The sequence below is a fragment of the Nelusetta ayraudi genome, unplaced genomic scaffold (assembly GCF_046127955.1).
Source record: "Nelusetta ayraudi isolate G7.1 ecotype Tasmania unplaced genomic scaffold, CSIRO-AGI_Nayr_v1 ptg000136l, whole genome shotgun sequence".
Classification (NCBI taxonomy): domain Eukaryota; kingdom Metazoa; phylum Chordata; class Actinopteri; order Tetraodontiformes; family Monacanthidae; genus Nelusetta; species Nelusetta ayraudi.
This window is the reverse complement of record NW_027466186.1, coordinates 2,672,792-2,802,413: the sequence shown is the minus strand read 5'-3', so window position 1 is coordinate 2,802,413 and position 129,622 is coordinate 2,672,792. Positions and strand designations below refer to the sequence as shown.

General features: G+C 44.0%; 12 protein-coding genes, 1 long non-coding RNA gene and 3 other non-coding genes across 23 annotated transcripts; 7 read left to right on the top strand and 9 right to left on the bottom strand.

Moving 5' to 3' along the window:
* Positions 1 to 12,292: 12,292 nt before the first annotated feature.
* On the bottom strand, positions 12,293 to 19,630 carry sdha (succinate dehydrogenase complex, subunit A, flavoprotein (Fp)). The gene is made up of 15 exons (XM_076012899.1): positions 19,501 to 19,630; positions 18,778 to 18,861; positions 18,112 to 18,273; positions 17,860 to 18,003; positions 17,462 to 17,626; positions 17,210 to 17,358; positions 16,952 to 17,076; positions 15,846 to 16,014; positions 15,158 to 15,353; positions 14,881 to 15,052; positions 14,640 to 14,758; positions 14,021 to 14,132; positions 13,795 to 13,925; positions 13,555 to 13,668; positions 12,293 to 13,096 (listed from the first exon to the last, which is right to left on the bottom strand). The coding sequence occupies exons 1-15, from the start codon at positions 19,561 to 19,563 to the stop codon at positions 13,010 to 13,012; spliced, it is 1,992 nt and encodes a 663-aa protein (XP_075869014.1). The 5' UTR covers positions 19,564 to 19,630; the 3' UTR covers positions 12,293 to 13,009.
* A 133-nt stretch (positions 19,631 to 19,763) lies between these two features.
* ccdc127a (coiled-coil domain containing 127a) lies at positions 19,764 to 22,819 on the top strand. 2 transcript variants are annotated; one of them, XM_076012902.1, is made up of 4 exons: positions 19,764 to 19,927; positions 20,697 to 20,831; positions 21,043 to 21,287; positions 21,385 to 22,819. In XM_076012902.1, exons 2-4 carry the CDS (start codon positions 20,702 to 20,704, stop codon positions 21,829 to 21,831), a joined length of 822 nt encoding a protein of 273 aa, XP_075869017.1. In that variant the 5' UTR covers positions 19,764 to 19,927; positions 20,697 to 20,701; the 3' UTR covers positions 21,832 to 22,819. The 2 variants fall into 2 exon arrangements, with proteins under 2 accessions (XP_075869017.1, XP_075869016.1); XM_076012901.1 differs by having other exon boundaries at positions 20,694 to 20,831.
* LOC142879544 (uncharacterized) lies at positions 22,775 to 24,409 on the bottom strand. Its single transcript, XM_076012906.1, is given in 2 exon segments — positions 22,775 to 23,443; positions 23,894 to 24,409. Coding segments are annotated over 2 exon segments (483 nt in total). The 5' UTR covers positions 24,028 to 24,409; the 3' UTR covers positions 22,775 to 23,094.
* A 511-nt stretch (positions 24,410 to 24,920) lies between these two features.
* On the bottom strand, positions 24,921 to 30,148 carry LOC142879536 (protein NLRC3-like). 2 transcript variants are annotated; one of them, XM_076012896.1, is made up of 8 exons: positions 29,857 to 30,148; positions 29,497 to 29,616; positions 27,398 to 29,197; positions 26,825 to 26,986; positions 26,262 to 26,435; positions 25,619 to 25,792; positions 25,285 to 25,320; positions 24,921 to 25,239 (listed from the first exon to the last, which is right to left on the bottom strand). In XM_076012896.1, the coding sequence occupies exons 1-7, from the start codon at positions 29,931 to 29,933 to the stop codon at positions 25,314 to 25,316; spliced, it is 2,514 nt and encodes an 837-aa protein (XP_075869011.1). In that variant the 5' UTR covers positions 29,934 to 30,148; the 3' UTR covers positions 24,921 to 25,239; positions 25,285 to 25,313. The 2 variants fall into 2 exon arrangements, with proteins under 2 accessions (XP_075869011.1, XP_075869012.1); XM_076012897.1 differs by having other exon boundaries at positions 24,921 to 25,236.
* A 1,022-nt stretch (positions 30,149 to 31,170) lies between these two features.
* mrpl32 (mitochondrial ribosomal protein L32) lies at positions 31,171 to 32,954 on the bottom strand. The gene is made up of 3 exons (XM_076012905.1): positions 32,780 to 32,954; positions 32,385 to 32,581; positions 31,171 to 31,723 (listed from the first exon to the last, which is right to left on the bottom strand). The coding sequence occupies exons 1-3, from the start codon at positions 32,871 to 32,873 to the stop codon at positions 31,472 to 31,474; spliced, it is 543 nt and encodes a 180-aa protein (XP_075869020.1). The 5' UTR covers positions 32,874 to 32,954; the 3' UTR covers positions 31,171 to 31,471.
* Positions 32,955 to 33,347: 393 nt separating this feature from the next.
* Positions 33,348 to 37,161, top strand: psma2a (proteasome 20S subunit alpha 2a). Its single transcript, XM_076012904.1, has 8 exons — positions 33,348 to 33,504; positions 34,031 to 34,107; positions 34,619 to 34,751; positions 35,147 to 35,269; positions 35,389 to 35,470; positions 35,799 to 35,872; positions 36,303 to 36,360; positions 36,472 to 37,161. The coding sequence occupies exons 1-8, from the start codon at positions 33,464 to 33,466 to the stop codon at positions 36,586 to 36,588; spliced, it is 705 nt and encodes a 234-aa protein (XP_075869019.1). The 5' UTR covers positions 33,348 to 33,463; the 3' UTR covers positions 36,589 to 37,161.
* A 1,195-nt stretch (positions 37,162 to 38,356) lies between these two features.
* On the top strand, positions 38,357 to 51,384 carry atad2 (ATPase family AAA domain containing 2). The gene is made up of 29 exons (XM_076012889.1): positions 38,357 to 38,844; positions 39,504 to 39,655; positions 39,834 to 39,889; positions 39,982 to 40,159; positions 40,237 to 40,318; positions 40,416 to 40,494; positions 40,866 to 41,081; positions 41,987 to 42,107; positions 42,811 to 42,912; positions 43,494 to 43,602; positions 43,691 to 43,806; positions 43,906 to 44,080; positions 44,252 to 44,340; positions 44,641 to 44,800; positions 44,893 to 44,983; positions 45,147 to 45,324; positions 45,446 to 45,582; positions 45,929 to 46,064; positions 46,417 to 46,603; positions 46,965 to 47,150; positions 47,281 to 47,416; positions 47,751 to 47,947; positions 48,038 to 48,197; positions 48,280 to 48,402; positions 48,857 to 49,036; positions 49,112 to 49,603; positions 49,787 to 49,920; positions 50,131 to 50,259; positions 51,117 to 51,384. Exons 1-29 carry the CDS (start codon positions 38,647 to 38,649, stop codon positions 51,144 to 51,146), a joined length of 4,329 nt encoding a protein of 1,442 aa, XP_075869004.1. The 5' UTR covers positions 38,357 to 38,646; the 3' UTR covers positions 51,147 to 51,384.
* Positions 46,699 to 46,832, top strand: LOC142879605 (small nucleolar RNA SNORA5). The gene has a single exon (XR_012925326.1). It is a non-coding gene; the product is annotated as a small nucleolar RNA SNORA5 (small nucleolar RNA).
* A 765-nt stretch (positions 51,385 to 52,149) lies between the features above and the next one.
* zhx1 (zinc fingers and homeoboxes 1) lies at positions 52,150 to 71,560 on the top strand. The gene is made up of 16 exons (XM_076012907.1): positions 52,150 to 52,659; positions 55,326 to 55,651; positions 55,750 to 56,204; positions 56,925 to 57,131; positions 57,267 to 57,482; positions 58,460 to 58,624; positions 59,131 to 60,148; positions 60,245 to 60,480; positions 61,447 to 61,659; positions 68,948 to 69,049; positions 69,244 to 69,384; positions 69,665 to 69,715; positions 69,808 to 69,952; positions 70,164 to 70,275; positions 70,535 to 70,667; positions 70,760 to 71,560. The coding sequence occupies exons 2-16, from the start codon at positions 55,441 to 55,443 to the stop codon at positions 70,913 to 70,915; spliced, it is 3,561 nt and encodes a 1,186-aa protein (XP_075869022.1). The 5' UTR covers positions 52,150 to 52,659; positions 55,326 to 55,440; the 3' UTR covers positions 70,916 to 71,560.
* A 300-nt stretch (positions 71,561 to 71,860) lies between these two features.
* trnan-guu (transfer RNA asparagine (anticodon GUU)) lies at positions 71,861 to 71,934 on the bottom strand. The gene has a single exon. It is a non-coding gene; the product is annotated as a tRNA-Asn (tRNA).
* Positions 71,935 to 72,112: 178 nt separating this feature from the next.
* trnan-guu (transfer RNA asparagine (anticodon GUU)) lies at positions 72,113 to 72,186 on the bottom strand. Its single transcript has one exon. It is a non-coding gene; the product is annotated as a tRNA-Asn (tRNA).
* Positions 72,187 to 73,102: 916 nt separating this feature from the next.
* Positions 73,103 to 77,771, bottom strand: LOC142879538 (uncharacterized). The gene is made up of 6 exons (XM_076012898.1): positions 76,864 to 77,771; positions 76,030 to 76,149; positions 75,831 to 75,949; positions 75,510 to 75,677; positions 74,919 to 75,043; positions 73,103 to 74,762 (listed from the first exon to the last, which is right to left on the bottom strand). Exons 1-6 carry the CDS (start codon positions 77,150 to 77,152, stop codon positions 73,541 to 73,543), a joined length of 2,043 nt encoding a protein of 680 aa, XP_075869013.1. The 5' UTR covers positions 77,153 to 77,771; the 3' UTR covers positions 73,103 to 73,540.
* Positions 77,772 to 77,915: 144 nt separating this feature from the next.
* On the bottom strand, positions 77,916 to 88,475 carry tbc1d31 (TBC1 domain family, member 31). Its single transcript, XM_076012890.1, has 23 exons — positions 87,931 to 88,475; positions 87,127 to 87,267; positions 86,802 to 86,917; positions 86,530 to 86,708; positions 86,300 to 86,451; positions 86,052 to 86,211; positions 85,760 to 85,960; positions 85,485 to 85,655; positions 85,305 to 85,384; positions 85,080 to 85,226; positions 84,863 to 84,996; positions 83,907 to 84,040; positions 83,246 to 83,425; positions 82,908 to 83,140; positions 82,732 to 82,804; positions 82,573 to 82,652; positions 82,351 to 82,483; positions 82,061 to 82,153; positions 81,522 to 81,614; positions 81,215 to 81,355; positions 80,885 to 80,948; positions 80,544 to 80,735; positions 77,916 to 78,845 (listed from the first exon to the last, which is right to left on the bottom strand). The coding sequence occupies exons 1-23, from the start codon at positions 87,999 to 88,001 to the stop codon at positions 78,691 to 78,693; spliced, it is 3,123 nt and encodes a 1,040-aa protein (XP_075869005.1). The 5' UTR covers positions 88,002 to 88,475; the 3' UTR covers positions 77,916 to 78,690.
* Positions 78,985 to 80,287, top strand: LOC142879547 (uncharacterized). The gene is made up of 2 exons (XR_012925321.1): positions 78,985 to 79,254; positions 79,441 to 80,287. It is a non-coding gene; the product is annotated as an uncharacterized LOC142879547 (long non-coding RNA).
* An 843-nt stretch (positions 88,476 to 89,318) lies between the features above and the next one.
* derl1 (derlin 1) lies at positions 89,319 to 93,171 on the top strand. The gene is made up of 8 exons (XM_076012903.1): positions 89,319 to 89,636; positions 90,025 to 90,124; positions 90,202 to 90,266; positions 90,778 to 90,804; positions 91,347 to 91,442; positions 91,596 to 91,648; positions 91,957 to 92,067; positions 92,178 to 93,171. Exons 1-8 carry the CDS (start codon positions 89,484 to 89,486, stop codon positions 92,323 to 92,325), a joined length of 753 nt encoding a protein of 250 aa, XP_075869018.1. The 5' UTR covers positions 89,319 to 89,483; the 3' UTR covers positions 92,326 to 93,171.
* Positions 93,172 to 93,340: 169 nt separating this feature from the next.
* Positions 93,341 to 120,197, bottom strand: zhx2a (zinc fingers and homeoboxes 2a). 6 transcript variants are annotated; one of them, XR_012925320.1, is made up of 14 exons: positions 119,759 to 120,196; positions 104,366 to 104,843; positions 103,063 to 103,740; positions 102,147 to 102,359; positions 101,336 to 101,614; positions 100,908 to 101,132; positions 100,726 to 100,810; positions 100,371 to 100,556; positions 99,374 to 99,822; positions 97,406 to 97,658; positions 97,165 to 97,321; positions 96,757 to 96,876; positions 95,428 to 95,515; positions 93,341 to 94,788 (listed from the first exon to the last, which is right to left on the bottom strand). XR_012925320.1 is itself a non-coding variant. In XM_076012892.1 (14 exons), the coding sequence occupies exons 3-13, from the start codon at positions 104,462 to 104,464 to the stop codon at positions 96,759 to 96,761; spliced, it is 2,742 nt and encodes a 913-aa protein (XP_075869007.1). In that variant the 5' UTR covers positions 104,465 to 104,843; positions 119,759 to 119,853; positions 119,981 to 120,196; the 3' UTR covers positions 93,341 to 94,788; positions 96,757 to 96,758. The 6 variants fall into 6 exon arrangements, 5 of the variants coding, with proteins under 5 accessions (XP_075869007.1, XP_075869006.1, XP_075869008.1 ...); XM_076012892.1 differs by lacking the exon at positions 95,428 to 95,515 and having other exon boundaries at positions 119,759 to 119,853; positions 119,981 to 120,196; XM_076012891.1 differs by lacking the exon at positions 95,428 to 95,515.
* Between the last annotated feature and the right edge of the window lie 9,425 nt (positions 120,198 to 129,622).

Genomic DNA, 129,622 nt, shown 5'->3' with positions numbered 1-129,622 from the left:
AGGAGGGGGAGGAGTAGAGTGGTTGGAGTTTTTCAGCCCTGGAACAGAGCAGGAGTAGTAACGGCACAGAGACTGTGGTGAGGCACTTTCACAGTCGAAGTGCCAGCTCGAAGGGTCCTCAGCCAGGCTAAAAAAAAAAGAGTGAAGGATCAGCGGAGGAATGTAAACACCAATCTGCAGTCAAGCAGATATGAAACAGGAACTTGCTACGTACGAGCATTGTGAGTCATTGTTAGTCAAGCGTGGAAAATCACATCTGGTGTGCAAAAGCAATTTTTTTTTTTTTTTTTTTTTCGTAGAGAGAGGTTTAATGACGGGATGGGGGAAGATTTGCCCCCGTGTAATTTGTTTGAAAAAGGACTACAGATTGAGGTCTGTTACGCAACGTTTATTTATCAGTTAATTATTGACCCTCGGGCCGTGTGTGTGTGTGTGCGCGCACTTCAGCTCAGCCCTGAAAACACTATCTCTGTGAAATTCCTGGATGTGGAAATAGCATCATCGTAACCTTAACGCAGGGTCATGCGGACCTAATCAGTCTTGCGGTGTGGAGACCCCTCCCCCGCCGTCCCTGTACCAGTTTCCTCTTAAAATGCGAAGGAAACAGAGGTGAGTGCCTGGTGGCGCACAGTTGTGTTTATTTAGTTTGCGGTGCCAGTGGGGCTGTTTATTCTGCGTGGAAGGGCAAAAGTTGGGTGAAAGGAAATCACGGCTAATAAAGTGGCTCGCTGCTGAGCGACGGTGTTTATAGCGAGGGGCCGCTGAAAAGGAGGACAGAGACGGAAAGAAGATAAAGTAAAAATAACAGAGGGAGCAAGGCGGTGGTGGGGGTCCATGAAGTCAACACACAGGCAGCTGGAATCTGTCTTACTTGACACGCTTTCAGCCGCCTCTTTGGAAATTTTTTGAACATTTGATTTCTCCATAAAGACTGTATGGCTGAGAAAAACAATGCCTCCTTCATTAACTTAGAAATTGGGATGTTTTTTTTTTCCCTCCCCATCCCTATTTTGAAGGGGTTAGATGTGGTGTCGCGATACTCATCTGGTCTGGAGCGTCCACACAAGGGATGTTTTTGTTCGGATTGGCCGTGTGGTCTTCAAGTCCCTCCCCTCCCAACCCCCGACCCCCTCGCGCCCCATGACAGCATCATAAAACAGGCTTTTGTTTTCTAAAACGCCACTGAATGAGCATCAGGAAAGTGACTTTTACAGCAGGGAGTAAAGGGCAGCCCTCGCAGCATGAGGCAATAGGATGAACTTCCTGTCGTCTGGTCATTGGACATGCGCATACCATGCTATTGCAGCAGAGGTGTCAAAAGTATTCACATTTTGTACTTAAGTAAAAGTTTGTTGGTGTGCAAATGCAGGAAGTAAAAGTAAAAAGTTGTCCGAAAACAGAAATTGTCAAGTAAAGCACAGATAGCTGAAAAATCTATTTCAGTACGGTTACTCCTGTATTTTAGCATACTTGTGTCAGTGTCTTTCTGACCCTTTGGAAACGCCCGTGCATGCACCACGCCCACCCATCTGACCCAGCATGAGCCGCCCTGCGTGCCCGTTTGAGGATTGTGAGCAATGTGTCCAAACCAATTCCCTGAGCCGCGGAGAAGAATGGGAAGGCTAGCACCTGTTCTCTGCTCATCAAAACGAGCGTTACGTCAGCCACTGCTCTGCCGCCTAATAGTTCTGACAGACGCATGCAAACTCATGTGAAATTAAGCCTATGCTTCTTATTTTTTTAGTAGCCATCTCTTTTTCGTGGCATCTCAAACAAGTCAGATGTAGTCACGTGGGAGCTCGGTTCAAGCGTGTGCCTGTGTCACAGGCATTGTAAATATTTGCTGAGCAATTTTTTTTCCTTCATTAGTGTGGTCAGAATGGGCCCCAACAGGATTCTGTTATTGACCTTGATTACATGATTCAGGAACATTTTTTTTATTTTTTTATTTAAAGAAAAAGTTGCAGCAAAGCTTTGGAATAACCATCTTAGCACGACTTTTCATTTAAAAAATACAGATTTGATATCTCTGCATTTGTGATTATTCTTTCTTTTCTGACACCCGGTCATCTAGAGTTGTTTTTTTTTTTTTATTACTGTTGTTAGTGTTTTTGGAGCTCTCCTGTGCAAATAATTATCCAAAAAATGTAAAGATCTTCAGAAAACTCCGGAATATTTGACTTTGTTTAAAAAAAAAATTATACTTTGTAGTGTATTGCACATCTGCAAGGTAACCACTCAGAGTGTGGTCAATATCCTTGGGGTTCAATATGTGACATCACAGAATGCTAATTTTCATAACTGTACTTCAGTAAGCAAAGTAGTAAGAGGTGAACATGGAATTAGGATGACTCTCAGTGACACATATTACTGTTAGAAAAACTAACCCTAATATGTATCATCCATAAGGAGAAAACTGGAATATTTTGTCGGGGAGCATCAGCAGCAGCAGCGTGTATTGTATCTGGACTTGTGGGCTCAATATTGGACTATACAGATTCATGTCCTGTTTTATTTAGGACGTCTGGGCCAACTCCCCACAGCAAAAGATATTTGCCTCTCTGTTAGTCTCACAACATGGACTTAAGTGCTGCCAGAGGGAAATCGATTGCAATCGCTCAAAGATGGAATAATTCATCACTGATCGCCGCAATGTCTGGCTGGCCGAGAGCGCCGCTCGAACATGACTGGTCTTTCTCTCAAGCTGTTAACAAGACATGGTGGATTCTTTTACGTGAATATCAGACACAGGCTTCTCCCCCATCATGGCCCCAACCCTCACAAAGCCAGACCATTCAGAGGAACAAGGCTGAAATCTCCTCAAGGAGTCAGAGACCTGTTACTTGGGGCCACATCAGGTTATTTAATAAAGCCAGCTTCATGTTGAACATACGTTGAGTTGGCTTCTAGATTTTTACGTAACAGGACTCCGAATTGAATCGAGGGTCAACATACAACCACAGCGTTTGTGTCCGTGAAATGCATTTTCTCCCTCTGAGATCACCATTGGCCAATGAGACGGAGGCAGCAGAGTAAGACATTAGTTGAAGGGTAGTGGGTGGGAGGCCGGGGGGGGTTAGGTGCTGGAGGGAGTCAATGGTCAATGAGACGAGCCGATTTTGCCCTCCAGCCGTTATGAATGTGTTTTTGTCACATAGATCGGACAAGAGAGGCTCTTGGCGTCTGCTCCGTTGTCCCTTTCATCAGTTGCAAAAGCGGCTCCGCTTCCTGCAATGCTCTCACAAATGTTGCGCAGAGACACGTACTGATTTCATGCAGGCCACGTAGAGAGACAAACATGGCAACAGCCGCACAGTCTCTTCAAGGGGCAAGCTCCACCCATCAGCAAAAAGGCTCCTAATGCAATTTAGGCGTCTGTGACTAAGGAGTGCGCTGTATACTGTAGTGTAAGAAAAGAGGAAGCTGGAAATGAAGGTTAACGTAAGCAACAGCTGAATAGAGCAAGCTTGAATTCAGCCAAGAGACTTATTTATTATTTGACATTATTGAACAATTTCATTTTACAAATGAAAAAAGAATCCCTTGATTCCAAAGAAGCATTTCTATTTTTCAAATGGCTTTGGTAGTCTTTAATTTTACCACAGTCAAAGAGCTCCAACCTTCTATGTGATAGTTTAGAAAGGTTCAGTACTGTCTGTAAATGCATTCAGTGTTACCGTATGGACTGGAGATCCGAAGCTGACGATGAGAATTCTGGACATAATCAGGTTCGCTGGGAGGAAAACTTTTGTGTTGTTCTCAGCACCTTGAGGAAGGAGGTTGGGTCAAGGTAACGTCTTGCACACCGCAGTAGCTGTTAACCGCGCAACGATATTACTGTCGGGGGATATTGTTGCAAGTTTGAATGGTCAAGAGAGGGGGAATCCTTCAGCAGCAGCGTCAACACCTAGAGTTTGATGCCGGTTATTGCTGGTTCTGGATTGTAGCATTGCAGATGGATGAGTGCGATTTCCTGTCCGTCGTCTCACCCATCCACCTGGAAAATCTCCAATCTTAGTGACTCTTCGAATTAGTGAGGAACTTGGCAGTCAGCTTCATTGCGCATGAAGCAACAGGCGAACGCTACAATCCGCTGCACCGTGGGAGAAAAGAGGACCAGGAAATGACCGCAAGACTGCAGCAGGAAACGGGTGGGTGAACAGAGGAGCGTGTATTTGCAGTATTATCAGATGGGAACATTTTTGAAATTTAACTTCCTTTGCTTTGTCACCTCAACAATTGTGTTCTGTTCTCCCTACTCTTGCTTCCCTTTAGTTAACCTGCAATCCAGTGTGTCACTCTGGGTGTCAAACGGAGCGTAAAACGGCAGCAGCTGATTTCTGTTCCATTATCATGTCATTGTAGTGTTGGCTGAGTCTTCAGTGGTCTTGATTAAAAACTGAGTCCGTCCAGACCGAGCCAAGACCAAGTAGAAAATGCCTTTCGAGTCGGAGACGAGACAGAGACACTTAAAGTGATCTTGAGCCCGGTCTTGAGACCAAGACCAATCTCGAGTGCTACAACACTACAGACTGTATTAACAATATATTGTATTAACGCTTTCACTTGTGCAGTAGAGGTGAATGTTGATTTACAGTGATTTTCGGAGCCCTGATATTTAGCTGCAGTCCTCGCCGATTATTGAAGACTTCTTGTAAGTTCAGAGTGGAACTGTGCCTGTGCAGGTTGGATGGAGCCACCCGAACAATTGGGGGAAATTTGTTACAGATGTTTCAGAAATAATTCCTGTGGTCTTGGTGCTTGCAACCTTGTTATTGTAATTGCCCCCACCTGGATTTCATGGAATTTCCTCCTCCCAGGCTGTAAGTGCACCAACGAGGGAATGTTGCAAAAGCAGTTCGGAGGGGAGGGGGGCGGGGGAGTGGAAAAATTGGGTTGTTTTTGTCCTTTTTCTGCAGATATTTTGCCAAAAACTACCAACACTGTCAAAATAAGTATATCTTTGGTGGCAGTGGTTTTTGAGTAAACAAGGAGTGGCTGGAGTTGGTCTCCAGCACTTTAGCTTCAATCATCAAGTGTGATTTCATCGTCCCTGAACCTCAATTTAGGATTTCTTCTTTACTTTGTGTAAACACACTATTCAGTTTTCCTTCCTTGTGAGGCGGTAGTGCGCTAAGTACATAAAATGAAGCTTTGCGCTGCCAGATTATGTTGTTGTCACCAAAAAAGGTGCATGCTTTAGCATCTGTGTGTGTGCTCCAGCATCACCCAAATCCTGTTTATGCAAACACAGAGTCATAAGCTTCTGGGAGAAGGAGGGTGAGAAAGCAAAACTGCTGAAAGAGACTGATCACCTCCTCATCTGTGACACTGTTCAAGCAGAAGTCACATTTTGCATTTTGCTCAATCAGGTTCAGTTGCGGTACACCCCATGCTTCACAGTTTGCAGCGCGGCTGAACCCAATCGCAAACAACTGCTGCTCTTCCTAACGTCCCATCCCAGAAACTGTGCGGTATTATGAAACTTGTTGTTACGAAATTTCATGTGAAACATTGTGAATGCAGGAATGTGAAAGTAATTACCAGTGGATAAGTGAGATGTTTCGGGGGATTTCACATTGCAAAGACTGAGACACTAGTTGCAACATTTATCCTTATCATTTGATCATCAGTTTTACCCATGTTATAACTAACTGACACACGGTTATGCTTATCATTGAATTAATGTTTTTTTTTTTTAAATATATAACATGTTTAGGGACGTGTTTATTTAGTTAGCAATTTTAATGGTCTGTCTGTAAGGGTGGGTTTAAAAAAAAAAAAAAAACTGCTTTCCTTTTTAAAAAATTGGAGCAAAAGCTATGATACAGGTGACAGACGTTTGCCTTTACGGCCAAAATCAAGACAGCCGAACTTAAATAAGTTTGCAGGTGTTAAATTCCATCAACACAACATGCCAGTGGTTTCGCAGCAGTACTTCACACTATTGGCTGCTTGTGTCCATTGCCAAATGGCTCAGTTTCATCTTAACTTTAACAAAGGGACTATTGGGGCTGGCATTAGATATGAGGAAGAACAGGCAAATGTGCAAATGTAAGTAAAAGTGAAGCAACAAATTTCAAGTTTATCCAGTTTTAAAGTGAGATGTTAGCCATTTCCTCCAGAGCAGTGGAGATAATTATCATTAACGTATCAATATTATTGATGGAAAGGAGTTTATTGTTGTTTTTACACTTTTGTGTTTTTTTATTATTATTATTATTAAATTGGAGCTCCAAACTAAACATGGACAAAAAAAAATCTGAAATAATGTTAGTCAGACAAGCAATGAACAACTTTTTGTTTTTAAAGCTTTAAACCTTCAGTTTTTAAACGGAAGGTATGTGCGTGGGTCATATTGTGGGATTTGGTGTGCTGAGGGGTAAAACGTTATTTGTTCACGTCGGCTGTTAACACAACAGACAAAGCAGCCACCTCATCCAAACTCAACGGAATTAAACGTGTAGAATCCCAGAATGACTGAGATTCTGGTCTCTTGATGTGCTTATCAATAGGGATTGGTGCATGTTTTAGTTTGATGTGGACACTGAGAACAAGTTTCATTTATATTTACACAAGGTGTGGGTCCGTGTGGAAGAAAGCAGCCATAATCTGCCACTGCGTATCTACTGTAGTTCAGTATTTGTATCTGTTCTCAGTCTCAGACATTTCAGCTGCCACAAGAAAGATATGAGGTCTAGTTGAATGTCAGAAGAGAAGGGTTAACATTTACATTGTTTGTTATAAGATTTTTGGATCAGAAGATGGTAAATCTGACATATTGGACCCATTACAATAAACTGGACTTTTTGCTCTACGCTTTTGTTCCATTTTGCACGAGACCAGTGAGCATGAAAGTGTCGGGATTCTTGGGGAAACTTGATACTTCCAAATCGTAGAATGTAAACACATGGGGATTAAAATAAATCGTCCACTTTTAGCGAGCAAATGGAAAAGAATACAGATGTGATCTTTGTATAGAATGCCCGGATCTTACTCAAAGAGCTGTGGCTGTGTGGGGGACAGATGATGTTAATCAGGAGCAGCTGCACAATAGCAGACCGGGTCTTGTCACGATACCATAACCACACCAACATACACACCAGGATGTGATGGGATGAGGGAGTGAGTGGGAGTGTAATTTCATTAGAAGCCTTGGCCGGTCTCTTCTTAAAGGCACAGGCACTTTAATCTATTTATGGCTTTTTGCTTCAGAAGTAAATGGAGGGAGGGGAGGGTTATTCTATTTTATTAGGTAAGATTTTCAGTTGGGTGTTAACATCAAATGCTAATGGTGGATGCAAAACCCTTGGCCCCTGCAAGTGTAAGCGTTGACTGTGTGTTAACATACCATTTTGATATGTTGATGCTAATCTGCTTCATACGTTCGTGTTTTTCTTCCTTCCTCAAACCAGAATTGGGGGACGATGGATTCACACCAGTGTCTTATAATGTCCCTGCCGATCGCGTCATATCCCTTTAAAATCCCTTTAAAATGTTTAAAAGTCAGCCCTTAAGTGTAGGTGGTGATAAACTCCATAATCAATTCATCCCAACAGCCCTGGTTCATCCAGTTTCTCAGCTCCTTGCCAACAGGATTTCCAAATATATTTGATTGTTAGTTGTGTGCTGCTGGCAAGTGTGAAACCCTACTGGCACGGAATAATCGTGAAACGAAAGTGAAATGTAGGTCTGCCTTATTTCACGACCAGTAGCTCTTGTTGTAACATGTCGGCAAATAGAATATTGATACAGCGGCGCTGCGTAGACTTGCCTCTAACTACCTCGGATGCTGGGAAGTGCATCGAATGGCAGTGCTGACTGGCCAAACTACATACTTGGTTCGAATATTTATGTCTTAAAAAGTTATTCAAATGTGTTCATTTTTCATTTACAATTTGTAATGTGTTTCTTTCAGGCCCGTGAAGCCAACAGCATCGGGGACCGTATGAAGGCTGAGCAGAGCAGCAGAACAGCCAAGACGCTGAACCACGTGGCTCTGGGCCTTGGCCTCGGAATGGTTGTCCTCTGCATCATCTACGTGGTGGTCGTGGCCTCTATAGTAGCAAACTAACCACAGCCAGTGCTACTTGTTACCCCCTGAGGAGCAAAAACGACAGACACCTCTGCAAATTGCAAATGACATCAAGATATTTGAGATTTGGTCTGATTTTCAAGGTATCACCAAAAAAAATAAATAATGATATTGTTTTTATTTTACATCTTACTGAAATTAGTTGCCTGTGAAGTTCACAAGTGTAAAGTGCACTACTGCTCTACCACGTAAGCGGCAATTAAGTATTAACCCATCATTTCCCAAGCATAGTTATCAGCGACAATAAGATATGGCTTTAAATTTACACAAATGAACTACTCATTTCCCTGATGTATGCTTAAAAAAAACCTTCTTTTTTTATTTCAGCACATTTAAAATCAGCCTGTGTCTATATCTGTTGGTGCAGGGCATACTATAGCATCTAGTCTTCAAGTTACAGTGATTTATAATCAAAGATCTCATCTTCCTTCCAGCCAAAAACTAAATGCACAGCTTCTTCTGAAAGGGGGCCAGTGGATGAAACGAGTTGCTGGTCGGTCAAACATTGTGTGATATTAGAAATTGATATGTTCCAGTCCGTCTTCCAAAGTTCGACGATACAGGCCAATCGTGTAGGGCGCAGGGCAGTGTCACGTCTGTCTGTCATGTTTCTCTCGAGAGTGTTGACGAAGGAGGAACAGGCTTTCGTGCTAAAGCTCCGAAAAAATGATGGATCAATCAACCACCGGCCAGTTAACAAAGACAAAATGAGAAGTGTGTCTGTAATCTACAATTGACTATCGTTAAAGCTGCAGCTGAAGTGTGTTAATTTTTTTTGGCTTTGCTTTTTTTCTTTTTTTTTTACTTTTGAAAGCCGCCACTTTGGCCGGTGCAAAGAGAAACGTAAACACAGATTATGGAAGAAAGGCCTCCAGACTAAGCCCAAAAATATCTGATATACTAGCATGTTGTCTGAACACTCAGTTTTGGCAAGAAGCCACTGCTCACCTCTAAAAGTGAGGCTAAAATCACAAAGTGTGAGTCCAGATCACCACGTGGCCAGATATTCTATTGTGTACGCTGTAATGTGTGTACCATGTCTCTTTTTGCTATGCAATGTATGTATATTCTTTCCTCAATCAAAGCCAAAACAGCTCATCACATATCCACCAGATTTCTTCACAAATAAAATAAATGTATGTTGCCAGAAATCATTGCTGTCGTGTGTGTGTGTGTGTGTGTGTGATTTGAATGTGCAAATGAAATGCACTAATGTCAAGTGTCTGCAACTGTCCAGACAGCAGTCATTCCGACTGCTTCAACATTAATTCATTTGTGAAAGAAGGGGCTAATTTTACTGCACACCTTTAAAAAAAAAAAAAAAAAAAAAAAAATTTAAATACCAGTTTAAAAACAAGTTAATTATTTCATTCCTTTGCTTTCCTAAAGAAGCCTAAATATGCCGCTGTGTATGTTTCAATATGATTAGCATGGGAGAGAACTCCACTGCATAAAAAAAAAAAATAAAACTACAATACAAAAATGGATATGGTCTGGGATCTTTGGGAAAACCAAACTGAAGTGTAGCCTGAAGTCTCATTAGCCCAGAGACGTGACGCGAGTCTAAAGCTGCATTTCCTCGTCTTTTACAGCGTGTCTAAAGTGCCTCCAAATGTTTGCAGTTACTGGAAGCCTCCCCCTCAAAGCCCCGCCCTCGCTTCCCGTCCGTGCTTGCGCACCAACATTTGCTGGCTTCCCTTCCCTTCACCCTTTGGATTGCTTTTCTCCAATTCATAAATTCAACACATCGTTTCCAGTGACACAATAAGATAAAGTTTGTTTTATCTTCACCTTCCCTCCCTGCGCAGTCCATACTTTGGTCTCATCTCTCCCCGCCACCCCTCCCGCTTTCCCTTTCATCTCACTATGGGATTACAGACATGCCACTCCGACAGAGCCCTCTTTGTGAGAGTCGATCCACAAAGAGTTCCTTCCACGGAGGCCAGTGTGTAATATGATCACTGTCGGGCCTGCGAACGCGGTCCTCTATTCTCCTCGCGTTCAAAACAGTGAGGGGGGAAAAAATGTTAAATTGTTGCATAAGTTGTTGTTTTTTTCCTTGTCATTCTTTTCATTCTCCTGTCCAGCGCTCTTTTAATCACAAACGTATTTATCCCAAGGGTAGATTTGTACACTCGTTATCTGAGTTTTTACTGTTTCAACCCCTTCTCCTCCTCAGTTTCAACCAGAGTACAGCACAAGCAGTGGTTGTATCTTCTGCTTCCTCTGCTGTGGCCTGTGACCGCAGGACCACGGTTGATGTATGCAGATTGTAACTGACTTGTTTTTTAAAAAAAGAATAAACGTTTTTCCTGTCTCTCCGTATTGCTCAGAAAGTATCGCTTTGTAGCATTTCTTGTCTACGAAACCTGACATACTTAAGACAATGTCAAGGCCAGATTGTATTTCGTGTTCGCCATTACAAAGTCCTGAAGACATGCCTCTGCGTTTCAGCAGCCAAACCGACTGGCACCTCCCACGCACATCTCATTTTTCAAGTTCAAGTCTTGCAGTCATGCAGGGACAAGAATTACCAAAACACCGGAGTAGAATCGGCATGAATTCCCTCATTTTTGGTTCAGTTCTTTTACGCAAAGTGCGTGAAACAGTTGACAATTTCCAGTAGACCCGGATCTCCTGCTCCGTAAACAAATGTTTAAACCCATTCCGGAGAGGCAAAAGAAAAAGTGAAATGAGCTTCTCTTAGAAGACTCAGTCCATCGGTTGCGCACAACACCAGAATGTTTCATCAAAAGGCCGTGACGTATAATCTCTCTGTGTAGTGCAGGAGTGCAGGCACTTCCTGGTTTGTGGTTCGAGTTAGTCCAGTACCAGATCAAAAAAAACAAAAAACCAAAAAGAAAGTAAAGTAACTCTTTTTGCCTGATGAATGTCAACACAGGACAAGAATGAGAGTGTTTTCAACCACGACTGCAATGTACTATAAAACGGCTTTTTAAGGTCTGTTTACTGCGGTAAACTGAGTAAGGCAAAACTATGAAGATAACTGCAATAAGTAGAAATCACTCTCTAAAACGCTCTCTCTCAGCCCAGGGAGTGGTATCATTTTGAAAAAAAATACTACTCTTTTTTTTTTAACAATTAAACATTTTCGCATGTGACGTTTAGAGAACAAGGAAAGGTTTGTGAGTTTCAATTGGTCTGGATCTGAAACAAGCTCAGGTTACTTCACTGTTTATTCAGTCATTATTGATGGCCTCTGTAGGAGGGTTTCCAGGAAGAGGTTTGCGTAGTAGCAGATGTTGAATACTTCACCATCACCTCCGTTGTCATTGACTTCCACCCTCTGTGACATTAGTAACGACAGTGTTACGTAAGTGTCCAACGTAAGTGGACGTCCATTTTGAAGAAACGCAGTGAGTAAACAACGGTTCAGTGCCGCTGTCGGCCCCTCGTGAGTTCACGCCGTGCTTCTGCCGCCCCCTTGCGGTGGGTTGCACGTTCAACGTAAATACCGTTAAAGCTACAAGTCATGACAGTACATTCAAAGGCCTGAGACTGCACGTGCATTTTGAAAATCAGTAATATACAGTATCAGTTAGTCAAATCCTTTGAAGAGCAGTGAAACTCCTCGGCAAAAACAATCACACGCTCTGTGAAAATGCTAATGCTAATGTGATTTCCTGTGAAGTATTAATATAAGTATCTAACAAATCTGATTACACTGATTGATTCTCCTTTCTTCCATGTTACCTACAACTTTTGTTGGGTTCTTATGTACACTGTGAGTTTAAATATAAAACCGCTAACTTTTCCACATGTGTGAACTTTATTTGATGTATGACGAGTACAAATGTCAAAAACAGAAGCAAAAAAATAACTCGTCATTTAGTACAGGCAAATGTCTCCCTTTCAACAAGATACATGGCAGAAGTTTCTCAATACACACAGTGCATCCTTCAAAGCCAAAATAAGTGGGTAATTGCAAGTTCAAGCAATTTACCGTCCTCATTGTGACACAACCTCTACTCTCTGGGATAATTTCAAGACTCTGGGAGATCACCTGTCAAAAACACTAAAATCCCCCATAGGTTTAATCAGACTGGCCCTTTAGAAACTGAAAATCCAGAGGAAACAATATCAGGGGGTAAGTGTATGAAAATGAAATGAGCATAAGTGAGGCTACACAACAAGTTGCTGCATTTGGCAAAGGTTTACAGTTAATAAACACCAATAGCCGAGTCTAGATATATTTATTAGCTCGATGTTAAGTTGAGTTTGAGGCAGACGCAAATCACCTGAACCACATGTAATACTACGTAAAACCTAAGGCAACTGAATACAAGAATTGAAACCCTTTGCTCAGCAACAACATACAGTAAAGCTCACCGTGTTTATTGTCCTTTTACAAGTATAGTAAGAAGTATTTACATGCCTAAGCCTCCCTATGTGGTTCCATGACCAAATGTGCGTTTATCAGTTCACTTCCAGAAGCCATGAGAGCGACGTTCTACTCAGGAAGCATCGAAAGTATTTTGAAATAGGAAAACACAGGTGTGGCGTTGTTACATAAGGCCATGCTTAAGTGGTGCAACACATGTCAGCTGTGCAATTTTTGTTCTTCACTTGTAGGCCAGAAACATCCACTTGTCTCAAGTCCTGATATCTATTTATATACATATATGCAAATTAACCACTCACACAAACTGAGAGGTCACACAAATCATGTTGAAAACGATCAGCTGCAAATTCAATCAAGGCATAGACAAGGTGGAGATGAACATGAAGTTGATACACACAGACAGATCATAAATATATAGATACACATGCAAGCATGATTTGTTTTTTTATCTTAACGTTTCACCACAATCACAGGAAAGCTATCTCCAGAACTGTGAATGACTGCATGTATAGTGTATCGGAGGTAAGAGATGAAAGGAGGCGCGCATCTTCTTAGTAGGAACGGATTGCCGGGGGAACGTGGCCGCAGTCCTGTTCATCCAACGAGTGGTCGATGACGGGACGGTACTCCAGAGTCACCTGGGAATAGACAGAAACAACCATCCGCTTTATGCAAAATCACTTCAGCAATAACCTGTCAGTCAACTCCCCAAAAAGGGGAAAGACCATCCTTCACCTAATTAACGTCAATTCTGCATTATCTAGTGAGGTCACAAAGGGCATTCATACCCAGTTACCAGTTTAATTAATATTAACAACTTGAGCCAGGTGTGTGTTCTACCTCTTAACTCAGGGAGACATTGTTTTTTGCCCTTTTCACACGAGGAGCATCAGTATCAGCTGGAAGAGAAACTAAAGCCTTTCCGTAACCAGATGACTTGCGATACATGCCTATTCATTTTTGGGAGGACTATCAATCATGCATGGATGCTACGCCTGAGTAATGGATGAATGCTAAAGGGTGAAGAGGGGTATCAACAGTGGTCCAATACCCTGGTTTGAGCAACACAATGTTCACTGGAAGGAAAAGTTTGTACCTTGCCAGTCTTTGCGTCGACGTAGGACATGGTGTGTTTCCGCCAGTGCTGTTCGAAAGGCTTCTTCTCCTGTCCCTGCAGGGGCTTTGAGTAGTCGAACTCATCCACACGGTCCTGCAATAAAGTCGACATTAGACTTTGCAATTTGGGACGTTTCCCTTTATACCTTAAACAAGGGAAATGAAAAAAGGAAACGAGGAGGAAAAAAAACAAACAAAAATAACAAACACATCGACAAACCTTGAAGTCCTCTCTGGCGTGGGCACCCCTGCTCTCCTTTCTCTGCTCAGCAGAGTGGATGGTCTGGACGGCATTGAGCATCAGGTTCTGCAGCTCCAGCGTTTCAACCAGGTCTGTGTTCCACACAATTCCTGAAAAGACACATCCAACGACATTTGTGGCAACTCTTTGGGCGTTGGGAAAATCTTAAGAAGAAGAAGAAGAAGGGAATGAACTGCTGCCGTACCTCTGTCAAAGGTCTTGATCTCCTCCATGGTCTGGTAAATGTCATCCATCTTGTCGCAGCCTTCCTTCAGGACGGCACCGGTACGGAACACAGCGGCGTGGGCCTGCATTGTCTGCATGACACAGCAACAACAAGCACGTAGTGTGAGACATTAAAAGCACTGGGGGGACACCTCAGTTGATTAAGCACAACGATTAAAACACTCTCAGAAGCTGCGTTTCCATTACCCCGAGAATTGCAAAACCTAAGTATTGCAATAAAAAAAAAACTGGTCATGGAAACCCCTAAACTTTGAAAAACCTCTCAAATATCACTAAAAGGTTTTTACGCTCTCATGAGGTGGTTTTTCAGACGTATCAATACAGAGGTATATCACTAAAGTGTCATGGAAACACTTTTTCAGAATTTACACGTCACCAGACGTGGCGTAGGGGGTCACGTGACCAGTTCACTGCTTATGCGCTTCACACCATTCAGTGGAAACAGCTGCAAATTTCAATCGTACTTTGCTTTTATTTCGCGAAAAACTGCAATGGAAACGCAGCTACTGAGGAGTTCTATTTAGCGCTATCTTAACTTAAACTGCTGCTGCTTTATCCTCGCGTGCACGTGTGTGTACCTTCTGCATGTTGAGCCTGATCTCTGAAGTTCTCAGACTCCCATTAGCGAACCTCAGCTTGTCCAGGTTGGCGACAGACTCCTCTCCTGCGTTGGCCTGCAGAGGGGACAGCTTCTCTCCTGAGAGAGAAAAAAATAAAAACGACAAATCAGACTCACTCTTGGTGCAAACAGCCATTTTCCTTCTTCTTGGGCGCAAGCGTTTGTTCACAAAGTACTGGTGCGAAAGGCCGATCTCTCACCGGGCTTGTGTTCATCAGCGATGGTGAGGGCGCAGGCCCGGCCGAACACCACCAGATCCAGCAGCGAGTTGGCGCCCAGCCGGTTGGCGCCGTGGACGCTGGCACATGCCGCCTCGCCGCAGGCATACAGCCCGCGAACGACCTTGTCCGCTCCATCCTCGTGTGTGATGACCTGGAAGAGGACGCATTTATCGCTGTGTGAGAACCCCGGTGGGTGGGGAGTGGGGGGTCGACGGAGTGAGTGAGGGCTTGCTCATGAACGCGCATTGCCACCGACCTGTCCCTTGTAGTTTGTGGGAACGCCGCCCATGTTGTAATGGACGGTCGGCAGGACGGGGATCGGCTCCTTTGTGACGTCGACTCCGGCAAAGATCATGGCCGTCTCCGAGATGCCCGGCAGCCTTGTGGCCAGCTGCTGGGGGGGTAGGTGGTGAAGCTGCAGGTACACGTGGTCCTTCTCTGGACCCACACCCCTAAAAATGTTACGATAGAAATTATATTAGAAATAATAAAAAAACACTTCAGCTCCAGCACACAGATTAATTTATTATCTACTTTATGTACACTACCAAAAGTTTGCACACACCTGTTTCTTCTTTATCTTTAGTACTTTCTACACTTCAGATACAGACTGAAGACATCAAATATATGACCAAGATACGTGGATTTATATGGCAAAAGAAAAAAATGTTAAATACCTAAATATGTTATGTTATATATATTTTAAATGAATGGTGGCTATTATAGATCAGCAAAAATATAAAAGTTGTTTGAGTTATTTCACACTTTTTTTGTTTAATACATAATAAGTCGTCATTCATAGTTTTGACGCCTTGAGTGACAATCTACAATGTAAATAGTCATGAAAATTAAAAAAAAAAAAACAACAACCATTAAATCAGAATGGATGTGAATGCATGTGTCCAAACTTTTGACAGCTAGTGTATGTGCTCTACGGTTCATACCTGCCCTCTCTGATCTCAATTGTCATGGAGCGGGACACCACATCTCTAGAGGCCAGATCTTTGGCGTTGGGTGCGTAGCGCTCCATGAAACGCTCTCCCTCGCTGTTGATCAGGATCCCTCCCTCGCCACGACAGCCCTCTGTGATCAGACACCCAGCTCCATAGATCCCTGGGAAGATTTACACGTTTACAGCGGATGAGCGCACGTACAAGACTCAGTGCGGCTGTAAGAACGGAATTTTATTCAAGCTGTTTATGGACATTTATTCAAAATGTTTATGTACTGGTTAAATACATTTCTTAAAAAAAAAATTTAAAAAAAAGAGAGAGGCAATATACACTTTACTGCTCATTGCTAGGGAAGTCATAAGTGCCATTGGTATGTGAATGTCTCATTCGACAAAGTGACATAGACTTGCCCCCAATTCAGTGTCTTGGTGTTTTGGCAGAAAACAAACACACACTTGAAGTCCAGTTTTCACTTCTGGAACAAGGCCATTAAGTGCCAACTTGTTTCGTCAACAGCAAAGCTCTCAACTATATTAAGTGCCGTTTCACCTTCCGTGGCCTCCCTTGGGGACACGTGGTTGAGGGAGGCCACGGGTGTCCAGTGTCCAGCAGAAATAACAGGAACAGGTTTTTACATTTCACCCACAGTGCAAAAGGACTATGACAATATTAATTAAAAGGGCAGACGGACTGAAGCACAGACTTCAATGTTTTAATAGTCTTGTTTCATGTCTTTACATATTAACTGTTGGAATTAAAACCCACAGCAAAACTGTTTTTATTGTGATATTGTTTGAACTACTTCAAGAACTCTCAAATGTCAAACGCAAGTAGAATGCAATCTGCAAAGAGCCTTAAACAGACTTGCGATGCTGCTGTGCACCAACCAGGTAGCTGTACAGATCAACAACAACACTATGGCACGGTCTTGTTATGATGGCCACGAGAGATACGTTAAGAGGAGATGGGTTCGTAGTGTCAAAGACGACCAATATTAAGAGCACCCAGGGCACCCAGGGTTGTGTAATAGCGATCACTTGATCCTGTCAGTGCTGGAATACTTGGTTCAGTAAGTTAGCATGAAACATCTTCCTCACCTGTGGGGTGGAACTGCACAAACTCCAAATCCTGGCAGGGCAGACCAGCCCTGGTCACCATTGCATTTCCATCTCCGGTACTAGTGTGAGCAGATGTGCAACTGAAGTAGGTTCTTCCATAACCTCTGTAAGAAAGGAATCGACTGATTTAAATATCAACCTCCACCCACCCCCCCAAAAAAAAAATGTTTACTGTTGTCTGTTGTACATTGTGAATGAACTGGTTATTCGTTCTGGTGATTTTAAAGAAGGGCCTACCCAGTGGCAATGACAGTGTTCTGGGATCTGAAGCGGTGGATGGATCCGTCCTCCATGCAGAGAGCAATAACACCCTTGCACTCGCCATTCTCCATCAGGAGGTCCAGGGCAAAGTACTCCACAAAGTAACTGGTGTCATAACGCAAAGACTGTAAAGAAGGCAGAGTAGGGAAACGGAGACATGAAGTGAGCCGCTTGATCCCCTCATGTAGAGACAGTGGTGTGGATATGACCAGTTGTGCTTGGAATTACCCTTCCATAAAGTGTGTGGAGTAGCGAGTGTCCTGTCCTGTCAGCTACACAGCAGCATCTATGAGCCTGGCCTCCCTTCCCGTACTTGAGACTCTGGCCGCCAAAAGCCCTCTGGTAGATTTTTCCATCTTCAGTGCGGCTGAACGGCATGCCAAAGTTCTCCAGCTGGGAAAGAGGAACAGCAAAAAACAACATTACAATTTGCTAATGTATCTAAAACAAAGTATTGGTTCACAGTAGATAACAATTACAATTACAATATCAAAAAACAGGGCTGTTTATTTAATGTTTTTGCTAGGAGGTGCTGGCGCGACTCGCTGCCATTTGCCACGTGCAAAATCTCGACACCTTGGCGCCAATGGCGACAGCTACTATGACTGATGGGCATGAATTCTCACCTCCACTACAGCGGCAGGCGCTTGCTCAGTCATGTAGTGAATGGCATCCTGGTCTCCGAGCCAATCGGATCCCTTCACTGTGTCATAGAAATGCCACCTCCAGTCATCCTCCTCCATGTTTCCCAGAGCTGCATTGATCCCACCCTGTTGGCCAGACCGACATTTGACAAATCAGCAACAATCCAATACCCAAGAGACACACTGCAACCGATTGCGGTAACGTGTGATGCAGGGACGATGGCGATGATGTACCTGGGCAGCCACAGTGTGAGACCTGGTCGGGAAGAGCTTGGTGATGCAGGCGGTGTTGAAACCAGCCTCTGACAGGCCAAAAGCGGCTCTGAGTCCTGCTCCTCCCGCTCCCACTACTACGGCGTCAAACTCATGATCCACAACTGGGTACTGTGTAGAGATCTGAAAACAATAAAAGGATTTGTCTGTGTGAGCAAGACCTGTGCACATTCTAGAACAGGAAGCACAAGTTCAAAAGAAAACATTTTGAGCAGACCAATGTTTAAAGCTAAATGTGAAAAGTCGATCACTGATTTAAATATGAGTGGGTAACTTAAAGGTAGTATTCCTATTTCTATCAATTAGTTACACTCGAGATCAATGCAATTATCCAACTGTTCAGTATCAATGTTATCCTGTGATCTTATGCGAATCACATAGGAGATAGAATAAGATGCGGCGAGATTGCAGCCCCCACAGAGTTTAGGTTAAAAAAAAAATGTGTTGCATGTTTTTTGTTTTTTAAGGCATGCTCATATGTTATGAATAATCGTGCTTGACCATGTATACTATTACCAAAGACAATACTTTTCATATATCTAACAAGCTGCTGTACACATTAAAGCTACAATAAACTATATACCCGAAATAAAAATAAAAATCAATGAAAAGCCAATATTGACTCACGTCGTCTGAGACTTTGGCATTATTCTTTTTGCCATAGATGGAAAAATGAAAGTTCCTGGAGCCATGAGCTGCAGCAGCAGGGACCTGACAAGGCAAAATGCACTTTTAAAATCATATAATTAAACATCAGCTCGCCTATAATTAAAATTATAAATACATAATAGTTTGCATGCTGGCACAATCTGTTTACGCAAAATAACAAGCTCTCGTTTATGTTTACAACTTAACGCAACACAACTCTTCCACAACAGGCAACAGAAAGAATGTCACGGTGTTTAAATTTAACGTTATCTGTATTTAATGGATGTTGTGGTCGTCTATTGCATATGAAAAACAGAATAACGTGACGATCCGACAACCGCTACTGTTGTCATTGCATAAAGCGTTAGCATGCAGCTAAGTAAGGACTGTGCAAGGACAAAGAGGCTTCGCTTGTTATTGCTTTGAAACACCGTCATTACGTTGACCGTTTACCAACAAACTAATATTTCCCACAGCAGAGACCACTTTCTATACCCAATGACAGCAGTATTTTGGAGGAAAATACATTTTCTTTGCGGTGTCACATTGAAGCACATAGGGCTACGTAACAGATTACGCAAGGCAGAAACTCCTGGTTATGAAAACAGTAAAAAACAGCTCGTAAAGCAATTCGAGGATAGAAAACAGCCAGAGCATTTACAAACAGACAAACGAAAGAATGAAAGTTTAGTTGTAACCTACCGATGTTGTTTTAGATATTAATCTCTTGGAGAGAAGGCAAGAGGCTGCACGGACACTCGCCATGTTGTCAGCTGAAGGACCGATTCAGGCTGACCGGGGAGGATGAGATATTCTGTTGCACTGGACGATTCCACCAACTAAGATAGGGGTGACCATATTTCACGTTGAATAATTATTTTTTGGAGAAAAAAAACTGTTATTTAAGTTTGTTTGTTGTTTTTTTTAGTTAGAAGATTTTTGTATGTAAAAATAAAATATGAAAACATTCAAAATTATAACTGTTATCGGGTTATTGTAATTTTATAGCAAAGTCTTTCGATGATGCCACCTCCCCCCCTAGCAAGTAGATAGCGACTTCTGACTGTAAAAATTGTATAACGTGTTGTGCAAAAGCGAATGTATAAGTGACCTAGACTTCAGATTGAAGGTGAGACATGGTACCATTTTTTTTTTCCATTTCAAGCACAATTTGACACGTTTTCATATTCTAAGTGTGACAACCATTCTAAAGCGTTTGATTGTACTTTAGAGAGCATTCGCTAAGCACGCTAAAATGTTAGCTGCAAACACATAGCTAGCCGTGTTGGTGGTTAGCTTGGCTGTCAAACTGGGGAAGTAAAGATGAATTCAAAGGTGTTTCACACTTTTCACACTACGTTGCTGTTTCGGTGTGTTTTGGCAACATGAGAAAGGTCTAGCTTTCAAAACAGATACAGTTTCTCTGTGTCAAATATCTTATTCAAACGTGTTTTAGCTTGTTCGTTGCTGGAAAAATCAAAACATTTGGCTGCTGAAATTATAGCCTTGATAAATGCATAACAAGGCCATGTTGGTGCTGTGACGCTGCTAAAAAAAAATAATAATAATGAGGTTTTGTAGTGCGTAAACAATTTCAATGAAACGTTATGCTATATTGATGAACGTGACCTAGGAGATTCTTTTAAGAAACTTTTTATATCTTTAATATTTTATGTACCGATAGTAGTGTGTTTTGCATACAGTTGACACATTGTTCGATGACATAGCATGAGCGTTAAAAGATCAGTCCAATTAATACTTTATCACAACATTAACGTAATGATTAGCTTCGTAAAAGTGTATAAAATGTTTGCAAATGCGTTATATTTTAATACTTGTAGGTTCTAATTCTGTTTAATTCTGCCTTTATGTCTCTGTGTGTGTTTGTGTGGCAGCAGCCTCCATGAACAACTTAAATGACCCACCCAGGTGGAACATTGAACCAGACGCCAGAGGGCGAGGGGCTGGAGCTGGTGATGGGAACCAATGGAATTACGCCCTGCTGGTCCCCATGCTGGGACTGGCAGCCTTTCGTAAGTCAGTTCACATATTCTAATGCATGTGTTAAACAATTTCAAACATTTTACTTGCTCATCGTACACTCCCATAAGCACTTGCATGAAATTGTAATGCGTATGCTGTGGTGTATGTTTTTTTTTTCCTTGCACAAATCACAATCAGTGACAATCAAGAATAATGGTGCAAATTTTCACTCCCATCCCTTAATGCTAAACACATCTGCAGGTTGGATCTGGAGCCGGGAGTCTCAGAGAGAGATCCAGGAATCCAAAGCCCAATTTGACAAAGATGTAATCGCAATAAAAAGTGATTTGGAAGCTCGTTACAAAGAGACACTGACAGAGAGGCGCAGGGCAGTAGCTACACTAGAACTGCAGTTGGAGAAGGAGAGGCAAAGGGTGAGTGGGTACAAGCAGGCTATAGCCTCGCAAAGCCAGCATCTGATGGAGGAACGGAAGAAGCTACAGAAGGTAAAAAATTTGTCTTATCCCTTTGGCTTCAAGCAAAATAGTGCTGCTATGTTTTATCTTTTGACCATGTCGTACCTCAACGTTTCTCACTTACAAGGAGCGTGATGTCCTGGAGGAAGAGAAAGAAAGACAGGTAAATTCTGGTGCTGCAGGGGCTGCGTTGCATGATGCACTACAACGAGAGGACAGCTGGTACAACCAAGCCGTTGACACTCTAAAGGAACTTGAAAGTCAACTGGTGGAGCGGCAGAATATCTATTGTTCCTACGTACAACGGCGAGAACAACGACGGGAGATGGAGAAGAGTTTGCTGCGAAAGGCAGCCAAAGGACCCATTGGGGCAGAACTGGACCTAGTATCTGATCTAAACGATATTTTTGACAGGGATACGCACTGTGCTGACGTCCTGAACGTAGACAAGAGAAAGAATGGAAGCCTCATGTGGGTCTACCTCAAGTACTGGCGGCTGCAGGTCAGTCTCCAGAAGCACAAAAGAGCTGAAGAAGCCATATTAACGAAGAGGATCCAAGCCCACACAAAGTGACCATCAAAGAAACACGCACTAATGCTTGTGATTGTGGAATATTTTGAAAGTAATCTGACTGGAAGTAAACAATACTTTATTTTTGTCATTAGGATTTTACTGATCAGGATGCAACGGGTACTGTTCCTGCTTTTAATCTCTTTAAAAAGTTGATGCTTGGAACAAGACAAAACAGAATATCATGACGACCACAGGCAGAACTAATAGCTTCCAGTCAGACTCATTAGCTTTAATTAACTTAAAAATGCCATGCACTGATGAATTGATATCCACATTGGATGTAAAACCTTAATACAAAAGATCTTCCCGCCAAATAAAAAACATATTCCACCTAGCATGATCATACATTATGTGCTGGGTAAAAAAAAAAAAACATGATCATGTATCAAAACTACTGCAGGAAAAGCAATATTTTTCATGCAACCAAAATGAATTTACCAGTATCCATTATGCCAATAACTCAGGTAAGGTGTTCTTACGGTCTGGAATCTGTTGTTCCTCTCAGATTACTCTTCTCATTGATGGTACATTATTTACTCATAGTCCAATTTTCTGTGTTTCTGATTACTGGCTGCACTTTGCATCTGCTCCTAACTGATAGTCCTTGACGAGTGTTTCACTGGCAGGACAGGATAAAACATGAAAGGATGCATCTAGAAGCTCACGGCTATGGTCAGCTTTTCACACCCCTCGTCTCAATCCCGTTACATATACAATACAATACAATACATTAGTCATACGGCAAGTGTTTACAATACTCAATGTTCCTGAAACAAAATCACTGTAAATTCTTTACTATATACTCTAAACCTTTTCACATTGTTGTGATCGCTGTCTGATAATTCACAGATGATGATGCATTGCAAACATGCTGGATGGGCAACGTTACACAATACTGTGAAATACTCCTAAGTACTGTTTTAAAGAGGGATTCATTGACTTGTTGGCTTTCTTTTTTCTTTTGTTTTAATAAATCTCATTGCACTCAGTCAAACTCTGGGGCCATCATTCAACTGCAGGTGAAATACACACATAAATATATCTTAAATCGACACACCGTTATTCAGTCATCATTGACCAAAGATAGAAATTTACACTTTCAATACAAGTATAGAATATAGTGTGTCTTGCACAGCTGTGAGCTTGTAGGCGTCAGCGTTATATTTTACCGAATGATTTTCTTCAAATTTTCTCCCACGAGTGGCTCTCGTACATAAATTTACTCGCTTTTAAGCAACAGTGCCAGTGTCATACTTCCTCACTTCACTCTCTTTTCGGCGCTCGCTGAGAGATTTCCCTTGGTGAAGACACCAGGCTCAAAGCGCAGAAGTTCCCTCTGATTGGCTTGCCGAGCGGGGCCACTTCCTTTTCATCCGCTCCGCGACGTCCTTCCTCACGTGCGACTGGCTCCTGCAGCGTGCGCCCAGAGGTGTTCACGTCACGACGAAGCCCCCTGCCGGTGGTGCAGGAGGGCAGCTGGTGTGTTGTCGTGTCACCGTTATAACGCCCCAGGCTCAGGGTCTGGCTGGGATTCCTCTGCACCATGAAGTGGGCCACCTGTTGCTGCTTGTAACTCTGCCTCTGAATGCTGTCCATCTCTGACAGCTACAGCCTGGAACACAGTCATGAAACACCGGGGATTTTTAATCCTGTCCACTTGACAGAATTATTAAATTACATTTGCGCCGGACCCTTAGTGCAGGAGAGGCATTGATAGCAAATGAGATGTGATATATGCTGGGATATCATCAGTTTAAATATGAGTTCAATGGTGCAATTTAGCTGAAGTTGAACTCACTTTTTGATTATTACTCCTTGGATTGTGAGGACTCAGGCACCTGGCATCATATTAGTGAAGTCATAATGAGCTAAAACCAGAAAATGACTTATCTTAACAGAGACAGCACAGCAGTTGTCCAATTAGCTGCATTACTGTAATCACTTAACTTGTATTTCCACGCTTTGTCTACAGCTGGCTGCCCTAGTGGTCATGACTTTGTATGCCTGCACCCTGATACAATGACATTGTAAGTAATGCATGCAAAAACAAAAGAACACCTACTTGTATTGTGGTCTGGTTTCCAGGACCAGGCTCAGCCAGTACGCATGATAGGTCTCCTTCTTCCACTGGTTCTCCTCCTGGAGCTGGCAATAGGAGTTGACCAGGTAGCTGCCGTCTCTACTTACACAATGCATACTCGGAAAAAAAGAGGAGAGGTCCACTAACTTTTGTTTAGCCTGATTTGAGCCACGGATCTGGCCGTGAAGCTGTTTTTGTGATAAAAGTGTGTGTGTCAAATAGTCTGAGATGTGTGTGTTGCAGGCAATGTCTTAAGTATCAAGCCTTGTTTCTATTTTTACTCGTTTATATCAGCATCAATTTGTGTGTGACGTTGCTTTAGGTATGCAGGACATTTGAAAATGAGCTCTTTCCATGAGTCATGGAGGCCAAACGTGACTCCCTGTGCGCCCCTTCCATCTTCCACCCACACACAAACATACACACCTGAGTAGTGAGCGTTCCCTGAGTGAAATTATTAATCTCATATAGTTTTTTTCCCATTGGCATAGCTTTATTTGCTCCAAATACCAAGATGCCCTTTTGGATTGCATTTGAGAAATAGGACATTTTTTGGTCATGTGATGTGCAGACCATGGTTTTGTTTCTTAAGTGCAAGGGGAACATCCAAAGATCCTCATCACCTTGTCATTGCCAAGGAATGGTTCCATTAAAGGCCTTGATGAAATAATCTTCCTTTTATGAAGCCTGGCACTTCTGTCAGCCTGTCAACACATGAAGGAGGGATCTGATTGCATCTGATCTGCTGCACATCTGTGTTATCCACACCAGAGCCGTGGGAAGCAGATCTGATCACATGCAAACAGGCCACTGGCTAACTTCTTGTTTAGCATGGACCTAACCTACGCATGAATGACAGAGTTTGAGTGTGACAAAGGGAAAATCATTTTGATTTCTGGCAACTGGACTTGTTTTGTTCCCACATGAACCGGATCTTTGATCTGGATTTATTTGTGATCAGATCACAGCTGATGTGAATTACTTTATCTGTTTCATACAAAACAACATGTTTTATATAAGCTTTTTATTTGGTGTAATAAAACATTTTTAAAAAAGTCACACAAACCCTTTTCATCCCAAAAACAAAGCTGTGGTATTAACTATACAACTTAGTAATTCATAATTGCACGAGTTCTCTCCTATTAACCACAGCAGCTTGTTTGGTCAAACTAGATCAGACTGGAAGTAAAGACAAGCTTCGACAAACATTATCCGACTGCCAGAGTGTCCAACACCAAGTTATAGTGTTGTAGTTCTATCAGCCACAGCTAGATGGAGCGCTCCTCTTCACTGTCCCTGAGCTCCAGTCAGAGCTGCTGCTGCTGCTGCTGCTGCTGCTGCTGCTGCTGCTGCTGCTGCTGCTGCTGCTGCTGGTGCATCATCTGGAACAAGCCATCCTCCCTCAACATCTGGAGAGGGAACAAGAGACAGCAGGAGTCACAACTTGCAGCTGAGTAATTGAATGCATCATCACAGAGATGTTCAATGTTCGTTGAGATGATGGATTCACTGCTTATAAGAATCAAACTCTCAGCCAGCAGATGTTGGATGAATAAAGACCACCATCTGGCTGTCAGCTGGACAGTATGTGATTGGCTGACTGTCACCATCCAGTCAAACTGTACAAGGAGGATGGTGATCCTTGCTGTGTTATTAACTGTGTTTGTTGCTGAAACCATCATCCACAGGTTCCAAACCAGTACTGACTTTAGAGTCTCCAGTTTATAGTCTGTGCTGTCAGCAAGTTCCCTCAGCAGCTTCACTCCTGAATCCTGCAGACTATTTTTGCTCAGGTCCAGTTCTTTGAGGTGGGAGGGGTTGGACTTCAGAGCTTTGGCCAGCCAATCACAGCTGACCTCTGACAACTTGCAGCCCCTCAAACTGAATAAAAAGCAAATGATGGTGAGTGAAATGCATAGCTGGTTGTGTGCTGCATTTGAGCATGTGGAGAGAGTGTTACAGTATTTAAAATGAAAAAGTAATTAGTCTCTTTAACACTATAATGTTCATTGAACAAAAAGCACAACAATAACAGTAGAATAATGTATCACTCAGCAGCATGATTGTTTCTGCCCCATTTAATTATGTGTATTCACGCTTGTTGTCAACTACTAAATATTTTTTGATGCACAAATACCACTAAAGTTCAGTGGTAAGCTTGGGAGAGTGAAAGTGGAGCAAATGAGCGCTACAATCTAAAATCTCAGCCCTACAGACAGAATTTTACACACTGTACGTTTAAACCCAGTTTCAGAACGTCTACAAATGAAATTTCCCAACAAAACTGAACTGAAAAAGATAAAGACAATAGCAACTAATAGAAGTTACAGATGGAGGAGGGTGAACTAACCTCAGAGTCTCCAGTTTACAGTCTGGACTCTGCAGAAACTCACTCAGCAGCTTCACCCCTGAATCCTGCAGCTTGTTCCAGCTCAAGTTCAACTCTCTGAGGTGGGAAGAGTTGGACTTCAGAGCTGTGGCCAGCCAATCACAGCTGACCTCTGACAGCCAGCAGTCCTTCAATCTGAATAAAGAGTAAATATAAATGTATAAATGTCACATTAAGAGTCACTTCTCCCTGTGTTGATTTTCCAAATGTGCAGCTCCACATTCCTCTGTTCGGATCACTGAGTGGTGAAAAGAGACTTTGTGCCACAGTAGATCATTATCATGTTGGCAGCATGATAAATCCTCATTAAATCCTCAGCGCAATAACAACAGCACTGTCAACGTCAGTCTGCAATCAGCAGTGAACATAGAACATAATGTCTGAGTCCTTTGTGTGGTTGCAGCTGTTTTCAGTCATCTTTTGAGAGACAAATTGACCATCACAACGAGACAAAATGTTGGGAGTCTATTTTGGATTTTTATCTGCAGACACACACTGTCCACCAGGACAAATGAAGAACTGACCTTAGAACTTCCAGTCTGCAGTTTGGACTCTCCAGTCCAGCACAGACCAGCTTCACTCCTGAATCCTTCAGGTTGTTGCCACTCAGATCCAGGAGTGTGAGATTGGAGGGACTGGACTTCAGAGCCGAGGCCACAATTTCACAGTGACTCTCTGAGAGAAATCTGAGTGAAGGAGACAACAGCATCTATGAGTGTTCCAAAGCGACTGATATAGCTTTGCTAATCATTCACCCCTGTGCAAAATGGATTCATGCCTCCTGCATCTCCACCAGAGCTTCATCCAAAGAAATGATCAAGAGGGATCAGTTGGGTTTCTCTTTGATTTTGCAAAGAGCTTTGGGACACCTTTGAGTGTGATTTAGTGCTTTGACAAAAAGTTGATTGACCGATTGAAAAGGCAGAGTGCTGCATCAATTCTGTGTAAAAGTGGAGCATTTGAATTGCTGGATGCATTAGCTGATACGGAGGTTTTTTAACACCTGGATCATTATTTAAACACACACACACACACACACACACTACTGGTAAACACTTCCTGTTTTCTCAGTTGTTTCGACGATTCTGTCGACATACCTCACTAAACGTAACACAGCCTTTCTGCAGTTCCTCACAGCTAGAATCAGTCTGAATCGTCCCTCCTGTGTGGTCTTGTACTTCTGCAGGTCCAACTCATCCAGAACCTCCTCCGACATCTGCAGCATGTAGGCCAAAGCTGAGCACTGAATGGCTGAAAGTTCCTTCTCCGATCTCTTCTCTGACTGCAGGAACTCTCGAATCTCCTGATGTACTGAGTTATCCTTCATCTCCAGAAGACAGTGGAAGATGTTGATGCTTCTGTCTGGAGAGATGTCTTCAGTGTTCATCTCTTTTAAGTTGTTGATGACCTTCTGCACGGTTTCAGGATGGTTGTCGGTGTGACCCAGCAGGTCTCCTAAAAGCCTCTGGTTGGACTCCAGAGAGAGTCCATGGAGAAAGCGAACTAACAAGTCCAGGTGACCATTTTGACTCTCCAGGGATTTCTCCATCATCCTCTCCAGAAACACATCCAGGGATTCATCTTCTGTTCTCTTCTTGCTGGTGTAACAGTGGAAGATGTAGACTGCAGCCAGAAACTCCTGAACGCTTAGGTGAACAAAGCAATAGACTGTTTTCTGGAAGATCACGCCCTCTCTTCTGAAGATTTCTGTACAAACTCCTGAGCTCACAGAGGCGTCACTGACACTGAGACCACACTTCTCCAGGTCTTCCCTGTAGAACATGATGTTTCCACTCTCCAGATGTTCAAATGCCAGCTGGCTCAGCTTCAGAAGAACCTCCATGTCGGTCACTGTCAACTCCTGTGGACCTGTGGTCTGATGCTCTCCATCATACTTTTGGTTCTTCCTCTTTGTCTGGACCAACAGGAAGTATGAGTACATGTCAGTGAGGGTCTTGGGCAGCTCTCCTTTCTGATTTAAGCTCAACATGTGGTCCAGAACTGTGGCAGTGATCCAGCAGAAGATCAGGATCTGACACATGACGTGGAGGCTCCCAGAGGCCTTGATGTGTGAGATAATCCTGCTGGACACATGTTCTTCTCCGAGCCTCCTCCTGAAATACTCCTCCCTTTGTTTATCGGTGAAGCCTCGCACTTCTGTCAGCCTGTGAACACATGACGGAGGGATCTGGTTGGCTGCTGCAGGTCTGGAAGTTATCCACACCAGTGCCGAGGAAAGCAGATTTCCTCTGATCAGGTTTGTTATCAGAATTCTGACTGATTGCTTCTGTGTGATATCAATCACAACCTCATTGTCCTCAAAGTCCAGAGACAGTCTGCTCTCATCCAGGCCGTCCAATATAAAGAGAACTTTCCAGACAGCCATCTCCTCTGCTGTGAGCTTCTCTAACGTCGGATGGAAAACATGGATTAGGTCCAGAAGACTGTAGTGCTGCTCTTTGACCAAGTTGAGCTCCCTGAATGAGAGAGGAACCACCAGATGAAGGTCTTGGTTCTCCAGGCCCTGGGCCCAGTCCAGAGTGAACTTCTGCACAGAGAAGGTTTTTCCAACCCCTGCGACACCATTGGTTAGCACCACTCTAACAGCTACCTGCTGCTCAGGTAAGGCTTTAAAGATGTCGCTGCACTTGATTGGATGCTCGTGGAGGCTCTTCTTGGTCATGATCTCCAGCTGCCTGACCTCATGGTGGCTGATGACCTCTTCACTATGTCCCTCTGTGATGTAGAGCTCGGTGTAGATGCTATTGAGGAGGGTTTCACTTCCAGCTTCATCACCTTCAGTCACACGCTCACATTTCTTTTCCAGACTGATCTTGTGCTGCTCTCGAAGCTCCTGCAGCTGCTGCTCCCCACAACCACAACTCTTCTTCCTCCTCCTGTGGACACAGGATTCCCATAGTGTTAAATTAGGGCAAAATTTGGGAAACAAAACTTTTGATTCAGGAAAATTGTAATACATTTTTTTTAATCAACTTGAGTCAATTATTTGTTTCAGCCCTTTTTCATGCTGTGCCTGATCGTACTGCATTTGAGTTATAAACACCTGTCAGAGTTTGTACTTATTTTGTTTTTACAAGTAAAACGTTTAATAACTACAATTTTTGGGGGGGTAAAATTCCCAGCAGTATCAGGTAGAAGAGAGGAGAAAAGAAGAAATTGGTCCATGTATTCTTACTTTGTCTCAGGTGGTGTAGGTTCATTACTGAAGTCTGGTGGTATGTCTTTAGACCAGCCACTCTTGAGAGACAAACAGCTGGACCGTGGAGACTCTGCTTCCTGTTCCTGGAACTGCACTCTGCAACACAAACATTCTTTCATTATGTGCTAAGAGTCGATTAAAAAAAAAATCTCCCCAAAAAGCTGTTTATAGTCAGCAGTAATATTAACATTAATATCAATCATTTAAAAACAAAGAAACAAAAAACAAGTCGTTCCTCTCACACCAGATCCCTGCTTTTCTAGATGACCCACAGTTTGAACAGTGAGACGAACTGCAGTCACATTCATTGAACCAGTCCAAGTTTTCTTTTCATACCGCGTTTCAGACGCTTTAGATTCTTCACTGGAGACTGGAGGTAGATCTTCCTCATCTTCCTCCGTACGATCACTCATCCTCTGTCCTTGGTGGAGTTCCACTTCCGATCGAGAAAACGCGAAGAAACTGCGTCCCGAGGAGTAAAACAGACTCAAGTCCGATTGCTTTGGCTGATATCAGATGTCACGAGTTATCAGTCAGCCGCGACTCACCTGCTGGTGCTCTCACTTCACCGTCAGCACCTCTCCCTGCTGTTGTCGCGTCTCTTGCCCCAACCCCAACCGTTTCTCTCTGGCCATTTCCTTGAAACCACAGAGGAACTTCACAGAAGCGGGGGTCAAACTGCAGTTCCTCACAGCTTACACCAGAGAGCGCCATCGACTCCTTTCTCCTGATAAGCTCGAGCGTCATCTCTTTATCCTCCTCAGTCTGTCAGCGGGGAGCACTGGAGTGGCGTCTCCAGACACAACGATTTCAGGTTTCCCCATGATAATTTGCTATGCATGTGGCTGCTTCACTAAAAACGTTTACGTGCAAAAATTGGCATAAAAATAAAATTCAAAGTTTGAATATTTCAAAAGTGAGGGCGGAGGAGCATATAAACAAGATGCACGTGTAATAAAATGCAAGGAGGAAACTTTGCTTTATTAATATGAATGATTTTAACGTTCACCTTGATGAAACTGATGCCATAAACACACTTTAGACGGCGTGAACTGAAGCCTCACCAGCACAATTCCAATGCTGGCTGCTGCACCCTTCAGGTGACACCTCTCACTTTTTGCTGTTTTTTTTGTTTGTTTACATCCTTAAAGAGGCCTACTTTCTGTTTGACACGTCAGAGAGTTTATTTACACTTGTCTTTGCCAAAATGTTGAACCTCCACGACGGTAGCCTTTCTATCTCCGAGCCCTTTCACCTAGTCGTCTTCTGGTGCTGGCAGGGTCCCAGCTGAGTGTTCACAATCATCAGCTTGTTTGAGCCTATATGAGAGCAGCTGACAGTCAAATCCAAAAGGTTCAGTTCAATGCCGGAAGCCACCACTTTGAAAAGACTTTCTGGCATCAGAAGCTGCTGCCACTAAAAAGCCTTTGACTGCCTTCTCTCTGGTCGGAGTGAGAGCCTTAAAGACAACATGAAACTCTAAATGTGGTGATCAGAAGTTAAAAGTCTATCACTGTAAAAGGCTGAAATAAATTTTAACACTGATGACAAAAACATTCCAAAAATCCTGCTAGCTAAGTTCAACTGTTAAAACTAAGAGCTGCACCATTGCTATTGTGTTGCTGGACGTGATGTAATATACACAGAAAATACTTTTTACCCCCAAATTTATTGTGACATTCAAACAGAGCACAACAGTTTATTTTTCCTTGTTAAACATAATTTGAAACAAGAACAAATGAATGAATCACACGTTTGACAGACAAAATAAAGCATGTATTGTTCCAGACTCCTTTGTCCAATAAGCACAACGTCAGTGCTGATCGAACAACATTCCTTTCGTGGTTAACAGAATGGACAAAATGTATGTATTCCAACGATACATATTTAACCAGCTGAATGTCAGTCTGACGGTTTGCCATACAAACACCCTTCTAACAACACTGAAGCATCAGAAGCTGAACCATGCAGGCCTTTTCCTGGGTCTCTCCACAATCCTCTTGTCTTTGTCCTTCTGACTTGGTGTCTCCCCCTCATACAGGATGACGGTCTCCATTGTTGGTGCCCTCAGAGGGCCACCTTCCATTCCTTGAATCTGCCGACGTATCGCAGACGTCTCCTTGCATACCTTGGCATAACAGAAGCCACACAAAATGTGTTTCTGCTTCAAATGGCCACACTCCAGGCACGGCTCAATGTTGGTCTGACAGAGGGATGGAGGGGAAAAAAGAAATGAAATTTTAATTCTTTCAACACAACTTAAAACATTCATTGTGGGGCTGCATGGCATAAGGAAATGACTCACTGTTATGATGGCAAAAAAAAATAACACAGTGTTGATGCTTTTAGACTTTTAGTTTGCTGATAATGCAGACAACTGAGAAACAACTCTCATTGTGGACTATGATGACATTGAAAAAAAATTACATATTTTGGGAACCCCTCCTCGCTAGGATAGACAACCAGTGCATTTGCATGGCAATGCAGTTTATTGATCACATTGGCAATAGATAAATAAATAAAATGCTGAAATAGACCTTACAAACAAAAGACAAAAAACCCCTTCCCTCAAGCAGCCAGTCGACTTTTTAGTTAACACACTTAGCTGCATGCCTTCATCATGTCTTAAAGTCAGTCTTTGTTAACCGTAGCCAACTATTAATGCTTTGTCAATTTGCCAAACCAATTGTTATGCAAAGCTAAAAAAAAAAAAAAAAAAAAACAACAACAACAACAAAAACTGGCACACTAAATGGTCTGGAAAACTTAAATATGACACACATGTGGAATTTTAAGTTATGTCACACACACAGGGTGATAAATATGTCACAAAAAGACAGGGGGACATAAGTCAATTATTGCACCTTGACTTTCAGTAGTTTCTCCACAGCTCTCCTCCTGGTGCGGTTGACCTCGATGGTACGCCTCTTCTTCGGTGCTGCCATCCATAGGATGTTGTCCCAGAGTCCTGCAGACTGCTCCGGGCTCTGTTGCTCCTCCAGCTCGTCCTCCCTGTTGAGCTGAGGCAGGAGGCTGGGACCGTTCACTGCCAGTGCTGGGGCTACGCACAGTAGTACACAGAGATTATTCATTGCATGGTCTGCTGTTAAAGTATAAATGTTACGACGCAGCGACGGTGGGATGTGATGGTGACTTCCAGAAAGACGCTGCATGCTTGTGTGTGAGTCAGGGACAAAGCTTGGTGTCGTGATTAGCAAAGAAATTCGCTAAGGTCCGGACCAAAGTCAAGTGAACTCACCCAGCTGCCTATCGAGGCCGGTCACCTGCAGCAGTGAACGTTCAATGTGAAGCAAAGAGCATCTCAGATTGTGTACAACAGCAGCCAAATTCATTATCCCCGTTGTCGGCACGCTTTCCTTTCTCACAACATGTCAAACAGCTCACGGTCACGGCAATGAGTACGTCATCAAAAGGCGACAGGCGCAGTCTTCTTTGTGTTTTGACGTGGTACAAGCTCATAGCCATACACTGCCATCTAGCGTCTCGACATACAAGGAACATGATATAGTTTGCAAACTACTACTACTACTACTATTACTACTACTACTACTACTACTACTACTGCTGCTGCTGCTGCTGCTTTTTCTTTCACACTGTTATAACAACAACTGGAAGGTTATTTTAGGTGAGACATGACAAAATAAATAAGAGGTTGTCCACTTAGCGACAGTTCTCCAGTAAGCTCGGATAAAAGTAGCCGCGAAAAGTCGAGTTAAGTCGAATAATTCTGATTATTATTATTTCTGTATATTTACTCTGTTTTCATAATGACATATAGATTCGATGAAGATTTTTTTTTTCTGCCAAGCTACTGCTACACGCCGTTCCAGTAGGTGGCGGTAATGTATCATTATGTTCGTTGCCAACAGCCAATAAACTCGACAATGACTGGAAGAAGAACTCAGAGTAGAAGAAGAACAAGATGGCGGAAAGAGGCTACAGTTTCTCCCTGACCACATTTAGGTAAGATTTGCCAAAACTCTCAAAATTTGAGAATGTTTATATATTTTCAACAAGGAGAATATGTTCTAAATATTGTAACATCTCGAGATCATTTAGATCCGACTTTTCATAGTGAAGAAACATGTTGTTCTCGGGTCCAATGCAGTCGGTGCACAGTCATTGCCGGGTTATAATGTATTGGCTAACGTTACAAATATCAACGTGAGCATGCCTTGGAACAAGTATGGTTCCGACGAAAATCCTTAAATTGCTCAGTTGTTTCATTCATTCATTTATTTATTTATTTCTTTTTATTCCAAACAGAACAAAACTGTACAGTTCAAATTGTAATGTTTTGGATAACCCGTTAGCTTCATTAGCACGGATGATTCAGTTGTTTTTGCTTTCAGTTTCATCTTCGTTTGGAAGTGATTCGTTTTAAGCTTTTATTTGTTTTATTTTTTTATATTAAGGTACTGTTTAATTTGATGGGATGTTAAGTCGTCTCGCAGTCTAATAACGAAGCGTATTTTTCTGATCTCCGCAGCCCTTCGGGTAAACTCGTGCAGATTGAATACGCTTTGGCAGCTGTAGCAGCCGGAGCGCCTTCGGTTGGCATCAAAGGTGAGCAGTCAATTAAGGAGTTAGTAGTTCAGCATAAGTGTCAATGTGGAGTGAATTTAGTGAACAGTCCTCTCTCAAATATTTCTCTATGTCAATAAAGGAAGTCTCGAAAGTTAAAGTTCTAATTGAAATGGTTGTAATTTGATGTCACATTGGTTTCAGTGAAATATGAATGGCAGAGTGTGCAGCCTTAAATATTAATCAGATACTATTGTTAAATATCATCGTTCGAATTGGTTGGATACAATCTTGTGCTGCATCTTGTGAGCAGTCTTTTTTTTTTGTTAAGCTTCAACGTAAAGTTTTATTTGGGCTCGCAGTGGTCCTATAAAATCCTGAAGGGTGCATAAATCTTGAAAAAGAATGATTACATCTGAAATTAATTTCTTTAGAAACCCAGGCTGTTAGCATTATCCTCATTTGCATATTTGATTAAATGAATATGCCTAGAACTCATAAAATAAGGAAATTGGTTACACTATTATTCAATATGGATTTATTTTATTTTCAGCGTCCAATGGAGTTGTTCTTGCAACAGAGAAAAAACAAAAGTCGATCTTGTACGATGAGCAGAGTGTTCATAAAGTGGAGCCCATAACCAAACACATTGGCATGGTGTACAGCGGCATGGGTCCGGACTACAGGTTTGTGTTCTATTTATACACAGAGATAAACAGAACATTAGTACTTTTTCATATTGTTAAGCCAAAAAATTATATGTGATGTCTAGTTTGAATCCAATGAATGTTTTTAGGATCCTGCATGTTATAGTTCTGGACTCCCTAAGATTACCCGTCAAGGTTTTACTACTCCAAATCTAAGATACCTCTACCAAAATACTGAAAGGAACTTTAAAAGCCTGATGTTCTTGAAAATTAAGTAATTGATTATATGGAATCCGCTGTGCCCTAAACCTTGTATTGTTACATTAATTTATTGTTAATATGTATTTACATCGTGTTGGTGAGCAAGGTTTGATGTTTGTATAATTCCCAAAGCTCACGCTCCGATTGAAGAATATGTTGTGTCATTCTCGTAGGGTTTTGGTGCGACGAGCCAGGAAACTGGCACAACAGTACTATCTGGTTTACCAGGAGCCCATTCCCACAGGGCAGCTTGTCCAGAGAGTCGCCTCCGTAATGCAAGAGTACACACAGTCAGGGTGGGTAAACAGAAAACTCTCACAATGCAAACCTTCCCTGTTATGACATCATGCTAAAAAGAACAAAATGAAATCTTGCCATTCAGAAGTTACAGAAATATATTTTTTCCCTCCTCCAGTGGAGTGCGTCCGTTTGGTGTTTCCTTGCTCATAGCTGGCTGGGATGAAGACCACCCCTACCTGTTCCAGTCGGATCCCTCTGTACGTTGGATAACTCCACAAACTTGTCATAAATAATGTATTGTTCTAATAAGTGCACTCCTCAGAAAATCTTAACTGTCAGAACATCCACATCACATTGACTGATCATTTTAATAAGTGCCCTTTATGTGCTACACTAACTGGAAATTCTAAATTCACAGGCTAAAATGGGTGTACATAATTATACTTTTTCTTATTTACTTGTTGTATACATACTGTCTATTTGGCGGTATGAGGCATGTCTAGTCATTATCTCTATGTAGAATGAAAAAAAAATTGTAAGCAGGATGATGTTTATGAATGATTAATTTTGGTTTCTTACTGGCAGGGTGCATACTTTGCATGGAAAGCAACAGCAATGGGAAAGAACTACGTCAATGGAAAAACATTCCTTGAAAAAAGGTAAATATTTTCAATGAATTTTTTTGTTGTTGGAAAAATTAGTGCAATTCTAACAATCTTGCAAAACTAGAGAAATGTTTATTTACTTCTGTCACCATAACACTACAGTGTGTTGTGTATTATCCATAATATATTTATATTTTGCACTTGCTAAGATACGGTTACCAATTCTCATTGCCTCTGGATATGAATAACAAACAAAAACCTTCTTAAAACGATGGTCCTCTTTTTGTTAAAAGCAAATGTCACCATGATCAATTAAATCACAAACACTTAATTTATGGACTAACTGTGCCTCTCAAAATGAGAGATTATATAACTGTTTTAGTTGTGATTTTTTTTGTAGGTGTCTTGCCTAATGTTTACATTCCATCTACTTATTACACTGACACACTAATGAGAGGATTACAAATTTTGGTCTATTCCGCAGATATAACAACGATCTAGAATTAGAAGATGCCATTCACACAGCCATCCTGACACTTAAGGTATGTGGTTTGATGTAAAAAAAAAAAAAAAAAAATCAGTTTCTAATTATGTATTTTTAAGTGTTTTTTTGTTGTCTGTATTCAGCAAACATTGCCCTCTTAATTTTTCAGGAGAGTTTTGAGGGTCAGATGACAGAGGAGAACATTGAAGTGGGAATCTGCAACGAGGCTGGCTTCAAACGACTCACCCCAGCCGAGGTGAAAGACTACCTGGCAGCCATTGCCTAAACACACTGAACGAATGATGAAGGCAGGGCTTCAGGCCACATTTCTCAAAAACTTCATAACTGCGCGGTAGCTAATTGTCTTTTTACACATTTTTGTAAACAGTTATTCAACAGTTTTCTGTTTGGGAACGTTCAAGTGCGCTTGACCTAAACCGCTTCTGTCGAATGGTCAGTTAACTACTGTGCATCTGAAAAGAAATGTGGGCCACGAGGAGTGAAATCTTAGATTGTCTGATGAATCCTCTATTTTCAATTTCGGTCTTTGCTGTTGCAAAGGAAATATTGATTCATTCATTCAACTTGCTGGGGGTGGGACTTTAGTCAACTTCTGTGACCAAAACCTTTATTTTATAGGATCAGTCAACTTTAAACACAAAGAAACAAGTAAAAAATAGAAATAGAAAGGATTCAGGAAGATATCTTTTGATTATGTCACCCCAGTCCAAGTCTCATGTTCAACAGTTTGTTATGTAATGCTAATACAAAAACCTTTTTTCAGTTATAAAAACTTCTGCAGTTTGTATTTTTTTTTTCTTCTGTCTCTTATTCAAATAAAAAAAAAATGGAGAACTAATGCAGACTCTGTTATTTTTGCTATATTGTTTCTTGTACCGGCATACTGATGATTTAATATTCTGAATATATCATTTGTGTACATAATGAGCACGTATGTGTTATTGTTTGCAAAGGGCCAGAGCGGGGTTTAATGTTACGTGGTTATCTGTCATATATGATCCTTTAGCATAAAGACTGCTCATTTAAAGACAAAACACCCCTACAGCACAGTGAAGGAACTGCAATCAGTTTTCAGCAGGAGAAAAGGAGAGATTTTTTGTTGTTGTTGCAATTGTCTTTTAATTGAAAGATTTTCAATCTGTTATGAGCAACGTACTTAAAAATTCAATCACAGGAAAATATATATTATTATTTCAAATAATATTTCAGGAGAAATAAACTTTCGGTCACTATGTGGCCTTTAATCAAATTTTGGCAAATGACAATTGACTGGATTCTGTTGTGGCCCTTTCAGAATTTCAAGATGTCTGGTGAGCTCAAATCTTTACATTATGAAGCCAGCTTTGGTAAAAATAAATAAATAAAAATTTAACCTACGATTAACTTGGATTTGGCAGACAATCAATTTTGGCAGGTATGTAGAAAGCAAAGTAAATGCGATGTAGGGTGCAGACCAGATTTTTTAAAAAAAATAATTCGAATCACTAGGAAAAATGCATGAGTGTTCATTTATTTACTCAAACCTCCCCCTTAAAGCACATTCATGACATTCTAGTTTCCAAAGATGGTGCTAAACAAAGTTCTGTAATTGTCATGCCTGATTTCTCTACAAACTACACTTTGTTATTATGGGTTTAGTTGTGATTTATAACAAACATTAAACTTTATAAGAAGACAAAGACCTTTACTATAATTGTGAACGTACAGGTGTGTGTGTGTGTGTGTGTGTGTGTGTGTGTGTGTGTGTGTGTGTGTGTGTGTGTGTGTGTGTGTGTGAGAGAGAGAGACTATTCAATCCAAAAGAAGGGCAGCTGTCAACGTTTTGGCCCTCCCGCTCAACTGGCTGTACTACTGGCCGGGCGCGCTCCCGGCCCGCGGGCGGCAGAAATCAAATTCTGGCAGACGAGCACTTTTCAGCACGACAGCCCTCCCCCGTCATCCGGTACACCTTTTGAGACTGTCAACATATTCCTCCGCCACTGCTGTGCGTAAAAGTCTTGTTTTGTTGCCCGAGTGATGGCAGCAGTTTTTAATAACACGTGTATTTTTTTTATTTTTTTTACTTTTTGAAAAAATATTTACGTCGCGAGACGTCATGAGCTAGTTTGTTTCGAGATCTATTTTCTCGGGCGCTAGCTTATTTGGTACTAACGTGTGATGACGTTTATGGCGCCAGAAATCAAGGGTTTGCTAAGTTGCGTGCGTATGTCAGCTGGCGCCATCTCGGTTATCCAAGGTATGCTGGCTGCACAGTAAACAGCAGTGCAGAATATTGCCTGATTGACTGTCATTCGAACGATTAAAGGATAGTTTCGAAGCCAAGATGGTAATTCTACGCAGCAGCGGTAACGGTGGGGCCGAAACGGCGGCGACAACCCCGAAGAGAAGGACCATGGATTTGGATTCCAGCTCCGAGTTTGTTTCTTTGCTTCCCGCGCCGCAGAGAAAATCCTCTCGTTTGACCAGGTCTTCAGGAACACTAGATGACAGCGCCAACAGTCCCGAACATGACTTGTCAAACGTGAGCATGTGTCCAAATTAATATTTAACGCATTTTTTAAGGGTGCAAAATAAATGCTCTGCTTGTTTTGCTAGCGAGCTAAGCTAAATTAGCAACCCGGAATGATGAACAGTACATCAAAGCAAGAGTCGCGTGTGAAACAATAAGTCCTGTGCGTCAGCTGTCAAATGTGACGTGTATTTGATAAACTTCTTCTACTTTTAAGCTCTTGTAAAGAATGCAGAATTAAGCACTGACGTAGCACCAGCGTACTAAGTTGTCAGGTACCCCTATGTCCCAGATGAGATGGTGTTTGCCAAACTCGTTGAAGTGTGAATGAATTCTTTAATTAAGTAAGCTTTATCTTTGCGCTGCATGACACATTATTTCATTATTAAAACTGTTAAGTAGATTAATATAGTTTACTTTGGCTGTGGCTATGCAAATTGCTGGTTGGACGAAATTAATCTAGAGACTTTTAATATTAGAACCTTTGCAGAGTTTTCAGGTGTGCTTGTCCTCCCTCTCAAATTCAGTTGTGAAGCTTACTCAGCCACTCAGAATTTAAATCAATTTTGACTTGGTGTGAAGCTGTGATAACTTAAAAAAAAAAAAAGTTCATCTTTTTTGTTCTTGTGGCCTGTTGCCTGTTAATTGTAATGGTTTTGAATGTGCGTCAGGGCCATGGTGATATGAAGCTGGACAAGGGAAGTGGCCTTGATAACTCCCTGAGGACCCGCAGGCAGAGATTTAAGCCTGAAGTCTCTTTTTCTGAAGTGGAACTAAAAACCAGCTCCCCACTAACTGATGTCAGTGGAGGATGCTGCACCAGGTACATTGGGATCTTTCACAACAATATATGAGCAAAACTTTCTATTAGTTCCCCCCAATTTGATGCTTATAAGTGTGGTGTAGTCCCTCTTAAAAAAAATAAAATTGAGTCTCAAGTTTAGAATCAAAAGTGGCAAAATGAGCTTCAGCTTTGAATGTGTCTTTGTTTTCCTCTTAAGGAAATCTTCCAGGTTGCAGAGGGAAGAAAAGGCATCCAATGGCAAGCAGCAAGCAGGTAAAAATCTGCACTGCTACGTTTTACATGGTTACAACGTTTGTGGCACAATCAATGTCAACATGTCAATGTGTTTTCTACTGGCACCTCAGATGTCCCAGACGAAGTAGAGGGCTCGTCCACTCCCAAGAGGAGCCGGTTTGATTTGCAGAGAAGAGACGTGGAGGAGGAGGAGGAGGAGGATCGTTCTGTACGACGGAGTTCCAGAATCACGAGATACAAACTAGACTCCCGTAACCAGTCGGCGCTCTACGACCGTCTTATCACAAAGTGAGTGAGATTTGCCAAAAGAGATTGTCAGCAAAAAATAGATTTTTACTAAGGGGAAATCTTTGATTGTCCGTCAGCACTGCTGAAGCTGTTCTACAAAAGATGGATGACATGCAGAAGATGAGGCGCAGACTGAGGGACAGAGGTGCCAAAGAAGAGGTGATCTAATGTGAAATTAATTATTAGTGTAAAACTGTGGCCTTTTTAAAAGATAAGCCTCAAATGAATTTGCATTTGACCTGGTGTGTTTGAGCAGCTCGGCGTATACACCAGGGGGAGAATAAGCAGATCACTGAGGACAAATGTGGAAAACAAAGACACAGAGGAGAGCCAAGGTGAGACATGAGATTTAATAACCACATTTGATTGCCTGCAAGGAATTGTTTAATGTATTTTAGTGTGGGTTAATTAATATTGTTATATTTCGGGCATTTGTGTGCCCTGTTGTCATTACATGCATACACAGCACTTATAACAGAGTTCTGAAGTTTCCTTTTTCTTTATTCCATCTGCTTTTAATTTTAGAGTTTCACTTTTTAAATCCAGCCCCCGATCATATCACAATGGTTAGACAGCAGAAAGGAGGTGACCAAATTCAGAGTAAGAGAAGTGGGGGGGGAAAAAGAAGAGGGATTGAAACACAGTTGAAGGCTTGGCAGAGAGGAACTCATAAAACTCAAACACCTTGCATTTGTCTCTAAAACAGGAGAGAAGGAGGACAGTGGTGGTGATGATGGTGATGAGGAGGTCGAGGAAGAAGATGGAGAAGACGATGATGATGATGATGATGATGATGATGACGACGACGACGACGACGACGACGAAGAGGAGGAAGACGACGAAGACGGCGAGGAAGGAAACCAGAGACGTTATGACTTTAGGCAGCGCAAGACTGTTGTTCGCTACCAGGCCCCACTGGATGGTATGATGTTCATATTTCTCGCCAAAATGACTCCTGTCATTGCCTTTTTCAGAATTAGATATGTAATTGACACATTTGAACATGGTGACATGCAGAAATTTGATCTGTTGATTCTTCTTCGGTGGGCATTGTTGAATCTGTTTGAGGGAGGCGGGCCTGTCTGAAATGTTCTGAGGCCTTTCCTCCAAAACCTTTTCACACCATGCAGACAGGCACTTGGTGCCTCAATGAATTATGTAATTTGTCATTATTAACCTCAATTGGCCCCTACTTGCGACCACATTTGTGGTGTGGTGACACAAATACAAACAGCAAACAAATAAAATATTAAAGTTACAACATAGAGCGTCGAAGTATTTAAAGAGAAAATTAATAGTGGTGTAATAACAGTCATGTTAGCCTTTGTACTTAAGCATAGACATCTACAAAATGCTCCTGATTTTTTTTGTTGTTGAATTTTTATGATTTTGACTCTTATCTTATATATCCGACTTTAATCTTAACTTTTGGTGTGTGTGTTTCACAATTGTAACTTTTATCTCGTATATATTTTTTGTCTTTCTCTTTCAATGGCAGACATGGCCACAGTGCTGTATAGCTGCCATTATTTATGCCTATTTTCTTATAATTATGTCTTCAATCTCATTCTGTATCTCTTAGTTTAGCTTCTTTTGTTTTCTTTGATGTTTGTAAAAGCTAATATAGCACTACCTCATGTTAAACAGAGCAGGAATGGAAGAGGAGAATGCCTTATGCATGTAATTTGTTCCCATTATGACTGACTGCACATCCATTTTGTACCATATTGTGGCTGGGATGTGATTCAGAGGTGGCTAGGATGTGATTCAGCCCCCCTTTATTCAGCCCCAATGACACACCTGTGTTCTTTTTTTTTTTCTTCTCAGAGCCCAGAGAGCCCAGGAAACGTAGCATGTACTTCAAGGACCACTCCTCTCCAACCAGACGCAGATATCGATTCAGCTCGACGGGTCCCAGGAGTCCCTACAGCAGCAGGAGAACCAACAGGTTAGTGTGACAGCGTTTAGCAAGAGGCCTATAAACCCCATATCTACGTTTAGGGTATTCATTCTCCCGCAGACACCCCTAGCACCTTTTCATTTCAAGAATTTGCTTTACCAAATATGTCATCCACATCACTGGGTGTTTACACCCGTGATGATTCTCAAATTTCTACACCTTTTTATTTTCCTTCTGATTTTCTTCACTCCGCCACCTGGGATAGTTCTGAGAGGTAAGGTCCTACTTCTATTTACTGTGAATCTGTAGTTGGTATTCTTGGGGATTTCAGTTTGTTAACATTCCACCAAAGGGGATTTTATGGCCAGCCCATCTGGAGAGTGAAAAAATCTTTACTGCACTTTGTTTTTCTTTTATTTCACTTTTTCACACTGTAATGCAAAAAAAGAGGAATGGAAATTTGAGAATTAAGCCTTAGCTGTGTGTTTGGATAACATTTCAATGACGTGTCATACTGGTGATGGCGCACTGCTGCACAGTGCTCACTCATCCTGTTTTTTAATTTATATTTACAGTCACTTATAATTTTTAACCTCTCAACTGACTCTGAGTGATTCTGTCCTGCTAGTCGGAGGAGGGAAAAGAAAATAAAGCATAATGTTGTTGGGATTCTTGCCATTACACATACATGGCCTGGCGGTGATGAAGACGCACCTCGAGTTATTAATGCTGCATCTCTTGCCTTTTCCAGACGAAGACACGCCATTCACAACACCGACTCCACCTCGTCATCCTCTGACGATGAACAATTCCAGAGAAGAAGAAATAAAAACAGGAGCAGGTCCGTCAACAGGTGAGAATGACAGTTCCAACTGAAGTACAATCTTCAACCACAAGGAGGGTGGTGCCGTTTTCTCAGTTACTAATATACTGTAATTATAACTAAGAAAAAAAAAATAAAAAATTGTATTATTGCTAGCTTATTTGCCATCAGAAAATGTGTTAGTGATAATTTGCAATGGCAGTCTGCGTGTGTTTTTGGCAGTTGTTAGTAAATGGTATAATTTGAAATCATCATGACAGTTGATAATGAACTTTATCATTTTAAATTCATGTTTACATTTCTGAAGACAGAGTTGCGCATTTGGTCCTAATGTATTCATGGACAAGACTAAAATAGTTCCTCAGAATAAAAATAAACTTCAAACCGGTTAAACAGACAAGGTGACAGTGACTACCAGAGCACATAATTCACATTCAGCATTTCTTGATTTCAATAGTGAAACTGTGAAATCTGTCAATGTGTGAGTCAAATTATACTTGAAAATGATAATCCTGTGTCTCACTTGAATCCTTACTAAGGACACTTTGTCCCCTGACCTCACTTGGGCAAGTGATCAAGTAAGCTAACTTTTTCCTCTACGTGTTTTGCAGATGTCTGCCGATGAACCTAATAAAAGACGACCTACTTGGGATTCACAAAGACAGGATGAAGATTGGTGCCAGCCTTGCTGATGTAGATCCCATGCACATAGACAAAACAGTAAGACGGCAGCAATGAAGCCAATGTTTTCTCAAGTGCATTGCGACAGGAATATAATGAGTAAACGGTGCACATGTAACGCACTCAGGTGGGCTTTGAAAGCGTCGGAGGTTTGAGCAGACACATCTCAGCGCTGAAGGAGATGGTGGTCTTCCCTCTGCTCTACCCAGAAGTCTTTGAGAGGTTCAAGATTCAGCCTCCCAGGTAAACATGACGGTGGAATTCTCGCATGTGTGAACTTCCCGAGTTATTGTTCTCCCATCTAACTTGAAGTCTTTGCCGTTGACGTTCTCCCGTCCTCAGGGGCTGTTTGTTTTATGGTCCTCCTGGCACGGGGAAAACTCTAGTCGCCAGAGCGCTGGCCAACGAATGCAGTCAGGGGGAAAGAAAAGTGTCGTTCTTCATGAGGAAGGGGGCCGACTGCCTCAGCAAGTGGGTGGGAGAATCAGAGAGGCAGCTTCGACTCCTTTTTGATCAGGTAAAATGAGCTTCTTTTAGTCATTACGAGCATTTTTCTCATTTCCTGTAAGCCTGAAAAGATTGATTTTTGTTCTGAGATGCAAATGAACACTTCAGTTCTGACTGAATAACTTCAAATCATATTTGCACTTCATCAGAAACAGCTTGTTTTGTATTATTTTGGTTCAAGGCATACCAGATGCGTCCATCCATTATTTTCTTTGATGAAATCGATGGTTTGGCTCCAGTCAGGTCCAGTCGGCAGGATCAGATCCACAGGTGAGCAGCACTCTTCTTTTAGAACAGCTAGGCTACTGAGACATAAAGGGCATCTATTTTCATGCCACTATCAAGTTCATCTCATGGCTCATTGTTAAAGTTTCACCTCTCACAAGTGTGTTTCAGGGAGATAAATTAAATACAGCAACATCTAATTATCCGCTTTATTCAATTTGTGCTGTGTAGAACTCGCATAAATGTAGATTTTAATTATTAGAATGGGCTGACTATTCTTTGGAAACATAATCCAAATGGGAAATGGAAAAGATCATTAAAATCTTTTTTGTTGTGTGTCTGCAGTTCCATAGTGTCAACCCTCCTGGCTCTTATGGATGGATTAGATGCTCGAGGAGAGGTGGTCGTGATCGGAGCCACAAACAGACTGGACTCCATTGACCCAGCTCTGAGAAGACCTGGCCGCTTCGACCGAGAGTTCCTCTTCGGCCTGCCAGATAGAAAGGTGCGAAAATACTGACGCTCCTTGTTGCTTTTCTGAATTAATCGGACACGTACTGTTAAAATTTTAAATCCTGTGATTTTACTTAACGGCAGGCAAGAATGGACATTCTTTTGATTCACACCAAACAGTGGACTCCGCCACCTTCTGAATCCTTTCTGGAAGAACTGGCTGACAAGTGTGTTGGTACGTTTGTGTGAAACACCACACTGCACCGCGCCGTCCTTGTGGTTGCCATCGTAATGGCATTTAACAGTAGAGGTCCTAGCGGTAGCAGACATGGCCCTACTTGTCAAGCTGACTTGCACCATGTATGTTTGAATATCCCAATCTCCATCTGTCCTCTCAGGTTACTGCGGTGCCGACATTAAAGCCGTGTGTTCAGAAGCTGCCCTCTGTGCACTGCGGCGCCGCTACCCCCAGATCTACTCCTCGTCGCAGAAACTCGTCCTCGACGTCGACTCTATCGCCATCACCAGCAAAGACTTCATGTCGGCCATGTTGAAGATGGTGCCCGCTTCTCAGAGGTGCAGCCAGTGAACCTGTCTTTTTTTTTTTTTTTTTTTTTTTAACCCTTTGCGAGCTGCCTTCATTTCCAATGCCTTGTTCTCATCAACGAATCAACATCGACCCGTTTTTGATCCTCAGGGCCGTTGTGTCGCCAGCTAAGGCGCTGATACCTGCCATTCGGCCCCTGTTGAGTGCAGTGCTGCAGAGCATCCTTCACGTGGTCAGCAAAGTCTTCCCACATGCAGAACAGGGCTTGAGAAAAAAGACAGAAGAAGGTTCAGTATTGCCTCTCCTTTACGTATCGTCATTTTGTCATATGATGAAGTCTCTAAGCTTTTGATCTCTTTTGCAGCCCCCAAATTGACAAGAAAATGTGCGTAAAAGCAGGTGCAATTTATGAAATGAATAGAGAAGTGCCCTGGTGTGTGCCAGAGTATTTTCAGTGACTATTTGACATGTTTAGTGCAGAACCTTGATAGAAACACCCAGGTTTTTCCATTCAGGATGGCTACTGTGCTTTGGGCCCTTTGTGGGGTAAAAAGCAAACGTTGATTAACTGCTAATCTGCATTTTTTCAGGGATCAGGTTTAACTTCTGCATTGTGTGCTTTTGTATTTCCAGATGGGGATTTTGGAATGTCTGAGGATGAGCTCATGTTCAGTGAGGATGAGGATGTGGAAGGCCTCTCTTCGGGACGAGACCCTCAATCCCAACTCCCGACACCTGCTGCTGCTGATAAACTCCTCCACCTCAACAGGTTGGCTGGCCACTAAAACCTTTGCCATTATTGTTGTCTGTTCCTATACAAACAGGGTCATGTTTTGCTTTATTGTCAGTCATAATTGTGTGTATGTGGTTTGAAATGGCAGGGTCAGGTTTTATGTGGAAAAATGAAGCTGATATTTGAAAAATGTTTCCTTTTCTTGACCAATCAGGCAAAAAATTTTTTAGGTGTGATCTGAGTACCTCTTTATTTCAGTCTGTTGTCTTCCAGATAATGACTTAGTTGTTTATTTTTTGAAAGAAAACTACACTCTAAATAAACGCTTAACAAGAATGACAATATTCCTACGACATTACTCATCACCTTGTCCCTGTTCCACGTGTAGGAGTGTGCTGAGCCAGCCGACCTCCTACCGACCTCGGCTTCTTTTGGAAGGTCGAGCGGGCTCGGGTCAGAGCTCCCACCTGGCTCCTGCGGTCCTGCACACTCTGGAGAAGTTCACCGTGTACACACTAGACATGGCGGTGCTGTTTGGAACCAGTGCAACTGCTCCGGAAGAGACCTGTGCTCAGGTTAGATAAAATACCAAAGACATATTTATGCATACAATTACATAAATACTAACTGACAGACAGCAATTGGTCATATTCCTTTGAATTTAAATCATCGCAGCCTTGTCAAATTCAGTGTGTCCTCTGTGATGGACGTCACTGGCCAAAATGGCTGCCACAGAGAATGTAGTTCATGGGCCCCGCCTCTTCTACAGCAGGAAGTGGGGATAAATATGTACTACAGACAGACATTTAAGTATTTTCTCATATGTTGTAGAACATACATGCTGTCAAATTCAAAAAATCAGCAATAATGGTGTATATTTATGACTCTCTATCAAGTTAGTCAGCACTCATGACTCATTTATTTGTTGTGTTTCAGATCTTTGTTGAGGCAAAGCGGACCTCTCCGAGTATCATTTACATCCCTTCCATCGGACTGTGGTGGGAAACTGTTGGTCCTGCCTTACGAGCCACCTTCCTCAGCCTGCTGAGCTCCATCCCTGCCTTCGCTCCCATTTTCCTCCTGGCCACATGCAGCTTTGAATACAGGGATCTCAGTGCTGAGGTACAGAAAAGAATGGGCCACCGTTCACACTCTACAACGAGAGAAACATTTATTTTCGATGGTTCAGGTTTTTTTCTTCAAATGAATGAACATGATTCGAACACTTTCTCTTCTGATCTGTCTTTCTCAGGTTCAGGAGTTGTTTCAGGCGGCACATGGCGAGGTTTTCAATATCCAACCCCCCTCCAGCATGGAGAGAAGAAACTTTTTTGAGGATCTGATCATCAACCAGGCTTCCAAAGCCCCGGCGTCCAAAAAGAAAGCTGGTAAGAAAAAAATAAAATAAAATAAATCGTGATGAAGTAAAACTATATGCTACTTACTGATTGGCAAAAGCACAAATTAGAATTTTGCACATTTACCACGCTAGTGATGCAACTTAAAGATATAATAAACACCATGTGATTATGTCCACTTTCTCGGAAACATTCCATAAAAAACCCTAGTAGAGTGTATTGTTGAAAAAACTGACGGCTAAATGACCTAAACTCACTGTATATTAATCGAAATTTACCCTGAAGCAATCATGTTGATAAGAATGGTTTAAAATAGTGATATTTGTGTGAAATTTTATGAAGTCCGCTCTTCTCCTCTCTTCAGTGCTCATTGCCTCGGAGGTGCTGCCCGTTGCCCCTCCCCCTCCCCCTCGGCAGCTGACTGAAGAGGAGGCCAAGCGATTGGAGGAGCAGGAGGAAGATACCCTCAGAGAGCTCCGCCTCTTCTTGCGGGACGTCACAACCCGCCTGTCGACAGATAAACGCTTCAAGGCTTTTACGAAGCCTGTCGACCTAGAAGAGGTACTTTATTCTGTATTGACATCAGATTTTTACCATTTCCTAGATGTACCTACTGTGTTTTATGCATGTGCTCTTTGCACTGTGTTTTAGGTAGCAGATTATGCCGACGTTATCAAGAAGCCTATGGACTTGTCAACAGTTCTCTCCAAGATTGACCTCCACCAATATAGGACGGTCAAAGAGTTCCTGGAAGACACGGATCTCATCTCGCAGAATGCTCTTGAGTACAACCCAGACAGGGACCCCTCAGGTAAAACTGATGAGGATGATACAGAAGTTTTACCATGGAAACTGTGACCGTACTTAGAAGTGCATGTGTGTATTGTCTCCAGACCGTCAGATCCGCCACAGAGCGTGCGCTCTGAAGGACACTGTCCATGCCATCATCAGAGATGAACTGGATGAAGACTTTGAGAAGATCTGCGAGGAGATCAAAGAATCTCGCAGTAAGAGAGGTGAAGATGAGTATTTATAACTGCGCCGGTTTGAAAGACAATTTGAGGACTTAGGTCTTCTTTCTGAGACGAGTAGCTCTTCACCAGTTTTAGAAGTCGTTGATGCTGCTGAATCAAAAAATATACTTGTATTACTAATTGTATTACTGTCATGGCTCATGGGTTTTCGTTCAACGAGATTTTTATCTGCGGTGAGGCTATGATATGACTGTGTGAAATATTTTGAATGTAATAGAGGAAGTGGATACTTGTCATCACAATTTTTAAATTAATTATAGTTACTTTGTGTTTTCTGATTTTAAACTTCAGCAAATTTGCTGTGATGCAACTGTTGACCGGTGCAACGTTTAACTGGAAAAGCAAGACTTTGTGGAATGTCATGACATATTTTCCTTTAATGCAGCTCTGAGATTATCTGAGGTTTATATCTGAGAATGTCCTCGTTTCATTTCAGGTTGCGCCACAGTCAAGTTTGCTCCTTCCTTCTACCATGTCCTTCCCAAAACGAAAGCACCAAAAACCACTGCTGAGGCCAAGGTCACTGAGTGCACCCCGCAGAAAGAGGGCACTGGAGCTGTTGCTGCTGTCAGTCTCACTAAAAGTGCCCCTGCAGTTACTGTACCTAAGAACACAGGTAATAACTGCCTGAAATGACCAAATGTTTCCTTTTCGAGTGAGGAAAAACAAGTAATTTTTGTTTCCCCCCCAGCTTACAAAAGGAAGAGGAGGAGAAATCGGTGGTCCAGTGGGTTCATTACAAAGAAGAAATACACCTCGTCGCCTCACACATCCAGGGACGAGTCACTCCTGGCGTCAGACGAGGATAACGGGGACGATGAGGACGCCGAAAAGGAAGGGGGAGCGTCGCGCAACAATTATGCGGGGAAAAACGGCGAGTCAGTTCCACGCCAGCTTGAACAGCAAGAACAGTCGGAGGAAAACAAAGCTGCAAATGAGAAAAGTGAAAGCGAGCCGGCAAACATCAATAAAGACAGGGAGGTAGAGGGAGACACCCAGGAACCAAGCAACACAGAGAAAAGTGATGGAACGAGCAGCCAGAAGCAGAACAAGCTCGACAACAACGAGGCCTCGATGGAGGAGGCCCAGCAGAACGGCCAGGCTGAGCCGGCAGAGGTGGCAGCAGCAGAGGCGACGACCGCTGGGACTTCGAAAGGGGCCAAAAGAGACGATGGGGGCAAAGGTTGGGGGCCATCTCAACGCTTATACTGTGATTGTTAACAGGCACTATAGATTCAAACACAACGGTCACATCGTTGCAGATAAAGTATCCGTGTTTTTTAGTGAATTAAGAAGCACTTGTTTACAGGAGGAAGCGGGTCTTGAAAATGGATGGATGTATTTTATTGTAACAATCTTATTTCAGAGCGGAACGCGAGGTGCATGACCCGGGCGCTGAAGAACGCTGTGATGCAGCAGCAGGTTTTCCACACAGAGAAAGCCCTGCAGATCTTGGATCAGGAGGCCGCTCCTCTCGTGGTTGACAGAGACAAATTAAAGGTGCGTGTCTAATTATAAGGTAGTATTGACTTTCCTGCTTCTGGACTCATGGCATGCAGTTTTATTTAATAACTTTAGTGTATTTTCTTATTGCTATACCCTTTGCCTTTATTCCTCAAAGGCGTTTCACCACTATAAAGATGAATGTCTATTGAAATTGGGTCACCAACATCGTACAAAATCCTGAAAGGTGTGCTTGCTATTCCTCAGGTGCTACTGGACAGAGTGGTGGCCAAGACTGAAGGCTATGAAGTCCGTCAGCTGGAGAAACTTTACGCTTTGCTCTGCCAGAGCATCTACAGGCACAGACGAGACTACAACAAAACTGCACTTATCCAGGTTGGCACTCCACTGTACTAGTGAGACAATTTAGGCTCAATCTTATTTGCTCCTTCGTCTCTCCTACTGGGCTCGTCCCCTCTATTTTACACATTGGCATTTAGATTAAAGGGTGTAAACATTCTTGTATAGGTTAAATACTGAGGTGAGGTGAAGTGCCGGGGCCAAATAGTTCTTGGAAGGCAGACAAGGGGCAGTCAAAAAATGTCTTTTGAATCTTGCTATGGTGAACAAATGCAAATACGTTTTAGTTAAACCATTTAAATTACAACAAGCATTGTGTTGTGTTGAGTTCAGTGTCGTGCGATTGGAATACAGTTCTTCTCCTCACAGAATCCATAAAATGAAGCACAGATCAGGAAGCTGTTAAACTAAAATTAGTGTATTAATGTTAGGTTCCTTTGATGTTTAATTTGTTTATTCCATAATTTAGAAAGGGAATTTTCAGGACCATGAATTGGCATGTCACAGAAGGATGCTTATTGCCCATTCAAGCTACATATAGTCACTGCTAAGGGTGGCATATTCAATTTTCTGCTCTAAAACAAAGGCTGTTTATAATGAAACTTGCTCCAGAAGAAGTGTCCCCTATTTACAGCATCAGATTTCAACAACTACTCCTTGTGACTCAGTGCCAGAGGGTAGGGAGAGGAGTCGGGGTAAAATGAGATTGAGTCTTAGTCTTTCTTTGTCATCAATCATTGAACGCTGATGATATTTCATTTAGTTGTATTATCTCTCGTTCCTTCGTTTGCTATGGTGATATCTATGTTAAACCGATGTATGTAACGTTTAATCAACAAACTGCCTTAACCCTATATTGTTGCTAATCTATCCTTTTTCTGTCACTTAATTAGGAGTTGGAGCAAGAGATCGGTGACTTCTGATGACACCTCAGCTGCAAGAATTGGGATTTTTTTTTTTTTTTTTTTTTTTTTAAATAGTATTGATAATAATAATGATAACAACAATAAATTACTGTAATCATCCAAGCATTTTTTAAAAAAAAAAAAAAAATATATATATACAAACACTATTTTCATGTGAACTAAACATTTTTGTGATTCAGCAAAATCTTTGTACTTATTTTCATATTAAATTAAATGACCCGTTTTCTGTATATAGCATAGAGTGCCTCGTCATGCATCATACTAGCGCTTGGCTGCCCTGGACTTTGCCTCAACATTTGGAATCAATTTTCTGTTAGATGAAAGATTCCTAATAATTTTCTCACGAACTTGTAGGTTTGGTCAGCTAAAAAGAATGAATAAATATAAAACTGAAATGATTTTGTAAAATTAAAATCGTACGTTATTTACATTGTGTAACCTCTAGCCTAGTTCATGCTTCAACCTGTTATATAACCTAAGGCAGTATTCTCATGATAATTTTAATAGAACTCTTGCCGTTTGACTTGCTTACAGAATATAAATATATTCATTACTTAATACCTTCGGTTTATTGTGTAAAGATATATAGTTTAAGATACTTTCATTTTCACGTTTTTAACGGTGTAATCGATATATATATATACACGTATTGCTTAGCATACGCGGTAGGTTGAGTTTTACGGTGACTTTACGTTGCGGATGTCACAGTTGAATGGCTAAGTAGGGCAGGGAAAGCCTGATTGGCAACAAAAACAAACCGCCAGCGATCTTTTGCTATGTCAGTGCTGTCCTCAAGTAACTTCATATCGCCAGCTCAGGTCACGTAAGGACATGCTGGCAGGCTGCCGAGTCTGTTAACGACTGAGTTGAAAGCAAACGTTACATTTGACTAAATTATTATCGAAAATGGTAAACTAGTAATTTCCACGACACGAAGCGACATGTAGGTATCCTGCGTTTGCCTTTTGGGTTGAATTTTTTTTTAAAAAAACGAATCGTTCGAATGCCGAGTCGCCGGGGAATGACGTCAGGACGTATCACATTGAATGATGACGCCGTTCGATCATTAAAAAAAAAGAAAAAAAAAATCTGCCTTTAAAAAATACCAGAGAATTAGGTCAGCAAACTAACGCGGCACCCACGGAGACTTTACAACTATACACCCGCGGTGCTTTGGAATCGCAAAGGTGGGACCTGAACGCAACATAAGCCGCTCCGGTGAGGGTCGAGATGTCCGGTGTTTCCAGCATCTTCAGACCGGGGCCGTAGCCGTTAGATTGGTCCGTCTGTCTGACTGTCTGCCTCCCTCCGCCGGGTTTTTGGGAGACCCGCAAGCCCACATAACGTGAACGCCACAGTGGCCCCGTCCTGTCTGGTGGGCTCTGAATGGTGTGCCATTCCGAAAGAGACCATCGCGCAGAACCTGAAGGCTTCCTCTGCGGATACCCAGGAGATTCTCGCCTCGTCTCGACAGCCTGGTAGCGATACAGTGCACGTTTCAGTAGTTCCAGTAAGTTTACCGCTAGACATGAACAATAATAATGACCGGCCCTGCTAACTAACACTAGCTAGTCACCACCCTCCCCCTTTTGCAAATAATACACGCCGTCGATGCCATATCGACACTGTTTATTTGTCAACTTGCTGCTTTTACGTTCTCTAACAATGTCGAATCGGCTAGCTTAGACTCAATTATTAATGAGGTGCTAACTCTTGAATGCAAATCATCTCGATGGCAGCTGCGCGTACGTGTCGCTGTTAATGTTATTGTTGAACACTGTGAGTGCTATTAGAAGAGTTTCGACAGCACTAGGAGATGAGGAGTAGGTCGCTGCAGGTATCTTTCAGTCTCTCTTTCGGTCTCTCAAGTGCTCATTACATCTGGCCATGTGCAACTTCAACAGTGAATGACCTTGTCGTAAATTAGGCGGTAACCATGAGGATGAGACACTGGTGCGCCTTAAGAGAGCTTCTTTCACACGTTAACGCAGAAAATTAAAATTTGGAGGAAACAGTTGCAGCCAACAAACGGTGTTGTGCCAAGGGTGAGCTCATCCCGTGATAACATTTTGGGCCCTGCCATTGTTTTCAAATGTGCAAGACCTGGCTGACTCAACATACTATTCCTTCACCACGAAAAGCAATAGTCTTACATTGAGAGTTAATTGGAATAAGACCTATCTTTTGCGTTGATATGGATGGTGTCCAGTTGGAAATCTTGCCAGCAACATATTTTGATGTTGCAAAGTTTGCATAAGGACACCCTTTCTGTTTTCTAAGTCAGGGGAAGAAAACTTACACATTCCATCTGCCTGCTCTTCATTCCCCCCCTCGGCTTTCTTATTTATTGTTAAATTGGCAGACATAACACATGGAATTGATAGTGTCTTTGGACATTAAAATATCTATTCTATTACCTTGCAAAACGTGAGGGGTAATTATGTTGTATGCAAATAAACAGCAACCACGCATTGTATTCCCACTGCTTAGGTGTATGGCAAGCCGCACAAATGCTGGATTGTGTAACAATCAAATAACAATTCATATTATTATGAAATGGAAACCAAATCATGATCATTATCTCTAAAATCGCTATTAGTGAAACATTCAACATAAAAAAAGAATGTCTGCCAACATTCACATTGTACACACATTGTTGTCCAACAGTATAGTTAAACAGTAATATCTTTGACAATTTATTTTAGCTTGGCTGTTTTTTTTTTTTTTTTTTTTAATGAACAATTCTAAAATCAGCATGCCACCTGTTGTGGAGCTTTTTTTTTTCTTTTTTTTTAATTTCCTTGTATTTTTAAATACCAAAAGTATGCAGCTCATGCTGAGAAATCAGGTCTTTGACTTCTATTACTTGCGTGAATGTGTGAAGACAGTATGTAATGAGGCATACAAAGAATTTTAATTGTGAGGCATCATAGTTGGATTGTGTTCACTATGTCTTCAGTTTACATAGGTTTTATGTCTTTCTTTTGTTCAGACGAGGGTTCTTGACATGTATCAGTGGAGCTTCCGCCTTCCTCAGAAGTGTCACTTGGTGGTGTGCGTGACTCGTCTTTACCAGTTGATGTTATGCCCCCGACCGCTGTCTGTTCACCTCTCCAGGATGCTGCTCCAGGTGAGGGAGAGCGTGTAGGTTCCCTCGTGCCGGTTCATCGTCCCCGAGCTCTGCCTACTTGTTTCAGTTGCCTCCCTGATCCAACGCTGGTGTTTATAGTCTTCTGTGTGGATGACTCTGGCCCCCGAATGGAGAATGGGGTAGTGGTGACACTACCGTACATCAGAGGGGTCACCAAACACATCCAAAGAACCATGAGGAAATGCAACATCAACACACCGGTCAACCCACGTAGAAAAATACGACAGATACTTGTACACACCAAGGAAAAACAGAAGAAAACAATAAATGCAACGTTACATATGAAATGCGATGTCAATCATGCAAATCCATTAAAAATCAGCCATAACCGATCATTGTAAAAGGGAAAATCACATCATGGACTGGGACAGTGCCAGAGTCATCCACACAGAAAGACAATAAACACCAGCGTTGGACGATGAACCGGCACGAGGGAGCCTACATGCTCTCTCACGCCTGGAGCAACATCCTGGAGAGGCGAGCAGACAGCGGGAGGCGTGACAGGTGGGTCACGCCTCCATAACATTAGCTGTTGAAGATGAGTCACACACGCAACCAAGTGACACTTCTGAGGAAGGCAGAAGCTCCGCCGAAACATGTCAAGGTACGGAACCCTCGTCTGAACAAAAGAAAGGCACAAACCTGTGAAAACTGTAGACATAGTGAACACAATCCGACTATGATGCCTCACAATTAAAGTCCTTTGTATGTATTATTACACACTGTCTTCACACGTTCACGCAACTAATCAAAGACCTGATTTCTCAGCATGAGCTGCAAACTTTTGGTATTTAAAAATACAAGGAAATAAAAAAAGAATTGCTTAACAACAGGTGGCATGCTGATTTTAGAATTGTTCATCAAAAAAAAAGTAAAGTAAAGTAAAGTGCAAAGACATTACTGTTTAACTATACTGTTAGACAAGAATGTTTCTATGTGAATGTTGGCAGACATTCTTACACCTGTGAGGCGTCATGTTTGTCTCATTTTTTTTCATTTATTTCCCCCCGCCATGTGCCCACCAGAACGACATGTTGGAGGAGTCTAGCATGTGAGCTCAACCAGCCAAAGGCATGTGAACCTCCACACCTCCAGTCCTATTTATCCTCCACTGAAAGTAAAACGTAGCTGTTTTGGACAATGTCGAGCCGCCGGAAGTCGACCACGCCGTGCATGGTGCTGCCCTCCGATGTGGTGGAGCCCGAGGAGGCAGAGGAGAAAGCAGACAGGACGAAGGAAGTAGAGCCCGTGGATGGGAAGGAAGGAAAGGTGAAGGAAGGTGCGGAGGAGGTGCCCACCGTCGAGGAGCTGGCTCAGGCAGTCGTGGTCGTCCCCACACCTCCAGATACGGGTAAGGCCCGCCCACAATCTTTTGCAACGGCAATGACAAGGGACTCGAAATGAAAATGCGTATAAAAATATTAAGATTTTTTATTCTGATTGTCCCAGATAATGCGCCCGCTGGAGATGACGTGAACATGCTCAGCCCTCCTGCCAAGCGAATCGCTCCCAATCCTCCGGAGGATCTGGCAAGCGACCAACCAGCCCAGGAGCAACCGTGCGATCCGCCTGATGACGGAACAGACCCTGCCGGCGTGGCCGCCATCTCCCTCAGCAAGACCCCTATCATGAGGATGAAGTCCAAATCGGAACCCAAGAGGATCGCCGTGTCCTTGAAGTCAGCGGACGAGGCGGCCGACGGCTTCGGTGGAGGCAACGAGGGCGACGTTGGAGGCGACCAAGAGCCCATTGAAGCTCCACTGGGCCCAATGACACCTGTGGAGATGCTGCTGCATGATTCCATGAAGCTTGGCGGAGCTGGTCTACTTGTTGGCCCACCCTCAGAGCAGCTAAGGAAATCGTCTGTGTTGAACACCCCAGTTTTGCCTCCAGGCCTGGCACAGGTAAGACTTCCTGTTTAATCGGCTAATGTGGACTTCTTTCAGCCTCACGTTATCTGTGAAAAGCTAAATTGGCATGGCAGATCGAAGCTTCTGAAAAAGCCAGAAGAAAGTGTTCAGAAATGGAAGTCAGAACTTTAAAGATGATTTCACTGGGCTTTCGGCCAATCAGGTTTGTTACCATTTGTTTTTGCTTCACCGAGGCGTGACATCAACCACACGTTGCTGGCGTGGCGAGCCAACATGCGCTGCAGTATTTTACTAGAAGAACCAGATAGTACTGCTCCCCGCGAGAAGCCTTTAATGCTTATTCTTGTAGTTTTTCTTGTCTAGTTGTAACGTACCACCTCCTGCTGCAGCATAACCACGTCGTCAGTCAGCAGTCGCTCGTCCCACAGTTGCTTCCTGTCTTTCTTGTTCACCTTCTTCCGTAGCATCGAAAGACAGCTCGCGTCCATTGTTTTCCGGTTTTGTCACAATTCATTCGGAGAAGATTGTTTGGGAAATTTTGTTGCTGTTCTCGGAGAATTGAAAATGTTTCGCCGGAGGTTTGGCAAGCAGGGCAGGCAAGTACTGGTCTTGAAATTTGAGGAATCCACGCACCTTTGCCAGGCTAACTGCACATTTCAGGCCGTGACTCAACTCCGTGGCAATCTAAACTGCAATAGCAGCGCTATCAATACAAATCTTTACTTCAGTCGTTCGTCTCTTGTTGCATTGCAGGTGCTTTCTGCTTTCCAGGCCCAGCACACTGCAGCAGCGGCAGCTCAGTCGCAACTATTGATTCCCCTCAGCAGCATCCCTTCCTACAGCGCCGCCATGGACACCAACCCCCTGCTGGGCAGCACATACAAGAAGTTCCCCTACCCCTCCATGGCTGAGATCGGCACCCTGGCAGCACAGACCCAGTTCACAGAGGAGCAGATAAAGGTAAGTAACAGACAAACTATATAGGACAAGGCAGTGAAGCATTAGTGTTAATATGTAAGACGTTTCCAGACAAATAATATTGGCCCTCCTAAAACTGTAAGTGGCGCAGTGAGTTGTCCTCGGTCTCTGCCCCAGGTGTGGTTTTCAGCTCAGCGACTGAAGCACGGCGTGAGCTGGACTCCAGAGGAGGTGGAGGAGGCCAGGAGGAAACAGTTTAACGGCACGGTGCACACGGTGCCCCAGACCATCACCGTCATACCAGCACACCAACTGTCCGCCGCGGCCAACGGCCTCCAGTCCATCTTGCAGACCTGTCAGATAGTGGGCCAGTCTGGCCTGGTGTTCACACAGGTAGGTAAGGAATGACGGCACACCACACCTGCCAAGACTGCTCTTGATGTACTGCAGCACCGGACTGACTTGCTAAACCTACAGCAGTGGGAAACAGACTTTCTGAACATCCTTAAAATTTGACGCGGTCCCAATTACTGTCATTAAATATTTTCCACTGATTTTTTTGTTTGTGTTTCAAAAGATGTGGCTGCTTTAGAAGCACACAAACAAATTGAAAACAAAATTCTTGTCGTTCTTGTACTCTGGATGCGTTGCAAGGGCCGTCATTTTGCTGAAACATCCAGTTCCGAGCTGGACGGAACAGTGCACGTGCAGCATGTGGATAAATGTAGGTGACTGCACTAAAATAAACTGCACTTGGAGACTTAAGACTGATTCCTAACACACTACAGTACATCACAAATGCATGAGATGTCTTAAAAGTTTATTTCCCACCACTGTACATGAAGTGAAACTGACTTGAATTGTCAGATTCGTGTGACCTTATCACCGACCCCAGTCGAAACCCCCAGGTTGCAATTTGTAGTAAATAACACATGAAACATAGGAAATGCTGTTTTTCTTTTCTTAGCAAGAACCACAGTGCCAAGGCAAATGTTTTCAGCTGCTATAAAACAACACTGGTTTCCTCAGGACCATTTCAGAATTTGGATTGTCTTTTCCAAATTTTCAGACAAGTTTTTTTTTATTTTCGGCAGTCAAAAACATGATGATATAATAAATCAACTTTTTTATTTGCTTGATTTTTTTCAAAATTAATTTGGTGTCCATGTATATTGTAATAGTAATAGACCATCTGATCATTCCCGAGCATGGCATCGCTGAGATGAGTCTAGTGGAGGACAAATTTCGCATCCTTTGGCACTTGACAATCACAGAGACTATAACAACCTCTAACTTCTAACCACAGCGATTTCACAGACTTTGTAGCTTTTGCTATAATACACATTTCAACATTTCTGAACACTGTTTAGGTGGGCCCAGGGGGAAACCTCCCAGTAAGCAGTCCCATCACTCTGACAGTGGCTGGCCTGCCCAGCCAGTCCCAAAGCTCCAGCAGAGTTTCCTGTCATCCCACCCCAACAAGCAGTGAGCTGAAACGGGCGACCACTATCCAACCCCCCTCTCTGTCTCCACAGGTAGTTACAGCACATGTCGCTTCAGGGTGCACTCACACCAGGGCCACTGGTTCCGTGCCTCGCTGAAGCACGAACCCCCCCGGCCCCCCATTCCTATATTTACTGGTGCTAATGCAGCGCACTTTGATGATTTTGTGTTTTGTTTTGGATTCATTTTCAAAATAGCCAACCTTCACACATGTCCAGATGTATCGAGTGCACGAGACAGCTGTTGAATTTCATTGCAGTCAAATTTCATTTGCATTTAATCGTGCTGCACTTGCTTTGTGCATTGTGCGCGTACTCGTGCTTGTTGCACGGCGCAGATCGCCCGGTGTGAGTGCCCCCTCGGACACTCTAGTGCTCTCAGTCGCTGACATTAGGTGCGGTGGTGACCCCGCGCCATCCCCTGTATGTTTTCTACTAGAATTCTGTTTCTCTTGCAGGCCTGTGTTTGCTGCGTCCCACGTCAGAAACCGTTTGTCATTCACTTCGTCTTTGGTTTGTTTGTTTTTTTCCCGCACCAGGAGAACTCGGCTCTCAGTGCCGACACGTTCAGCTTGCGACCCAAGAAGTCCAAAGAGCAGCTGGCCGAGCTGAAAGCCAGCTACCTGAAGAACCACTTTGTCACCGACGCTGAAATCGCCCGGCTCATGAAGGTCACCAACCTGACCAAGGGCGAGATCAAGAAGTGGTTCAGTGACACCCGGTACAACCAGCGCAACTCCAAAAACAGCCACGTCATCGTTTTCCACGACGGGGGAGGGCGGGGGGGTGGGGTGGTGGGGGGCGGGGTCGGCGTGATGGGGGGCGGGGCCGGCGGCGGCACCATCGTCATCGACTCGAGCGACGAGACCCCGACCTCCCCGCTCCCTCTGCGCACGGCCCCCGTCAGGGAGCGGGAGACGCGGCCCAAGACGTGGAACCCCTTCCCGGATTTCACCCTGCAGAAGTTCAAGGAGAAGACTCCCGAGCAGCTGGTGCTGCTGGAGGAGAGCTTCGAGAAGTGCGGCACGCCGTCGGACGAGGAGCTGAGCCGGCTGAGGACGGAGACCAAGCTCACCCGGCGGGAGATCGACGCCTGGTTCACCGAGAGACGGAAAATGCCCGCCGCCAACACCTCCTCGCCGGACTCCTCCGAGGGGGGGAAGATGGAGACGGACGACGGGCCGGGCGAGGACGGGGGTGCAGGACCCGGCTTGTCCTACCTGTCGGGCTCCTCGTCGTCTCGCAGGGGCAGCCAGACGCCGCCCGGTGGCCGCGGCAGGCACTTCTCCTCCTGCACCTACAAAGAGATGAGGGACAAGAGCAAAAAGTCCCCCGAGCAGCTTCACATGCTGAAAAGTGCCTTCGTGCGGGGCCAGTGGCCCACGCCCGAGGAGTACGACCAGCTGGCGGAGGAGACCGGCCTGACGCGCTCCTACATCGTCAGCTGGTTCGGCGACTCGCGCTACTCCTGGAAGAACAGCAACCTGAAATGGTTCCTGCAGTACCAGACCGGCAACATTGACTGGCCAAATGGTGGAGGTGGAGGAGGAGGAGGAGGTGGTGGAGGTGGAGGTGGAGGTGGAGGTGGAGGGGGCGGAGGAGGAGGAGGAGGAGGAGCGGGAGGAGGTGGCAGCAGCAAAGGAGGAGGAGGAGGAGGAGGCGGCGTTGGTCGTAAAAGGCGGCCCAGAAACCGAGGCTGGGGTCGGTCCCGGACCAGGAAGCAGCCGAGGAGGTCGGCGTCGTTCGGCACGGACGCGGCTCGGGCGACCGTCCCCAAGAAGGTCAAGAGCGGGAGGGAGATCCTGAAGGAGTACTACCTGAGGTACCGCTTCCTCAACGAGCAGGACCTGGACGAGCTCGTCACCAAGACCAACATGAGCTACGAACAGGTAACGAAAGAGCGGTCGCTAATGTCAAGACGAGGGGGGAAGACCCGCTGGCTGTTGTTTACAAGCTTGCAATAGCTCCTGGCTTTGGTCGCCACCAAGCCTGTGACTGGTCTGCTTGTCTTCTCACCGTCTAACAACCGTCCACTCCAGGGATTCTGTGTATACAATGGAGCTGAGACAATTCCCAGTTAGCAGTCCAGCAAGGTTGATTAGGATTATGAGCTCAATTTAGTCCGCTATCCAGTTCTTACAATACATCCATGAGCAAGACCCTTGCTCTATGTATGTTCTTATATGTCTATGGGAACCATTCTTAGGGTTGTAAAACCAAATTACTTTTATTTTACTGCAATTATGCACTCTTATGAATGTATTTATGGGCAGTGTATTTAGCTTTTAGCAATATAAAAATCATAAATCAAGCCAAATATTGCACACTGGACCTTTAATGGCAGCAAGAGCGGTGTCTGAAAGCTTTTTTTGATTTGATCAATGTGTGCACTAAATACAGTACTACCCAGAAAATTAGAATATCCTGAAAAGGTTGTAGTATTTCTGCAATTCAACTTAAAAGGTGAATTTGAAATATTATATAAACGGATAATATGCAAATGAATATATTTCAAGTTTTTATTTCTTTGGATTTTGCTGATCAGGTCTTGCAGCTTAAAAAAAAAACCCTCAAATTCAAAAGCTCAGAAAATTAGAATATTACACAAAGTCAAATCTTTGTAAAAATCTTAATCAGCAAAGTCACAACAAAGAACTGCTTGAGATATGTCAATAAAATTTGTTGGTTTCATCTTTTATGTTTAATTTTTCGGGTAGTACCTGTAGTACTAGAGTGTAGAACTCCCTCTTTAGGGAGCAAGGAACAAGTGGGTGATTTCAGACACAGTTCTTGAAATGCCACCGTCGCCTCCCCTCCCGCTCACCACACGGCCTCTCTCTCCCTCCGTCGAACAGGTGAGGGACTGGTTCGCAGAGGTCCAGCGGCGCCTGGACGCGGGCCTGGATCCCTTCCAGGAGTCGGTGGGCGGGAGACCCGGGGGGGACGGCGGCGGAGGGGACGGCCAGACCAAGGCCGGGGCCTCGGAGGGCCCGGTCGGGCCGGGGCTGGGGGAGGACGACGAGGACGTCGGGGAGGAGGACGACGGCGAGGAGACGGACGACAGCGAGGTTTGGGAGCCGTCGCGCAGCGTCAGGAAATCCCTCTCGGTTTCTGAAGATTAACGATCGGCCCGCAAGGTCCAATATCTGCTGCAGAATGTAACGAGAGGACGTGCCGACCACCTTTTGGCTAGGCGGGGGCCGGTGAGGGGCGCTGACAGCTGAACTCGGAATGGTAACTCTGTTGTGCATGTGCAACATTAGTTCACTGTTTCCTAACTACTTGTGAATGGTGTCTGCTGGAGACGGACAGGTGGATTATTAGCTTTAGCTCACACACGTCGGTTCGCTGCCGTAAAACAAAAAGAAAAGGTGTGACAGTGCAGGTGTGAGTGATCCTGAAGGAGGGGAAGGAGCAGATTTTGACAATGCCTAATGGAGCCGTTCACAACCAAAATTAGGAGAAAAAAAAAAGAAAAAATCATCTCCCTTATTTTGCAAAGTGCCAAAAAAATGTTAAAAATCACTTTTGATACACCGAAAAGCAGCACTGACTCAGCAGAAAACGACGGTTAGCATCGTCAGCGGTCGGTTTCATGTGCGATTTCACCATTCACGTTCACTGTGAAGAAAGCGGTTCATGAAACCGGCCAGACGGATGGTCTCCTCAAGTATTTCCAGATACGAGACACTGTTGTCATTTGTTATTTTTGCTGCGTTCTTTTGTGGTATGAACCCAGTACACACAGTGAGCTCCACATCTGCCTAATGCCACAGTCTCACGTTCTTAAGGTCCTTACACTCCTCCGCGAGCGAATTTGCGAGGCGAATAATTTGCTTTTATTTTCGAAGCCTCTTCAAGTCAACGCAACCTTCCACATCGCAGTGAATTTTGCCAACGGATGGCCCTTTGACCAATCAAAATGATGTTGACATGTCAATGACGTCACGTTAAAGCTTTCCTGGCTGCATCAGCCCCAGTCCACATCCATTCATTATCAGTTTCGTCATTTGTTCTCTCCGTCTGCAAACGTGGAGCCAGTTGACGGACCACTCCTTCAAATTGTCCGACGGACATTCTAAAGTACTTGCGAAAAATTCACTGGGTAATGTTTGAAATTTTCCTTTTTTTTAATCCAATCACCAGGACATCATCACTTGAGGATGTGGTCGACTCCATTGTTTCTCCTTTGGCACAAAAGAAAGAGAGGCAAGCTTCATTTGCCTAGCAAATTTTAAACGCCCATTCGCGTTTGGTGCGGACAGGAAAAATTCACATTTTCTTGTGGTTTATTCGCGCCGCTTGGCCTATTGCCCGGTGTGTCAGGACCTTTGGGATGAATTTCCAGATTTGGTTTCAACAGCAAAGCAAGTAAAACACAAATCTTTGGACGCCTATTTTTTAAAAAGGTGACGTGCTGCTAAAAGCACAGGGCTTCTTTCCATTTCAACTTCATGAATGGGAAAAAAAAGCTATTGTAAAATAAAAGCACACAAAGAGTAAAACAAACATGTGACATGTTTGCAAAGGTGCTTCAAAGCGAATCGCAGCTGCAAGCCAACGCTGAGCAACTTCCCCTTCATACTTCACGCATCCGATTGCAGTTCTCGTCTGTCTTGTTTTTTTTTCCTTTTTTTTTTAATACATTCTGACGTTTTTTTTTCTACCTAGCAACACCAATCAGGATCATTCCAGGCAACAGGTTTGAACCAGCAAGTCGTCGGAGCTGAAACATTTTAATGCTGTAAATGAATGCCGAGATGCTTTTAACAGACACCGGATGTGTGCGCAAGTCTTCCCTTTTTAGAGGCGCGTCGTTTCGTGAGCATAAGTGTTTTTAACTGGACTGGATTCTGATGAATCTGATGGAAAACACCACAGCGTATGTTAAACTTTTGCTATTTGTAAACCGTTTTTTCCATCTTTTTATACTGCACTACCCTGTGCTGTGCGGCCTTTTTAAAGGGTCACTTGTTTGTTTGTTTGTTTGTTTTTTATTTTGTGGATTTGGACAGTGCAAAGCTGCTGTTTAAACGTTGAATGTGTTGTCGCCCGAGCACTTGGGACGACGTGTGACAGAGACTATGAATCAGAATCTGGGTCCATTGAAATGATAAGACAAGCTGAACTATCTTTGCTGCAGTAGTGCGTCATGCTGAATTTGCTCACTGTGGGTTGCTGATGGTTTGTATGTGTGGACTGAATACAAAGACTGTGGTTTTAGTTGGGCAGAGTGTTCCTGCACAATGCTATTAACAATTTAGCTTTGGGGTTTTGGGCTCCTCACTCATGACAAAACGCAGCTTTTGAGTCCGATTTGCTCCTAACCTGCTCTGTCAACTAAGAATCCGTTACAGATTAACTCCAGTCTACACTGAAGGGAATTGTGAAGCACCAATGCTTAAAAAAAAAAAAGAAGATATAATTGCACTTTGTCCACAGGTGTACATTGTGGACTGAATCAAGATTAGGCACCTTAATCTCTTATTATACCATGAAATGGCTCTGAGAGACCAAATCAGCTTTGTATGACTTCAAAAGAAAACCAGTGTTTTGCCTTCTTTTATTTGTGCGTGTGTTCCAGGAGCGACCTGTTCACCCACTGCTCCATCAATGTGTGTGACGTATTGTTGGATGTCTACAAGGTTTAAAAAAGAAAAAAGAGAGAGAGAGAGAGAGAGAAAAAGTCTGTCACCAACTGCTCTGTGTGGCTAAATTGCACATCTTGAACCCTCTTGTTTTGTATTGTGGCTTTAATTCCAGAGGATTGTTTCCTAAATGTCCTTTCTTGTGCTTAGAATCCCATCCTTTCCCTCTTCTTGCCTTGTTTTTTTTTTTGGTTTTCTTCTTTTAAGAAAAGATGAATGCCTGGACTCTCAATGTGCACTTCCCAAGACATGTATCTGTCAGCTTTGGCTGCGCCCGGTTGCTTCTGCCTTTCTAAGTGGTCTAGAGAGAGAGACGGAGGAGGGGATGCGGGGACGTCTTGAAAAGACTGAAAACTCTTAAAGAAATCAAACGAGACATTTTCGGAAATCCCCCCCAACCCCCATTGTAATGCCTGAATGAACAGCGTGGCATTCGATCAGTGGCGGAGAACCTACCAAATAACCCTCCCCCCAAACCCCCTCTCTTCTTTCTGTTGTGTTCCTCGAGCTAAACTGACCAGGACGAGCGTCGGCGATCCGTTCCCGGTCGCAGTCCCATCACCAACAGGAGGGAGACTCCGATGAAGCTTTTGCAGAAAAAAAAAAACAAAACAAAAACCTACGTGCCTACACGGCTGGCTTGCGCACTTGCTTGAATGGAACTGCAACCAATTTCAACTGACAATGACGACGAGTGAGAATATGCTAACGGTCTGGGATTCGCAATGGGACTTTTTTTTTTTTTTTTTTTTTCCCCAGGAGGCCGATTTTGAACCGTGTTGTGCGATCCCGGACCGAGTGCTGCAAATATCTGAAGCTGACATTGCAAAAACGTGTGTCTTAGACCCTCCAACGGACCCTTGACGTCGGGATCCCCGTCGTGTTCTGTCACCGGAAGGGGCTACGTTCTCAGCACCACCCCCCCCCCCCCAAATTTGAAACCGATGTAGTCCGCCAACCGCGACAAAGCCAACCAGCCCAGCTGGTTGCTACTAAGTGGTTGAAGCGCTGCTCCATTTTTGTCCTGATGTGTCACGTGCCTGGTCCTGATGAGGTTAATGCAACGTATGAGGAATATCTTTTGTCTAATACTGCATGCAATAACCAAGACAAAACAAAAAAGCGTATTTGTACATACAATATTATGGGATGGTATACGCAGCGCAGCAGAAGCCTAATCTGGGATATTTGTGTAGCTTTAATGACAGCAGTTTAGTTTTTAGTGGGCGAGATCGATGTAAAGATGGGCCTGTTTCTATTTCATTAGTTAGCAACATTTTTGTACTGCTTTGGATTCTAATACATATATATATAGAAATATATATATATGTGTATACACACACACACACACACACACACACTATCAGTCAAAAGTTTGGACACACCTTCTCATGCAATTTTTGCACTGCAGATAAGATGGTGAAGACATCAAATATATGAGCAAGATATATGTAATTATGCAGCAAAGAAAAACATGTTAAATAAGTCTAAGTCTGTGTGTTCATACGTAGTTTTGATGCCTTCAGTGAGAAACTGCAATGTCAAATGGTCATGAGAATGAAAGAGAAGACATTAAATTCGGAGGGTGCGTCCAAACCTTTGACTGGCAGCTCTTCCACAGGTTAGGCATCTGGCTGCCTCGCTATTCCGCCCAACAAGTCTTTTACAGTGTGCTCCTTCTTGACCGTAGTCTGTTTTCTGAATGTTTTACTATGTTTCTATCTACGATAAGTGTGTCATTAGAACTCTTCGCAGCCATTAGTGAATGGTTTGTTTGTTTACAGTACGAGTCGCATATAATGTGTACAATAGAGTAACGAGTTTGAAATAGAACCAGTTTTAGTGTTCATCCAGTGTTGCACAAGTTAATTTCTTGGTACGATCTGTCGCATATATAAATACGGAATCAGAGCTCAGCAGAGGAGACATGGACTCAGTCGAGGTGACTGCTAATGAATGTGTTTGGTCAAATTGGGAAAGGTTTGGCGTTGTTTGTTGTGAGTCACAACTTTGCAGACAGGTTGCTCATCAACCCCTGATTCTCGTTAATTGAAATGCTTTATAAAACACTTAATAAATCATCAGCAAAGTCTTGTTTTTTTTCTTCCCAAGTATATTTCGCACAATATTCCAACTACTCCTTTGGGAATAAGGGTCCATAAGTGTCACAGTAAAAAAAAAAATGAAAAAAATCATTAAGATTAAAATAGCTTTCTAAATAAGAAAAATGCTGGGGTTAAACCTGATACATCCTGTAAATAACTGGTTACAGTGTGAACAGAAAGCCAATGTTTCCAAATATTCTTTGACTTGGCTGGACAGTGAACATTGTAACCTTTCAAAAAAAGAATTCAAAAGTGTTGCATTCTATACTAACTAATATGTCGCTTTGTTAGATCTGCTGGGTTGGACTGTGTTTTTAGGAGGATGAGGATTTCAAGTCTGACTGCAGACCCAGACTGTTTTTTGAAGTAAATAAATCCACATCTCTGTCAATTTAAATAGCAACTTTAAGCTTTCTCATGAATGAAATATATGTAAAGGCCTAATTTTTAACTGTTAAATGGATCTATTAAGATCAATAGAGTACAACTGCAGCTGTCTGTTTATAGTTAGAGTTACTTAAAAAGAAAAAAAAAGTCTACTTGCAAGAAGGCTGCCATGTTGCAGCACCACAGCCCAGAACATGAAACTGCTGTTTTGTGGTTTTTACCCCGACATCGCAGCTGTAGTTTAGAAAAGAAGTGACATCAGGTGAGGCATGAGGAAATGGACTGACATCTTTTGCATTAAGCTTTCTGACAAGCAGCGACTTAATGTAACGTGTAATGCACTTTTAAATCTATGAATAAATAAATTAGTGAGGATGATTCAATTCAGTGCCGCACCACTTTATGGATAGCCAAGTTCGTGCAGATCGTTAAATCGAGCCAGACAGGCTTCGTTTAACTGCCTTGTGCACAACTGCCTCCTCACTGCTGGTGTCTACAGTAATCTTTTTGGAAGAGGAATCAAGTGCTTTGATGTTTTCTGAGGCTTCTCTGAAGTGCCGTGTCTGCTCTCTGAGATGTGATTTTATATGTGACAGCCATCCTGTATTCCAGTAGAGCTAAGAGCTGTAGGGTTGGAATAAACCGAATAGTTTACCTGTTCTGTTGTGCACAAAAAAAAAATCCATATCTGTCTCCTTCGCTGTGTTAATGCTATCAGTGCTCACTTGTTTCTCTTGTGTTTAAACTAATAGTCTGTTGAATGTTTCCTATTGCCATCTGAAATTACAGCAGCAAGATATTTTGGTTAAAAAAAAAAAAAAAAGTGAAAAAAAAATCTGTTTTGTTGCTTTATATGGATTTAAAGAAAGAAAAGTTAGGATGCACTTTCCGTTTTTCTGACTTAAATTTGATCATTGACCTTTAATTTGTGTCACTCCTTCTCCAGCTTTAGTGTTACTAATCCATCCAGGATGGTTTTATTGAAAGATGACAGGGGAGTACTCATCTCATCTTCTGCTCCATCAAGCAGAGGCTTTACAACCAACACCATTTTAGAACAGTTTAGTAAAAAAATAAATAAATAAATAAAAAATTCTTTAGCTTCTGATTTGAACGGGTGTTTGGCTCCAATGGTTTCTTGGAAATAAACTGTCATCTCAGTCCTGTAATCCAGCATGAGCCGGGTACCTGACATGTAGAATTTGGAGATTAGAGGAGTTATTTGACTTTTTGGCAGATGATGAAGGCAAAGATTGTGTGTCTGCCACCGATGTTTAAAATAAAACTGCTCAAATTTGTGTTTTCCATCCCTGTTTCTGCAGAACTTTGAACCGCACTTTGCTTGTTGTCTTAGAGCTTCCATTATAAATGCTGATCCGACATGTGTGAGTTATAGGCTCCCTAGGAACTATACTTATAAATACTTTTTGTGGCCACTGTGATGTCCAGTCTATCGCTGTAAATCATTAGAGGGAGATGTTGCACAATCTTGAATTAAAAGCCCATAAGGTTCGACTAATCAGCTGCATTGCAGCTACTTGTTATTATTATTTTTTTTTTAAATAGATATCATAATAAGAAGTTTAAAAACCGTCTGAGAACCATTTATTTAAAAATTCGTTCCTCAAACTGTCACGCTGTTGTCCAAATGTCCTTATCCAGACGGACTCACAGACGGATGGTACAGACGCTGAGTGAAGTGTCTTGTGTACTTTCGGAGCCATTGTCCCATCTTGAATCGACGTTGTGCTGCAGATGGCGCTGTCTTCCCTCTAAGTCGGAACCTTTCTGCTAGGAACCGTTGTTCCACGGGTGCTCTCCTAGCCGAGCACATTAGGTAGGTGGACTGACCACGAGGAGGACGTAAATAAACAGTTCCAGTGGCGGCAACTGTCTCCATCCGAGCAGCCTCGTCTCATCAGCTCAACACATTTATGTTCATCGCTGCTTCCGGATGGAGATTTTCGGAAGCACATTTGATGACTCGGTGTTTTCGGAGGTGAAGGACCGGACCTGTGTTGGTCTGCCAAAATACAACGCGAAACTTTGTGAGCCAGAGGTGAGTCCACTGACTACAAACACTGGGTTCATGTATTTATTCTTTAGCTTACTGCAACGCATTGTCTTTTCTGACATATTTATATTTACTGTAATATTATGGAAAATCCCACTGTTAACAATCAATTATTATCTTCTTACTTCTTGTTTCTGTGTAGTGGTTTTGTGACAGTGCCGCCCTCGATACCGAAGACCCTTTGCAGAAGATAAAGGTGTTTAAATTTCGAGGTGACTTGTCTCTGAGACGGGGGAACTATCAGGTAACTGATATAATGTAACCCGTGGCACTGTATTTGTTCGTCAATTTCCCCTTCATGTTGAAAATAGCTTCATTAGGACAAACGCCACTCACAAACACAATTAAAACTTGATTCCAGAAACATTTTTTTTCCTTTTTGCGTTTAATGTCTGAAATCCTTGTGGCCTTTCGGTGGTCTCGGTCTGGTGGTTGCAGAAAGCCTTAGATGCTTACAGCAGCTGTCTGGAGTGGAACGGTGACAACATGACCGTCAAAAGAGACGTAGTGGAAGGAATGGCCCGATGCTGGAGCAAACTGGGGCAGCAAGACAAGGCACTGGACCTGGCTAACTTACTGGTAACTCCTCAGTTACATGTTTCATTATTAAAATGACCCTGAACTGAGTTTATTTTCTGTTATCATCTAAAGAGTCGTCCTTCAGTTTGCGTTGATCTCAGTATGTCGCTAGCTTGTCAGCTTGAGTCACTTATAACATCAGGCCTTTGTGAAGTCACAAAGGTCACTGCAGGAAGCTAGAACCCGAGCTTCTTTTATTTTCCTAAATGTGCGAGGCTGCTGAAGGTCATTTTCAAAACAGCTGATGGTGAACGCCGATGTTCATTGCGTGTTTCCTCAGAGCCAAGAAGCCTCCAACATCTGTCACCTGACTGGCATCCTACTGCTCAAGGTTGGTATTGAAAGAACAGGAACAAACAATCGATTGTAAACATCAATGTTTGTTTAGACGGCGATTAACACTGCTGTTGACTACTTGTGAAGGTCTCCATCTATCAGGAGTCCGGTTGCATGAGATCCAAGATGTCATCCCTGCAGCAGCTGTGCAGCTTGCTGCCCTTCAACCCGTGGCACTGGTTCAGCCTGGGCCAGACGTGTCTGCAGCTGCTGGAGTGCGGCTCAACAACAGGTAGGAGCAACTTCCTGTCAACAGCCTCTTTTTGGTTTATCAATCTACGCATTCCATCCATCCATCCATCCATCCATCCATCCATCCATCCATCTTCCTGAACTCAGGGTTGCGGGGTGGGGGCTCTGCTCAATCTAACCGGCCAACGAATGTGCATGAAAATGAATAGAAGATGGGATGACGGTTCTGTTGCTATGCTTGTGCTCCCCAGAGGGCGATGAACCAGCAGGGGTCAAGATTAATGAGGAGCCGCAGGAGGAAGCAGCAGAACTTCACCAGGACAAACTTTGGCTGAAAGCTTGCAGCTGTTACATCAGGACCAGGTGCAATGATCATCTGGTGTTTTCTTGTCAGGGTTCGGATCGTCACAAAAACCCTTTAGATATTATATCTGATGTGCAATATGTTCCACATCAATTAGGATCAGTAATTTTCAGTCAGTTCAGTTTTTTTACTCTATTGCGTATTAGTCTTATTATCAGTCATGCTTATGACTTGCCACCATAAGCCGTTGATTAAAAAAAAAAAAAAAAAAACAACAACAAAAAAAACAACAACAATCTTGTCTGTTGTCACCCTCAGACTTCTGTTAGAGATTCTTCGGCATCAGCAGTCCTCCTTCGTATTGCAACGCAGTGAAGATGCTCAAAAGACGACGGATGAGGCTCTACAAAGGCTACGTCCGAAAGAAACGACACTACAGGCTCTCACCGAGGTGAGCAAACATCTCTGGTTTTATGTTATGATCCCGCAGTTATGTCAGGGTCACGTACCGGCACACTCGCACCGTCTCCTCCATCCCGTCAGGTGATGTCTGAGGATCTCATCCCAGAAAAGATGAGAGAGGACCACAAGGACGGGGAGAGTCTGGCCAGTGTCAGCGTGCAAGACTTCAAGGTGCGCTGGTGGGATAAGATCCTGCAGACTGGAGTGCTAAAGACTGATGGCTGGTCAGCAAAATGAGGCTTGTTGTCTGAGAGGCGTGGAGACGGACGGACGGACGGAGATCCAGGACAAAGCTAAGAATGTTTGATGGCTAAGTTGTTTAGTCTATCAAAGCCAGGGATGCGACTTTGGAAGAAATGCAGCCCATCACGGGTTCAACACATTGAAAATAACACGATGGCGACATGGGTCAAGACGTGAGGGGTTCAAGCTTTTGAAGCGTTTGAAGAGGCAAAATCCCTCATACACAGCAGTGAGTATTAAATTTATACTAATGTACTGAAGTTGTGAGCCTCAAAGCTCTTTTAATTGCTTATTATCTTTTAATCATCATCATCATCATGCAATGTGTGAACTGGTTTCGTCATTTTTTTGCACCAGGACTTCCAATATTAAAATCACTTCACAGCAAAGAGAAGTTAAAGTTATTAAAAACCAAACACTGAATGTTTAATGTTGTTTCTATCAGGCTACTAAAGTTGAATGTATTTCTTCAAAGTCTGTTTGATGGCCACAAATATTTTGTCTCTGTGCGTCTTAGTTATTCTGAACAATTTGGTCCCCTTTGTTTTTGTTTTATTATGTAACAAGCTTTATTCCAGTGGCTGTTGTACATTTTGTATGAATTGTCAGAAATTGTAAACAAAAACAAATCTCGAAATCCCTTTGAATTAGTGGTCTTGTTTTTCTTGTGCATTGAAAGCCAACAAGAAGAGTGAAGCTCGCCTGACAGTTGTTCAGAAAGAAGTTGAAGAGATCGATAAGTTCACATACCTGCGCCCGAGGAAGGAAGGAGGAAGCACACATTTTCTTGGAGATTTAACAAAGATATGGACTTGGAAATATAAACTTTGAGTCGCAAGTTTATTTTTGAGATTTCAAAACAGACATCCTAATACACAACCTCCAGACCATTTTCACTAGCACAGAGTACAGGACTACTCTGGAAATGCTGGCAAGGATCGTCCCTGGGTGGGCTCGAACCACCAACCTTTCGGTTAACAGCCGAACGCGCTAGCCGATTGCGCCACAGAGACACAGTTTCGTGGACGTTTAACAAAGATATGGACATGGAAATATAAACTGTGAGTGGCAAAATTATTGTGGAGATTTCAAAAGTGACATCTCATCAGACTAACATCATTAAATACCGAGGCTCCAGGCCATCTTAACTAGCAAAGAGGACATGATTACTCTGGTAATGCAGGCAAGTATCGTCCCTGGGTGGGCTCGAACCACCAACCTTTCGGTTAACAGCCGAACGCGCTAGCCGATTGCACCACAGAGACACAATTTCTTGGACGTTTAACAAAGATATGGACATGGAAATATAAACCGTGAGTGGCAAAATTATTGTGGAGATTTCAAAGGTGACGTCTGGGATGAGTATCATTCATAATGATATATAACTCAGAGAGTTTGTTGGTTCAGGAGAGTCTAGCAAGCTAGTAACCCTTCATATGGCTCTGGACCAATGAATTAGCTCTCAGTTCCTAAAAGGTGGGTTGACTCTTAGCTTAACATAAACAGGTCATTAAATGTGCTGTTAAATTATTATACAAGGGACATCCAGATTACTCAGGTTTCAGAGAACAGAGTTCTTTACTTGATTCTCGGTGGCTGGAACTTTCCACTGAAACAGAAGCACAGACAGACAGAAGGTTTGATCCCACTGCAGTGGCTTGGTTTGTCAGAGCAGGGCACTTGAGCGTCTGATCAAAGCGCTTTCCCGCTCTGTAGCTATGCACCGACTACTCGTTTGACGTCAGTGTCCCTCAATTTACTCAACTGCTTAGCCGGTTTTACGGCTGACCGCAGGACACTTGAACCCTGTGCATATTATCTACATCAGAGGCGGAACAAAAACCAGATCAGTCGCAGAGATATCATTCTCTTGTCACTCTTTGAAGAGCAAAACCTTGGTTCTGTTTTAAAAACACATTTTCAATTTCCCAACATCCTCACTTACACTGCACCTCACTTTCACCTCCTCACTTGCAGTATGTTTGCTTGTCGCTGTGTCTGCTGTGGTGTTGAGCAGAAGGCGCATTAGCACGTTATTGACAACACCTGTGTGGGTCTGAAAGGCCCAGGGCTAAGAAACCATTTACAGCCTCTCTGTGTGCCGTAACATCCAAGAAGAGTCAACAGGATACCCCCCCCCCCCCCCACAAAAAAAAAACACAGTTTCAACACACTTGGCAATGTATTTATCGTTACCTGTATATAATTTGACATGATAGAATACTTTTTTTTTTTTTTTTTTTCGCTTTGTTTCGGATGCAGTGCTGTCATGTGCAAAAACAAGCTGTACCGCAAACTGGCATAACTGAGAGCCAGCTACTTCTAGACCACTCGCACAAACAAAGGTATGATCTAATATTCCATGACACAGCCAGGGCTTCTGATTAGGTTTGCTGTCTAACAGAAAAGACATTTTTAGAGGTATTTTATGTCACGTGTACATGAAAAACATACTGCATAGATAAAAGAAAAGTGTCAAAAAATTGAAATCTGGATCTGCACTTAGCGACCAAAGGACAGCCATTATGTCCACAGCTGCCCATGGTGATAGATCATACTGGTAACCCTTTTTCTCTGTCCTGTTATTCCATAGAGACTAACGCGAGGCCTTGACCTCCCTCAGTTATGTTCTTGCACCCGGTGTAAAAAGCACCGCCGGTCATTTGAGCTCAAGCTCCGCCTCAACGATGTGACACCAGGCCTCCAGCTCGCCTGCTGCCCGGCTTCGTAGGCGCTCCTGACGGAGCCGTGGCGGGCGGCGGGTCTGGACTGCGCGTTGCGTTTGGCTTTGATGTCTGACAACAGCAGACAACTTGGCTGGCGCTGGCCACTCATGGTGCTCAGGGCCGGCGCTGAGACCAGCGACTCTGCGCTCCGGTGCGACTGGAAGCGGGATTGCTGGCGGTACCGGTCGGGCTGATCCTGGGCTCGGGGTCTGTGGCGAGAGCCCTTGTGGTGGTTCAGTATGTGCTCTTTGGCGTGGGTGAAAAAGGAGAGGAACCCAGCATTTCTGTCTTTTTTCACCGGCAAGGACGGAGACAGAGCTTGAGAGCACGTTGGCTGTAAATGAACCCTCGGTTTGAAGTTTGGTGGGCAGGACCAATCTCGCCTTTGCACGCTTGGCCGGACGGCAGTCCCCAGTGCTTTGAATAACCCGTCTCTCTGCCTCTGCCGGACGCCTGGACCTTCAGCACCTCGGCCGTTGACCGCCTGCGGTTTTAAAAAGGTCTTTAGGCACGGAGGTCTGTGTTGTCTGCTCAATGGCGGGGCGGTCTGCTGCAGGTTGGATTCCGGAAGCGGGTCGGCTATACAGCTGATGGTGAGGCTGCTGAGCTCGGACTGAATGGTCGACACCAGGGAGTCACTGAGCAGGTCTGAGGAACCCGAGTCGTGGTTCGAGATCTTCTCCAGAGTTTCTGCGTCTGTTGTCGTTGAGCTGTCGGTCGTATCCTCCGCCTGCCCCGCAGATGCCCTCAGTATTTCCTCTGCATGGAGCAGAGGTTCAAGGTCCAGTCGTGGATGCTGCGTGTTGTCCTTGTCCTCTGTGCGCTCAGAGACTGAGCTCTGTAGCTCGGCAAGAGATTCAGGCTTGGCAGTTTGAGTGTCTTCAGTCCGAGTCAGTTTCGCCTCAAAGTCTTTGTCTTGGTCCTTCTGAGAGGCGTGCACCGAGTTGTAAATGTTAAGTGGGAGAGTCCGGGACACGGACTCGTAAGTGGCAAAGCCCGGAACGGGTGTGGAGCTGGAGTTGAGCCGGTGGAACTCCTGATGGAAAGGTAAGACCGTGTTGCCCTTTACCAGAACAGCGTGACAGCGGTGGACCTGCCCCGACAGCCAGGAGAAGCTGGCAACACACACACACACACACACACACACACACACACACACACACGCACAGATTCGGAAGTTAGAGCGGTTGCACAATATCTGTTATTACAGCGTGAGCTCGTGTGACTGCGGATCATTTGTGTGCACAAGTGTTTGTGTTTCACATGAGTACCTGTATGTGCCAGTCAGCGCCTCAGTCCAGTCTCTGATGACGAAGCTCTCAGTCATCTGACCCGTCAGCCTCCTCCCGGTCCTGGCGCAGTAGGTGTGTCCAACGACACTCCGCACCGAAAACCTCTACAAATGCATCACAGGACTTTTTCAATGAACTGAACCTTTTATTTATTTTTTTCAAATTTGTGTGTGGATCAGTTCGGGCATTTCACAAAATTAGCTTTGATTTTACATTTTGCTTTTAGTTTAAAGTTTTTTTATTTTTATTTGAAAAATATTGTTCAAAACATGCAGTGGCTGATGCAAAGGCCGAAAGGAATTCCGGAGCATCGTCGCAATGTTGTTTTTGACTGACAGACTTTTATCACGTGCGGCGCGACGACTTTCGGCTCACGTCCAACAACATGCACCTTTACGAGCTTTTAAACCGGCCCGTGTTTGTTCAGCTCCAGGCATGTACTGCAGCCCTGGGTCACCTCGCAAAGAAGTTGCAAAGAAGGACTCCCCCCCCCGCCCCCGTCAGTCTACTTCTGTTTGAACACGTTCGTACTGAAGACGGCTGAAAGGTCAAAGGCTCACATGTACTCACGGGGAAGTTTTTGCCATCGAGTTCGAGCCCCCGCCACATGTCGACAAACAGGTTGAGGTTGGAGCGGTCAAGCAGCAGGTGAACAGACACGTTCCTCTTCTTGCAGGCCACCAGGACGTCGCACAGCAGCTCCACGTCACTGAAGAATTCCATCACTATAGCCAAGGCCTGCGTAGACAAGTTGACAAGCGTTCGTTCTTTCATTCTTCCACCACATCACACATTCCGCAGGAATATGGTAAATTCTCTTCATACCGTGTGAGTGCATTTGCCTGAGAATTAAGAAGGAAAAAACCAAACAGAGACAGGAAATGCACACACCATTTTTGCTTCTCTGATGAAGTTTCTGACCACGTCTTTAATGCCAGCAGGCCTTATGTCTGACGGGAGGTAAATCTGCACGGTAGGCTCGTCCTGGACCTGATTGGTGCCTGTAACACCTGGCGGGCAGGAGAAAAAAAACATTCAGAATTTGCAGGAACACTACAGAGGAGCTCCACTTTGGTTCAGTTGACTTTACCATTTTCTCTGTTGGGTGTGAGGGTCAGCTCAGTTTCTGCGGACGTCATTTTGTAGGTCAGCTCAGTCTCGGAGAGGACGGACAATCTTTCAAATTGGTCATCAGAAGCGTCAGGAGCAGCTGCGTTAAAAAAAAAAAAAAAGAGGTCCAACACAATAGATGAGGCAGCGTCCGTTGGATTTAAATGTGACCCAGTTATTAAAGGACCCAAACCTGTTTTTAATCTAATTTTTGACATATGACTCAGAAAGCTAGGAGGAATTAACTGGAACTACCTTAAACGGATTTTTAATGCTAATCCTCACAATTGCTCAGTTTTGACTTCAGAAACTGATACTTTCTCACTTTCAGCTCACGTTTGCTAGAAAACAGATCAAACAAAAAACATAAAAAAACAAACAAACAACAGACATGACTAGAGGCTAATTTTATTGTTAGGAAACATTTGTAATGTTATTTTGTATATATAGAGCAGGCATTGTCAAACTACGGCCCATTGAGATTTTTGATCCAGCCCATCGAACTTGAAGAAAAGTCATAAAATAGCTGTATTTCATCCTTTTTGTGTGTGTTATAAGAGTGGTTTCAATAAAGAGCTAAATACTGTGGGGCTTCAAAGACACGGATTTTATTCTAATGTTTTTGTTCATTTTCAATAGATATTAAAGCATGTTTTCTACATATCCCATGACATATTTTGTTCATCTGCTCCTGCTCCGGCCCCCTCCGTCACATTTTAAAACCCATTGTGGCCCCACCAGTCAAAAGGTTTGCCCACCCCTGCTATAGAACATTACAATTGATTTTGCAGGTGCGTCGGTGGAAAACACTCACAGCCTGCGCTGCCGTCCGTCCCATTTTGCAGGATGTAGGTCTTCTCCGGCTCCGACAGGAAGTCCACTTCCCCCTCCGCGGTCAGCATCTTGTGGTACGCCTCCAAACCTTGAGTGAGCATGGAGTCCACCGCCAGCCGCACGCTTTCGTTGTGGCTCAGGTCCGGCTGGGTCCTGCAGGTGTCCAGGTAGGAGAAGGAGGAGATGCAGAGGTCCTTGATGCGTCGCCTCATCTTCCCCTGGGGTTTAAACGTCCTTTGGTACACCATGGTAGTGCCGCCGTTCTCCATGCAGAACGGTACTGCAGAATCGAGTCCTCCTCAGTGATTCGTCCGTAAAAGCAGCAGCCGGCTGAGGCCAGAGCCGTGCATTAATCCTCGGCGACCGGGACGAGACTGTTTGGCTTCAGGTTTCTGAAGTGCAAGGCAGGGACATTCGGTTTTGCCGCCTGCTGGGAGGTAAAGACAACAAGAGACACGCCCCTTGCCTTCAGGGCCGATGATTTGCAGCGAACTAGTTGAGACAGTTGGGCGCAAAAGTCGTGCAGTTACATGTCTGACGTGACCTTTAAGGATGTGACAGCTGGGAATGTACAAACCACGTCTAATGGTTTAGCGATGCGCAGGTTTAGTGCTCAAGCTCAAGGACCAAAATATAATCATTCAATTATTCTGCACTGCAGAGCAAGTGAGGACTCCGGGTAACTAAAAAAATAGTTAAGAGACAATGAGTGACAGGAATGGTGATGGCTGTCATTCCAGATCAGGCCAGGCCACACCTGGATGCTAAGGGACCACAAGCAGACAGTGTGCAGACACGCCCAGACCAACAGCAGGTCTTTTTTTCACTCGATCATTGGCTCGAGTCCATCACTTCTTTTGTCTTGCTCTTCCTTTTCAATAGAACAAATGTCTCAGACACAAAACTTCAGGACAATCTCACTTCGAAATGTCCCAACCAAACTTGCCGCCTCTGTGTGTGGACGCCCCTTTAAAACAGGACCTCTTATACTTTATGTTTGGAATTGTTTACACACTGACACAGGAGCTAAACAAGATTAACAAGATCTCTTTGAAAAATACATTTTAAGCAGAAAGCAAAATACATGAAAAGGAATCGTTGACTTTGCAATCTTTTTGGCATGTGCTGAGTTTATGGGATTACAAAGATGACAAATTAGATTCTTTAAATCCCATTTCTGGATTTGGACAAAAGCCCAGAACACCCACATGGAAAATTCCTAAGTTGAATAGGCTCATTAACAAAAGATCATAGCATCACGATAAGATCCTGACAGAGAGACTGTGTCATATATACAAGGACTACTTGAACTCATAAATACTGCGTTAACATTTGCTATCAAAACAGTTCAAACGCAAATGATTGCAGGTGTTTTAGTCACATTTCAGACACGGAATCTCAAAAATAAGAACAAACACAAATATGAAGGAAGATTTGTACAATTGTTTTATTCAAAACTAGTTTTAAATAAGATAATTTACATGAAATACGTTCAAGTGGAAGTGAAAAAAAAAAAAAAACGCGATTTCCGATTAAAAAACATTGTGCAAAAATACAAAGAAAGAAAAAAAAGCGGTGTAACAATAACAGAGATGTGATGACTGCAGGCTTATTTCCAGAGGACCCTCCCATTTATTAAAGACGGCTCCCAAACCACTGGCTAAAAAAAAACTGTTGTTGTTTAACAAACTGGTTTTCATTAAGAGACATGCAATAACAGCCAGTTTCAACTGGTATTTGCCAAGTACGTGGTGGTTTTGTGTACTTCCAGCTTTCTTGGAGGGGCAACGCGAGGACAGAGACGCGTTCACTGGGGGACGGAGGACGTTGTGTGGACCGACTGGCAGGAGGTGGCGCTGCCTTCTCGGCCTCTGGCAGCCAGTTTCTGCCTCAGCTGCCGGACTTCTCTCAGCAGGACTCGCTCGCTGTTGTCCAGGTGGGCCCGGCCTCTGTCCAGGGAGACTGAGGGACAGACAGCAAATCGCAGTGGGAGAGTGTGGAAACCCAGTTGGAGCAAATAGTTGAGTTATGAAGGGGACACTTCAAAAAAAAAGAAAAGAAAACGGAGGCTTCAATCAGGCCTCGGAGTTGGCTGACAACAGGTGTTTCCAATGATACTAATTAAGCTGCTGTTCAATTCCCTTTGTACTTTGTTGCATGTCACGGAGTCATTATTTACTGTTTCATCTGCTGGGGATTTGCTCTTTGATCACCAGTCCAGGTTCTGTGACTGCTGCCGCCTAAATTGGATGTGCAGTACCTGCTGTTCCAACTACCACCAGTGGCTGCTTTTCCATTACAATTTTTCACAAAATAAAAGCGATATTTCTAAAATTTAGACAAAGTGCAAGTTTGGGTGTTTCCATGACCAGTTTTTTTTATTGCGATATTTTAGTTTTTTTGTGCAATTCTAGGGGCAATGGAAACACAGCTATTGTCACAAGAGGTCTTACTTCATAACGCACCGTTACTGTTTGGTTTCTGCCTGACTATAGAAACAGATCAATTGTCTAGAAACGTGCGTTAAAAACTTGATCCACGTGAAAAGTGTCCCGAGATAACTTTCTGTTGAGATGGCACCGCGCAAATAATGCAGATTAAAATTGAATCCAAGTCTGAGGAATCCCGATGCTGCTCGTGTGCCTCTTGGCTCGTGGTAAATAATCTAAAAGATTCGACTACATTCACCAACAGGCAGTTTCTTGTCCGTCTACGTCTTGGCTGCAATTCGGCAAACACATTGGCAAGACCGATCAAATTTCCAGGTAAGCGAACACATTGGAAGCGCATCGTCGTAAATAAATGTATTTTTTTTTTTTAACGGCCCTCTTTATTTGAGAAAGTGAATCACACTGGATAGGTCGTGCCATCACTCGCCCAGATCAGCTGTTGTTTATCGCTGCTTTGCTTCTGGTGTCCCTGTAATCAGGTTTTATGTGGCGTTATGCAACAGCTGGTTCTGACCAAACACCTTGTGATTGGACGAGGGGCATTCACTGAGTGATTACACGTAGCGCAACATTGCATTGATTTGAAGAAATGTTTTGTATTTTGGGTTTCAGTTCCTTTACAACATGGCAGTTGTGCGGATGTTCAAGGTTAACTGTATAATATTTGGAGATTTTGAGAAAGAAACAGTGACAAAAAGTCGTTTTTTTAGATTCTTTGTCTTTCAACTCCCCTGCATGAGCTTGGCGGTGAGCTACGGTGGCCTGTGCACCCAAACCTGGATACCTGGTCCACCTTCTTCTTTGTTGGTTTATTTGAAGACGCAAGCAGTTGCCATAATTATTAAAAGGCACTGTCAGGAGGGCTGGATTTCCATTCCCAACTTTCTTAATAATATGGTGCTGCAGCAAACTGGGAGTAAGACCCTTATTGCTCTTTGTATATTCTTATATATATATATATAAAAAAACTGCTTTTATTGTACTGCAATTATATACTTTCATTAATGTATTTATGGGCAGTATATTAAGCTTATACCAATATAAAAACCATAACTCATGCCAAATATTACACACTGGACTTTTAAGTTGTGGTTCAAGTGATATTAAGGACCACTGGGACAAGGTGCCACAACACAATATCACAAGAACAACAAGCACGTTTGAACGATTGAGAAGAAGTCTCCAAATGATTTTTTTTTGGCCAACTTACAATTAAGCGAGTTGCTCCCTGACGGCGAGGTACTGTTCAGACAAACTATCCTCGTCCCCGCCTCTTCTGCGGTGGTTGCTGCCCGGCTCGCGCACTGTCCGCCTCCGGCAGGATCGGCGAAAGTCACCCTGGGCCTGTGAGGAAGTCCCACGCTCCAGTAGGGCGACTCCTCCGTCCTCTGCCTCTGCTCCGCTGTCAGCAAAACAAGCACTGCAGTGTCAAAAGCACTGCAACATTCAGCTCAGTCTGTGGTATGCATGTATGTGTGTGTGTGTGTGTGTGTGTGTGTGTGTGTGTGTGTGTGTGTGTGTGTGTGTGTGTGTGTGTGTGTGTGCTTCCACCTGTGTTTGATCGAAGCCGCCAGAGCTCCTGCGACTGATCGCAGGTGCTCCTCACGTCATCCCACTGTACAGTGACAAAATCACAATATTACAGTTGGCAGTATTTACACACTGATATTCAGTAATCGGCAACAAAGTATTATTTTTCCTAATTTCCAATGCCTTTCAGTGATGCAGACGTAACCCTATTCACTGCATCCTCTTCCTTACATCAGCCAACTTCATGCATGGTGACCAAAAAAGCCCATAAACAATACTGTAACATCTCGGCATAAACGAACAAATACAGCATGTGATGTGTCAACCAACAAACGGTGGAGTTTTTCTCACCTTCATCCCTGCCGTGTGTCTTCTGCTAGCAGCCAGTCTGACCTCCTCCTGCTCCGCGTCCACCTGCTGCAGGCGCTGCGGCGCATCTCTGTGCCACTGGGACTCCAGCTGGTCCGCCTCTGCCCCAGGCGCCTCCAACACCTGTGTTTGCGTGCGCCGGGGTGTGTTAACGGCGAGAGAAAGCTCGCATACGGAAGAGCAGATTCAAAACGACGCTCCGACAGCTGCACCGGTGCAACGGGGCCGCAAGCAAACACATGTCGGTATTTCTGCTCAGACCCCCCCGAGATGGGATGTTTTCTCCAACCTGCTTGTTGGTCCCCGTGTTATGTCGCAACTTTGATTTGCTCTTCTTCTTCTCTTCTGTGTGTTCCACGGCCTGTTGCTTTTCCAATGAGTGCTGCAGGGAAACAATAATTCACAATAAGAATAAACAAATGGATGGATAGATAGATAGATAGGTAGATAGATAGATAGATAGATAGATAGATAGATAGATAGATAGATGTACTTTATTGATCCAAAATTGGGAAACTACACATTGCAAAATAAACAATCTGACACACAAGATTGACCCTTGTAAACCTCCTAAATTGTTGAATGTATCCATTGGCTAAGGAGCACATAGAAAACATGGAAGGCATGAAGCATGAAAGCTCTAGAATCTTTGTGCAAAGTCAGTCTGTAAATCAGTGCAGTCAATCAATCTTCATCGCCAAGGAAAGCCTCCACTGCCGCTCTGTGTTCTTCTAATTAATTGAATAAGGTAATCAGGTGCAGTTTGTACTAGCATGTAGTGCAGTGTGGAAGAGGGAGCAGCACAGCGAAAGGGAAACTGAGCGTCACCTGTTCGAGACGCATCCTCTGCGCTTCCAAGTCTCTGCGTCGGACTCTCAGATCCTGGATTGCTGCGACTATTTCCTGCTCCCGAAGTTCCATCTGTCGCACATTATCCTCTTTTTAGACAAGTTGCACACATTTCAGGACTTCTTCCTGGAGTGTGTGTTAGTAATAAGTCTATTTACGTCTTGGAGTCTAATGGGAGTTCAACGCAGACTTAAATCACAAACTGGAAGGAATCAAAAAAAATTCAAATCCCCAGTGATCTGTCTTATTGGACAATGCGGGCTGGTTACCTTTCTGCTGATCTCCTCATCTAGTGCTTGGATCTGTTTGGTCCTCTGGTCCTGCTGGCGTTTGAGGAAACGTTTCCTGGTGGTGTCCAACAGTGACTCCTGCACCCGCAGCTCCCTCTCCATGACTGCAAACCTGCAGAAAGCAGAGCGGCAACGAGACAGAGTCACGCCACTCGTTTCTCACAGGCCTGTGACGGTGATGAATTGTTTGTGCTCTGTTACTTTGCCCTCTGCTGGGTCAGTTTTTCCTCTTCCAGCGCGAGAAGCTTCCTACGCTGCTCCTCTGCCTTCTGCAGCAGCACCTGCATTCACAATTACTTAGAAGGTCTGAATCAACTGCAAGATCTTTGCATCAAGTAAACAAAACGACACGGCACTGACCTGCTGTGCATGGTAGGCTTCCTCTTCAGCCTGCCGTCGCACAAAATCTTCACGCATGGCTGAAAGCTCCTGCCTGCAAGCACACAAATCCAGACCGGTCACACATTTTCAAGAATTCTTGTTGGACATTTATAAACGACTCTCTCTCGCATATCTTCTTGATTGTGCTGTCTCACCTTTCTCGGAGATACTCCACCTCCTGCGCCCGTATCCTCTCCTTCTCCTGGGTGTGGTATTCCACTAAGAATTCTGGGTAGTGGTTGAACACAGGGTAGTGGCCTTGGGTCAGGGGTGCGAAGTCAGAAAGCAGAGTTCTGGGGTGGATGTCGTCCGGTGTGCTGCTCATGAGCCGGTAGGTCTCTTTTATCACGGCTCCCACATCCAGGTTGTTACGGTGGTGGAAAAAATACTGCAAGAGAGAGATTATGAGACAGTGAGTAAAGGATGGGGGGGTGGACACAGTGAAGGTCTGGAGTGGTGACATTTGAACAGATGAGAAGGGGCCAGCCGTCACCTCAAAGTCCTGTTTGCGAAAGCAGAGCAGCAGAGGCTCACGGCAGCAGGTGATGTAGGCCACGCAGGCCACGAGCAGGAAGGACGGGTGGTTGGAGAAGACCGAGTCGAAGAGGCGGAGCCACTCATCACGAGTCAACACCTCCGAGAAGAAGGTCTCCAGCAGGGGCCACGCGTAGAGCTGCCACAGATGTTAAGGTTGCAATAACAAAGTCGACGTGGACTTTGGAACAATGTTAAATTAATGTTACAGAACAAAATGTCTCAATGTCTGTTTGGACATACGACTGTTACAAAAAAAATAGTTTGAAAGCAAAACTGTATTTTTAGGGGACTACTTTGACTATTGGGAACCACCTGCTTTTACACTCCAATCACTTGCACTGATCTTAAAACAGAATGAAGGCGTTGAAAGAAAAATTGAGTGATTGCGTTGGGAAACTGCAGCAGCGCCAGGTAGTTTTAAAGTGTGACAGGCAAAAGCATTTTAATTTCCCACAACATTTATGTTTCTTCACTCAACGCTGACTGAACTCGTTTCCAAGTCTGTGGGTGCTCTTTTAAATAATTGCCACAGTGATGATTATCATACCCTTTTCTTGTTACCGAGGTAAACAATCTTCTTTTGTCTTGTTTGGCTGATCACCAGCTGCTGATGTTACCTGCGAGGTGACGCCGCGGTCCACCAGGTGCCGCAGCAGCTCCCGGTCGTGATGGGCCAGCACGTTCTCCACCATGCTCAGGATGTTCAGAGGCGGGTTGGGGAAGTACTCGAACCAGTGCTGACACCAATTCACTGAGTAGACAAGAGAAATGACATTATGAGTTTTATTCAAATGAGAAGCAATTAATGCTTGTGGTCCTAGAGGCACCATTCTCTGCATAAATATGGCATAAATTAGGGCTGTGCGATTAATCGATTTTAAATCGGAATCGGATTTTTTAGTCGGAACGATGTTAAATAGAGGTAAATCGGAAAATCTATTTTCCTCTTTCATGCTTCCGGGTTGGCGCCTCTTGGGTACCGTAGTCCTCGTACCGTACCGGACTCCCCCCTCGAGAAGCTGTTAACTGGCGAGTAAACATAGGTTTACTCGCATCTGGACTAGCCACAGCAGCTGTTAAAACCAGGAAGTGATTCTGTTTGCTGCCCTCACCACTACTTGGTCAATTATTTTTCCGATGTCGCATACAACACGCACTTGTCCCGTTTTTGTAGCATATTTAACGACATCTCCCCCCCCCAAAAAAAAAAATGAAATCGAAAATCGAAAAAAAAAAAAAGATCGGGATTTTTATTTTTGACCAAAATTGCCCAACCCTAGCATAAATGGAGATGTTGGCTGGCCAGTGGCCGAAGGGCAAAACACAGACCCCTAAATTGCTCCCGAATGGGCCCGCCTGTGCCTTGCATGTCAGCAGCCACCCACTGGTGTGTGAATGCATGTGTAAATCAGTGGATGAGAGGCTTTAATAAAGAGCTTTGGACACTGTGAAAGTGCAGAACAGTGCTATGTGCGTGCATTTACCATTTCAAGTAACGTTACATTTTCACTACTTTTTGTGGCGAGCTGCTTTAAAATAAAAAAAGAAATGAAAAAGAAATAGACAGACATACCTATGACGGTGGCCACCACTTCAAAGCAGAGCAGTGGGTTGTTCTGGAAGAGCTTCACGAAAGGAAACGTGATCAACGGAAGATACTCCACCTCTCCGAAGATGGCGGCCCAGTGAGCCAAGGCGGACAGAACCCTGTGAAAGCGGAAAATAGATTAAAATGAAATGCTGTCAAATGCGAAAATCAAGTTCAAAATCTTTTGAAATTAAAACACTACCTCTGCAGTCCCCGGTGCAGTTTCTGACTCTTGATGGGGTATTTATGGTGAAGCTTGGTGTACGCTGGATGCACGCCTCTGTCGGTCAAACTGCTGTAGGCCGCGTGGTTCTCTGGCAGGCGCAACAGAGAACGCCACACAAACATCCTGCAACATCATACGTGAGTATAGAATACTATACAGAAGACCTGAACTTGCCGGTTACTTGATAGAATGGAACCTGACCTGTACTTAGCAGGATATTCTCCAAACGACCTGAGTAGAGCCAGCAGTCTCTTTTTATTTAACCCAGCGGGAAGTTCATTCTGAAGAAAGAAAGAAAAATCACAACACCTTCTAGTCAGAGGGCACAAACGTTTAATGGGTCATAAAGTGTTTGAAGACATCAAACGCTGCTCTCCTCACCTCTTTGCCTTCAGCTACAGCCCCGGCAGGAGGTTGAGGTACCTTCTGGGTTCGCCTGCTGGAGCTCTTGACTGCTCTCTTGTGGATGTCTGAACTGGCCTTGACTTTCGGGGCTGACGTTTTCTGATCGACTTCAGCCCCAGAAATCACTTCCGCTTGAGGGGGTGGAGCCTGCGCGAGGGTAACAGACATACAAGATGTAAACACACACATCTAAGAAAATTTTAGGATTTTCGCCACATCACGTAAGATCTCGTATCACAATTCAGTGCCACCTTGTTAACTTCCCGGGTGAGACTGCGAGTGCAGTAGATGTTGATGCTGCCGTTATTCATGGTGGTTACTATGTAGCGGCCGTTAGGGCTGACTGCCGCCGTGGTGATGCCGTCGTCATGGGAACCGATGCAGAAGAGCAGCTTGTGGGTGTTAATGTTTATGAAGCGCATCACGCCGTCCTGACTCAGCACGGCGAGGATCTGCAGGGAGATGAACAAGAAGCAATGTTTTAGATTTACAAACAACAGACACAATCCCGCAGGAGGCAGGGAAGTGCTTTGCATTGTGAACCTGGTTGGCTCCTCCATCAAAACTGTCTGGCAGGAACTCCAGCTGTCTGACAGCGCGGACATGGGGAGGCATCTGAATCACTCTGATCAGCTCATTGCCCTCCAAAGACCACAGATGAAGCAGGTTGGAACGACCGCCAGCAGCGAGGAACTTACCATCCCTGCCGACACAAGTCAGGCTCTCTTAATTTGTTATCGTTACATCATAACTCTTAAAAAAAGAAATGTTGCTCGTGATGAGAGACGCACTGTGTGGCAGCAAAGGCTTTGTAGGAGATTTTGGGTCTGGTTTCAGGCACCGGAAGCTGATGTTTGCAGACGAGACCGTCGGTCTCCCAAGCGAAGATGGAGTCATCACTGAAACAACTCAGCATGATGTTACTGGCAGGCAGGAAAAACACCTGCAACAAGAACACCATGATTATAATAGTATCAAGCTGCTGTTTGAAGCTTTTCAGAACCAATCTTTTAACATTTACCTTCTGAATGCCAACAGACTGCCTGGTAGTGAGCTTCCTTATCCTAAGAAAGGTGTCCAGGTCCCAGAGGTGCGCTGCGTCCAGGGAAGTGCTGACGGCATAGTGACCTGAACCGTGGATGGAGATGGACGAAACTGCTCCTTCGTGACCCCTCATCCAACTTACCAGCTGCTTTGTGTCTGAAAGAAAGAGTGCATCTCAGAAGGAATCAATCATCAGGAGGTACTGTTGCAGAGGCCGACCAAAGCCAGGACTCGTCCAGCGTACCCTACCTTTATCAAAACACTTGATGGTGTTGTCAGCCAGGGCCACGAGGAACTCGGTGGTTCTGTGGGGATTAAAGGCCAAAGCAGTAGAGGCCTGCCCTGTTTTCTGCACCAGATGGAACCTGTCCGCAGGGATTTGGTTGAAAAACAGTTTCAGGTTGATCTTCTTCGACATTTACGTCTGTAGCAATATCATAACAAACGTTTTACTTTGGGAAAAGATCAACATTTTCAGGTCATTCCCCTCTTAATTATTATGAATGAATTGTCCTAAAGTGAATAAGGAAAAATAATAAAGCAAGATGAGAAACAGTTTTGAGAACAGTCAGACCTGTTTCTGTTCAAGTCAAAAGCATAAATGTTTCCATGTTGATCTGCTGCCAAGAAGCAGTCTCCAGTGGTGTCAAAGGCCAGGTGGAGGAAACGCACCGCCTTGGCCTGCTGAGCGGTGCGTACCACCGTCAGCATCAAACTGAAGAGGGCGAAAGAAAAGCGCGCCATTAGCGACAGAACATAAACAAATGCTGCCATCTAGTGGTTGAGATATATATATATATATATATATATATATATATATATATATATATATATATATATATATATATATATATATATATATATATATATGTATATAAAAACTTGCTCAGCTAAAGCGATAGGACGGATTCGATTGCATAGCAGACGGAGTTATTATACTATCATGGCTTTTAAATAATAACTTCACATATGGATATTATCTACAAAACAACAACACAATTTTGATACGGAAAACCTTAAATCCTAAACCTTAATACAAAATCCACTTCAAAACTAAATTGGAGTTGACTTTTATGAAGCAGTGGAGTATATCACATTGTGTTGTAAAATCTGGTTAATTAATTTAGTGAATTAAAAACAGGGTAATATTCTGATCTGACATGAGCTTTCATTCATTTTGTCATCTCTAATAGAATACACTGAATTAGAACGACACGGTGAGATCAACAGGTGTTATGATCGATCACACACATCAATACCAGCAGTGTATATAATCTGATATCGATTCCATATTACAGAAGTGACTTTACAATGAAGATAAATCTGTCAGCAGCTTCAGCTGCATATTTAAACTAAGTGACCAAGACTTAGATCTTACCCCTTGCCTGGTGTTGATTTCCAGTGCCAAACTTTTCCTTCTTCTTTATTTCTAATGTCCATAACCTCCATGTTTAAGGCGTTGTTGGTCAATTTGAACTAACGTATTACCTTTGATGATAGACAGATGCTGAGATGCTACTTTCTCCCGGTTAGTAGAGACATGGCTAATCGACAAAACCAGCCCGTTGGATTAACTGTTGTCGAGTCAAACAAGCTGCGCCAAATGTAAACGCTTTTGTGCAAGTTAAAGCTGCAGCTTTAGCGGGGTTTCACTTTAAGGTATTACGAAGTGAATCTTTTGGAACAATTAGTTTACGTTTCTGGGCAAACTACTTAGGTCAACGACGTTGATAGTACAGACTTCGAGGTTTGAGGCTCACTCCGCCTACTTTCTGAAAACGTCATTTCCCCTTAACTACGGACGCCGATGTGGATGCCAAACTATACGGTTTAAATGAGCGGGTTTTTTTTCTACGTAAAAACATTTCCCATACGAGGGACTATGTATGAAGGAAAGGCTTACACTTATCATGAACATGTAGATTTAAAAAAACGTTTATTTATCAAACAGAAATCCATAAACATTTTTGTTTGTAATAAAACTGAATTCACTCGTCATAACTGATAAAGAGTATGCGAAAAAGCTGCGCAGCCGCATCGACCTAAAACATTTCGTAAACTCAGAAAAACACTGTGGACAAGCAGAAAGTATTCATATTTCGCGTTTGTTTGTCGACAGTTCATGCGTCGCATAAATATGACGTAACAGAGTCACCAGCCGCGTGCAGCACGGAAGTTGCAGCTAAATAAATGTAGAGCAAGGGTTAGAAATGTTCCCAACGGAGTTTAGATTATGTCGTACAGGATTCAGCATCACCACATGCTTTTCGTTGAGTTTCTGCTGTATGTGATAAAATGAACCGGGGGCATATAGTCTTCTGAGTGTACATAATGTCGATCTTTTCTGCGATCAACAGGTCGAGCTCCTATATGCAGTCACATAAAACTCAGGTTCCATTCGATGTAAGGATCGCTTTCTACACCACACACTTAATGTACATGTTACAAAAACCAAACAAAACTCATTTTTGCTGCTGTAAGGTAAACAGAGCAACGCCTCTGGCACATGGATGTTTCTGTCTCTTAACCTCAAGTGCAACACCAAGAAAGTGTATTATAGCGACAATCCGGTTGTATTATCTTTACATTATTAAGGTACAGTATAAAACGATCTTCCAAATAAATAAAAATAGGCCAGTTACCATATAAACACACTCTGATTTAACTGTAATTTGTATGTAACTCCCATTTTCAAAAATCCTATGATACGCAATGCGAACGTTTTTGTAACGAGTTCCTAACTTTACTTTGAAAAGAAGACCGGATGTAGTCCTCCGACCTCATATGCAAAGCTAGTGTACCATGGTTAGCCACGTCATGTAAACTAAGCAGTGTAGAAGGTTTGCTTTAAAGACAGCAGTTGTATTTCGGGGGAGATATTTCACTTAATTTTATAAAGGGAACTTCGTGTGTCAGCAGGTATAAACAAATATGTCAGACGTTGGGGACTGGTTCAAAAGCATCCCTCCCATCACCCGGACCTGGTTTGCTGCCTCTGTTGCTTTCCCCCTCATTGGAGTTCTTGGCTTAATAGATTTCAGGAATTTTATCCTGGTTCCGGAGCTAGTCATCAGCAGATTCCACGTAAGTCGCCTTTTCACCCCTATGACGTTTTACTGTTCGAACATAGCCAAGAAAGGTTTGGGTCGTTGTATTTTCTCTGTGCTCAGTCATTTAGCATTCGGCTAAGCAAGGCTAGCTTCGTTGGCCTATGTTGCGTGTCAGCCAATCACAAGGCTCAACGTGTGGGTCGACGACTTCCGGATGTTGTCACAGTACAACAATAGTGAAATAACTGCAAAAATAAGATAACGACACTATCAATATGATTATAATAATAATTGTATCTCACAGATGAAATATTATTTTTTTTCACTGCTGATTTACAGAGAGACAGACGGACTCTGATCTCACTTGATTCCATTTAAATTTAGTGTTAATCTTTTAACATCTCTCTATTTCCCCCCCCCAGCTATGGAGACCGATCACTGCCACCTTTTTCTTCCCAACTGGGTTCTTGTACCTTGTCAACCTTTATTTCCTCTACCAGTACTCTTCCCGACTGGAAACAGGTATTTAAAGTCACGCACACGCACACAAACAAACGTGTGTCTCACTAATTTCTTTCTTGCTCTTGTCCTGCCTGCAGGTGTGTTTGATACCAGACCTGCAGATTATGTGTTCATGCTCCTCTTCAACTGGATCTGCATAGTTGTATCCTTTGTCTGCCTTCAAAAAGCAGAACACTCTTGATTGAACGACTGTGTTGCACTCCATCAGCAAATGTTCGTCAGCCCGTAACGTTGCCTCTCTGTTTGCCTCCATCCTGCTCCACCATTGATTCTTGCTCCCTGCTGCTTTTCCCTTTTATATGCCTGCCTTTTCCACCTCTGTCCCTGGCTCTCTGCAGCACTGTGCCATGTCACGGTGGCTCTACGCCAATGGCCCAGCCTCATTCCACTCCTACAGAGTACAAAAAATAATCTGGGTCACATGCTGCACCAGCACAATGTTTCACTTTGAGACATTTCTGGCTTTATGAGACTAACTCAGGAAAAGTTCTGTAAGTGTAATGGTATTTTCCACCATCAAATTGTGTAGTCTGTGGCCCAGTTTGAGCTCTGGCCTGCTCACAAGGAAGCAGTTGAATTGGTTGCTTGTATGTTGATGTTTAAGCTTTGATCATACAGACCCATGCTATTGTTGACCTTGACTGTCGCTGTAGATTGCTGGAATGTTGATTCACATGCGGGTAAGAATCCTCCTCAAACAGTCCATATTATATTAATTTCACTTATGTATTTTTCATCCCAGCCTTGATCAATTCATTATCAAAAAAGACAGAGATTCAGATAACATTCACATACTAGCCGTCTGTGTACGGCCACTTGAAAATATGTTACATTTTCAGTTTTAGGCAAAAATAATGCATTGCTGGAACAAAAACAATGCATCTGCCAGGTGTTTTCAGAAGTTGGAGCAAACAAGCTGTCATTGAATCCCCAGTAATGAGAAAAGTTCATCCTTTACTACTGCTGTTTGCTCCAATTTTCAGAAAGCCTTTGGGCGTTTTGGCCCATTGTGGTGCTAATAGTTTAAAGAACGCATCTTGGATAATTCATTGATAATTAGGATAATCGTGCGAGGCTGCACTTCAGATGGCTGGGATGAAATACTCACTCATAGGATTTTTTTCCTCCATACCTTCCTGATTTTTACAGTTTAAGAACTCTGCTTGCATGGCTTTCTTGTGTAAAGCAGTCACTCAGTACTCTGCCTTGTTGTTGTTTACAGCTGCTGATGATCCCACTGATCATGTCAGTTCTCTACGTCTGGGCTCAGTTCAACAAAGACACTATTGTGACCTTCTGGTTCGGAACACGGTTCAAGGTATCCCGCATTTTAGTCACAGGGCCGCCGCACACTGCGTGCCGGCAGGTTGATGGATGATGGTTGAAAAGCAGTGTAAAGCTCAGCCATGAGTTGAGCTGTGCCACACTGTCATGCTCATGACAATCTGGTGTTTGTTGCTCTGTCTGCCAGGCACATTATCTACCCTGGGTCATCCTGATTTTCAACTTCATCATTGGAGGCTCGTAAGTATTCACATGATCTGTTCAGCAGTGATAACGTGTTTATGAATCAAGATTATTTAAAGCGTGAGGACCACAGTTTGATGCTGTGGCTTGTGGGGTATTTTGCCTTTTCACAAACATACAGTATGAGAACTCTTGAAGGCACGTCTGTCGTTGTGCTTTAAGAGCTAAAATAGCCTAAGAGTGTTTCTCCATCCAGAAGTCATGTTCTCTGTTACTTCAGTTGGACTGAATTAATAATGAGCCAAACACTTTGTCAATGTTGTGTTTTAGCAATTATAAATATTGTGTTTCCTTTGCTCTTGCAGTTTTGTTAACGAGCTGACAGGGAACCTGGTGGGCCACCTCTACTACTTCCTCATGTTCAAATATCCCATAGACCTGGGAGGTCGCTCCTTCATCTCCACCCCTGATATCCTGTGAGCTTCTTCTTTTTTTTTTTTTTTAAATGAAATATCTTGAAGATACCCTTTCACCTTTGCTCACAAGACATCTCCCCCACCCCATCCCCCCATCCCCCCACCCCCAGGTACCAATACTTCCCCAACAGGAGGGGCTTTGGCGGTTTTGGAGCCCCTCCCCCCAGGAGACCGGTGGTCGCTCAGGAGCCAATGGCAGGGAGCGGTGCAGGAGGACGTCACAACTGGGGCCAAGGCAACCGCCTGGGGGCCGACTGAACAAAGATGAGAGGAGAGAGAAGCCACGCCCCTGGTTCACCACAGTTGGGAATGCAGTCAAGGTTCAGGATTTAAATGCTTGCTTCCTGTCATTATTCCGTGTATGGGGGCAGAAACACCATTTCAAGGGTCCCACTTTGTATCATTTTCAGATCTTCATTTTTCATCCTCAACACCGGTGCAGCAGACTCACCCAGTCAATGATCCAAAAGCAAAACTAGTACAAACAGCCTTCTGTCAATCTTCAGAAAAAAGCACTTTTCTAAATTTCGGATAGATCAGTGACAGGTTAGAGACATATGTTGTTGATAAAACAAATAAATAATTAAGTACAATAAAAAAAAAAAAAGAAAAAGTTGATTTTGTGTGGGATAAAAATTGGGGGAAGCAAGCATTTAAACCAAGGCAGTGTTGCACTGCACTACTTGGACTCTGGCTACAGATTTCAATACATAAAGGCAGCTGCCAAAATCCTATAGAACCTTTATCATTATTATTATTATTATTTTTTTTTTTTCAAAAAGGTGGATACATTTTTCCTTCCACTGTTTTGTTTGTCTTTGTACCCCTTCACCTTCCGCCCTCACCCTGCCAAGATTTGAGTCGCTGCAGCTGCACGCCACCGTCCTTGCTCTCCCACTGTGATGAAATATCAGATTACATTGTGATTAGTGCCAGCGAGCCCTCCAGAGGGCTGGGGCGGCGTCACCTCCAGCGCACAGTCTCCACCATTGAATTGGAATGGGTGTAAGATTTTTTTTTTTTTAAGCCTGTGTCTTGAGATCTGAATAACGATGAGGATTTTCTTTTATTGTAAATATAACAAGTTGTTTATTGAAAGGTGAACGAGTCTAAGTGTGTTATTGTCATACTGTATTCTCTCTCTCTCTCTCTCTCTCACTCACACACACACACACACACACACACACACACACACACACACACACACACACACACACACACACACACACACACACACACACACACACACACACACACACACAGGACAACCAAGGCGTTTGAACAGTTAGTTGTGTATTTATTGAGTTACAGCAGACCAAAAGGTAAAAAATGAAAACGCAAGCGGCTCCTCTTAATAACCAACTAACTGTACAGTGTCCGCCAATCTCGTCTGAACGTGAAACTAAAGCGTCGGCGGCTGCGGCGTCAGACATTCGGCCGCACGTCTGTGCACTCAGACCGACCCTAAAATGAACCGCCGACCTCGCCCCGTTACTGCAAGAGCTTGAAATGCGAGGCCAGTTTGAGATATTTCTTGAAGTCCTTTCCCCCCCCTTAAAGTTAAAGACGGCTGTTTTGCTGTAACACATGCAGGTGATGCAGCGCTTGTCACAGAGAGAAGGTTGGTTGTTTGCGTCAGCGGTGTGAAGACCTGTCCAGCCCTTTTGGCGACTCCGACTCGGACGTAAAGATGTGACAGAGCAGGTGGATGAAACACGTGCGAGCAGCTCGTGACAGTTTGGGGCTCTTTGAAAATCCCCAATGCTGTTGTTTTATTTTCTACCTCCACCACCATAAAGCAGCAGCAGCAGCAGCAACAGCAGCAACTGCTTCACTGTTTCTCCTGTATCCCCATTGGTTTCAATGTGCGAAAAATGAGGAAAAAGTCCGACGTGGCGCAGCGAGAGCTTCAGTTCTGCAGAAGTCGGCGGGCGCAGTTCGTCCGTTCATTCATTCATTCATTCGTCTCACAATGTTATTTCCAGGTTTGCCTTCAGTTCTGATTAGTTTGGCCGTCGCTGCTGCACATTCACCGGCGCGATTCTCTTTGGGTGAGTCAAGGTGACGTGGCGGGAGGAAAGGGGGAAGTATGAAGAGTTTCCTGATGGTGTAACATGATTCATCACCTCCACGGGGTTTATATGCAAGTGCCATCAAAACACCACTCGCCGTGAGTGGCTCCCAAGTGTGGTTTAACAAAAAAACAAACAAACAAAACCAAAAGAAAGAGCTAATTTTCAGCAAATAACAGCTTCTTGTACTCTTGGATCTTAACGCAAACAACGAAAAAAAGGAAAACATTCCAGGTTTAGGAGCCTCACTTTAGAGGGTCATTTTTGTCTTTTTTTTTGTGTGTGTGTTTTTTTTTTTTTTTTTAGAAAATGTAACAAAACTTTCCCTCTAAGTAAAACTGTACAAACCTTTTTGTTATACAGAAAATATTTACAAGAGTCCATCTTTTTTTAGAAAAAAAAAAAAGGGAGAGAAAAAACGGACAAGTAGTAAGAACAACATCAAGTCCAACTTTGGCACTCGTCCCAATGTCGGCGTGTGAAGCGCACACACACACACACACACACACACACACACACGTCGGTGCTTCACTTTGAAAGTCCTCAACCTCACTCTGTGACAACGTCCCAGGCAGAGAGCTAGTCACTGCTTCCACATTTGGTCATCTTCATTTGTCTCCTAGTGATTTCAAAATTCCGCAGTCTGAACCTGGAAAAATATTAGACAAAACTCCATTTAAAATTTTAAATGAAAAAAAAAAAATAACTTTTACACCATCCCCTCAAGTTGTTTAATTTTTAGCTTTAGTAAAAGTGCGTTTTTAGAAAATAGTTGGCTGGGTGTTCACAGGGCCAAGGATTCAACTAACGAGTGTTGAAAAGAGGTTTTTTTCCCCCTCCGCTGCTGTTTTTAAAACGGCAGTGGCAACCTTGGTGAAAAAAGGCCTCAGAAATCTACTTTGCCTTAAAATCCTCCAATGCAGAAACGCTGGTCGTCCTGTCGCCCGCCCATCCAGTGCTGAAAACCTTCAAGCTTTTGATTTGAATTTTTTGAAAAAGTGATTTTTGCAGAGGGGGTGATTATTATGATTATTATTACGTCTTTGCCCTCAAACTAGTAGCACCAATAATAAATTGTAGTTTCACATAAGAGGATTAACACATTAGAATTTTACTATGAATACATATGGAAAGCACATGAATGTTTTTCATCACTTGTGGCTCTTTTAAATTGCAATATTTATTGTTACTCATGATATTTCAGTCTAAGAACTATACAAAGTATAGACACATGCTACTACATGACCAAAATGGGATTTGGGGCTTTCAAATATGTAAAAAGTCTTACTTTGGTAGTTGATTTGATAGATTTGCATTTTTAATGCAACACTGGCCACGGTCATCGACTGAGTCAATCATAGTAGTGTGCACATAATCTTTGCAAACAGAAGAAGAGATTAATACCCTCGACCTAGAAATTTAACACTGCTTATAATTTTAAGTCTGCCATGCTGTGACAGTAGCACAATGTGAAACACGGGGAGGGGGAGTGTGAGTGAGTGAGTGAGTTAGTGTGTGTGTGTGTGTCTACACATCTTCATTGCTAATGATGGTGTGGACCAAATATCATCCTGCCATCCTTTTGAAGGGCCAATTAAATGTAATTACACACTAATAACTTCCTGCTTGGCTGGAGGCTGCCACTGTGGCATCTTAAAGCAACAGTTCAACATTTTGTTTGTGCACTGACTCGAGTCAGATAAGGACACCATCATCTCTCCAAAGTCAACCCCCAATTATTCCGGTCCGGCATCACGGAGGGCTGGGAGGATAGACCAGCATGCATTTCGAGCAGCCGCAGACAAAGAGCAGCCGCAGCCGCAGCAGCAGCAGCCGCAGCAGCAGCCGCAGCAGCAGCAGCCATATCCTGCTTGTCTTAAGTGACGCAAAACCCTTGTGAGATTAAATTTGGGAATATTTGTTGACGTTACACAATTTAAAGCTTCACCTACTGTATGTCTATTAAAAAAAAAGAAAACCAAAGCTGACTAAGACGCAGCATTTTAGCATCTCCCAGCTCTTTGCTTCAGACTGTGTGTCTGTTGCGCTTCCTTTCCATCAGCGTCCTGCTACAGAACAGGAAGCTGTGTTCAGCAGGGAAATTGCAGGAAGCACGCAATAAATCCGGGCAACGGGCTAAGGGGGCGGAGCCAAGCCATGCATCATAGCTACGAAGCTGAAACAATAGCTTCAAAGACCTACGTCCAAAAACAAACGAGCGTGCTGGTGTTTGCAAATCACAGAGTGGATGGAGTGGACGGAGTGGACGGAGTGGATGCATCATCAATGCAACATCAATAGAATCAATCAGGGTGTGTGGTACAACAGGAAATGGATGCTAGCAAGGACGAGGCTACTCAACTGCTGACATAGCCTCAAACGTAATTTCAAAGCAAGTCTGTTGCATGGCTTTTTTAAAAATAAATAATATAAAATAAATAGTTTACACCTATGGTGTAAACTATTTCAAACTATTAAGAGTAATAGTAAACTATTAATATCCTACTACTCGCAATAATCGTAATAAGACACCCTGTGCAGCCGTCATGCACCTGTAATAATGTTCTTATTTCGCTCCCAGTGCAAACTGGTGCTCCCCTCCATAGGCCAAACCTACCATCAGCCAGTGAGCCTCCCAGTTTGCTCCACGGTCAGGACCTCGGTGTCGGTGGCGAGCCTCTGTCCCGCGGCCCCGTCTTCGCTCTCCTTCCCCACGGCCACCGTCACCTTCACCCACCTGTCACGGGAATGAGACAGCAAGCGTGTAAACACCTCTCACTATCTTGAAGGAAGCGTGCGCGTCATTGATTAATGCGCGGGAAATCTCGACGACGCAACAAATAACAGTCACTGCGCGCCATACGCTGCAGTATTTTTAGACCAAAAATAGCTCTTAAAATAACTCCTTGGATATTGCTGCGGCCATCTGATCTTTTTCTCCCCCCCCCCTACGTTTCTATAACACAAATCTGACACGGCAATATAAATAGAGGATTCCAGCTCTGTTTCCTGTCTCTGCACCCACCTCCCTTTGTCAGCGGCCGGGCTGTTCTGCTCCGCCTTGGCTCGACTCAGGTCCATCACGCTGTGGGCTAATCTCTCGTTCAGCCACTGGACTTTGTCCTGCTCCGACGCCTTCGAGTGCTCTCTCGTCGTCGGCGCGTTTCCACTCGCCTGCTCCACTGAAATGACGGCAGTGCAATTAATTAGAAACCTCTTCTCAAAACTTTTGGGTTTTGACTCAACGCCGTGGGTCCAAAACTCACGCTTTCCAGCCTTGACCTCCGAGGAAACGCACTGTTGTTTGTCGGCGGCCCGGCCGTTCTGCTCCTGCCCGCCTCTCTGCTGCTCGCCAAGGTCTTTGCTTTTGAAGCTCTCCATCCAGTCCAAACTCTCGCCGCTCTTCAGCGCCGAACGGTGGTCCTTGAACCAGCGGACGATGTCGGTGCGCCCGAGGCTCGTCTGGGCCTCCAGCTGGCTGTACTCCTCGGGAGCGGGCCACTGCGTCTGACAGAATTTCTGGAAAACAGGCAACGACACTTTGATCTTCAAAACCTGTTGACTTTACAATTGAATGTGAAACACGAAATGCTTTGAATTGCCACTTAAATGAATTCAATAATTAATTTTGTAGAAAGGGCCTTTTCATTTTTGTCAATCAACAATTGTTTTAAGGATTTTTATTAATATGCAAAATGTCTTGTTGGATAAACAAATTCAATTGGAGTTTGCTGAAAAACAGTCCAAGTAAAGTAAAAATGTTATCTGGTCCAACACTTTGACAACTTGCCACTTAGTAAAAGACCAAACTAAACTTTTTGACAGGAAACATTGGCAAACCATTACGTAGGTCTCGGGGGTCTTAAAGCAGGCTACTTTTAGCATATGTATTAGCATACCCGCTTTTTTAAATAATGAATACAGAATAAAGAATGTGATTGGCAGACACACACTGAACCTAAATATAAACGTGTCAATTGTTTCCAAACTGTCTAGTGCAGCGACGCACAGGACAAATTCACACGGGAGCAGTTTTTATTCTTGAAGTCCTTCTTGAAGTCCTAAGTTGAAACTGTGGAGTCTGGTTACATAATATATACAGTGGCCTTGAGAACGGCCTAATGACAGAATGAAACAAACTCAGCCATCGATAGATGAAACGAGAGACGCGGATATACGTTCCATTTATAGTCTCGGCGGTCCGATGGGATGCGGCTGCGAGAGACTCAGCGCTGCTGCTGCTGCTGCTGCTGCTGCTGCCGCCGCTCCGTCTCTTTTGTTTGTCACATCTGATCTAGCTGTCTTATTGCACGTCTAAAATCGAATAAAAAAATAAACTACCACCCAATCGAATCGTGCGGTGTCAATCACGCTGCGTCTCTTCAAGAGCCTGTCAGAGTCCCAGTGAAGGGGGAAATCACAAGCTGCTCTTTAAAGTCACGGATCGTTAACGTCAAGTTGATCAGCTGGAAACAACCGTTTTTCAAAATTAAACGCTGCAGTGGTTTGCATATTCAGAGGGGGGAAGTGACAAAGTACAAGCCCACCTGTTCAGGACTGCCTTTTCTCTCTCATTTTATTTCTTTTGCAAATTTTGATTGATTGATTTTGATTTTACTTGTTTAAACAACTTGTTTAAAAACACGTTTTTTTAAAACGTGTTTTTATGATTATTATTCATGATGTCTGTACGGTGTCCCTGAGTGCCAGAAAGGCGCCTTCAAATAAAATGTATTATTATTATTATCATTATTATTATTCTTATCATTAATAATAATAAATACTTTGTTACTGAACTGAAGTAGGTATCTGTACTTTACTTGAATATTTATTTTATCTGATGACTTTCACCTTTACTCCCCAAATTTGTACACAAATATCTGCACTTTCTACAACTTACATTGGAAAAAGATGCTGGTTCCTTTTGTGTTTTAAAGATAGAAATTATGGTAAAATGAATCAATTATTATTACAGTTGTTGAGCTACTCAGTCTGTTTTCAGTCCAGAAATAAAAATGTAGAAAACAACAATGGTTACTAAAAGCGTAAACATCCAACAATGATTCACTGTCGTATCTGATCACTGATTAGTTTGGTTGTGCTGCAGCCTAAAAAAAACAACAACCCAAAAAACCTCTAGTATTGAGAGTCGCAAAGCTGTTAAAAATGATGCAATGCTAATGCTAGACCTCTGGACAGACAACAAATGTATTGCTGACGTTTCCCCCACTCACCTCTCTGAGCAGGGCGAGGGAGCGGCCGCTGATGGGGGCCGGGCTGGCCGAGGCCGTCAGGACGGGCGGGTGCGGGGAAGAAGAGGAGGAGGAGGAGGAGCAGGTGAGGACGGGGGGCGAGGCGGACGAGAAGAGGATGGGCGGGTGAGGGGAAGAGGCCGCCAGCACGGGAGGGGAGGAGGACGAGGAGGACGAGGAGGAGGACGAGGAGGAGGTGGCGGTGGTGGAGGAGGTGAGGACCGGTGGGTGCGGCGGCGACCGCTGCTGCGCCTTGGCCTCCTGCTCTCGGTGTGACGCCCCGTTGAGCAGCGCCCCCTGCTGGCGCTCCTCCGCGCCCTTGGACGCCATGGTGAGCAGAGCCTTCTCCATGTTGTCCCTCAGGCCGCGGCGCTCCGAGAACCAGCAGTCCACCTCCAGCTTGGACAGCCGGGTCTCCTGGGCCAGCTGGTCTGCAGCCGAACACACACAGGGCAGCGGGTCACACCAGCTACCTGGCAGTGCGGGTGGGGGGTGGGGGGGCTGGGAATTCATTCTCTCCGTAGGGAACTTTTAAATTGGGCTCATTAAAGGCATTTATGCTATTCCTGTCACGCAGGCGCCCACCAGAGGCAGGCACGCAGCTCCGTCGGGGTGCGAGGGAATCAAGTCACGCGCTGCGAACGAGGCAAAAATACAAATAGAGAACGAGGACGGCAATGGATGCAGATTTAGGCAAGTCTGCTACTTTGCTAAACCGATGACGACTAAAAGACTTCAAAAACCGACTCTTACGTGGAGCTCTGAGCGTTATAAAGGTTTTGGATGAGTTAAACTGAGGCCCGAGGGCCAATCTTGCGCCTCATTAGATCCCAGCCGGAAGGTCAGCTGTCAACATTTTGAAGACGTTTCAGGGCGAGAAAAATAGGAAATGAGTTCAGGTAACTTTTGATGTCACTTTTCTAGAGTTAGAAGTTTGTTAGTTTCTTTCTTTTTTTTTTCTTTTTTTTCTTTTTTTTACCAATATCTGCGTCCGTCGGGGTGTTGCTCCTCTGGAAACTTTCCTCCAGCGCCTTGAGCTGCTCCGATGATTTGCCCTTCACCCTCTCCAGCAGGGGGAACTGAGTGGGAACCGCCTTCTTCACACGGGCGTCTTTGGGGGCCGGAGTCACTTCGGCCTTCACCAGGACCGGAGGAGTGGACGCACCTTTGGAGGAGGCACAGCAGTAATGCAGACTGATGCGGGACACTGAATATTATTACGTTTATTTAAAAGATCTTTGGCCTCAAAAATTGCAATAAAAGCACTCTAAAAAGGAGGACGATTAGCCGGCGATGGCTAGTTTTATATGCCTGGTGCTCATCACGGCGCTCACCTTTGACATTGAGGAGACGCTGCTCACTGAACCACTTCTTAATCTCTCCTCTGGACAGTCCGGTGGTCTCGATCAGCCTGTAGATCTGACGCAACACCACGTTTCAAAGTTAAAAGTGGCGACACTGATACCCCGCCCCCCTGTGGTGCCGATACCATCATCCCGCTCCTTCAGTTCCTTACCTCTTCCTCCTCAGGGAAGGGGCACTGGGTGTAGCTGGACCTCAGCACCGTGAGCTGCTCGGCCGTCTTGTTGGGGTCCAGGGTGAAACTCAGCACTTTGGGCGACGGCAGCTTTGCGGCGGCGGCGGCGACAGGCGGGGCCGACGTGGTTTGAATGATGGAGGGCCGCTTGCTCTCCGTGGCAACCGCGGGGGAGGCCATCGGACGTTTCAGCGACTGGGCCACCTGCAGAAAAAGTGTCATCGAAAAAATGTTGCGCGCTTTAGCTTCTGCGAATCACAATCAATCAATTGTACTTGAAATACCTCTTTTACTTTGCGAAAAACCGTAATGGAAACGCAGCTAGTGAAAGCATTATTGCAACAACACCATTGTTACAGCTCACGGGAACAATCAGATGTGGGTTTGTGTCCCCCCAGTGTGCGCACCTGGGTGGCCACAGTGAGCGCCAGCGGCGCGCAGGTGATGGTGGAGCCGTTGGCCACAGGCGTCAGCACCAGGCTGGTCTGTCCCAGCAGCTGGGACAGACCAGCCTTGGACAGACCAGGGAGGGACTGGAGGACCGAGGCGGCCGGCGGCGGCTGCGCAGCTTTCGGGACGGACGAGTTGCTGGAGGCCGTGGAGTTCAGCTGAGGAGCGACGACGGTGAAGGCCTGAGGCACGGAGGTGATGGTGCCGTTGAACATCTTCTTCCTGGCCTCTTCCACCTGTCAGAGAGAGAGAGGGGTTTTCTTTTCATGCAAGAAGTCTGGTGTGGTGAGCTAATTATATATGTTTAATCTTCAGCTAATGGTTGAAATCAAGCATATTTGCTCACATCTATCAAATATGAATTGAAATTTTTATTGTTAAAATTTGCATTGGAATTGTAATGGATCTTTTTAGATGTTTTTTTATTACATATCGCACTTATGTTTTGGGTTCATACAAAATATTTGACTACACTCATTTGGAGACTGGGGGGTCTGAATTAAGGGTGGAGCAGAAGTTTACCTAGAAATAGAGAAAACAATTTGCACTGTTCTATAAAAGTGCTTTTGTCTGAGATTGTACTGTAAAGAACTCCGCTAATTAAACCCAGATGAGATGAAGATTTATGTATGATTGAGAAACTGCTATTGGGTTCTTCTTTGCAAACTTTGATATTGTGTACAACACAAGAAAACATGCTTAAAGGGGTTAAAATATAGATTTTTTTCTCTCTCTCTTTTCTTATTTTCAAAATAAAACCAGTGCTACCTCCTCTGGAGACCAGCTAATGCCTTGCTTGAGCCTCTGCGTGGTGAACCAGACTTTGATTTGTTCCTCGGGATGTTTTGACGCCGCCGTGAGCCAGGAGAGCTCGGCCTGCGTCGGGTATGGAAACTTGTTGAAGGATGAGATGAGCGTCAGGTTGTCGTCCAACGAGGGGTTGTATTTGGTTGTGTTCAGGGGCACTGCAATCTTCGGCACCTGGGGAAAAAGCAGTTTGCCATGAGCATTACATTTAGCAAAAACGTTTAGAGAAAGGAGCGCAAGCCATTTGCAACAGGCGTGTAGTAGTGCACACTTGTACACAATGTTTCGCTGGATAACTTGAACACCGTCGTTTTGAGATTAACATACAAGTTGTAATGTCACAGACCTTAAAAAAAACCCAGAAAAAAATGAATAAATAAATAACAAAATTATAGCCAATAAAGGATAACACAGTGCTACAGTGATAAAAAGTTTTTGCCTTGACTCTTCTTTAAGATGAACCATAAACTGTGCGTACTTGTCAACAAGTTTATCTTCTAGAAAGGGAAGCTCACTGCTGTACACGGTTTATACAGTGTGGGTCTTTTTTTTTTTTAACACTTCAGCAGTGTTTAAACCTTTTATAATTGGTTACAGAAAAAGAGTCAAAGAAGAGTCAAGGCAAAAACTTTATTCTTTATCATTGTAGCACGAAAACTAAAAGCACGAAAACCAAAATTACTTTTACTGCACTGCGAGTATAGACTTTTATTGATGTATTTATGGGCAGTATGTTTATTTTACAAATAAAAAAATAATAAATCAAGCCATATTATACACACTGGACCTTTAAATTGGCTTCAACACCAGCCAAGAAAGAAAGCCAATAGAATTCTGTGAATATAGACTGAACATGGTCCCCCGGTGCGTCTCCTACCTGCGTGTAGTTGACAGGCCGCTGAAGGGAAGGCATGATGTGAGAAAGGCTGTCCGCTTTGAGCAGAGACGCGTCGGGGATGATGACGGTCCCGTTCACGTTGAGCGCGGTGATGGGTTTCTTGCTCAGGTCCTGGGTCAGTTTGCCCAACTGGAACTCTGTCCGTTTGCTCTCCAGCGGCATTCTGGGTTTGGCCACTTTGACCGCGGCCGCCTTGGCCAGCTCGTCCACTTTGGCCGACACGGCGCTGGACGTGTTGTAGATGACGGCGCTGCTGCCGAACCCCTCGATGGTCTGCTCCAGGATTGTCTGGTTGTTCATTTTGATGCGCTTGAACTTGAAGTTGCTCTCGCCCGGGTGGCACCGCTCGTTGTGCTCCGTCAGCGAGTCGAACTTCTTGGTGTTGAAGTTGCACACGGCGCACAGGTACAGCGGGTTGAGGATGACGTTGGGGTGATTGGCGTCGACGTGCTCTTTGAAAGTGTTGAGGTTCTGCGTGGAGAAGGGGCAGTATTTACACTCGTAGCCCCCCTGCTGCCGGCGCTGAGGCTTGGGACGATCGGGAGGCTCCGCGGCCGGTTTGTCTGGAGCCGTGGGAGGATCCGATTCCACGCAAGGATCCGTCTCCGCTGCCAGCGCTGCTCCCACAGGCCTCTCTTCAGTATGGTTGTTTGATGTCTGATTAAAACAAAGAGAACCATTTTTTTTTTTTAAATGAAATGGAAATGCATCCTCAAGACTCTACACATCAAACCACTAAAATATAGTCATAATAATTGCATCATTTTCAAGATTTTTGAATTCAAACTTTTGAAAACAATAGGCGTCCAGTGAAATAAATAGTAAAATGGCATGAAGTGAAACAGTATGGTCAGGGAATAATTTACCTCGACAGTGAGATTCTGGACTTTTGCTAAAAGCTAAAAAATAAAAACAAACTATGTACAAAACAACAATGTAATAACTGGCCAATAACGTAAGCGAGTTACATGTCATACAGACACAGAGAGAGAGAGAGAGAGAGATAGATAGATAGAGAGAGAGCATTTTATTCCAGTTATATCCAATAAATAAAACTTAAATCAAGTGATAATATTACATTGTTGGCTCAGTTATTACATTTGCAAAGATTTTTTTTTTCAAGCAGGCCACTGACGTTATAACCAGCCAATGACGTAATAAGTTATTACATTATTGGCCAACTGCTATTACGGTATCAGTTCAGGACTTTTATTACGTTATTGGCCAGTTATTACCTTACTGGCCAGTTATTACATTACTGGCTTCTGCAACGTGCTTGTACCTCCATGCTGTGACAGTCCTCTGTCTCGTCGTCCAGCTCCACCATGGTCTGGTCTTGTCGGATCATGCACGGGGTGGAGGCCTTGCGTCGACTCGACATGGCGCCGACGGGAGATCCTGCTTTCTTCTGGATGGACCGCTGCCCTCGCTCGGCGCCTGTGTTTCGCCAGTGGTGATGTGAACGAGGCCGAGACGCACTGCGAGAGTGGCGGGCCGAGCTTCGGGGCTGTCGGGGGCTCCGGACCCGGATGCGAGCGGGCCCCTGTGTCGGCTGTGGGGGAGGCAGCGAGTGCGGGACGAGCGGCTAAGATTCCGGAGAGCAGCCTTTTCCCCCCGGGGTGTGATTAGTGGCTGGAGGGCAGTGCAAGGTGAGCGTGTGCCAGAGAGGGGGATCGCTGTGGAGTAGTGGAGGCTGGGCTCGCTGACGGTGTCAGCTGCAGTGCTGGCTGACCTCCTGCAGCTGCATGACAGGAAGCTACCTGGTGACAAAGCGGGGGAAGAAGAAAAGACGATTAACAAAGTGGAAAATTTCCCCAAACACTGCTCAGTTATTTAAGCTTGGTTCGGTCCCAGGTGTTTTTCTAACAATTATTATTTCACGTACTCCTGCTCTTTAATGCATTTATGTCCCAGAACTCAGCAGGATCTGCACTCAAGAGTCAGCAGGAAAATTCACAGTCTGATAATTGGTCGGAAAATTACAGATTTGAATCTTCTAATTTCCTTTTACAAGGAAATTGCTTCTGTGTGGAGAAATTGCACATCTAATATGTGCAGTAGTTGAACTGGATATACTCGCATTCAAAAAGGATTAAATCAACCAGTCAACCAGTTGCTCTAAAAAAGATTGAATAAAGAAAGAGAGAGGGGAGTCACTGCTAATGGACGCAGAACCTGTACAAAACATGTTTTTGTTTTTCACAAATCACATGAAGAAATGGATGAGAGATTAAAACAACACCTCCCTCCATCTCTTCAGGTCAGTGCTCGTCACCGCGGCATCACTGGCAAATGAAACGCTGTAGTTAAGAGTGCGTAGCGTTGGCCATCATCAACTCTGGATGATTCAGTTTCGCTGAAGCCGCTCACGTCACAATCCCACACATCATCCACACACTCCTCTGCACTGATGTAGCAACCGTTGGAGTCATCCCTCTCTTTCCTTACAGTCCAACATTAATAGGGACCAGTTCGAGAAACGGAAACCTGCCAATGCACGAAGTTGGAATGCGGTCTGAGAAAAACAAGGGCGGCGATGAAGCCGTGCCCTGGTCCGCCGCACACACCTGACTTTATTACAATTTGTCATCAGCTCAGGTGAGCCGAGACAAAACAGCTCATTGGCGCCTCCGCAGGTCCGGCAACGCTTAACGTTAAGTGCCAACTTCACCTTTTTCTTTTTGTCGGTGGTTTGACACAGCCGGCATGCAAATATATGCAGAGGCACGTCTGCAGCTGTCAGTCAGACCTGAGAAGTATTGACTCATCATAAATCATGGGCCGCGCAGCGTTAATGGGCAGGAGGAAGCAGACACAAGGCAGCTGCGGAGAGACGGCCAAAGGGAGGCAAAGCGGCTTCATTTACAGTTCTGAGGGACGACGGCACCTTTGTGAGAGACGGAGTTACGGCGAATCAGATGAAGCACAAAGCAGAGGAAACTTTCCCGGGGTGATATTATAATGAGTTGAGATAAAGGGAGAAACTTATCTGACTCAGGGTCTATTAATATTCGGGAAGCCTTACGCGGAAGCCTCACGCTCGTATGGGGGAGTAAAAATAAAAAATAAAAAGAGGCGATGCTGCAGTGATTCTTTCCCACTGCCGCACAACGACGACTCACGGCGCCACCTGAGCGCAGAGTCCGTTAATGTCTGTGTCGCATGGCCGCAAAACAAGAAACGATAGATTGTCAAGAACAGCGGTAACAGATTTAACTCCACTGAAGCAAAAAAAAAAAGAAAAAAAAAAAGATCAAAAAATGGAAGAAAACGTGGGGCCAGAATGCTGCGGGATCTTGGCGTCTTTCGTGACCGAGCTCGTACTCAATTCAGGCCTCGGTGCCACCGTCACGCGGCCAGGGCTCGGAGGGTGTCATCCGCCCGTCGACTCATTGTCCCAAGATGTCTCAACTCCTCGAAACAGCCCGCCGAGGCGTCATTAGGATGCAGGCTTCATTACCATGCTGTTGCCATGGCGACCGCGGACGTAGCACCGCGAGTGCATTAGCTCCTATGTCACCGGCGGAGGCTATATGGAGGGGAATGCGGCCGCGGTTTCCGCCAGCCCTGAGAGGATCCTCTTCTCTCCTGCAGGATGTGGGTTTTTTTTCTGCTCTGGTAATCTCCCCACTTTGAAGGCAGGACACAAAGGTCACTGGCGGAGGGGGTTTGGAGAACTCCTTCTCAACAGGGCGTTTGGGGTGAAGGCAGCTTTCCCAGGGTTTGCCTGGAGTGGAGCGGTGTGGTCCCGACATCTGGCCAGAAAGCTGGAAGCAGCATCTGTCAGCTGCGTCTTAAGTGCCACTTTCCACGAGGAGCAGAACTTCTGCTGCCTGGCTGCCAGCGCAGCCTGGACCGATTTCTTGGGCACTAAAAATTCCGACTTAACAGGACGGGAGGCTGTAATGCGCCAAGCTGGAGCTGGACTGCGTCGCCTCCCACTGGTTTTGTTGAACCCACACGAGCAGAGGGAGAGCAGATGAGCAGTTCCATTTACGCGGCGTCTATATTTGTGATCTGTAAACACGGCCGGCTATGGGGGCTTTAAAATGCGGCGGGACTCGTGGAAAGTAGCTGGGAGGCGCTCGGGCGACACCGCACTCTGGTTTGCATATTAAATACGTTCCCATTGAGTCATCGGTGGAAAAGAGTTGACAACATGACAGACTATGAGCGGAGGCTGACTCAGAAGACGGAACGTTATATGACGCAGTCTGAGCACAAGCGGCTCTGCGGACTGAGACGCTGCAGGGTTTTTTGCGGCAACTTTATCAGGCACAGAAACACCCCAAGAGAAAAAAAAAAGAAAGAAAAAAGATAAAGCCAGAAGACTTTGGACCAAGGACACAGTGGTACCGAAACTCATCCCTTTCGCACCAACAGTGCAGGAGTGAAGAATCACTCCTTGAACTCAGCAATGTGACCTTGAACTTTAGTCCCTGTGCAAAATCACCCCACCAAAAACTGAGCTTGGCCGGTCTGGCTAACCAGAGTTCAACAGTCAACAACGGGTTGGTTAGAGCATCTAACCTTCTCATTGCAGACTGAGAGCTGAGAGCTGAAACTCCCTACTGCCTGAATGCTCATTAAACTTGCATGAATTGTGAGCCAGACATTCCCGTGCCAGCCAGCCAGCCAGTCAGTCAGTCACCCAGTCAGTCAGTACCCGCCCGCTGTATGGCTGTCTGTCGGATTGGCACGTTGCATCAGCGGAGCCATCTTTTCAGCGACTTTCGGCGCTTCCGGGCAACAAAATTCATCAGCCACGCCGGTGATGACTTTGGGGACACACGCTGGCATCACGTTGGAGAGATACCAGCCCAGAGCGACGCAGCCGGAGTCGAAACGGTGTGACGCCAGACAGATGATCTGATGCAACGGCGACGAAAGTGGCGGAAGGGCAGCCGTCGAATGGCAACAGGGAGAAAGTGACACTTATCTAATGAGTCACAGCAGCCCACGGGGCTCATCATCTTCCGTTTCTGCACATCACCGAGGTAATAACAAAGTGTAGCAGGGAAAAAGTCGACTCGTCGCACAGGAGTTTTAAAGTTTAAGTTTTAAAGAGCCGCATTGAGCTCAGTTTTTTTAAGGTAAAAAAAATGGCAGGAACACACAGCCGTTTATTTGTCAGGTTAACTTAAAACTAGTATCTGACCTGAAATAAGAATTCAGCATAAAGAAAAATTCTGGGTGCTCTTGTGGCTGCCACACATTATTATTTATCAGTCAGTACTTTCTCTGACTCAGACAAAGCATTTTCCTGTTTTAGAGTGTTTTCAGACTATTTTATTTTGAAATAATTAATTGGAGGATGAGAAGCTTACAATTCTGCCATCTAGCTTTCTGGTGTATAGACATGTGAAAAACCACATAAATTTGCACCAATTGTGCAACTCAACAACAACAACAACAACAAAAGGACTATGGGGCCAAAACGGTTTTTAAATGTTAACATTTTTTACATTTTTTTGAAACACCATGCCACGGCCGTTCTGGTGGGGGAATCAGAAGTGACTGTGGAAACGCAGCCAACAGACTTCACGAGTTTGCAGCTGTGCTGGTCATTACAGGAAGAAAAAAAAAAAAAAGCTATGAACAGCAGCCACTATGGTGCCCGCACTTCAAGCCGCGGCTGAAGTATGAACGGGCTGGTTAAACTAGAGTTCTGACGAAATAGGCTTAAAATTGCAAAGGGAGGGCAGTGCAGAAACCAGGAGACGTTGCAACACTGGCATCAAAATTGTTGCGCATGCGATCTTGCCGGCGACGCTGTTCCCCAACCTGATGGTTTATGGTGCTGGTTCTCCCTACCGACCGCTTGTTCCACAAGTAAGTCAGCAGCTGCTGCTGCTGCTGCTGCTGCTGCAGCAGGGAGGACAATGAGTGTCGGCATTGTGTGGGAGACGAGAGGCGCCGCCGCCATTTATACGCCGTGTCCCGGCAGGGGAGGTGGAGGCAGAGTTTTTCGGACCATCGCAGAATTAATTTAAATCTCATCACACGGCTCCCCTGGAGCAGAGCAGCGCTGCACTGTTTGAGTGCCTCGTCTGCTCTGCATAGCAACAGAACGACCCTACTTTTTGTGGGCACAATTAGATGGAATGCTTAATAATGTAATTATTTTAAAAAAAATTTACCAAGCGGAAAAAAACAAATAAACCAAAACATAAATAAATAGGAATCTTATCAAATGTCTTTTCGTGAATTTTGTCAATTGCTGAGGGTGAAAAAAACCTGATTCACAATAGATTATTTTCACTATCAGAGCAACGAAGAACTGTGGAGCTCTAATAGAAGAGGATGCGCACTAGTCATTAAGAAGAGACAAACTTTGCAAAAGAAGGCTCCCCTCTCTGTATGTCTATCGCCACAGTTCATCCAAAAGTAAATGGGACACGTGAATGAGTGTAGGGACGCCTGGGTTCCTGAATGATTCCTGGCTGCGGCCCTTCGTCCTCGTCTTCATATTTACCTTGATAATGAGCGCCGCAGCTGTGGAGTGCTGCACTCTCCAAGTGGTGGCAGAGAGTGGGCGAGACCAATCACTTGAGCGCCGCTCAGCCAATCAGAATGTAAATGGTGAGTGGGAGGCGACTTTCCCCCCCAGGGCACCGCCCAGCTGGACTGTTCTGGCCTGGTCAGGACGGAGCGGTTGGAGGGACAGAACCCTACGACAATGTAGGCAACCTCAAAGATGTTTAATGGTAAATTCTTTTGGTCCAGCCAACTCTAAATGAATCAAGGGCACGTCCAACAATAGCAAAAATGATGCTGTTATACATCCATACATTGTTAACACCCGCTTCTACCTGCCCTAAGGGTGACAGGGGTCTGCTGGAGCCAATCCCAGCTGTCATAGGGTTAGGGTTAGGGTGACACCCTGGACAAGTAGCCAGTTCATCACAAGGCCACAAAGAGACAAACAAAGACTCGCACTCACACCGATGGACAATTTAGAGTTCCCAGTTCACCTCACATGCGTGTTTTTGGACTGTGGGAGGAAGCTGGAGAATCCAGGGAGAACCCAGCAGGCACAGGGAGGACATGCAAAGTCCTCACAGAAAGGTCCGCAATCAAACCCACGACCTTCTTGCTTGCCGCGGGGCGACAGCGCTAACCGCTGCACCACTGTGTGGCCACGCAACCACACCTGCACAGCGAAGTAAGTTGGTGAAGATATGACCTTTGACCTTTCACTCTGCAAACAAACTGAACAAAATAAAGCACCTTGAAATACCTTGAAAAGATCATTGCATTTTAAGAAATGCGCTATTTGGTCAATTCTTTAAATTGCCCGCGTGTCGCTAATAATTCATTCTTCCCCCGACATCTATTCAACAAACTTGAGGTGGGAGTTTTTTTTTGGGAAAAAAACATCCGTCGTGACAAAGCTGCAGAACTTCCACGTGGAGGTCGCAGAAAGCAAGAGCGCCGCTGTGACCTTGCTCGGCGCGTCGGATTGCAGGAGACGCAGTGGCCTACATTCAGCGTGAGCGAAATGCCGTCGGACGCGCAGCACTGAGCCGCGCTCCATCGAGAGCGAGGCTCAACCATCTATTCTGGTTGGCCCGACATCGAGCCGAGGCGCGGGTCTCCCACCGCGAGACCCGTCTCCTCGCTGAACACACACCGGCGCACCGTCACGCACAAAGGGCAAGCTATAAAAATATCCGAGTGTCGCGCTCTCTGGCTGACGGTTGTTACCATGGCGACGCGGTAACCAACAGAGAGCGCGTGCGTGCGAGCGCGCCTACATCAATGAGCGAGGGAACCTGGCGGAGTTCAATCAGTCACGACGGCAGCAGAGTTCTTTTCGCCCGGCTCAAGTTGACTTCCTCTGCGCTACTGCGTTATTAGATTGCTTGCTAGAAAAACACAGAGGGATGAAACTTTGTTTCTGATCTAAATATAATCGTGTTTTTTTTTTTTTTAGCTTCTGTAAATCCTAATCTATATTTTGACAATCGCAGACTATCAGCTACAAAATCACATGCCATGTCAGTTTGGATATAGTTAACATTTTTTTTTTGGTTTTAGGAGAAACACCACTTTTCTAATAGAGTTTCTGGTGCGCAGTGAAGACTACAGTAGAAGAACTGAACTGTATCGTCTCAATGTCTGAACTCATCAAGGCCTCCCAGGGATCCGACAACGACTGCTGCAGTGCAGCACTCGCCACAGCAGTTGCTCTATATGGTGTGGAGCAAACTACTCAGTGTTCAGATTTTATTTATTTATTTATGTATATATATATATATATATATATATATATATATATATATATATATACACACATATATATATATATATATATATATATATATATATATATATATATATATATATACATATATATATATATATATATATATATGTATATATATATATAAACATCACAATTGTCTGACTTCAGTTTGTTTTTTGTACCTCGCTAACAAACTGGAAAAATGATTTCTAGAATGATGATGATATGATGAGCCAGTATGTGGGCGTGAAGGAAGACAAGGGTGAAAAGTTATGCGGAGGAGGGGTTTTGCCAAACTAGAACCACACAGCCGCTGTAGGTCATCAGTCAATTCAGGATGTGGTCGAGGTGGGGGTGAAATAGATCCTCCAGTTGTGTTGTACGTATTGTAACGAGAGATGTTAACATCGATTAATTGTCGATTAAGAATGAAATCGATTAAATTCAATTAGTCACAATTAATTGAACATTTTTCACACGGGTAGTTAATATCATTATAACAGTGTAGTGGCAGGAGAGAGCAATTCACCTGTGGATACTGTGATGGTCATAATATACCTCGAACAAGTTACTTTTAAACAATTAAAAAAAAAAAGTTGAAGTCAACTTAAAGTCAGAGGATAAATGTTTATGGTGTTTTTACTGTCCTCTAAAGTAAAAATGGGTCACATTGGACCCTCAACATTATCTAAGGGTTAAATAATGTGTTGCTTACACATTTTCCCATTGTGAAATTTAGGTTCTCGGGAAAAATCGCTGCTTATCAATTAATTGTTAATCGATCGAGAAGGTCAATCAACTACCGATGAATGAACTAATTGATCATTTGCATCCCTAACTGTAACACTTGGTCATAAACACTCACAAGGCCACCTGCTAGTTAACACAAATCAGCCAATCTCTTGGAAGCAATTCAATGCATTTAGATCAGACGAGATTATTATCGTTTCATTGTACATTGATGAAACAGACTTTAAAGAGACTCCCTTAAGGTGCACCACATGTGGAATTAAAACAACCACAACACATCAAGACATCAAAAACATACTCTCATACATAATCCAATGTCCAATAGATCATAGATGTGTTTGCACAAGTCTGCTGAGAAAACACAAAAAACACAACAAAGCACCAAAAAGCAAGAGCCTGAAACCGCTTTGTGCTTTGAACAACCACCACACGTGACCTCGGCGTGGCGAAGAAGACTCGCTGAAATTCAAAGCGAGCATCGGAATAACAAAGTTGAAGCGACTTTGCGCGTGCGCTTGTTGTTGTTTCACAAAGTGATCATCTGCTGGCATTTTCTTGGGGCACAACCATCTGTTGGGTTTACAGAGGATGGCACCAAAAAACGAGAAAAATATCCAGCGAGCTCGACTGAGTGTGGAGGAAAATGTCCTGTTGATGCCAGGGGTCAAAGGTCAGAGTGGGCAGACTGGTTGGAGACCATAGCCAGACAACAACAGACAAACACCCACTGGTTACAGCCAAAGGTCTACGGGATGGGGTCTCTGAATGCGCAACACCGGCAGCCTTGAAGCAGTGTACACACTCACCGGCCACTGTTTGGTACCAAGTACTGGCAAGGTGTACCTAACAAAGAGGCCAGTGAGTGGGGATTACGGTCTAGTTTCTATTATTACAAGGAGGGTTTTCGGCAGCACGTCTCAAACGTGTATGAAGAATAATTGTCTGGCAGAGTTCAAATTTAAAGTATATTAAACTTTGGCAAAAATGTTTTTCTTCCTTTGAAAAAAGAAAAGAAAAAAAAAAAGCGTCACGCGATCCAGTGCTCCTGCGCAGCCCAACTCCCAACTGTCGATGTGAGCCGTCCCTGCAGTGGGTGTGGTTTGTGAACCATTTGTTTTTGGCCTCTCCTCATTGGTCTCCTGCTGGCAGGCAGGGGCTGCCTGTGCGTGCCTGTGAGTGTGTGTGCGTGTGTGTGTGTGTGTGTGAGCGTGCAAGTGTGTGTGTGGGTCCGCGCGTGCGTGCGTGTGTGCGTGCGTGCGAGCGGCTGACGTGGTGCACTGCAGAGCGCCTTTTAGGTCTCTGCTGCGCCTCCATTTACCTCCGGTCTCTTTTCCAAACTTCAATCTGGGGAGGAAAAACTCTGACCCTGAGAAGAGCTGAGCTCATTAACAAGCACAAATGCCCCTCATGACACGCACACCCACACAAAAACACACCCACTGTTTAACTGCACGCGGGACGACACAAAGTCTCTGACACTTGCGGTGGTCATTATGCCTGGCTGATTTCATTTTGTCAGTGTGCAACGCAAAGCGCTGAGGCGGTAGCATTAACATTAATTGCCATTATGTGAAGTGGGACATTCCAGAAAGGGGATTGCCTCAGTCACCACATGCCAATATTGTGTGCACGACGATATCTGAACGCAAGCTGCTGTAAAAGCTGCCCTGCGAATGTTCATCTTTGCTGCGTGCCATCGAGGAGGCACGTTTTTTTTTTGTTTTTTTTTCTCTTTCTGCAAACGCAGATATATCCGATCGATGTGCAAAAACATTTTGGAAATTGAACTACAGGTAATGTTCTATTACCTACAAGTTAAGATTTCAAAAGGAGTGCCTGTTTTTAAGCCTTTGGGCAGGAATTCCGACGTTTTCTGCTTCTTGTATCATCTGTTGTGTGTAACGGTTGTTCACGCAACTTTATCTCAATCAAAGACGGAATGATAATTAACAACTAACCATTAATTATCCATACATGACTACCAGGCCTTCTACCGAATTTGAAGCGGTAGAAGAAGAAGAAGACTACCAGGCCGATATAGAGTCTATGGTATCAATATTACTGACTGCCTGACAAGCTGCATGTGTGGTTGCGTGTAGGCGAGCGTAATTAAAAATACTGTGTCCGTCGGTGTCTGGCATTTTTTTTTAACTGGAGGCCAAAAATAAAGTGTTTTTTTTAAGGAAAAAAATACAACCCACATATGTGTGGACATGACTTTAAAGGTTGAGATAGTTTTTTTTTTTGTTGCTAAGTTTCCATCACTTCCCTCCTCCTCAGTTTCCTTCTTCCTATGCATCACTGTCTGTTCTTAGGCGTCCCGCGTACTCTCATGCATTGTTGATTTCAGGCAGCCTCTCCTCCTCTTCCCCCTGCAACTCTTTGGCTGCCTCTCTACAGTAATCTTCCATCAAAAACAACAATCCTTTGCTCAGCCCCGCCTACAGGTGATGAGCTCATCTCTACAGTTGCCTTAGTCACCTAACAACACGTCTGAGGAAGGGGCGGCGGCGGCGGAGGAGGTACAGCGCGGAGGACCGGAACAGGGCGGGAAAAATACCCCCCATCAGAGCAACAGCGAGTTGGTGATGTCATCACAGAGCCAAGCTGAGCACAACAGGCAGTGACGACAACAACCTCCGTCCGCTAATTAGCGATGACTCACTCCGGCGTTGGATCGAAAAGATGGGCGGTCATGGCATGGCTGGGGATTCAATGTGGAAGGCTGCTCTGCGGTCCGGAAATGCTGGACGTGCCTTATGGTTTTTCGGAAAATATTTTTTGTTGAAAACCACAACAACTCAGGCAGCCGCACCGTAAATCAGAGTCATGGCGAAGAACGTGAGAAAGCTTGAAGCTCCGAAAAAAAAAAAAAAACACATTGATTTTCTGTCTTCGTAAAAACCAAGCTGAAAGTAGTTGAGAAACTAGTGTGTTTGGATATGATGAAAAAGTACCACTTGGTATTTGTTGAAGAATGAATCCTTTGTAAAATAGGAACATGAAAGAACTGTTTAAGTTCATGATGTGAATTAAGGGTTAAAAACTGAAAAACATGCGTAGCTACTCAATTCCCGCATGATGCGCATGACAGAGTGCATATAAACTGTCATTTAAATAGCAATTCAATATTCATGGGTGTGCCTGAATTGCCGCTACTTTATGACATGCGGGCAAGGCATTAGAGAAAAGGAGGGACGTCTTTGAGTTAAAAACTGATTTGAAATAAAACAATGAGAGTGCAAGAAGAAAAGAATGCAATAGTGCTGTTCAGCAGTGAGAAAGACAGAAACAGCACTTTCCTGAAAGAAATCCTGACTTATCGCAAGCCAATGTATTAATATTTAATTCACAAAGCCGTGATACAAATCCTTTATATGCAATCTTATAGCATCAGAAAAATACATTTGGGCAAAAACAACAACACACGTGAAAAAAAGCATCAGTCTGAGAGGAGGAGCTCCGCCAGATCCCAGCATCAAGCAGTCACTGAGCGAGGAGGTACGCTTGGCTCAGCAGTCACTCACTGGCATACTTAAATGTGGTGGCAAAGTTTATCTGAGGACGCTTCCTCAGCTATTCCTCTCATCCTATTACAGTAAAGGGCTGAGTTATGATTGCAGGATCTGACCCGAGGTGAAACAGGGGCAGCTTTCACTCGGCTCCAGCCTGCTGGTATTATAGAGGAAAAAAAAAAAAAAAAGAGAAAAAAAAGAGAGATGGCTCAGTGGCAGGTTGCACTGCATGTGGCACCCACTTGCTGTGCTTTAAAAAAAAATGGATAAGCTCTTACAAAAGGCTTTTATCTCATCTACATGCAAGGACTCATTGGTTGTGAAAATCTGTGTTTAAGATTACAATTTGGCTGACAGCCAGGGCCAAGTGTTCGCTCCATTTAAAAAAAAGAAAATTATTTGGTTTTGTGCTATCGCAGTAATCTATTTGCTCCCTTAACCTCAGTCATTTGTCAGAAAGGGGGCCTGGAGGAGTAGACGAGGTGATTTATGGATGTGGTGAAGGAGGACATAAAGTTTGTCCGTGCGAGAGGAGAGGATGCAGCATCGGGTTAGATGGAGACACGCGATTCGCTGTGGCCACCCGCGAAGGACACAGACCCCAGTCGTTCATAACATTCTCTTTGAATGGTCATTTTAAATTGAACAAGAAAGCTAAAAAAAAAAAGAAGAAAGAAGCTGTTGTCCTGCCGCACAGCTACATGCCCCGGAGGAACGTTTTCAGGCTGACTGATTGTCTGAAAACCTACAAATCAACACCGCCAGACGGGTGGCGGTTAACGAGGATAATATCGGTCGACGCAGATGTTCCGCTGATACGTAGACGCGTTAATTATCACTTATCTAAACATCTTTCCGTCTTGTTGAATTGTTTCACAGTGCGGTGTGAACGCGGACCGGTTGCCCAATGGCAATACCCTCTCATGTACAGCAAAAACAAAAACACTCAACATCCACGCAGCATTCGCAGGGAACACAGCATGAAAACACGACTACCCGCCGCCTGAAATGATCAAATATAAACCACGTCCCATTAACATTAGACAGTCAAGACCGTCAGTTTCAGTAGCCACTTGCCGGCATGACAGCCACGGACATCAGAAAAAGAAAAAAAAAAAAAAAAAATCAACATCTGTAGCTCTGCAACATCACACATGATTTACATGAGTGATATTTTTCTTTACCAGAAGCGCTGCTGTGTAAAACGGACGCGATGAAGCAAGCTCATTTCCCACTATCAGACTGCACTAAGCAAATGTTCACCTATCACAACAGACTGGGTTAGAATGATGCCGCAACACTGGAAAAGCAAGCAACATTAATACACCTATTTGGACAAATGACTGCCTGTAAATAAATTGAAATGGTTTTGGACTGCACGGAAAATCCCTCTCGGCCGAGACGTTCCGTCGCGGGTCCACCAGACTGCATGGCAGCAAGCAAGGAAATGGTGCTGGTGACATCTGTGCATTTCTATAATCTCTTCAGTAATACCCAGAATAACAATCCTCCCCAAAATATATTTTAATACGAACTAACCTTGCATCTGTCACGCCGACAATCAAACGTCACGATATACGGGGCGTTAATTTGGAAGTCTTTGGGGGGAAAAAAGATGCAAAAAAAAATAATGCGTAATTCATTCAGTCAACTCGCAGCGATTGCATTCATAATTGTTTTTCCACATGTATTAACTCACGTTACTTGCCGCATTCGCTTTGTTGTCAACTGCGCGATAAGCAAAGCAGCTACCGGAGTGTCGCTTGCAACGTGGCTGTTCGCTTTGATCACTGGGAGCCTTTTGATGGTCCCACGATCCATGAAAGTGAGCCGGTTGTCATTCCGGATTACGTAACTTTATCTGTGATTTGACACATCACAAGTGGGACCCGTGAGGAGAACAAACACAAGCCAAATTTTGTTCACATGGAAAGAGCAAGAGTGCGTGGTTTCCTGAGAAAAAGCTGAGCATATACCCAGAGGAATCGCTGGTGTGTACGTGTGTGTGCGTGCGTGCGTGTGTGTGCGTGTGTGTGTGTGTGTGTGTGTGTCTGTGTGTGTGTGTGGGGGGTTAACTACTTCAACTGTGATCAAAACCGCTTACATCTTTGCGAATATCAGGAGAAAAAAAAATACAACATACCGGGTTGTGCTCGTGTAAAGGGATTGTCATCTCATGTGCAAAATGCGCTTTGAGAACATAATAGAGGTGATGACCCTTGGACACCTTTTCCTATATTCTAAACGCTTGAGGGGCTGAGTGAGTAGATTTGTTGTAGAGGCCTTCATGGTGCTACGCAATAGCAAACGGGTTCACTGAAACAGTAAAAGTGCATCTGGGACTGTTTACCATACAACATAACCAGGAAATGTATAATGCCCTTGAATTCTCTGGGCTCCATTCTTTTACTGCATTTTTTCCTCTTTGATTTTTTTTTTTTTTTTACTGCCGTCTATGCCCCTTACTCCTCTGGATGCCATTGTAGGTACAGCATATGTCCAGGTTGAGTCCGAGTTCATATAGATCATCCCTTTCTGTCTTTCTTTGTTTCTTTCTTTCAGGCTAGCCAGCTATTGGCTGTAGTTTGGCCAAGATGAACTGCCGTACAACATCACCACCTTGTACCGTAGTTGTTTATGAACGCCTTACACCAAAACCATTTCAACCATTACCTTAATATGTAAACCACACAATTAAGCAGTACTACAATCAATGCACCTCTTTACTGTACTGCAGTTATCTGCTCGACGCTCTGACATCACATACCACATCTAACTTCAAATCAAGGTCTACCTCAGGTGCGCAGAGCAAACATCAAGATATTATCTCAGGCTGAAATAAAAAGGTGTGCGACTTCAAACATACTGGTAAACGGACAGGATAAAAACATGTGGCCACATACAGTATCCCCACACTAGGGGGGGGGGGCATCGGCATCGTTCCCTTGGAAGCTCTGACAGCGAAGGTTCCAACCACATGTACACATAATTATGGCCTGTGCCGCGTTTGATCCACACGATCTGTTTGTGTTTACACATTCTGACAGTGACCTCACGTATCCGTGCTCGGCGGAGCGGTGCCACATGTGGCGGCGGCAACAAACATTGATGTCGTAACACAACAACCAAGTGTAACACCCTTTAAAAATTGTTTGCCCAGCAGAAATCGGCGTGGCGTCTGAAGGGGCTGAGTCTGGTTCGGGGCGAACGGGTTCATCACCAAAACTGTAAACAAGGACAACCACGCCTGACTTTATTTTTTTTTTCCCCTCCCTCCCTCCCCTCTGCTTTCACCGCAACCTTAGGACTGGGGGGGGGGGGGGGGAAGAGAAGAGCAGCTGCAGCGCTCACAGCGCCGAGTCTGCCAGCCAGCCTGCCCGCTTTGCATGCAGTCACAGCCGCGGTTACAGATGGGAGGAGGCGTCACGGGGGGGGTTACGCCTACATCTGAGTCGCGCAAAATCGAAGTGCATAAACAACGTCGGACTCCCAAAGTTGCACTCCCGACAGCGGAGGTGCCCGTTATGAGCGCCGCACCGGTCGGCCGGGGCCGAGGGAGTCCGCCGCCGTCGACACCGTCACCGAGCCGGGTTCGAGATGTGACAGGGGGGCGCAGGAAAGCGCTCGCTCTTCCACTCCCCCCCCCCACCCCAAATGTTCCCCCTCTCGCCGTCGACGTAACAACATGTCGGCAAAGGACGGCCATGTTTTGCTGGTTATGTCGACAAGGGGAGGAGGGAAAAGTAGACACGGCGTTTTCCAGCCCCCGCTCCGCCGTCGCCCGCCACGGTCGCCGCGTTTCGCCGCTAAAGTCGCGATGTGTCGCGGCGGACACAAAACATCCTACCAGCAACTTGGCGGAGGCATTTAAACGAGCACGCAGGTGTCGTAGACGGGCAGGGGCAGGCAAAGTTCATGCGGCCAGACAAGTTAAAATATTTAGTGGGTTTCCGGAGTGCGGCTATTCGGGAGCCTCGCTAAAGGCAGGACGAAGCGAGAGTGAAAAAAAAAAAACTACACGTAGTTTAGAGTTGAGGAGAGGTGAGGAGACTTTGGTATGATGGTGAGGTGGTGTGTGGCGGCGGTGGTGGGGATGGGGGGTGGGGGGGTCGCGGTGGTGATCCGCCAGGAAAAACAGAGCCGGACTTTATCCGTTTCTTACCTGCCCGCCGTTTCTGGCACGATGCTCGGCTGGTGCGGTGCGACCCAACGGCGACTACCGTCCGTGGGAGAGAGCCCGAGTCCGTCTCAAACACTCTTCGCGGAGGTCCAATAGCCGCGCAGACAACAGGCGACAGGAAAGAAAAATCTGACGATCACAAGGAGGATCTACGCCAAAAGCCACATGATCGCCGACGTCAGAGTACGTATTTGCATGCCGTACCGGAGCGCCGGTGTCCGTCCATGGCGGGTTCATGATGTTGTGACCGGGAAAAGTTCCGAGGCGGGCCGAGCAAAGTGAACGGAGTCTGGACAGGCGCCCGGATGTCTGCCGGTGACTCCACGGAGCATGCCTGCGTGTGTAAAAATGAATGAAGTGCGTCTTGCCGCTGTCAACCGGTGCCTATCCTGCTTCCTGCCTGCCCATCTGCTTGGACCTCATGTAATATTCAAGTAGCTGAAGGGGCGTCCCTTCCTCCCTGTAAGCCACACCTCCCCGTGTATGAACCCGCCCACCGCCTTTCTCGCCCCTCGCCACCGCTCTGTGCGGCGGCGGCGGTGGCGGCGGCGGTGGTGGGCGAGGACTTGCTGCAGTGCAAAAGACAGCGGGAGCTCCTGCAGTGTGCCGAGAAATAACGCGCACGCACGCAGCCTCCCCGCGCAGCTGCTGGGTTCCAAAACTCCTCAAAGAAAGCGGGTGAGATGTGCATTCACTAAGGTTGATCTGAGGTCAGCCGATAGTCTCAGTTTATTTTGGTACGTGAAACTGGCCTGACGTGACACGGGAAGCTCGAGCAGCTCGCGTTGCAACAGTGACCTCCACTGGATCCATGAGGGAATTGATTCTGACCTTGGCCCAGTAATGCATCACAAGCCCCTCACGGAGCTCCAGTGGAGTCATGCAGCTGTGTCGCCTGTACCGCAGTGACACCGCTGACATTCAGTGGCAAAACTCCCATGACTTTATGACAGAATGTAGTGACAAAATCAGAAAAACGCTCGCTATGCTGCCCCCCCCCCTCTTTATTAATGCTGCAGAATATTTCAGCAGGGTTATATATATATATTGGTCAATTTCTGAGGGTGTGTGGTTTTTAAATGCGTTGCTAAAGGTAATTATTTGGCACATTTTAATAACTATTTCTTGTAAGTTATCTTGAAACTGTAAATAAAATGTGAATACGCCTAGAGTGACATTGATCACTCTGAATAAACAGAGTTTCATTGTATTTTGCACAGCAAATATAAAACCTCTTAAACATCATCTGAATTAGTTAATAAATGAATGGCGACGTCAGTCCACTCTTTTCGTGGTTGCTTCTGCAACCCGTTAATATCCACTCTTTTCCGATGAGAATTGTCCTGATAGCTCAGACATTTAATTCATTCATTCCTCTTTGACACCAGCCTCATCCATCCATCCATCCATTTTCTTTCACGCTTATCATGCAGGGTTGCAGGAGTGCTGGAGTTTATCCCAGTTGCCTTAAGGTGACGGCGGGGTCACACAGCAAGTCACTAGTTCATCACAGGACCACACAAGACAACCGATCACTCACACCTCACTCAGACACAAGGAATTGAACCATGTTGCCGTGAGGCGACTGCTTGCCGCTGCACCACCATGTCGCACTTGAATCAGCTTTGTCTTCATTTGACCAATTATAGGGCAGCGCACTACACTGAGTGCTGGAGTTGTTCCTCTGCCTCTGTGCTGAACCTGGAATTGACGTGGACGTAATTGCAGTAGTAGTAATTGCATTAGTACCTAATTATTTATAATTAATTATTTGGAATGAGACAGGTGCAATGTCTGAATGGGTTGAGCATGAAAAAGACAAAGATAAAAAAAAAAAAGTCAAAATCTATTTAAAAAAAAACAAAACAAAACATAGTGTCATCCTCCCTTCGCCTTACAGGAGAAGTTTATTGTTAGTTAAAATAAACTGTACGTAACAAATATCAGTTAAAGCTAGGTTTTATTTACTATTTCCTTCCCATAGCTCGTGCCCTGTTGAGCCCTCAATGTACCTCCTTACACGTGCTTTCATTTCAATTTAACAGCCATCAGAAAAAGTCATTATGATTCAAACATCATGGTTATGCACAATCAGTGTTGAATTCTGGACTATAAAATATTTATAAAATTACACGAAAGTAAAACGTTACACTTCTCTATCTCAAATAAGAGACATTGCGTTGTCAAATCCAAAGTGCTTTCACCGACTCAAGGTTTCTCCTGCAAACTGACATTTTTTGCTTCACGCACCGCTTTCTCATGGCCTGAGGCTGTTGGACTATGCTATTAGATATGTTCAATATGTTATTACCACGTGAACAATGCTCACACACGTGACGTCATAGACGTCGACAAAATTTGTAATGTAATTACAACGCGAGATCACTAGATGGTGCCAAATGGATGCTAAATTTGTGTTTTACAGGCGCGCAAAGCCTAGAGTAAATTCATGTGCAGGGTTTGTTTTTGTAGTGTGAATTTAACTGCATAAACTGCACTGTTATTTTGTACAAAATTATATAGGCCTAAAGTATGTTTTTGTTGTGATTTAAGGTTTCTAAACTGTATCAATTATATTGCAGATTAAAAAATACATAGTAATAATATTATAATAATTCTTACTGCTATTTTCTATACTGTGATGGCCTAATTCATCCACCTATCAAAGGCAGGGTTAGACCCTGGACAAGTTGCCAGTGTATCACAGAGCTGCATAGAAAGACGAGCAAGCATTTACACTTGCACTGTGAAGTTTATATATTTATATATTAGAATATATTTCATTGTATTTATACATATATATGTATGTATGTTTGTAGAACTGTTCTATAGAAGCAGTGATAGTCTGCGTACTGCAGCCTCATGCCAACCAAAGCATCTGTTGCACTGAATATCAGATGATATGCAGTGTTCCATTGCCACTCAATTGAACAACACTCAGTGAAGTGATATTTCTAAATACATATATCTGATATCTTCTCAGTAACTTCATTTAACCCTTTGCAATTACAACATGTTAGTGAGATATTTCATCTAGTTGTGTTTTGACAGGTTTCTGTGTTATTGTGAGTGTTTGCGTGCACTGTGTGTCCATCAATGTGATTTGCGCACGCTGGTGGCCCATTAAGGCACTAGACGTCTGGAATGCATTCAAGAAGTGGTTTGGTAATGATGCATTCACAAACAGCTTTGCCAGCACAACCACAACCTTCCTCCTCTTCCCACGTTCCTGCCTAACCACAACACAGATGCTGATACAACCGTGATACATCAGTTGAGCAGGAAGAATTGAGAAACTGAGGAGAGAACGTCTGAAATGCAACAGGACAGGATGGGTTATGAGAGTGCAGAAGGATTTGCATCATATGACTGTTGCCCTTTTTTTTTTTTTTTGCCTTGTATACGTGTCAGAGTGAGCGAAGAGGAGACAGTCCAGCCACACGTGAGCTCAGACACTGCGTCATTGAAAGGAACTCAGCAAAGTCGCAGCAAGATGCGTTCTAAGAGATGAGACAGTTGTAGTTAAGGTAATTAAATTTGCTAAATTTTATCTTACAGATTTGGAAAAAACCCTCATATATAACCTTGTCTTCCATTAAACAGTTAAAATGGCCCCAATTTGACCTTATGTATCATGACCTCCTGAATTACCATTAAAAAAAAAAAAAAAAAAAATCATATTCTAAGATTCACACAGCAAAGTTAGCCATAGCGAGAGCAAAAGTTCTCTTTTTGCCATAAAGTCATCACTGTTGTCAAGGCAAAACAAGCTATTGGCTGATCCTATACTGCGTTTGAGACATTTTTGTCCTAAAACTTCTTTTATATGTTGCATATTTTCTATGTGAGATTATTCATCCATCCATCCATTTTCATACCCGCTTCATGAACTCAGGGTTGCGGTATCTGCGGTAGCCTATCCCAGCTTTCATAGGGCAAAGGCAGAGTACACCTCTCAAAGTTTTATTAGAAAGAAAAAACTTTAAATGTAAAAATATGGAATATATGTCTCATCTTCAATATCTAACTGGGCGTAGCATGTTGACTTTAAGAAAATGAAAAATCCTGCAAGTGACTGGAGAGATCCATATTTGGATTCCTTTTCTATTATTCTACTTCCAAGTCTTTTCCTCCTCAACATTGGGTAATCTTTGATTTTCTAATCCCCCAGCAGGACAAAGGCTGGACATAATTTATAAAGCTTGGTGCTGTGTTTTCCCAAGGCACATAAAAAGGACACTTGAGAGAGACTGATGTTTTTGAGAAACATTGGTCTCTGTGGTTTCTGGTGCTGTCACTTCACAGGACCTGGATATGAAAATATTTAAAATAATGACATGAGCCGAACGCTTTGAAACTGCATCCTTTTTCTGGCGGCGCACAAGTGAGCGCTGTACAAGAACATGTGTTTGTCTATCAGTGCCACCTATGCGCGTTGCGGTAAAGTTTCTCAGGAGTCTGACAGAGCTGCCACTGTAGTCCTCAGACACACACATGGTTACAATTCAGACATGTGGCTTCAAGTAACGGAAGGACAAAGAAAGAAGAAGCAGAAATCTTTTGAGAGGGAGAGAGAGGGGAATAGTTAGTAGGGGCAATGCAAACCAGGGGGAGATGAAGGGAGATGTAGGTGCAGCTTGAGATAAAAGGATGAAAAATCATGTTTACATCAATTCAAATCTAATCAAAGGTCTTCACATTGCTGCATGTGATATACATTCAAGAAAGAAACACAAGGAAATTAATTTCTAAAGAGGTTTAGCTCCAAAGGTTTTTGGTATGTTCTAATAGTAAGGACACAGAGGAAAAGCTTCACCTGCTTACAGTTGAGTCGAAACATTATCGTGGATGCAAAGCTCCTTTTTCAATAAACGCTTGATATGGAGAAGCACATGATGAACTCGTCAGTCAATATGAAGGGAGACGAGTGTTATGTCCACTGTGTGCAACTATCCTGCCAGGCGGGTTTGTTTGCGAGCTGAAAAATCAACCTTGATCCAAAATATACAGTGGTTGCTTTGTTTCACTCTGTGATCTTTGGATTTGGATGTGTGAAAAAAACTCATTACTCTCTCAGTAGTTTTTTGTGTTTTCGTGAGAAGGTAGGATGGCTCCTCCTCCTTTTATTATGACAACGTCCATATGAAATGTGCTGTACACTTCTCTTTCACTCTGACATGCGAAACCTCACATTTGTATGCCACTAAAATTATCAATGGAGTGCGAGTTCGGGCAGCGAAAGCTGCCCAGCTGTGCAGATGTGACATGCCAGCAGCCTCCACATCCACATGTATCATTTGCACACTTGATTTAAACTGCTTAAACTGCTCCATCTGCTGTGTCTCCGGCTCCACTGCCTGTTCCTTCATCCCTACTGCCCCTCCAGCTTGCATCTACAGGCTTCAACTGGGAATCTCTGTTTAGCCAATCACTCCTCCATATCCGAAAGCCTTTGTGCCAGGGATGAGGATTTTCTTTTTTTTTTGCTGTGTCACTTAACATTTCTGCACTGAACTCGTTAAAAGCAAATTGAGGCAATGGCCGATCTTAATGTGTGACTGCTAAGATCAATTTTTTTTTTTTGCCACGTGACTGCCGTGGCGCACTTGTTTACTTCACGCTTGAAGTGAGTAAGTGTGCCATCTAGATGTGTTCAAAGACAAAGTGTTTACAGCCTAACAATTTGCAGACAGACAAGACACAGTTCTCGTTCATAAACAGGACCACACTCTTTGACAGTTTGGCCCTGGAAGGCGCTCAACACCAAATATTGCGCGGCCCCTGTCACAGTCTTTCAGCAGTGGCTTTGTGGAGGCGTTGTAAAATGAATTTGAGCTGATGCTTTTCACACTGACAGCCCTCTGGTACCAGTTATCACTATCTAATTTTGACAGGTCCGTCATTCTTATCGCAGTTACCGGCCGTCTGCTGCCAAAGCCCTGCTTCCTTTGTTGAGTCTGGCCTCTGACCAGGCCTCGCTTCCACGACTTGGTGGTCGATCAAAGTAAACGTGCAGCATGGCAACTTTTTCATTATTTAGCTGCCGCGGTAATTATGCATTATGCTTGTGGGCCGCGTGTCTTTAATCAGAGCACACGAGGCGAACTGCATGTTGTCTGGTGAACCTCGGTACGCTCCTCCAGTTGCGGCATCAGGGAGGATTTATTAACAGTAGTCGAAATTTGTTTGGATAATAGTTTGAATCGGGGTTTAGCAATACGGCTGGTATAAAGCTACCATCAGCCTTCATTACACCTGAATGGCGTCTAGTATTTTGATTGTATTTAGCAGTTAAGTGATCCCCTCAGTCCGGGTTGCACTTAGTCTCCTCTCTGTTATTCAGGAAACCACATAATTTTTCAGTCCCTCATCTGTTCGTCTGTGTTATTGTTATGCTCCCTGATTACAGATCTTGACTATTGACTTACAGTTTTAACTTTCTCGCCCTACTTCTGAGAGCAAAGTGCTCAAAAGAAAAAGGGAAAAAAAGCAAGCACTCAGCATCCCTATATGTTTACCTCTCTCCGTATGCTTGATTTTCTTTCTTTTCAGTCCCATCCTCTTGTGTAAATATTTATTCATGACCACTTAGTCGGTTTTGGGCATGTCAGGATTCCATAAGATCCTCCAGTTAGGCTGGGAGTATTGCAAATTACTGTAGAAGGGGGGGAAATGAAAGCTACACCGCAATTCTCTTGTGCTGCCTTATTTCCCTCAGTCTGCTTTCCCACTCCTCCCCGACTTACCTTAATCGACCTTTCTGTTTCTAGTCCCTTCCTGCCCTCCTTTTCACTCCCGAGGCTTTTTTTCCCATCTTCCACACCTGCAACAACCGTGGCAGCCTCTGACGTGTCAGTCTTTAATTAGCACAATAGCGCTGCGCAACAAATAAACTTTGAACCGTGAGTTCTTTTTAGCTGGGGGTGTTTGCGTGTAAAGGCAAGATAATTGGCCCTAAGTAGTACATCCACTTCAGAGGCCATTGGTGTACGCTTGCAGGCAAGTGAACCAAACCTTGCAAAGGAGTGAATGGGGGTCACTGCTGTGACCGCAGCCTGAGTGGTCAGCTTGAATTGGGCTTACCTGGGAAACGGGATTTCTTCCAGCTTGATTCACTCGCATCGACTTTACTACTTTAATTAAATGACTGACCCACGGTCACAGAAACGGGTTAAACAGCCGCCTTACACAATGTACGGGAACAGGAGCAAGTGGATGTGACTGCTGATGGGGAAAATTGTTTGAACTCTGCTTGAGGTCCAGTATGGGATCTGGAGTGTTGCCTGATTTCACGCTGCTTCCTCTTTGGTGTTTTATAACAAGGTCAGTTTTGGCTGGTCATTTAGGTGATCACAGAAATAGAGGAATAGAAAGTGAATCACAAGACTGATAATACTGGAGTCAATTTATAGCTGAACACTCTTGATTCTGACACTCTTCTGACACAAACTTCTGTATTTATTTATTGGGTCGCTTTACTTTTTTTATTAGACAACCCTTGTACTCTTTTTTTTAAAGTTGGTGTCATGATTTTACAGTTGACTGGAGCCTCTCAGATGGGTCATGCTGTGGATACTCTAGGCAATGTAACTGTGAGGCAAGATGATAAATATCATTTATTACCTTACTGATGACAACCATGTGATATACTTATATGCCCATATACCAATGACTGAGTGGGCTGTTGCTGGGAAATAGTTGGCCCACCATTGTCATCAATCACCAACCTTTGCTTTAGCTTATGTAACTCCCCCCCCCCCCACACACACACACTCCCCACCACCTTTGACCCCTCAGAAAGAGATGCAATAATCTTCTTTCACATGCTGCTTGGAAAGCCCCTCAAATGGAGACTCTATAATGGTTTCATTTAACGTGTGACAAAAGCATCCGCTGAACTGCCAGAAAACTGAGACTTTGTTGCTGTCTAGCATTTTTGATATATCAGAGCTAAGATAACTGCTCAGTGGAGAATAACGTAATTTTGATAATGACACGTTTAATGCTCCCAGTCCAGTTCCATCTACTCTTACTACTTTGTTTTTGCTCCCCTTCCTCAGCGAGGTCTAAAGGCAACTGGCAGTCAAAAATGTTGTATTAATGCCCATTTTTAGTCTCACCCCATTGCTGCTCAGCGAAAGCCACTTAGCGCGAAAAGGAAGGACAAAACATTTATTTATTTACCTTTTAAATGGTATAAAGAAAACGCATTAATATAAACATGAGCAGGAAAGCTGAGTGTGTGCATTGCTAGATATTCTCTGCCAATGGCAAACAGGATTTTTATTATTTGGTATTTTGTTGGTGTTGACTCTTGTTTTGAGCATATTCTGCAGTCTGTCATTCTTCCACAAATAAAACACAATAAAAACACAGTAAAAAAGATGCATAGGTCCTACAATCGTTGGATGGTTGGTTATGTGTATGTGGCGAGAAGGTGAGGCCATCTGTTCCTGGGCCTGTTCTAAATTCAGATAAAACAAGATTTTGCAACCAGTGGTAATCTGGTAAAATGATATGTCCACAGTCCTGATCCCAAACTAACTGAACATTTGTGGGATCTGCTGCTTGACCAACACAACCACGTTGGCTGACTTGCACCAAATGTTGGTTCAAGAATGGTATGCCATTCCAGTGTGTGTGCTCACTCTGGTGACCAGCATGAGGAGAGAGTGCCAGGCTCTTGTGGCTGTGTTTGGTTCTGTCACATGCTTCAGATGCTCCATCCATCCATCCATCCATCCATCCATCCATCCATTTTCAATGACCATTTCTCCTGCACTCAGGGCCGTGGGGGACACTGGATCACAGCTGCCTTCAGGCAGAGGCAAAGTTATAACTTGAAAAAGCTGCCAGTTTAACAATCGTTTACACTCACACTCACTCCTAGGGCAAATTTAGAGTTCCTAATTACCCTCACGTGAATGTCTTTGAATGAGTGCTGCCAAATGTCTATTGAAACAGGGAAACGTCCAGTCCGTCAAAGTCATGTGCAACACGACATGGGACAAAGCACAAATATTTTTGTGCTTTGTCCCATGAAGATCCAAAATAGGTGAGGTAGATTTGCCAACCCAGTTACTAAGGTCTGCTGCTCATCCCACAAATGTATCCTTCTTAAAGTATGACACATTTTAAAATAGAAATTAATAAGCTTTCTAATAGCACAATAATTATTTCCATTCATAGAAACTCTTATCAAATTATATTGTTCATTGTCAAATACATGTTCTTCGAGCTTGTAGTCAGTGCCAAACCTCAGAGGAAAATAGAAGAAATTATGACGTACTTAACTTTTTGTTGGAATTTTGTAAAAATAACCCAAATGTAATATAATTAGTCTGTCTTTTTCTAACTTATTTCACTTTGAAAATATCGTTCAACACGAGGAATTTCTCAACAGATTGTGAAGGCTGATTCTGAAATTAGACTACACTCATTCAATTGTTAAAAGTCTGATAGATTTGAGAGGTTTTGTGACTCAGATCATATTCATTAGAAAACAAAACTGAACTTTTATCTGTGATAATTCTGTCTGGCAATCTGACATCGGGTCTTCCTGTAAATCTGACCGCAGTCGATCCCCTCTTCATCACTTTTTAGAGGCATGTTCTATGTGAGTCACTATGTCTGTGTGTACACGTGTAAGTGTGTGTGTGTATAAGTGTTTGTGTGTGTGTGTTTGTGCTGGAGGGGGAGTGCTGCGGTGAGAGGAAGTTGAGCAGCACTCTCGTTTCCTTTCCCCAGTGCAATAAAAGTGGAGGGACCATTTGTTAACTGTCAGTGGGTTTAGCCTCTGTCCCAGCTCTAACCTGCCATAAAAGCCACGTAACATCTGCACCAGTT

What these genes read in the sequence shown, in the direction of transcription:
- zhx2a (XM_076012891.1), bottom strand. Translation starts at nt 104,464, where the DNA reads ATGTCGAGTCGACGCAAGGCCTCCACCCCGTGCATGATCCGACAAGAC. An exon ending in AGGACTGTCACAGCATGGAG is followed by an intron (nt 103,741 to 104,365) that starts GTACAAGCACGT and finishes TGTTTTAATCAG; the next exon opens with ACATCAAACAACCATACTGA. An exon ending in CCCTCGCCCTGCTCAGAGAG is followed by an intron (nt 97,659 to 99,373) that starts GTGAGTGGGGGA and finishes CCTGTTTTCCAG; the next exon opens with AAATTCTGTCAGACGCAGTG.
- psma2a (XM_076012904.1), top strand. Translation starts at nt 33,464, where the DNA reads ATGGCGGAAAGAGGCTACAGTTTCTCCCTGACCACATTTAG. An exon ending in TTCTCCCTGACCACATTTAG is followed by an intron (nt 33,505 to 34,030) that starts GTAAGATTTGCC and finishes TGATCTCCGCAG; the next exon opens with CCCTTCGGGTAAACTCGTGC. An exon ending in AAAACATTCCTTGAAAAAAG is followed by an intron (nt 35,873 to 36,302) that starts GTAAATATTTTC and finishes TCTATTCCGCAG; the next exon opens with ATATAACAACGATCTAGAAT.
- mrpl32 (XM_076012905.1), bottom strand. Translation starts at nt 32,873, where the DNA reads ATGAATTTGGCTGCTGTTGTACACAATCTGAGATGCTCTTTGCTTCAC. An exon ending in CGGCCTCGATAGGCAGCTGG is followed by an intron (nt 32,582 to 32,779) that starts GTGAGTTCACTT and finishes TACTGTGCGTAG; the next exon opens with CCCCAGCACTGGCAGTGAAC. An exon ending in AGAAACTACTGAAAGTCAAG is followed by an intron (nt 31,724 to 32,384) that starts GTGCAATAATTG and finishes TCCCTCTGTCAG; the next exon opens with ACCAACATTGAGCCGTGCCT.
- sdha (XM_076012899.1), bottom strand. Translation starts at nt 19,563, where the DNA reads ATGGCGAGTGTCCGTGCAGCCTCTTGCCTTCTCTCCAAGAGATTAATA. An exon ending in CCACAAACTACAAGGGACAG is followed by an intron (nt 15,053 to 15,157) that starts GTCGGTGGCAAT and finishes GTCCTCTTCCAG; the next exon opens with GTCATCACACACGAGGATGG. An exon ending in CGCTGATGAACACAAGCCCG is followed by an intron (nt 14,759 to 14,880) that starts GTGAGAGATCGG and finishes TTTCTCTCTCAG; the next exon opens with GAGAGAAGCTGTCCCCTCTG.
- LOC142879538 (XM_076012898.1), bottom strand. Translation starts at nt 77,152, where the DNA reads ATGGAGAACGGCGGCACTACCATGGTGTACCAAAGGACGTTTAAACCC. An exon ending in CACACCCAACAGAGAAAATG is followed by an intron (nt 75,950 to 76,029) that starts GTAAAGTCAACT and finishes CCTGCCCGCCAG; the next exon opens with GTGTTACAGGCACCAATCAG. An exon ending in GCGCTGACTGGCACATACAG is followed by an intron (nt 74,763 to 74,918) that starts GTACTCATGTGA and finishes GTGTGTTGCCAG; the next exon opens with CTTCTCCTGGCTGTCGGGGC.
- atad2 (XM_076012889.1), top strand. Translation starts at nt 38,647, where the DNA reads ATGGTAATTCTACGCAGCAGCGGTAACGGTGGGGCCGAAACGGCGGCG. An exon ending in TTCAAGATTCAGCCTCCCAG is followed by an intron (nt 43,807 to 43,905) that starts GTAAACATGACG and finishes TCCCGTCCTCAG; the next exon opens with GGGCTGTTTGTTTTATGGTC. An exon ending in GGCGTCCAAAAAGAAAGCTG is followed by an intron (nt 47,417 to 47,750) that starts GTAAGAAAAAAA and finishes TCCTCTCTTCAG; the next exon opens with TGCTCATTGCCTCGGAGGTG.
- derl1 (XM_076012903.1), top strand. Translation starts at nt 89,484, where the DNA reads ATGTCAGACGTTGGGGACTGGTTCAAAAGCATCCCTCCCATCACCCGG. An exon ending in TAGTCATCAGCAGATTCCAC is followed by an intron (nt 89,637 to 90,024) that starts GTAAGTCGCCTT and finishes TCCCCCCCCCAG; the next exon opens with CTATGGAGACCGATCACTGC. An exon ending in GAATGTTGATTCACATGCGG is followed by an intron (nt 90,805 to 91,346) that starts GTAAGAATCCTC and finishes TGTTGTTTACAG; the next exon opens with CTGCTGATGATCCCACTGAT.
- ccdc127a (XM_076012902.1), top strand. Translation starts at nt 20,702, where the DNA reads ATGAACAACTTAAATGACCCACCCAGGTGGAACATTGAACCAGACGCC. An exon ending in GCTGGGACTGGCAGCCTTTC is followed by an intron (nt 20,832 to 21,042) that starts GTAAGTCAGTTC and finishes ACACATCTGCAG; the next exon opens with GTTGGATCTGGAGCCGGGAG. An exon ending in AACGGAAGAAGCTACAGAAG is followed by an intron (nt 21,288 to 21,384) that starts GTAAAAAATTTG and finishes CTCACTTACAAG; the next exon opens with GAGCGTGATGTCCTGGAGGA.
- zhx1 (XM_076012907.1), top strand. Translation starts at nt 55,441, where the DNA reads ATGTCGAGCCGCCGGAAGTCGACCACGCCGTGCATGGTGCTGCCCTCC. An exon ending in AGGAGACGGACGACAGCGAG is followed by an intron (nt 61,660 to 68,947) that starts GTTTGGGAGCCG and finishes GTTTCTGTGTAG; the next exon opens with TGGTTTTGTGACAGTGCCGC. An exon ending in GGAGTGCGGCTCAACAACAG is followed by an intron (nt 69,953 to 70,163) that starts GTAGGAGCAACT and finishes TGTGCTCCCCAG; the next exon opens with AGGGCGATGAACCAGCAGGG.
- tbc1d31 (XM_076012890.1), bottom strand. Translation starts at nt 88,001, where the DNA reads ATGGAGGTTATGGACATTAGAAATAAAGAAGAAGGAAAAGTTTGGCAC. An exon ending in TTTGACTTGAACAGAAACAG is followed by an intron (nt 86,918 to 87,126) that starts GTCTGACTGTTC and finishes CCCTGCGGACAG; the next exon opens with GTTCCATCTGGTGCAGAAAA. An exon ending in AGAGGATGCGTCTCGAACAG is followed by an intron (nt 81,615 to 82,060) that starts GTGACGCTCAGT and finishes GTTTCCCTGCAG; the next exon opens with CACTCATTGGAAAAGCAACA.
- LOC142879536 (XM_076012896.1), bottom strand. Translation starts at nt 29,933, where the DNA reads ATGAGTGATCGTACGGAGGAAGATGAGGAAGATCTACCTCCAGTCTCC. An exon ending in GCTGTGTTACGTTTAGTGAG is followed by an intron (nt 26,987 to 27,397) that starts GTATGTCGACAG and finishes TCCTTCACTCAG; the next exon opens with ATTTCTCTCAGAGAGTCACT. An exon ending in TGCAGACTGGAAGTTCTAAG is followed by an intron (nt 26,436 to 26,824) that starts GTCAGTTCTTCA and finishes CTCTTTATTCAG; the next exon opens with ATTGAAGGACTGCTGGCTGT.